The sequence below is a fragment of the Manacus candei genome, unplaced genomic scaffold (genome assembly GCF_025592945.1).
Source record: "Manacus candei isolate 608988 ecotype Guabito, Panama unplaced genomic scaffold, ASM2559294v1 h1tg000014l, whole genome shotgun sequence".
Lineage (NCBI taxonomy): Eukaryota > Metazoa > Chordata > Aves > Passeriformes > Pipridae > Manacus > Manacus candei.
The window spans coordinates 2681578-2825756 of NW_026138062.1; the positions used below are offsets into that span (position 1 = coordinate 2681578).

The 144179-nt window shown below is 40.5% G+C and overlaps 4 protein-coding genes across 4 annotated transcripts; 3 read left to right on the forward strand and 1 right to left on the reverse strand.

The window, feature by feature from the left end:
• Positions 1–1334: 1334 nt before the first annotated feature.
• Positions 1335–16891, forward strand: LOC127467985 (G-protein coupled receptor 183-like). Its single transcript, XM_051780645.1, has 2 exons — positions 1335–1372; positions 15800–16891. Exon 2 carries the CDS (start codon positions 15833–15835, stop codon positions 16889–16891), a length of 1059 nt encoding a protein of 352 aa, XP_051636605.1. The 5' UTR covers positions 1335–1372; positions 15800–15832.
• A 6348-nt stretch (positions 16892–23239) lies between these two features.
• UBAC2 (UBA domain containing 2) lies at positions 23240–120204 on the reverse strand. Its single transcript, XM_051780646.1, has 9 exons — positions 120020–120204; positions 109432–109559; positions 102772–102891; positions 102225–102331; positions 56293–56416; positions 54378–54425; positions 42805–43050; positions 29065–29187; positions 23240–25817 (listed from the first exon to the last, which is right to left on the reverse strand). The coding sequence occupies exons 1-9, from the start codon at positions 120048–120050 to the stop codon at positions 25710–25712; spliced, it is 1035 nt and encodes a 344-aa protein (XP_051636606.1). The 5' UTR covers positions 120051–120204; the 3' UTR covers positions 23240–25709.
• Positions 57963–73692, forward strand: LOC127467981 (G-protein coupled receptor 183-like). Its single transcript, XM_051780629.1, has 2 exons — positions 57963–64400; positions 72133–73692. Exons 1-2 carry the CDS (start codon positions 64360–64362, stop codon positions 73235–73237), a joined length of 1146 nt encoding a protein of 381 aa, XP_051636589.1. The 5' UTR covers positions 57963–64359; the 3' UTR covers positions 73238–73692.
• GPR18 (G protein-coupled receptor 18) lies at positions 87345–102211 on the forward strand. Its single transcript, XM_051780652.1, has 2 exons — positions 87345–96311; positions 99611–102211. The coding sequence occupies exon 2, from the start codon at positions 99655–99657 to the stop codon at positions 100618–100620; it is 966 nt and encodes a 321-aa protein (XP_051636612.1). The 5' UTR covers positions 87345–96311; positions 99611–99654; the 3' UTR covers positions 100621–102211.
• Positions 120205–144179: the final 23975 nt, after the last annotated feature.

Genomic DNA, 144179 nt, shown 5'->3' on the forward strand with positions numbered 1-144179 from the left:
GTGAGTTTGCTTGATGTCAGTGGTGATTGCTACCAGCATTTCCTCCAGCTAAATATGGGGGTAGCCACTAAAACCAAATCCTGAAACCGCTGAAATTGAGGGGGTTTTGTCTGGTTTCTAATGGGAGCAATAGCTGCCGGCATCGGTTCCGAAGAATTTCACATTAAGTAAAGATGTGTGACAGTCCGAGGTCTGAGAACTTGAGTTAGCCCAGAGCTTTTTCTCAGTTTTGCTTTGAGGTAAGCCAGCATTTCAAAGTGAAAGCTGGCTAAAACCGTGAGGGTAAGCGTTAACCTACCCAGGAACGCTTGAGGCATGTAAATGAGAGCCCTCCATGCTCAAAGAGGCTGAGGCCTGAACTTCAGGCAGGAGTGAAAACATCCAAGAAAGGAGTTTGGGGTAGCTCTGGGGGAATCATAAGTATTTCCCTCAGGCAAGTTTAACACCTCATTTCCTTAAATGTCTTTAATTCATACACAGTAAGAAGCAAAGGTTTGAAGCCAAAGATTTTGGTGCATCAGCTCCTATAAAGCCTGACCATGGCTGGGACCTGATTTCTGCCCACATACTTGCCATCAGGTGGAGGTAAGGAAATGTGAATATGTGTTTGATGGAGGTGCCAGTGTGGGAGACACTTGACACTGAAGTTTTCAGAAAAAGTCAGCTTCCAAGGGCTGTGGTAGGGAAGGTTTTGCATAGGACACTGTATGCTTCAAAAGCTGCCTGGAGTTCCAGAAACCAAAAATAAAACAAAACAAAACCAAAACCAAAAAACCCCAACCCCCCCCCCCCCCCCCAAAAAAAAAAAACAGCAAAACTTTTTTTCCCATCTAAATGCTTTTAAATTCTCTAAATTAATAAGTAGAATTAGATCCTATTAAAATATTTAATTCTTATACTCATGACTAGTAGAGGTATAGCAAAGTGATTCAAGAAGCCCTTGCTCTCGAAGCACAAGCCTTTGATTTCTCCCTCTCCCCTTTACGTTAATCAGCCATTTTAACTCCAACCCCTTCAACGAATCTTTCCCGGAGAGTTTGCAAAGGCAGGACATAGGTGCCTGCCCCTTAAAACAGTGAAACCCCATGTTCGTAAGGGAGGGATGATGTCCCTTTCCCCCCGTCCCGGCCGGGTCCGGCGTCCCCGCCGCCGGTGCCTCGGGGCCGGTCCCTCGTTGTGACGGTGACCTCTAGCGGCACAGGGGAGCCGCCTCTCCCCTCCGGGCTGCTCCTCTGCCGCACATCGACGCCCAAATCGACTCCCGACTTCCATTCACCTCTGCCGGTTAGGAAACGAGGATTTAAGCAAGACGGACTCTGGGTCTTGACCTTCCCCATCTAGGTGCACAGACACCCGTTCCCTGTAATTTGTGGTAGGTGTTTAGTATGTCTATTTTCCCCTATCTTTCCTATGAAAACATCTAACTCTTTTAGTAAGTGGCAATTATGCAGCACTTAATCACAATCCCAACCAAGTGTCTCATGTGCATGTGAAGTAAGCCTCCTTCCCCACAGCAGTGGGCAGCAGCAAATTTCACCTCTAGTTATCCTAAAAACAGCATCTGAGGGTAAAAATCTATTTTTGCTAACTTTCCCTTTTCCTAATTTCTTGCCGTAAATCAGCATTTCTTTGGCATCCCTGACTATGGAGAGGATGTGAGTTGGAGCTCAGCACACCTGTTCCCCTCCATGTGTTCTCCCTGCTCTGGATAGGCCCAGAAAGAGAAGGGCCTCCTGCACTTCTACTCACTTCCTTCCTGCACCCCGCTGCCCCTCTCACACAAGACCAGACTCCTAGGCAAAACCAAGTCCCTCAGGCAAAATGGGCTGATGTACTCAGCCTCATCAGCCCATCTCCTGTCTGGGTATCCTGGGGTGAGAAGGCACTCCCATGTGCTCCAGCCCCATGTGCTCCTGTCCCATCGACATCTTCCCCACAGGGCAAGGAGGCTTCCCACTGCCCAGGCCAAGTCTCCATTACCTCAGCAGCCCCTCTGGTTCCAGGACTAACAGCTGCTCTGTGGAGAAGTGCCTGAGCTGTCCTTTGCCACGCTTGATCTACCCCAAGCAGGGCTGCGCCAACTTGTCTCAAACCCACAAGTGTGGGATGATGTTTTTTCTCTGCTTACAAAAGTCACTTTTCTTCCCTTAAATGTTTTCTTTTTCACCAACTCCCCATCCTTCCTTGCTGATGCAGGGCAAGCTCTGTCATGGGCCTCCTACAAGACTTTTGCAGCAGCAATCATGCAAAGATGTGAGCAACCACTTCCTCTTTCCACCATCTCTGTGAATCTGCACCAGGACCTTTTTCAGCTTTGAACCACTCTCCTTGGCTCAAGCCTAGAGAAATTCCCACCATAAGAAACTCAAAAGTCACCTAACACTTCTCCCCTGCTGCACCATGCACACACAGGAGTGACACCAAAGTGACTTTCCCCATATAGTCTCTGGAGCATCTGATAATGGGAGCCACATCACTGGGGCTTTGGAAGGTTGTGGTTCATTCCTGTGCCTCCTGAAAGCCCTGGAGTTGTTAACACATCACTCTGCTGTGCCAGGGCTCAACCCTGGCATCACCCTGCTCAGGGCTGAGTGCCAAGGCCTTGCAGACACCCCGCAACCTCAGGAGGGGAGAGAAAGTTCAGCACAACCTGAAAAAGGGGGATTTGCACCCTGGCAAGCTTCCTTCCTCCAGTAGGGCTGTGGCATTGTCCCATGCCACCCAGTGGACAACTCATCTCACCCAGCAGCATAGAGGCATGTTAGGAAAGGTTTCCTTGGAGGAAACAATCCTTAAGTAAACTTTTAGATTGGTCTAAGGACATGGTTTGCCACCTCTTGAGCTGGGCAGCTCAGGAGACGTTCATTTAACCTGCCCTGAAGACTTGGTGTTCAGTTGCCCTGCAAAGGGCATGATCTCTCTGCTCAGGGTTATTTCTTTCACAGAAGCCCACACCCCACATATGAATTTGCATCTAGTTAGCATTTGCTCAGTGGACCTTACTCAAAGGCCCCAATGTGGTACCTTTCTTTTACCTCAGGCTGGTTTCTGATAAAAATCTGGGTCATCCAAGTAGTAAGAACCTTTTCCCTGTCAAGCTCAGTACATTTTACAAGACCTTCGTCTTTCACAAGAACCCATGTGAGGTTGCACAAGCCCTTGGATCCAGCCAGCACAGGGAATCCACCCACAGATATGCTTCACCTCAAAGAATAAAATGAAGATGTTCACATCTCAGGAAGAAAATGTGCTTCTAAGCATAAAACAACCTTCCCCCACATCCTCACCCCAGTCTGCAATTACAAACATTACAAATATTAATGCCATCATCAATACACATCACACCAGAAAAAGTATCTGTGGTTTTTAAGTCACAGATCAGCCATGGGAAACAGATATTTGGAACAACTGTCCACAAAATAAAAACCATTCAGGCAGTGAAACTGAGAATCGTTTGGGTGCAGGAGCTTGACCCAGCAGCATGAAGACAGTGGGTGAACACCCACCTGTGTTGGTGGGTCCAGCTTCAGATCTGCTGGGTCATCCGTGTGCACAGAGCCTGCAAGTGAAGCACAGCTTTGAGCGGAGACATGTGGCGAGGACCTGAGTGGTGGGAAGCAGCAGGAGCCCCATCACTACAGCCTTTGGGTGGCATGGCTGTGACCAGACCTTTTGTTTCCTATTACAAGAAAGAGCTGAAAGCAGACTTTTTCACTTCGAGGCATTCGGCATGCCAGCCAGAGCCAAGCTATTAATTTGTGAACCAAGTGTGGGTGGGGAGACTGTGCGTATCCTTATCTACACCTTCTGAGGAGTGTCAAAGTCAAGCTAGTGAAACTACACTGTCTCCATTTCTAGTAAATACTAATTTTACCCCTCCTAGGAGCTGGTGTTTAAATCAAATCAGAATGATGACTCTATTGTCCCAGAATACTTGAATGCATTAAGGAAAAACAAACAAAAACTCAATCCACTAATAAGACCACAGCAAACAGGTGCCTTTGCTGTGTTTGTTCCTGTATTTGTTCATGTAAATTGTGTGTTTAGTAAATGATGATCAAGGTCAACTGAAGTCATCAGATGACTACAATGCTGGAGAAACGGGAAATTACTGTTCTCCCTCAAATTTCCCCCAGCCCTTGAACAAAAAACCCCTTTGTTTCTTACCCTTTTAGAAATCTTCTTTATTCCCATTTTTCATCAGCCAAGTTATGACTCATTCTGACATTGACCATTTGCAACCACAGTGGTCACATCCCCTCCTAAGCAGGGACATTCACATGATTACAGGGAGCTAGTACACATTTAGGAAGAGAGCTAAATTCCTGCTCTCTTGAGGGTAGTCAGCGGTAGATGATGCGATACCCCTGTGTGCTATATGTGATGGTACTAAAGAACCAGCAGCATGCTGTAATAGCTGTGTAAGGAAGGAGACCTGTTCCTGCATTCGAAAACAATTTCAAAGTAGCAGGGTTTTAGACATCCTCGAGCTCAGGCTTTGATTGGGGGTGTGAAGAATGAAATGCTTCTCTCTGACTTCACATCTCGAGATTACACATTTTTACAGCTCCGAAATGCCTGGGTTGTTGCAGAAAATTAATGCTGGTGAAGAACCAAACAGGATTTCTGGCTCCAGGATGCTAAACCATATAACTGCAATTTGTAAAGGAAGTAATCTAGAAAACCTCATTTCCTGTCTCCGATCCTTGTCTGTGAGATGAAAATCATTCCTCCGAGTCTCATGGCAGAGGTAAAATCTGTGCAAATGCTACGGTGGCAAACAGTGGGGATGCTCAGCAACTGGTGGAATTATCCCTGCCTCTGTGAGTCACTCTGTTGGAAGTGCCGGGGCTTCCAACATGTGCCAAACCTTCCCAGTAGGATGGGACTTAAAGCCATGGGGTGTTAAAAGCCAAGTTTTTCTCCCCTGTGCTGAAGCCAGGCAAGGACATCTTTTGGCCTGGTTGAGCTGTGGCTCATGGCTTTGTGGGGTAGCTGAATGTGATGCTGAACATGCTCTACTTTTACGTGTAAGGAGGGTATTTTTTGTTTCTCGGGGGAATCTACCCTTACACTAAGTTCTGATTCTGCTTTTTTCAAAAAAAGTTTTATTTTGAGGCAAATTTTCTCTATCTACCATGTGCATAGGAAACTTCCCTGAAGATGCAATAGCCTGTAACACTGTTTTTCCAGTTTTTACAGAGTGCTCAGAAGCCTCTCCACTTGCAATTTATTCCGACAGACCAAACTTTTCATGATCACAAACAATTTCAAGCATTAAGCATCTACAGTAGAGCCCAGAGACTCAAGTGTTTTCAATAAGCATTAGCAGCTAAAATGCTGTAGTCTCCATGAATATGTTAAAAGTGAGTGAAACCCCAGGAAGCAAAATTTCCTCTATGAAGAAATAATTTGGAAAATATATTCCAATGCAAGTAAGGGAGGAGACCAACCTCAACTTGGTCTCAGGAGTGAAGCGGAGAAGCAAAAGCATGTAATAAACACATTAAAACAATATTTAGCCAACAAACCTTTAAAACTACAGACATCCATGGAAAGGATCTGTCTGGTTTTACAAGTAAGCCCTAAAAGTTAAAATTTGATGACTGCAAGTAAATTCTTCCATATAATCTAGACCTTTAAAGCATCACCAAAATTCAATCTACTGAAATGTTTGGGGTTTAAGCCAATCTGGTTTAAACATTACATTTTCTTATGTAGATGAAAAGAGCTGCAACACAGTGAAGAGAAAATGAGCAGAAGTTGTGGAGGGTTCAGAGAAGTCTATTATCCACTGCAAGTTGATTTCAGCAGAAAAGATCTGCCAGGGAAGGGAGCTGCAGACAAACATGGATCCAGGGCCTATGCAGATCCTGAACAGGGGTTTGGTACCATTTTGCTGGGGAAGGGTGCCCAGACCCTGACCAGAATTGCACCACGCAACTGAATAGTGCAAGAACATCTCCTTTCCCTGCTCCCAATGACTTCCCAACTTTTCAAGGGTATTTTTATCTAACAACCAACTTTTCTTGCAGCATTCAACAAAATCTTTCTTGCATGAACATGGTCCTTCATGGGGAAACTGCACAGCAATATGGAGGATTTACCCTGAGATGTTGCTGTCTACTTATTATTTAGCCCCAGAAGCACGTGGTCTCCATTCATAGCTTCCCAAGTTCTGATAAAATCCTCTGGTACGTGGAGATATGTTTAGGTGCACATAGACATGCACGTGCATTTGTGTCCTAAGCTCTCAATTCTGTTTTTAAATGGCAAATTCAATACGCATGGATGTCAGACATCCATCCTATGGGGTTCCCCACTGGATCGCAGGGAGAGTCCCCACGTGCTGCAAGCAGAGGCTCAGTATGGGCTGTCTGCAGAGTGGGAGCAGAACAAAGGCTGCGCTGACAGCACTCACTGTGGTTACATGGCCCCAACACTTTCTGTTGTGCAAAGTCTTTCAGGTCTGTATGGCTTTGGCCAGACAGGCATGTTTTGGATTGGGGCTGTTTTTGCCAAAAGAGTGTTTTGGGGTGAGTGTTGATGGAAAATTCCACCTAAAAATGGCTTAATGATTTCTGAAAGTAGAATTCAAGAGAGACATTGCCATTCATATGTGAACAAATAGTGCTGTGGTTTGGCAGATTGGTGCTTGCCTCCCAAGAGAGCTAACCATTACAGAGGGATGTGCTTGCAAGGATGTGGCCATGGGCTTTTTACTCACTTCATGAAATTCCTGCATTCTCTGGCCAAGCTGCAGGTACTCCCAAAATATCAGCTTAGTAGAAATGTTACTGTTTGCTCACCATGCCTTGAAGGTCTCATCCATGTGCTGCTGCACAACGCTTGCAGCAGGGCTGGTGGGGTCCCCAAGAGGACCTGGCACTGGCCAAACCCTCACAGGGAGCGAGATGCTGGCAGGTCCAGGAGGGCAGCCTGCAATCAGTCAAACATGTATCCTGGCAGCGACTGGTCTGCACCCACACCTCTGCTCTCCCTCGCTGTGTAGGGAGCAGCTGTGAAGCAACCAGCCTGTGGTGCTCCTCATCTCCTCAGAGAGATGGCGAGTGTCACAGCAGGGCACAGAGGTCTGTGCTGTGGCTGTGCCGGGGGCAGGCGCCACCAAGCATCATGGCTCTCTGAGGTGCCATCTCTTCCTTCTCCTGCCTGCTCTCCTAAGCAGGATAAAAAGAAGAGGGGAGCAACACCAAAAAGCCACATAAAAATTGCATTCCTGGTCCTATAAATTAAGATCTGCCTGCATTAGGACAGTCTGTACCGACTCAGCTCACGTCCTGTGCACACACACACACCACGTGCAGAGGTGTGTGACAGCCTTTCGCTGGGTGATTGCTGACGGCTTTCTCCCCGGGACTGTGCCGTGCTCGGAGCCACGTGGGCCACATTCTGTGGGCAAATCATTGTTGTGGTGCAAGCGGATTTGTCTCTTTGCTCTGCCCACACTGAGTCTAGGCAACAATAACCACAAAAGCTAGAGTTCACCCTGACCACCACTGACAAGAGAGGCTTTTGTTAAGGAAAGTTTTTGTTCCACAGTGAGCTGGTCCTATCCTCTCCCAAAAGCCATCAGATTCTGTAGGATTAGGGGCTGAGGCAATGGAAAAGCACAGAGGTGCTGAGTGCATGGGGCTGGTGCTGCTGTCATTTACAGCCACCCTTTGAGCAAGCAAGAACAAGCTGCTCTGAGAAAAAATCAGATGCTAAGGTCTCCAGCTATTCACTGTTCACTGTGACTTTTCTGAGGTTTCCTTTCCCACAATAAAGCAAAGAGCACCCTGCTTGCTTGCATGCAAGTATTGGGTAGATAAATCAGCAGAGGTTGCTGAAGCACAGAGGTGCTTGAAAACTGCCTGCATAGCCGGGCAGAGAGGGTGATGATCAGCAGCACAGATTCTAGCTGGAGGCCACAGAATCACAGAATCACAGAATATACCGAGTTGGAAGGGACGCACAGGATTATCCAGTCCAGCTCTTAGACTTGCACAGGACTATCCCCAAGAGTCACACTGTGTGCTTGAGAGTACCATCCAAACGCTTCTTGAACTCTGGCAGGTTTGGTACTGTGACCACTTCCCCGGAGAGCCTGTTCCAGTGCCCAACCACCCTCTGGGTGAAAACCCTCTTTCTAATATCCAACCTAAACCTCCTCTGATACCGCTTCAGGCCATTCCCTCAGATCCTGTCACTGATCACTAAGAGAAGAGATCAGTGCCTGCTCCTCCTCTTCCCCTTACAAGGAGCTTGTAGATTGCAATGAGGTCTCCCCTCACTCTCTCCTCCAGGCTGAACAGACCAAGTAACTTCAGACACTTCTCATAAGGCTTCCTCTCAAGGTCCTTCACCTTCTTTGTTGCCCTCCTTTGGACGCTCTCTAACCTTAATACCTTTCTTATATTGTGGCACCCAAAACTGCACACAATATTCAAGGTGAGGCTGCACCAGTGCAGAGCAGAGCGGGACAATCCCCTCCTTCAGCTGGCTGGTGATGCTTTGCCTGATGCCCCCCAGGACACGTTTGGCCTTCCTGGCTGCCAGGGCACTGCTGACTCACATTCAACTTGCCATCAACCAGGACCCCCAGGTGCCTTTCCTTGGCACTGCTTTCCAACATCTCATTCCCCAATCTGTACAAGCATCCAAGGTTGCCCCATCCCAGGTGCAGAATCCTGCACTTTCCCTTGTTGAACTTCATATGGTTGGTGATTGCCCAGTTCTCCAATTTGTTGAAGTCTCTTTGCAGGGCCTCCCTGCCTTTGAGGGAGTCTACAGCTCCTCCCAGGTTTGTGTCATCTGCAAACTTGCTAATTATACCTTCCAGTCCTGCATCCAAGTCATTTATGAAGATGTTGAAGAGTCCAGGGCCTAAGATGGAGCCCTGTGGAACCCCACTAGTGACAGGTTGTCAGTAGGGTCAGGCCAGTAACTAGTTGTGTACCCCAGGGGTCAGTACTGGGTCCAATCCTGTTCGACATCTTCATTAATGAGCTGGACCATGGAGCAGAGGGCACCCCCAGCACATTTGCTGATGACACCAAACTGGGAGGAGTGGCTGATGAACCAGAGTGTTGTGCTGCCTTCCAGAGGGACCTTGATAGGCTGGAGAAATGGGCCAATAGGAATCTCATCAAGCTGAGCAAGGGGAAGTTCAAAATCCTGCACATAGAGAAGAACAACTCCAGGCACTAGGGGCTGGGGGCCAGCCAGCTGGGAAGCAGCTCTGCGGAAAAGGACCTGGGGGTCCTGGTGGACACCAAGTTGAACATGAGCCACCAATGTGCCCTTGTAGCAAAGAAGGCCTATGGTGTCTTGGGGTGCATTAGTCAAAGTACTGCCATCAGGCTGGGGGAGATGATCTTTACTCCCTGCTCAGCCCTGGTGAGGGGCCACACCTGAACTCCTGCATTCAGTTCTGGGCTCCTCTGTACATGCTGAATGGAGTCCAGCAAAGAAACCAGAAGATGATGAAGGGACAGGAGCATGTCTCCTGAGAAGAAAGATTGAGAGAGCTGGGATTCTTCAGCCTAGAGAAGGCTCAGGGGCAGCTCATCAATGTATATAAATGCCTGAAGGGAAGGGGTAAAGAGGACAGAGCCAGGCTCTGTTTAGTGGTGTTCAGTATCAGGATCAGAGGCAACAAGCACAACCTGAAACACAGGAGGGTCTCTCTGGACATCAGGAAACACATTTTCACTGTGAAGGTGACCAAGCACTGGCACAGGTTGCCCAGAGAGGTTGTGCAGTCTCCATCCTTTAAGATACCTACCAGCTGTCTCGACACAGTCCTGGACAACCAGCTCTGGGTGTCCCTGCTTTAGCAGTGTGGTCGGACCAGCTGACCCCCAGACATCCCTTCAAACCTTCCACTCTGTGATCCTCTGAGGCATTGGTGCACTGAACTGAGCACCCCACAGAAATGCTCATGAGAATGCTAATTTTTCCACATGCCATAGTATTTACCTCGTATGTGTTAAACATGGCCAAAACCTGGCCACAACATAGCCTAAACACTGAATGCAAAGAATAAATGGAAATTAAGAAAAAAAATACAATTCACAAAATATGAAGATGTCTTTCCAAGAGAAATTGTTGTAAAGGATCATGGAGATCCAGACTGAATTAAGAAGCGTTTTTGGCACTTTCTCTATCACGAACTCTCATTTCTGCATTTTGTGTTCATCTTCTGTGCCAGTTGCTCTTGTTCATGTCGTAGCTTCACATTACAGACGTCTGTGTGCTTGTATAGCATATGTGGCCATGTCATAAGAGAAAACCAGATAAAAATAGGACCTCAGTTCTACAAACTTGCCTTATGATTGTGTGTTTTTAACAAGCATTTAGACATTGTTTTTAACCACGGAAATCAGATACCAAGAAAACTTTCATCTTATTCCTGCAAAATCAAAATGGAGCTTCTAAGTCACAGTGCAGCGTGGGAGCAAGCGCCTTTCGTGCTCACTGGAGGAAGTTATTTAAGATTGTGAATTTCATTGGTATTTCTCCTACCAAGGTGCCCCAACCCTCATGACTAAGAGTTGCCCCTGTTAGCACACCTGCCCTGTCCCTGCAGTCAGGCTCAGGGAAACTATGGGCACCTGGAAATCATGGTGATTGCATGGCCCCCATACGAGGCTTTTTGCTCACATTTTGGGACTGAAGTCAAGGGGATGTGGAAGGAAGCAGCTGCCTGCTGCTGTGTTGAGTTCTGCTGCTCAGGATGTTGGAGTGACCTGTTCTGCTCCTCTGACTGTGTCGTGACTTGATGCTGCAACATCATTTCCAAAGCTGTGCTACACGTGCAGAATAAAGTCCAACATGTCATGCAGAAGCTGATTTCAGCTGGTTTGTTATTCAGCATTTCCCTCTTAGATTTAGGGCCAGATTAGGTTTCAAACATATCGAAACTCCAGTAATTGTTTTCTTGAGATTTTTATCACAAATTGGTAGGAATCTTCAGATTTTTGCTTTCTCTACAATTCCCACAATCTTGAGCTAAAGCCTCTCAAACATTGTCCTCCCCACATAGCTGTTGTTATTGAATAGACAGGTGGAAGTTACAATCAGAGTTTCTCCCAATTTCTGTTCTACTACCAGGTGACTAATGGTGACTTGAGATACAGGGGCTGAGCTGTGGAAAATCCCTGCTTCTTGCATTGAAACTGAAAGCACCTGGATCTGAGATTTTTGTGTCTACCAAAGCTTCCTGAAGATGTTTTGCACTAGAAGAGAGAAAAGGTAACCAAAATCGATGAGGAAAGCAAAGAGGGAGAGGTGATGATACAATGGAAAGAGGAGGCGCAAACTTCCTGCTGTCTCTCCGTGAAGGGGCTGTTGCCTCATTTGTTATGCTGCCTTGCCCTCAGAAAGTCCAGCTCCAATCATCTCTCAACTTTGGGAAACCCCACCAGATGTAAACAACTGCCTCAGCACCCCCAAGTGTGGCTTTGAACCCCAAAGATGGTTCAGGAGGAAGCCCAGCGATAGATCTCCCAGCACGTGTGAGGGCATATGCCTGCCTGGCATGGTTCTTACAGCTCTTTGCGAGCCTTCCTTGCCTGCCACAGCCATCACCACAGCTGGGCTCACAGCTGATGGCCTGAAGGACTTGTGTCCAGAGGAGGAGCTGTGGCCTGGCTTTTCTGCTGGGCTGGGAAGCAATATCCATTATGAGGTCTCCAGGAGGGAAAGGAGACTGCAGGGAGCCTTCATGGGACTGCAGAGAGCAACATCCCCTGTGAGGATGATGTGAGAGGAGCCCCAGAGACTCAGAGGTGCACATCTGTCCTGAAATACCCAACATCTGGCTCTGAAAAGTAGCATGGGGTGGCTGCCTGTCTGGAGTCATGTTATAGTTAATGACCATGATGCACATGTCAGAAAAGAGAATCTCTGTGCTGAGTGTTAGCACAGGACTCCCACAGGAGGTGTCCCCCATGCCTTGGTCGAGTCTCTGGCAGCAGGGACACCCTGGGACAAGAGGTCCCACTTGGCCCTGGGATGAGTACCCAGGCTGTGGTATTCTTCGTAGTCCCTGCCAGGCCCGAGGAAAACTGTCTTTGTGCAAACCTGGACACAACAGAAGAAAAGCTGGTCCCAGTTTTGAAGTTGAACCTCACTAATCAAATCTCATACCACATTCCATCCAACCACTGGGTTCAGTGAAGGTCAATATCTCCTAAACGAGATGGCTGCAAACTGGGCTGGACAGGGCTTCTCTGCACTGTCTTGGGGGATCCCTTTTCAGCACACCCAGTGTTGCAGAGGCAGGAACTGGGTCCCACCAGCTGAGAAGTGGATCCCCCCAGCCCCTCTCCCCCACCCAAAGGAGCTGTTGCCTGTAGTGCAGCACAGTGCGGTTCAGCACTGCTGGGCTTGGTGGGGCCGTGCAAACGGGTGGAGCTGGGCTGCACTCCTGTAGCACAGCACCTGCTGCACACAGGGCAGGAGCATGTTTTGCACAAAAGAACCCACTTCCTTTCTTCTGCATTGCAAAAAGAGAAGTAAAATCAGGCAGAGAGCACTGTTTTCCCTCCTTCTTATTCCCAAATCCTTAGATGAGGTTGTCACCTAGACCTTTGGGCTCCTCAATCTTTTTCGAGGCTGGTGTTGCCATTTGGGCCATCTCCCTCCTCTGCACAGAGGCTGAGACCTTTTGGATCTCCCTTTATTCAGGCCCCCTTTTGACACAGCAATGCCGTCCCACTCCCATTGGCTCCCACGAGAAGCCCCCCACGTGCAGGCAGGTGCCAGGTACTGGTGCCACTGGGTTATCAGCACGTGATTCCCCTTCTGGGATCTGCAGCTCTCTTTTTAGTGCCTGCGTGCCCTCAGAGCCCAAGGGACCGGAGGGATTGTATATGGGGGATGTTTGCTCGGAAAAGTCCCGAGCATGAATTTGCATCACAAACCGCCCCATCCATCATTGCCCAGCCCTGGTGATGGTGACCAGCTCGAGGCATTGCAGGCACCTGGCTGGAAGCCAATGGTGTTTTGCCCAGCTCCATCCCAGATTTGTTTCCTTGACGGTGTTAATATGTGGAGATGAAACTCTAATACAAGAGAGTGTAAGGAAGGCAGCCAGAAGCCCCATCAGTGGCATAGTGACCCCTGAATTTGTGTGACCAGTATTTATTTCAGCTGCAGCTGCTTGTCATGCAGTGCTTTAGGGAGATGAGAGAATAGCCCTGAATCCACTCACCAGTGTGGGCTCGGGATATCTGTAGAGATAACACTTCTCTACTGTTACATCCATTGGCTGTTTTTTCACCATCATGATGAAACAGCTCAACAACACATGAGCCCTACACAAGCCTGATTAGCTTAAGTCTTGACAAATGTGCATGTGGAAAATCCCCATCTTACTAAGGAATATTTTGAATAATTTACCCAGCAGTTATTCTATTACTAGCAGACCTTTCCCTCTGTGTGATATAACCCCCCAAGCAACAAAAGTATCTCCACTGACAGATGCTTGTTAGCAGATTTTCACTATTACTCTTGCTAGGTACCTTCAACTTGTAGTAAATTCATGGCGATATCATACACTGTGTAATTTCTATACAAATGACTCATGGTACATGGGTACACAGATTAGTACTGCGTTTGATATCCCTGTTTTAAAACACTAGAAATAATATGCAATTAAATAATTAGTTGGCCTTTACTAGCTCAGAGGGAAATATAAATTTAGCTTAACTGTAATCTTAACCTTGATATTTCTTAGCTTCAGTATTTTTCAGTAGCATCCTGAATGCCCCATGATGGGAATTTCCTAGTGTATTAGGAGTTTTTGGGAGGGGAAAAAAGAGAAACAAGAAAGATCATCACCACCACCACTAAAAACCCAACAGCTTAAAACCACTAAAAAGAGCATAAAAAATCCTTTTGGAATTTGAGAACCCCAGTGTTCTCCAGTAAAGTAGCCACTGTGGGGAAGACTGTCCCACCGGTCACGGTGTAGGCTGCGCTTCTGCAAACATTTTAGGAAGTGCTGGGAAGGAAAGTACTCTCTGCACACTGTAAGACACGCACATAGGGCCGTGGGGCAAATCACAGCCCTCCACTGCTCTGCACCCTGTGGGGGCAGAGCCTGCCCTGAGAACCCCAGCTGAGGCAAGGGGCTTTGCCCAGCATTCACCACACAATATGTTATCTTAGTAACAACAATTTTTTTCCACTAAGGGCAAATTGTCTCGTTCCACTCAGATTAGCCTCTGCCCTAAGGAGCTGTGCCTGGTGGTCTCTCCATGTGTGTACGGAAGGCAAAGCTGGGCTTCACCACAGCCTGGGGAGCCAGGTACAGCCACGGGCACAATAAGCTCCGAAGGAGGTCTGCCGCAACTTTGCTGGAAAGGTGCCATGGTCCGATCATGCTTCCGTGGCCGTATATATGTGCCTCAGGGGTGAGCCATCTGGACTGCACGTGAATCAGAGCTGAGGCTGTTTTCATTGTTCAGTTGCATTTTGCATCCTTGTATAACTTCTCAGAGTAAAACTCGAAGTCGGCTCAGATGTCGGGAGCGATTGCCGCGCAGGTACAGTCATTTATCTTCTCCAGCACAGCCACCACTGAGAATATCCTCCGCGGCAGCAGCATGCCTCTCACACCGAAAGAAAAAAAACCCCACCCAGAAAGAACACACAGTTTTACTAACCCTAAGAGAAAAAAAGAAGAAGAAGAAAAAAAAACAACAAAAACCAAAACCCCCAAACCTCACGGTGCTTTTGTAATGTGAGCGAATCCCGGGAGGAGCTAACACGCCCGGGGAGCCCTAGTGCAGGTCGAGGGCAAGAGGTTCCTCGCCTGCCGCCCCTCAAAAGTCGGGAGGGAGGAGAAGGAGGAAGAGGAGGAGGAGACCCCGATTTCTCTTTCGTGCGTGTGCGTGTGAGCATCTCAGCCCCTCGGGGGTCGCCGCCGCCGCGGGCGGGAGGCAGCGCCGTCCGTCCGTCCGTCCGTCCGTCCCGCCCGGTGCAGCGGCTGCTGCAGAGCGGAGCCCGGCGGTGGTAGCGTGCGGTGAGAGAAGGGCGGGGGGCGCGTCCCGGCAGCTGCTGCAGCCCCGCAGCGGAGGGGGTCCCGCTGTCCTCGGGGTGCCCAAAGCGGGGCGAGCGGCGGGAGGGCGTGCGGGGCGCGGGGGGTCGGTGCCGCCGTGTTCCCAGCTCCCTGAGCTAACGGGCATGGCGTGCGGGACTTTTGGGAAAGGCTGGGTTTTTGGATAAGGCTTGGGGTTTTATCGGGGAAGGTTAGTTTTTTCCTCTCATTGAATTTCTTCAGTTTTGTTCCTGCTTTGGTCCTTCTGGAGAGTTGTGAAGGTGCTCCTCAGCACCTCTGCGGGCTGGTCTCCTCAGGCCCCCTGGTCCCCCAGCCCCTCCACTTTATCAATGAAGCTCCCCATTCCCTTCACAGTAACGAGTAAATGACATGACTGCCACCAGATGAGTTTGAGACCTTCCTTGTGTGACAGACAGTTCCCTTCCCCAGTATCCCCAGTCCTTTCTTGTATGGATTTGACTTAAAAAAAAACAACCAAACAAAAACCCCCCAAAAATACAAAAATAAGAGGAGCTAGTGATAAGAAGACGAGAATGAGTCACAGACCCTGTTGAGATGCTCACATCAAAATCACAAGAGAAGCATTTTTCCAAATGACTCGAGCAGTGTGCTGCCAGGGGGGTGGCAGGAGCAGAGGACAGACCTTTTGATTTGTGATGGGGGCCAGCTCTAAGGGTGCCACTCCTGTTATCAATAAGCTACAAGTTTCATGTCTGTTCTTATTCCAAGGGAGAGGGCAAGAGCCTGTGAGGCACCACAGAAATGGCTGTTGTGGAGGCCACGTTCCCGCCCACCAACCTCACCTTTGGCAACCAAAGCAGCTGCAATGTGCACAACCACCACTTCTCTACCAAAGTCACCTTCTCACTCTTCTACACCACCCTGCTGGTGTTTGGCGCCTGTGGGAATGTCCTGGCTCTCTGTATCACCTTCCAGAGCAGGAAGAAGAAACTCAACTCCACTGACCTTTACCTGGTGAACTTGGCCCTCTCCGATGCCCTCTTCACCCTGGCACTGCCAGGCAGGATTGCCTACTACATCCTGGAGTCTGATTGGCCCTTTGGGGACTGGTTCTGTCGGGCCACAGCTTTCATTTTCTACATGAACACCTATGTGAGCATCTACTTCATGACCTGTGTGAGTGTGGACCGCTACATTGCTGTGGTGCGCACCAGGCACCCCGGCAGGATTCGGAAGATGAGCCGTGCCAGGGGCATCTGTGTCCTCATCTGGTCCTTGGTGTTCCTGCAGACGGCGCCGCTGCTTCTGCGGCCCATGACACGGAGGATGGGGGACAAGCTGACGTGCATGGAGTACTTCAACTTCGAGGAGATTCCCAAGCTGCCCTACCTGCTCCTGGTGGCCTGCGTGCTTGGCTTCTTCCTGCCTGTTGGCATCATCTTGGTGTGCTATGTGAGGATCAACCTCAAACTCTGCCAGACAGCCAAGGAGAACCCACTGACGGTGAAGAACGGGCACCACCACCGGGCCTTCACTGTCATCCTGGTGGTGCTGCTGGCTGTCCTGCTCTGCTTCAGTCCCTACCACCTCAACATTGTCCAGTTCATGGTCAGGAAGATCCTCTACCAGCCATCCTGCCGTGTGCAGCAAGCCTTCAAGATGTCGCTGCAAGTCACTGTGGCATTCATGAACTTCAACTGCTGCATCGACCCCATCATCTACTTCTTCGCCTTCCGAGGCTACAAGAGGAGGCTGCTCCGCATCTTCAGGAACAGCGGCTCGCTGGCTACCTCCTCTACTGCCAAGACCCCCTCTGAGAGCAACAGCAACAGCCAGCCCCCTGGCTCCACCTCTGTCTAGCAGCACAACCCATTCCCTTTTGCTCTGGCCTATGGACCATCCCTGACAGCAGGAGCCAGAGTTGAGCTGCAGGACCAGCACCTTCAACAAGCTTCCTTGCTCCCGTGTCTAGAGCCAGGGGCTCCCACAAAGCCAACCTGTCTGGGACACAGCTCTGCCTGGCTCTGCACAGGCCTGTGCTCAGCACTGCTACACTTGCACCTGCCATCCTGGAGCACAGAGACAAATTTTCATCCCAGAGGCACAGAAGGCAACTAATGCAGCTGCTCTGGCTGGCAAACCCAGCTGGATGTTTCCCAGCACTGCGCTGCACCCCTTTCCCATGCCTGTCCCACATCCCCCATGGGTCTGGGGGCTGCTGGTAGCCACCACGGCCGTCCCTCTGTCTCCTTCCCTTGCACTGCCCCTGGAGCACTGGAGTAGCATCCCTGCAAGCCTCAGGGCAGCCTGCATGGAGCAGTCAGGCTCTGGGCACTTCAGAAGTCTCGGATGTTACTTCCATGCAGAAAATGGCCTGTAGCTCCTTTCTGCCACAAATAAACAGCACCTCTGCTCTCTCCCTGCTCAGCATCCCACTCCTGTACCTGGGCTCTGTGTGGGGTAAGCAGGAAGTGCGGGGCCTGTGGGAGCTGCTGGAAAAGCCCTTTCTCGAATGAGAGGGGGGAGGATGTGAATTTGTAGAGCTCCCGGGAGTGCTGCTGCCTGTATCCTCCCACTTGGCTGGCTGCTTCTTCCCCAGAGTGCTCTTCCTTACACCTGAGGGCACTGCAGTCACCCCAGGACCCACTGCTAGGAAGGGGATAGTGGGGATGGTCTGCCTCCCAGCTCAGCCCCACAGCTGCAAACCTGCCCTGGATGTACTCACTGGGGAAACCTTCCCACCACTCCTTAATTTGAAGGGAGTGGAGGAATAGGGACAAGAGGACGAGGACTAAGGGTGGCCTTATGTGACCTTGACTGACCTTTGCTTGAAGCCAGTGCCCTGACAAGTCCAAGAGCTTTGCTAAAAGCAGGTTAAGAGTGACTATTGCCAGAGTAAAAGGCGGAGCCCTGAGACATCAGGCTTCTGTCAAGGTTTGTACCTGTGAAACAAGGAGAAAGTTGGCAGGATCCTCCTTGGCTTTTTTCTGAAGTCACTGGACTACAAAAAAACCCCCCACACGTAGGATTTACAGTTTCTGGGATGTCTGGCCTTTTGTTTGAGGTTGGAAGGGACAGAGACATGCACAGAGACATAAAGAGGAAAAAAAAGCTGCTTTATTTTGCTGAAAAGTATACCTGAAGAAGTTTCATGAATGGACTTTTGATTAATACAAATAATTCTTTAAGGTAATATTATGCCTAAAAAGTTAATAATAGTCACATGCAGTCCTTTATTGTTTTAAATATGCATGAATGAGATTTTGGATGATGATGGTTTTACTTATGGTATAGGTAACTGTAGCATCCTGAAAGCTGACTAAGAGGGATGCCTAAAATAATTCAGGTGAAATGGAACTCCAGTACGCCCTTTCCAGAGACTATCTGAGCCCTCCTCAAAGCAGGTCTAACCTCAGTTCTGGCCTGCCGAGAGCCTTTGTCCTGAAAGGCATGGTACAACGGACAAGGAAGAGCTGGGATGTAATAGTATAAGGATATCAGTGCTCTGATATAAACATAACCTTGTTTGGTCCTCATTGGACTCCATTTTTCTCACAAGTATTTTACTAACAAAAGTACTTTCATCATCTTAGCACCAGTAGAAGTCTTTGGAGTAGGAAATAGGTGAACAGTTGTGTGCAGTGCTGCCAAATGCAGAAGGGATCCTGCCTCCTTCCTCTGGATGGATGGCAGCCTTGGGCCCTTTGCTTTTTAGAATACCCACGCAGGGACAGCAGGCAATTAGCTGGAGCTGAGGGAACATCCATGGGATGGAGAGGGAAGGGACTTGGGCAGAATGGGTCAGGAGGAGTCTGGGTAAAGGAGAACTCTAAGGAACTTGTATTGCCCAGACTAGCTTGCCCACCTGGGCCAGCTTGCTGGCTGCTTGAAAATGGAGCATTTCACTAAAATTGAAGACAAACCATTTTGTCTAGAGGCACAGCAACACTTTTTCTACTCTTCATAATTCACCTGCTCAATCCAAGCTCCTCACATGATGCTCACTGTGCCCCCTGCCCCAGCAGCTCCTGCCTTCTGCCACGCTTTGACTCGCCAGCAAACCCTTGGAATCAGAGAAGCACAGAATCCCAGAGTCATTTATGTTGGAAAAACCTCTGAGATCATTGAGTCCAACCATTAACTGAGCACTGCCAAGGCCACCACTAAACCACGCCCGTAAGTGCAATAGCTACATGTCTTTTAAATACCTCTCCACTGACTCTGCATGGCTGCTGCTCCTGCCTTGCCTCCAACTCTCCTGGGGTGCAAACCTCCCGCAGCTCCCCGGCTGCTGCCCAGGGCCAGGGTACCCGTGTCGGAGAGAGCCCAAAGGACGCAGTGCCCACCCCGACGATGCCACAGGGCGAGAGGGACAACACCGGTTCCTGCCGAAAGAGGGAGTCGAAACCTTTGTTCGGTGTTAAAGACACACGCACGGACCTAAGAAAATAATGACAGATGCAGCCAGTGCTCCCCCCACGCAACTGCTGCCCTACAGTAGGAACGTGACGCCTTTCACAAGCCGTGTGGTTGTGGATTGTCTGGGAAGCAGGCGACAGCACACTGGGATCCAAAGGCATTCCATGCAGACTTAGTACTGCACAGTACACAGGTATTTCTTGCTGTTCTGCAGCCTATTGCTGCCATACGTTTCTCCTCTTTTCTAGGAAGAGAAAATTGCACTTTCATCTTAAGGCAGTGAGTATACTGTGGACACACAACATGTACAGGTAATACACATACAGATATAGGATATACTATATATGTATACTATATATTTACTATGCTCTATATACATGCTGGCTGCATCAAAAGAATGTCCTAGGCTGCATCAAAAGCAACATGGCCAGCAGGCCAAGGGAGGTGATTTTGTCGCTCTATTCCACTTTGGTGAGAGCCCACCTGGAGTACTGCATCCAGCTCTGGGGTCCCCAGTACAGCAAAGACATGGACCTATTGGATTAAGTCCAGAAGAGGGCCACGAAGATGACACAAGGTCTGAAGCACCTCTCTATGAAGACAGGATGAGAGAGATGGGGTTGTTCAGCCTGCAGAAGAATCCCTGGAGACCTTAAAGCAGCCTTCCAGTACCTGAACAATCCTGGAAAGCTAGGTACCTAAAGCATACAAGAAGGCTGGAGAGGGACTCTTGACAAGAGCATGTAGTGATAGAACAAGGGAGAATGGCTACAAACTGAAAGAGTGCAGGTTTAGTTAAGATATTAGGATGAAATTCTTTACTGTGAGGAGGGTGAGACACTGGAACAGGTGGCCCAGAGAAGCTGTGGATGTCTGACCCGTGGAAGTGTTCCAGGGCTGGTTGGATGGAGCTTTGAGATTGGTCTAGTGGAAGGTGTCCTTGCCCATGGCAGGGGGGTTGGACAGAGCTCAAACAGCATTGCTTTTTCCCTCAGTGGTGGTTCTCAACTTATGCTTTCAGTTAAAAGCAAAAATTTCCAAGAGAGCACTGGGGGACAACAGCTCCTGGTTGCAGTCACACATTATTTGCTAGTAAACTCCCTGTGCTGTGCAACACATCTCTTCAGTCTGTGCTTTAAATTGTCCTCAACTGAAGCTATTGTATTCACACATAATATTTGTAAGCCATCTTTGTATGCCAGTAAAATATTGTAATGTAAAAATGCACATATCTACTAAAAATAAAAGCTTCTTGTGACCAAGTAACAAGTCCTGGTGTGATTGATCAGGCCAGGTGATGTGGGCAACAATCTTCTTCTCAGAGGTGCACATGTGCCTCTCCCCTCCACAAGCAAGTGCTCAGAAGCAGCGAGGGGCAAGCACAAGCTCTCGATCCACCTCCTTTATGCAGGACACTTGTTTCAGCAGGAAGGTTGTGTGCTTTCATGCCACAGGGATTTATAAACTGCCTTCAGTGGGAAAAGCAGCGTGACCTGTGAGGAGCTGTGTCCTTTCCAGAGGAGGTCTCTCCACAGCCAGGATGGGGTGCCAGGAGAAGTCAGGTTGGCAGGACTAACCGTGCTTTGAAAACCAGAAACATCTGTGTTCTCACACACCAAGGTGGCTCCAGGGTTTGCATCACTGCCCAGTTGCTGAGATTACACTGTTTTCTCTCTTGCTACATGTACCACCTCCTGCAAAACTGACCAGATAAAATGGAAGGATTCCCCTATTGGACACCTCTGAAAAAAGAGTGGATTTTCAGTACAGAATTAGCCACAATATTGTGTGTTTTCATTTTCTACGTGGAATCCTGTGAATTCTTTGAAAACTGAACTAAATGCAATGCGACATTCCATTCCCCTTCTCTTGGCAGGTCTTTTCTTTCCGTCCTCTGAGTTCTATCTTCTACTTTGCTCCTTTTCTGTAAACTCTGTGTTTTGCTCAGTTCCACATCCCTCATCTCCCTCGAGTCCTCTCCTTTGCTAAGGCTAACTCACACTTATGGTCCCTACTTATCTCCAGTCAAAAGGCCAGATCCTGCTTTCAGTTCAGCCACGATCCTGGAATTTTTCACCCATTTTTAAAGTATGTATATTCCTGCTTTCTCCATTGCAACCATTCAGGTTTAGAAACAGTCCCCTACAAACATGTGTCAGTCCAACTAACTTCTCCTTCCTCTTAAAACTCCCCTTTGGAAAACAAATGACAACAGCTGAACTACCAGTTAGTTGTGATTCCCACCAGTCACACACATTTGTCTGGTTGTACCATTCCTCTGCTCCCCTCACTGGTGTCTCATCTCCTATTTGTGTTGAACACTGTTGGTAGCACATACCTTCTTTGAGTTTCAGAGTGGACTTTCTGTGGTCAAAGCATCCCTTTATATGTGGAAACAGGAGGAACGTAATCCTACTAAAAATTGCACCAAATCCAGTATTTTTTAAGTAAATGCACACACACATTTTATATATCTAAATATGCATGCATGCATGTATATATATAAACACATATAGTATTTATGTGTTCACGTGACTCTCCTACCAAAATAGTGCTTATACTCATTTATATAAAATACTGATTACTGTGGCCACCCAGTTAAAGACAGCTAATCTCATTTAGGTTTTTGTTAAGGGAGAACACAAGCAAGAAATTAATTGCGCTCATGTATCCCTCTTACTAGTTCAAATGAATGCTGTGCTTTTATTTATCCTCAAACAGATGCAGTTTCCCCCCCGATGTGGGAGTTGTAGCTCCATGTGTTTTCAGAGCTGGGTGCCTTTGCAACTGCACATACACTCCAAATACACACGTCTGAGAGATGAGAGTCTTTGAATACAGACTTTTAATTTTCTTCAACAAACTCTTAACTCTTAGTTAAATTCATCAAACGAGTACATAAATATTTCTCACTTGTTCTCTGTATATATACATATGCATACACACATATATATGCATATATGTAATCATATATATATACACATACAAACATGAGAGCCAGAAACATTGCCCTTTGCCCAGTACATTGCAATATGTTTTTCTGGCTCGTTCTTCTGTTTCAGACAAAAATAATGAGACCTTTTCTCCACCACACGTTCAAGAAGGCACTGGTAAGCGCTAGACAGCACAGGCTGTGCATGAACCAGCTGCAACAGTCCCTGTGCTCGCTAAGTCACAGGCAACCTTTACTGCTTGTTTTGAGGGAGGAAAATGGTTCGGTAGGTATGGAGCCAAATCAGCCTACATCTTAGCAAGAAGCTGAGGCTTGAGAACCCGAACCTGGTGGCTTATCAGGCAGATTTCCACAAACACCAGGCTCACTGTGGGTGTATTTCAAAGTATTACATAACTGTCCAGGAAAGTCCCCAGTAAATTACTCCAGTGATGTCTCAAAAGACATTCCCAGTCTAGTAGAGGAATTTTAACAGCAGCAACTACTTTTATTTCAAAATACCAAATCTTGGCTTTACTAAAACCAGTGTGAATTTCCCATGTACTTAAAATCCTCTCCATAGAAAGGTATTCTGTCTTCTCTGGCTGCCAAAAAATACTGCTTGTGTCACACACAAAATAGAAACTATGCTATGAGATATTCAAAACTGTGCCAGACAAACACTATGTAGGCTGGGGAAAACATGCTCCTTGCATTCCCAGAAACGGTTCATGAAAGTTTCACCATCAAGTGGAAACCAAGTTTTTTTCCGGCTCTCATGTGTGCATCTCTCTTCTACGGTTCTTGCACGAAACAGGAACTGTGTTCAACAGCATCTGAGACCCTTCTTTTACCACTTCTTTTTTTTTTTTTTTTAATTGGAAATCACAACCCTGGAAGCATTTTGAGTACAACCTTTTCTCACAGAGGTCAAGGGGAGTTTTGAACTGACATCACCAAGACCTGCATTCTACCCCTTATGTTTGACCACGTTTTGCAAAATGCCCAGCAAAATTTTCCACACAACTGTGATATTTGGATATCCCCTGTACAGGCAACAGTAGAAAGGATTTAGACTTGGAGAATATCCATTTACATACCCCAAGTGCCACTAAACATGTTTTAAAATTCCAAAGAATAAATGCTCTTTGTGCTTGTCCCTAGAACAGGGCAATGTCTGAAAGGGAACAGGTCATATTTAATTTATCCCGGGCTAGGTGGACTTTTTTCCTACAGATAAAATTTGATTTCTGAAGTAATTCATTAATCTTCATTGCTACTTTTTGATAAAATATTTGTGAAGGAAGAATCTGTATGTTTCAAAATTAAAACTTGTGCTTGTTTCAAAACATTTAACTAGTCTACACATACAAATTATCACAGCAATTATTTTTGTTACATGTGTCTTTTCCTTTCTAAGACAGAAAGTTTCCCAAGTTCTCTAGGTACAGAAATGCCCGTGGCCTATAAACATACAAAGCCTCAGCTTCACGCAAACAAAACCTCTCATTTAAAAACCAGACCCTGCCTAAATAATATGATCATAGCAACAAACCAAACCCTGAAGGACATTGATCAAAGCCCAGGAAAACACACAGTCATTCCAAAAAACCCTTACTTCATGCACTGGAAAATACCAAAAATTACATACAGGCACTGTGCTGAAAGCTGCAAAAATTTGACGCAATTTCTGGATAAGGACTTGTGTGCCTGAAAGACTTTTTTCAGTTTTATCATTTAATTAAAAAAGGAAAAGAAATCTGTCTCTCTCTCTCCCTAAATCTTGTCCTGTACGTTTTCCAGGCCAAGCAAGACCATGTAGATCTGTACTTTGGTACACACATGTTCATTTGGATTCCCAAACATCCTTCTCTTTCCCATATTCTTTCACCTCCTCCCCTTTGCACCTGCTATTGCCTTTTCGACTTTTTTATGACCTATATCTTATTCTAAATGTATGTATGTATTAAATATGCCTGTGTGTATAAAAATGGACACATATACACATGCTATACAAACACAAGTACACACAGAAACATGTTAAATGCTTAAGATACAGGTGTAGATTGGTTTCATGGAGTTGCAGTCCAGAGCCTTGTATTCTTTCAGCTTGGCTTTATAGAGATGCTCCCTCCTCTCCACGCCACCTCCTGCAACTCCTAAGGTGCTAATACTGAGCACTTCCAAGAGACAAGCCAAGTAAGCTGATTTATCAATCTAAACTTCAAACCCAGTATTGTATGAGCTTGGCATTACTGTCCTGTTACCTCCTGTACCAACCTGAATCACCCCTGGGGTTAATATTCCAGCCTCTGGTCAACACTAAGTTCCTCCAGACAGTGAGGATTCAGCAAATGCAAGGGTTATCCTCATCTCTGACACCAGAAAACTAGAACTATATATATAAAACTTAGCTTTTTATCACTGTCTTTTAAGATAGTACACAGCCAGCTGACAAAAAAAGAAAGCAGCACGTAGGACACAGCATACATCCATTGTTACAGAATTCCTCTCTGAATTAGCCATGGAAGTCATTCAAGTCATTCCAGTTCTGATCTTATTGCATCATTCGATTCACCTTTATTGCTTCCAGTGAGTATCTTCATGACCCGTATCTGAACAGCAATTCACTCAGTTTGTAAAGATTCAAATTTACAGTGGTCACTTACCATACCTTGCCATACAGACATGAATTTTCTCTCATCCTATCTGTGTATTATGTGCTGAATGACAACTTTTATTTAAAAAGAAATTTGAGAAATGAAATATTACAGGCATTAATAAAACTTTGCAAAGAATGACATAATAGTCCCATAACCCTTTACTGAGTTGAAAGTGAAGTGACCTTCAAACCTCTTATTACTGTAATAAAAAATCAAGTACTGTAAAATAACATGTAAGCTAGAGAAATTAGACTTGTAAGTGAAGAAAATACGATTTTTCTTGATAGATAAATCTAGTTGTTGTAGTTGCTGGCGCCTCTTTTCCCAGTCATTAAGTCTGATAACATGTCTAACAAGGATTTACAAGAAAAAACCCACCTATTTTATTTTAAAAATAAATTTAGGTGATATCCAGTAACAAGTAGAAACTAAAGTTACTTTTAAAAGGATAGCCAGACTAGAAATCACCAAGTGATCTGAAGGCTTGGGAACAGTTCACATCATTTCTTAACATCGCTTTGAGTCACCAGTCACGCGGAGCCAGTTTCTCTCCCGACGCCGCCCCCGTGGGGCCGACCTTGGTGACTCTGCCCAGCAGGTGGCTTTGATCCTCTTCCAGGCATTTACAAACTCATCGAGTGAAGTTCCTTCACACAGAAAACCATCAGTGCTGCAGTAGAAAATTAGTGGCTACATTTAAGTCATTATTTGAAGCCCTCAGAGCTTCTAGGGCATCTCCTCTGGAAAATCCCATTTCCATAAGCCGTGCAACCTGGAAAAGAAATACTGCTTTAAAACCAGAATTTTATTCACACTGTGTGCACATTAGTCACGTTAAAATTGTGTCAGAAATCCCTTTTCACTGATAAAAGATTTATCTGAGACAGCATGCTTCAAAACACTGCCACAGAGATGACCACTTTATGATACTTTATTCAAAACTGATTGCAGAAAATGCCACACCTGCATTTTCCTAGTTGGTGCAGTTTTGAAAGAAGAGTAAAATCCAAAGTGTGGTACCACACATGACAGCTACAGTCTGACCTGCTTGCTGCTCTCAACAAGAGCAGGATCTCAAGAAAACAACACTGACCAAGAGACAGAATTTTACAGCAGATGCGAAAACCTATCCAGATACCCTCAGCTCTACTATCCTTGAAAAGACACAGTTCTCCAGAGGGCATTAAAAAAACCTCAGAACTATTCATTCTAGGTGTTTTGGTTTTTTTTTTATAAACCTTCAAGTTAGCTCTAAAATAGAGGCAGTACAATGCTTAAATGGGTTTAGTAAAATTCTTGTAAGGTATCTACATGTACTCAAAAAAGAACTTTTTAGCAAAAGACTTCTACAAAACAAAAGTCAAGATATCTGATGGAAGAATTACATGGAAAAGTGCACATTAATACAGTGATTTGGGTAATCAAGAACCACTTGACCATCCCTCTTTATAATACCATGTACTTGACACCTAATCTTTGTGCTTTGTGCTAACAGATATTCAAATCACCCCATGTGAAAAGCAATGTATGCATAATCAAATTTAATTTATAGTTACATTCCAATCTGAAGTACATTTAAAATCTACAATTCTCACTTTGGTATGACAATATTCACTTTTATAATTAATCTTCCAGAAAGTGGAAAAACGAGGTGTGGAGAGGCAGGGAGTGACACGTAAAATTAGCTGTGGCCACTGGCAGCATAAAGCATTCCTCATCCTGCTTCAAATGGCCTTGTGACCAGACACCACAGCTCCTGAACCTGGGCTACAGGAGCTGTCAGAGAGCTACCACTGTTCCTCCTCTGCCTGTAGGAGCCCGCAGCAGCAGAGTGGAGCCAAGCAGGAATGCAGCAGAGGCTGTTTACATCTCGGGAGGAATATTCCCAGAGTGCAAGAGTAATGTGCAGCACTAGTATTGAAAGTATTCTAACTGCCCTTTAAAAGAAAAGTGCCATCAAAAGCAGCTTTTCTTTCCCCTAAGACACCTCCAGAACTTTCAGTATTTTTAATCATCTCTGCTTTGGTGACTTACTGAGAAATACACAACTGTCAAGTATGCCTAGAGGTGCAGGTCCTCCTGTTCTTAATATAAATACACCATGACAAAATGTTTGAGAATGGTTACCTTGGTTATCAGAACATCAACCTTAAAACCCAGTGTCAGTTTCTCACCTTCTTGTAGGGAGAGAAATGAATTGTTACTTTCAACACTTCTGCAACAATAGTTTAAATTCAAACTCAATTTCGTAACCTGCAACTTTCTAAAGTTTCCTCTGTCTGATTTTTCATGTAAGATTGTGTTTTTTATGAGAAAAAGGGCAGGCAGTGGAATAAAACCTAACCACAGAAATGTTTCAGAAGAAAGGCTTTTACTGCATTTGCCATGAATTCTAACCTTAAGAAGTGGTGGATGGAAGTGCAACTTCACCATTTAGAGATATATCCACTGAGCATCATGGGGAATAGTAACAAAAAAAAAAATCTCTTTTCATCTGAGTGTATTTTAATCACAGGAACTGAATCCAGCTCCAGGAAACAGAGATGTATAACTGGCAACGGTAATTCAAGGTGCTAAAAACCCACAAGTAATGCAGAAATTTTGGTACAAAAAGCATTGCAAATGCTCACAAACTTTAATCTGAGAAACAGATGAAACCCTTGCATTTTTGCCATTCTAAGATAACTTGTGTAGTTATTAGTACAATCCTGAGAAACCAAAGGTGCTTCAATGACTTTTTCTTTGCGGGGTAACCAGACAGCACTGCAAAATGACAGCAATCAGGTGGGCTCTACAACCTCAATGCATCAGAAAATATAAGTGTATATTGCTTTCATAAATCTAGGCCTAAAGGCTTTGGGTAAGAATCCAGCATAAGTCACACCAGTAACTAATTTATTAGTTCCAGCCCCAAAATAAAAGTTTCTATAAGCAGAATTTGTCAATAAAACAAATACATAGACCAACCCATCAGGGAAATCTTTTGGTTCATCCCATACTGGCACTGAGTAGACTTTCAGGCCAGCCAAAACTAAATTTCTGGGGTTAGTCTCAGAAAGTGCTTTTTGGTGTGGAGTTTTTATTTTTATTTCTTTTTTTTGTTTGTTAGTTGAGGTTTGGGGTATTTTTTTTGTTGTTTTTGTTTGTTTGTTCGTTTGTTTGTTTCATTCTTTTTGGATGTAGCCCAGAAGGTTGGCAGTCAAAACCACCAGTGCAGGTAAAGTTTTGAACATTCTGAACATAATCTAACATTGAATCAAAACTAGAAATCAGATCATAGCAAAAATTTCTGTTTGGGACAAGCTCATTTTAAACTAACTAAAAATGACAGTGTGGTGCTAGCAAGTGTTGATTTATTATCCAAAAAAAAAAAAAAGTAAAAAGGGAAGGAAAAAGTTACCCTTGAAACTTAGTCTTGTTCAAGGGTAGCAAAGACCTTAGACTAAAAAATGGCCAATACAGCTAACTGCAGGCAGGCTACAACCTGGAGAACTTGATTGCAATAAACCCTGAATACAGGTATAAGACTAATCTTAAATTCTTAAATTTGCAAGTAAATAATGCTCTCTTTTGAGAGCAGAACTATCAACAAAAGTCTAGAATTCTAAACCTATATAGTCTGGCATTTTGTTTCAGAAAAACTAAAGTACTGAATTGGAAACTTAAGCTGGGGACTTCAACAAAGAAGATATGTACAAGACAAATAATGAAATCTAAGAGTCAGTCTTTCTTCTTTGAAACATTTATCAGATTTGATTAGTTTCCACTAGTGAAACCATCACATCTTTAAATACAAAATACAAGCAGTTACATATAAAAGTAGAAACTCCCAAGTTGCTCTGTAACTCTGGTCTGGATGGTAATGACAATGTGTTGTCTCTGTACTGTGACCATTACCCAATATTCTAATTTGTGCTGCTATGGAGAACATCTAAGAAACTGTGTAAACAGATGATAAAAAATTAGTGGAGTTAATTCCTAACCATTTTAATGCCATTTTAAAATAGAAAAGTGTTTACCTGCTCTTCAGAAACCTCAGTAGGTGCAGGTATGCCTTGTTCAGACGGGTGATGATCTTGATAATTTGCGTTATGTCTATGACGTAAAGGAGGAAACAGTCTGTTCCAGTTAATCATCCCACCCTGAAAGCAGACACTGCTGTCAGTCTTTGCAGAAAGAACTACAAATTTTTTAAACAAAAAGATCACCCATACCACCTAATATGAAAGGCAAATGTTTAAGCAAAGTACTTTATTTTAAACAACAAAAACTGCTGCAGTCTCTTAGGAAGCAAAAATTGGACTAGTTACTGCTTTGCTAGTTATTTGAAGTGATCACTGCAAACTACAGAAAAGTGCTAACAGAGGGAGGAAAGAATATTTCATATCCACTGGGACAGATCTAATTCAGTACAGTGCTAGACTTCTCAGGCTCAAAGATCACTGTCTTTACTGATAGGGATTTGCCTGGCAAGAGGTGCAACAGCAGGTCCTGCAAGTGCTTTGGAAGGCTGCTGCTAAAGGTACCCAGGGAAAAAGAGTGCAAGAAATAAGAGCGGGGAAAAAGCAAAAGGGGATTCTCAGTGCATCGACAAAACCACATCAGGAAACTCAGAGCTAACCCAGCCTTCAGGATAGCTGTGATTTTCATGCAAGTGATTGCTTCTGTGACAGCAATGCGATTTACAGCCTCCCATACCACCTCACCTAACTTCCACATATTAAATACCATTGCAAAATCTGGCTGTGTTCCAGTGCCAAAACATCTTGTAATTACATAGTAATAATACAAATACACAGCAGTAACACAGGTACGGTGTAAATCACAGAACTGAAACTTCCTCTTAATAACCAAGTTTGAAGTCTTGTAATAATAAGACATTTAGAATACAAAGCACAAATAATAAAGTACAAGCTTTATAATTGTCCAGAAACAATGAATCCTCATTTCACTAGCTTAAACAAACATTTTTGTAAGGGATTTTGTATCACACCAAAACCACAGATCCTGCAAGCAGGTAAGATCAAACCCCAAATCTCTCTTTTCCATACAGTTTGTTAAAACACCTTCTGCAGTTTGTGTTGTCCTTTTACTCCTCCCCTGCTCCCCCTGTTACTATGGAGATGATCCCCCTCCCTTTCTGTATATATAGGACATGGACTTCCTTCCTCTAGTTGCTCTATTTTAGTTCTATAATGTCGTTTCTCAAAAGACCTTTCTCTTATGAGAGTTTTTTCTTTTCTTCTCTCACTGAGGGCTCTTCCTGCTTTTATGTACCCCTGGAGCATTAAATCCCCTCTGCTCCATCAGTCAGCTAAACTTGATTCTAAATCACAAAAAAAGTTAAATTATTTAGTTTTCCTGTCTTTTCCTTTGTTTCCTTCCTTTCTCTCCAGAGGATACCCAACCAGCCCAGATACCACAGGGGGCAGTAAAATTGCACACTTAAAAATGCATTTGGGGAGTCATGAGATTTGAAATACCAGATTGTAAAGTGTTCTAGTCCCTTACGTACTAGGGTGCATTTTTCCCTGCGAAGATGTGCAATAGCTAGGAGTCATCACTCATTTTCAAGACATAGTTTCCACTGCTGGTGATTTTGAATTTAAAAATTATTATGTATCTACATTTCTATTTTCCATACTGTATAAAACATCTGCTTAACATTCATGAGGTTTTAACCAAAGGATTCTGTATAAGCCTGGCATTAGCCAAACAGCATAGCATCGTAAAAAGAAGAACTGGTTTGTAGTTTAAGCCCAAAGAGGGATATCAGACATTCTACTGACAGCACTGCACTACCCTGTGGTCTTGGGTAATCATGTCCTGTACTTCCCCATCTATAATTTCCCCTAACTCAGAATTATGTTGAGTTTTAATTCATCAACTTTGAATTTCTGAAAGTCTACTAAGCTTTATAGTTCAGCAAGAGCACTGCACTAATGCTGTTTTGCATGTTTTTATTATTTAGAGAAGACCTGAGGAGGAGGAAGTAATACTGGAACAAGTAATTCACCTTAAATTGGTGAACTGAAAAATACTAACAGGACTATGACACATTCCTCTGAATCATACAGAATAAGTCATACAGAATAATGTGTATCAAATATAAAATCTACAATAAATGTATTAATTTACCAGTATTCCAGTGTATCTGAAGACTGAAATAAACATACCTTTCCAGTTGTGCCCTCAGCTTCAACACCGAGCTGCCTATTACAGTTTGGTTTTGCATCCTCCCTGCATGTCCTGTGCATTGTCACCTAATACTACAAAAGGACTTGTCTACTTTCTTATCTCAAACTTAGAATACATTTTAAATTAACATACACAGATTTCATTACTTCCAATAAAAACTGCAGATTCCTTACAAATGTAACTATTTAGTTTTGAAGGTTTACAGCAGATGCCTCGATAAACTACAGATGTTGACTGATGCATTCAGAAGAGTTCCATGTGAAGACTGCTAACCCCTTCCCAGAAAAAACAAACAACTAGACAAATTATGTCAACATAGTTGTGAGAAGATCTTTTTTGGTTGCCCTCAGAATATTTCAATTACCTTTGAAAACTGACAAACTCTATCAGTTCTTAACTATATTAATGAGGGAAGAATATCTAACATTTAATGGTATGTGGACACGGATGTTTAGGATTAATTGCAACACTGAGGTCCACTTCTCATCTGTGTATTACTTTAAACTGCGCCAAAACCAGGTACATTAGGTTTCTTTATCTTAACTGCAAAAAATTGTTTCCCTTCACAGTCTGGCCTCTAATTAGATGATGGACATGCACAAAGTTAGGCTCAAAAGAGAAGGGATTCAAGGAACTGCAGCAGGAACTATGGATCTGGTACTGTGCTAACCCCATAAAGTAAAGGTATGGAAAAACTGGGAAGTGTTGCTAATGTTGTAGATCTGTAGGAGATGGAAAGCAAGGCTACAGATTTCCAGTGTGGATGGTTACTGTGCAAAGGCCTTCAGACAACCTTAACTATCACAGCAGAAATACATGAAGATCTGTGAATTTTAATCTGTGCCAAATCAAACACCAAATAATATCTTACACTAAGTAAATATCACAAATTCCAGTTAAAAAATGTGCAGGAGACTTTCAGACCAATACTCCACCTTGCCTCAGAGAAATTATTTTGCAGACTTCCCTTCATAATTTTATGAACAATTCTGTACTGCAGTGGTTTCACACTATACTAACATACTTGCAAGAAGTCAGAAAGATTTCACATAAGATAATCAATCTGATTAATTTATTTAAGCAAGGCTTCTAAACGCTCTGAGAATCCCTACTGGGGAATCAGCACACAATATTTGTGCATTTCACAATATACTTGAACCTCAGCACCAAACAGCCCAGAAGAGCTCACACCAATCTCTTCACTCTCTTTTACCTTCTCTCAGGTAACAGAGTTCTCTGGAGTGATCCAAAACATTAAGCAGTGGGGATGCTCAAAGGTCCAGTATGTAAGTTCCCTTCCTGAGCAGCACCTTCAGTGACAAGTGTCTGCCAGTCTAATCCATTTAATGAAACACAGGCAGTTCTTCTGTGATTCTGGTTTGTTGGTTTGTTATAAAAAGAATTAAGTGTAACACTACATGGTTTTGGGGGCTGGGACTTACTATGACTCAGGTAAGGATCAGGTAAGGATCCATTAAACCTGTCACATCCAGCGCCGATTTCCACAACTGACAGACTGACTCAGGCTATCTTACACTTTGACTATCTCAGGCAATATTTTTCTTTGTCCTGAATCATAGGTGTCAGGGAGCAGTGAGTGCAGGTGTACTACTTGAGAATGAGAAGCACTGAAGAAGTCAGTCTACAGACTATCACTCACAAAAACACTGCACAGAAATTGGTGCCTGGGTCCTTATTTCTGTTCGCAACATAGTCTTCAACATGTCATCAGGAAAAACACTTGACAAAAACACTGCTTCATAAATTATTCAACTAGGATGACAGACACACTTAAAAAAAAGCCTATAAACTTTTCTCCCTCTCTTAATCCTACACTATAATTTTTTAACTATAGAAAAATTCAGTTTCCTTCTTTTAGCAGCATAAAGACTGGGTGAATTGGTTGATTGTAAATTCTCTGTTACTCCCTGATAGCAGACAAATATACCAAGGAAACCATTTTATTGGTCTCTAATAAATCACTACTAGAAGTGGATTAGGAGAACACTGGTGATGTTGGAACTTCCGTTACAGGAAGACAACAAACCGGTCACAAGTTTAGATGGCCAAAGAATGAGATTTAAGAACGGACTGGATTAAGGGAATGGGAAAATTGCAGTTCTTCATCATAGAAAGGTTGTAAGGAAATGCCATACTGATGATGTATTCTTGGATAGCTGTCAAGGCTTTATGTACAGAAGCTGTGCCTTATGAGGTCACATCCTTGACGTCTTTTTTTGATTTGGGTTGCTGCTTTTTTTTAATGGTGCCTGGGTCAATTCTGTTTACAAGAAAGAAGTATCCTCCTTTCCTACAGAATAAGGAAGAACTATCTCGAGCTAGCAAATGTCTCTGATTGTACAGCCTGCTAAAACCCCAGTTATGCCATTTCTTTTCACATAATCTACGCCCTCTCTTTTTTGAAAAACAGCTCAACCCATTTCCCATGTACATACCTGCCATGGCATATTTTCTTATCCAAAGCTTGACAAATAAAAATGTTGTGTTATGGACAATTAACAAATATCCAGTTATGTAGCCTCTGGAGATGCATATATTTTAATTAATATTTCCAAAAAAAAAGAAAGAAAATGCTTTATAAAAGTCCTCTTGAAAGTGATGCATGTGGTTAAGACATTTTGATACTGTTATCTCATGTAGATGGTTAATGCCAACTTGCCATCTGTTTGCACAAACAGGAAGCACCTCTTGATATCTGTCCTGTTCACCTTTTCTTAACATAACAACCGCAGCAAAAGAAAAGAAAAAGGAAATTGCTTTGCATTTCACCTTTTAAAGTAACATTTTTAGAGTTTGCTACTCTGCATAGGAGCTATTACTTGGTATGGACATAAATATTGTCTTACTTCTTTCATCTAAAGCTTCGTTAAAAAAATGTACTGAAAGCAAGAAACACTTATTTACTGCTTTTCTGACATAAATTTTTCAACAATTTATTGACTCCAAAGTAGACATATTGATGATAGAAACAAAGAAAAAGCATAGCCATGGATGACATAATACCTGCTGCTCTAAACATTGTGTAAGAGATACCAATGGTAGAATTTCCAGGACACTTATTCAAAAGTCTAGTCTGTCTCTTTTTGTGAGGACAAAACTTTCTGGCTTCTTGAATGTTTTGTGTTTTGTTTCCCTCTTACTTTAATAACTTCCTTCTTTTGAAGGGGGGTAGAAATGTAACAGTGTTAGTGTTCTAAGCATTGTTCTTAATGATGGAAAGAATTCCAATTTCTCTGGAAATTTATCCTACAGACAAGGCTCTTTAGCCATGAGGCTCTGTCTCCAACTCTTAGTTGTTGCATCCTGAGCTTTGATGCCTGTAATTGTCCCTGAGGAGCTGATGTGTCACAGAAGTTCAGAAATCCACATGAGGTCTTTTCTGAAGCCTGATCAGCTATTTCCTTTGAAATCTGGAAGGAATAACTCAGTCTGGGCTCTGAAGATGCCTGAGAGATAATGGAAGGGATTTCAGCACTGGCATGATACCTTCACAGTAACAGAAGCCAGAAATGCCAGTGGGCAGGGCACATCTGCTCCTTGGAGGCAAGGAATGGCTGCCTCTTCTACTGCATTCAAGGAAGGCCTTCCAGACTGAATGCTATTGCATTCAAGAGTAGCGAACGCTTCCTGGCATAATCGTGCCAAGGGCTTGGAATTGTAGACTGCTGCTTGTCATGGCGGGAAGGCGTGCTGCTATTTGGCTTGGACACACAACTGCTGGCAGTAAGTGAAGAGCTGTGTAGGTACCCCCAAAAACTAGCGGATAGCTCAGAACTCTGAAGAGTCAGACTACTCCATGTTTAACCTGGTACCGTAAGGGTCAGCACCTATTCTGTATTGAACTGTGCATCACAGTAACATTCACTTTTCACTCCTGCCGTGATGCAGTAATTCAGCCAGAATGTGATGGATCACTATGCCAAGAAGAGAGATATTTCATGGCAAGCAGAAATTGAAAGATGGCATTTTTGAGAACTGATGTTATTCATTCATCCTACATTAGGGAAGTGTTGATCAGGACTCTCAGACCTTCTCTGCAATAATATTTGGATTTGGAGCTTCTCTAAACAGTAGAGAAGGAAAGCACTTCCTTTTCCAAACTTCCCAGCTTCCCTTGCTTGTGTCAGCTATTCATCCAAACAGAGCTCTTGCTGGTGCTGTGACACCACAGGTATGGTCATGGTTCCATCAGTTGAAAACATGCATCTATGCCATCCTATTAGCAGTGGGGCTTGTCCATTTTTCCCCACAGAAATCCCAGATATATATTGAAAAGTAAGTTCCCATTATTATGTATTAATCTTTGTAAGTGAGTGAAGCTGATCATAACCATCAGTTGAGCATAACCACCAGCTGAATTTTAAAGCAATGACATGATTTGGAGCTGTTCTTCCATTTGACATTCAACATTGCTGAGTGAGACAATCAGGTGTGTGTGGGGGGGGTTGTGCCCAGTGTTCAAAACTCTGAAGGTGGGTCCACCAGCATGAACATGGGGTCTATACTTGAGGAAATAACATTAGCTCCATTTTAAACATTTTGCACAAAACAGAGACAGTTCTACTTTAATGCATGGCTCTTTGGATGTCGACTGGTGACAGTGAACTGCTATTAATACATGACGATGAGAGAGATAACCCTTCATTCACCTCCTGTATACAAAGCTTTTCAAAGAGTAAGAAGGAATAAGTAGAGGCTGGAACCAAAGTGAGAAATCAGAGTTCCTAAATTGTTTTGATTTGACAAGCTAAGAGCACAGCTCGGACAGGTGAGCTGAACTGGCCAAAGGGGTATTCCACACCATAGAACATCATGCTCAGATATAAACTGTGGGAGTTACCCAAAAGGAGGGTCGATCTGGATTTGGGAACAGGGTCTGGCATCCATCAGCGAGTAGTAAGCAATTGTATTGTGCATCACTTCTTTGGTTTTTTTTTCCTTTCTTTTTATTATCATTATAATTACTTATTATTATTATTATATTTTACTTTGTTTCAATTATTAAACTGCTCTTATCTCAACCTACTTTTCATTCTCCTCCCCATTCCTCCAGGGTGGCAGTGCGGAGGTGAGTGAGCGGCTGTGGGAGCTTCGTTGCTGTCTGGGCTAAAACCACAACAGTAGCACATTAAGACACAATGGGTGAACCCAGCTTGCAGTTGTTATGTGCTAATATCAGAGTTCAAATCAGAAAACCTGAATACTAAGGCGGATCACTTACTATCTGAACCACAGACTTCTTATTTACTATATGATACGGAAAACGGCACTAAGAAGAAATGGCACATCAAGACTCTCTCAGTGCAGACTGGAAAGAAAACAGAAGCAGGCCTGGAATCCAATAACCAACCACTCCCCCAAACGGATGCTTTATTTATCCCACATTCACTGGAAATGAAGGGACAGGTACAGCTGAAAAGAAACTTGCCTTCTATAAGCTAGACTTGACCAGACAACAGTGAATTAAATACTCTGGAAATGCCTGGGGATTTGTACCCCATGAATTTTTTTATAAGAAACTGCTGCAAATTAAATTGCCAGAGGAAGAGAATGTAGATCAATCACACAGGAGAATAAAAATACTCTATTTCTCAAAAAAATTTATTTGCTTTGAAATAAAACAGTGTTTTGCTTTAGGAAGTTGCCCAACCACTGTTTCTCTAGGGAAACCGATTACAAATACTAAACAAATTGAAAGGCTATAGCTCAGTCAGACAGAAAGAAAATTCCATAATTCCAGTCCAAAAAAAAAAAGGATTGTTCATGTGTGAGTGGGGTGCTATTGAGGAGTAGGAATTAGAGAAAGTTAGCCTTGTGATTGTGACAGGTGGCTGTTAAAGAGACATTCAGCTTACTCTAGTAGTACCACTAGTGTCTGTCAGGTTGTGGAATTGCCAACTTCCATAAAAAAACCAGAAACCTGAAGTTTCGGTGGTAGTTTGTAGAGGAAATAATCATAGACTATTCATTACCTGTGTTGGCACCCTGGAAATTCAACATTTTTAATTTCACAGCTAGAATCCATGAAAAAAGTTACTCAGAAAAGTAAAACAGAAATGTCTAAATAGCAGTGGGTTATCAGTTGCTGCAAATACATTATTGAAATACAACAGTAAAAAACCCAAAATTCAGACATGCCAACATCAGTGGTATATGCAGTTTTTACACTCAAAAACCTCTTGAAATAAATCCAAGTTTATTTTCAACACAAAGAAAACGTTGTTAAACAATTAAAAGAGAATAATCAAGATTGGAAAATGCCAGAAGAGTGCAAAAAAGCAAAGGACGAGTTAAAGACACAGATCTGAAGGAAAAGATACTGTTTCCTCTACAAAAAGGGAGGGTGTCTGTTATTTCAAAAAAGGCTTGGAGTATGTCCACACATGTAAACTGGCATGCAGAGGAAGGGGAGAATGATGGAATACTGGATCTAAATTTAGCCACAATTATTACTGCTGCAGCATACACTTCATTCATGGGCTGAAACAAACCCCCAAATCACTCATCGGTCAATTAAATTCTTTAAAAATACAATGACAAATCTTATACACACACATCTCAGGAGTGTACAGCACAAAGAACTTTTTTTATCCTATTGGTATCCTACATACCATTGTCTTTCGAGTCTATGGAAGGGTTGCTAAAGACAGTTTCTATTCCATTATGTCATAAAATCCCAAAAAAGCCTCAGGTAACACAGACTGGTTGGAATGGAAACCTAATTAGAGAAAAAAACTTTGTGTGACACTTGGCTGAAAGTCTCATCCATTTATTCAGGTAAAGCAGTCAGGTAGTCTCCTTCCTGACAATGACACATACATTTGTGGAACAAAATGAACAAGCTGTTTCCATCCAAAGTCCTGGCTGTGAGAGGAAGGGCTTTTATGGACCTAGCACTGCATAAAGGTTGCAGAAGGTCTCCATGGTTCAAAATATCTGTTTGAAGGACTTATTAGTACTCAAACCTGTGAAGTTACTGAAGAAGACTTCACTAAAGTGCCATCTCAGTGCCAGCAGGAGAGCCAAGGAATATGCTTGGGTCTGGTTCTTACACTTCTTTGAGAAAACAGAATTGGACTGTCTGGGAGTATATTGACTGAGGGATTTTTTCCTACCATCATGAATGAGGATAATATTCCTGAGAAAGAATTCTTGCGCCAGGAAAATCTTTGCTCCATTAATCTATTTTTTTTTCCCAAGGTCAGGAGTTTATTGCTTAGATATAACCAGAAGGTAAACTGACAATCTAGCCTCACAGTCTTTAGTTAACCAAATACAAAACTTGCAAATTTCTCAGGATATGAGACTCCCTATAAGACACTCAGTTTGCCTACCCACAGAGCATCTCTCCTGTGTCCCAGGAGAAAGACATCTAATGAATGAACAATTAGAGGAAGTCCCTTTGTTATAGAAGTCTGGTCTTTGCAAGCAGTAGAATCTCATATAGAGATGCCATGTGATATGAATCAAAGGAGAGTCTGGTCTCACTGAAAATTAATGGCAGCTAGAAGAGAAGAACAACATAAGCTTAAAGTGGAAGACAGGGTAGAAAGAGAGGTAGTAAAATGAAGATTTTCATGTGTGGCTGTAGGCTTATCATACAGTCTGGAGTAACCTCGTAAAGTTCTTCTCTCTTTCAAAACACTTAAGAGAAGCCAAGATGTAGGCAATACCGTGTCCTAACATGCTCAGCATGAATAAAGGAATAAATGTTCTGTGGATACAAAAAACATTTTTTCAAGATGAAGGGACTGAGGTTCATACACCACCCCTCCCAAATGGGCACAGGGATAAGTGCTCAAAGAAGTTGTATTTAGTGCCAACAGAAGGCACTGACCATCTTTCTGCAACTTTCCACCACCTTCCACATATATGTCTTTAGTGACAACAGTGTTGTCAATAACAACTAGGCACGGAATCCTCCCTTATCTATTCCCAGTTTGGTTATCTGCCAGCCTCCCTCCATATTTCTCAATGGGAAGTGAAAGTCAGGCTGACTCCCTGCTACCCACACTGGTGCACAGATGCAGCACTTGCTTCCCTTTTCCCACCATGTCTTTTATCTGGGTTAGGTTACAGAAAGATAAACTTTCGAAAAATACTGGGAAATGAAAGAGATCAAGAAGTAGAAACATCAGGACTGAAGACCAAGATTTTTATCAATATTACAGTGTGAAATGGATAAAATAGCAAATGATTACTGGTGGTGTGACATGATGGGAGAGAACTTCCCAAGGACTTTGTATAGGAGCAAACACCAAATATGGGAAACAATGGAGATGAAGGTGAAGAGATGATGAAAATGTGGGAGGAAAATGGGACAGTAGGGAATGAAAATGTGAAAGCGATATGAAGGGGAAAAAGAGATCAGATAATGGGGAAAAATTAAAATACTATAAAGTATTTAAATTACAACATAGGATAGGCAAAGAGCATGAAGGAAAAGAACTAAGAAACTGAAGTTTTAAAAGCATTAACAAAATAGCAAGATGGTATTTTTTGAGGGAATTAATACATATGGTACACGTTTTATTCTGCTGCCTCTATAGGTGCATAGAGGTGAATTTCAGTAACTCTCCATTTGTGACAAGAACGTAATTTCTCAGCAATATCCACGGGAGAAAATAAAGAACAAAAAGTTTTCAAGATGCACACTACCATCTGTTTAAGGGCTGTATCCACAGCAACTAGAGACCAAGAAAAAAAAATCAGTCACCATGTAACCACACTCCCCTGAGAAACTAGCAACGAAACAGTTTCTAACAACACATTCAGATACAGTACCACTGAATATTTAAGAATTAAAATGAGATACATCAAGTAATGAAGTTGGTTCAAATTCTACCACATATTCAATCTACTTGTTAAAGTAACCGGTGTTTTGACAACCCAGCACTCACATACACAGCTCCATGCTTCAGGGTCCTCCAGACCACAACATTTCAGCTAGAGAAAGACTGGGAAAGGTAAAGCTCAAAAGAGCTGCTGGCAAAGAAATTCTGGGGTGTTTGTTATTTGCTTTTCCTATTTTGTAGAAAGTATCCAAAGTGAATTCTGCTTTGGATAAAAGGGCTCTGTGAACAGTAGGGGGAAAAAATTATTTACATCCCAGTATCTTCAGTATCTTGGAAGTACAGTATAAACAACTTATAAGAAACGCTTTTCACCCAGTCACCCAGTTTCTTTCCCTGTTCTAATTTTTTTTTTTAATTAAACTTTTTTTATGTTGTCTTGTCTTGTCACATTCTTCAGAATTTCTTGCAAAGACTTGAAGAATAAGCTTTCTACAAAAGGTATCTATTCAAAAGAGGGGCCTCCTTATGGCTGGAACAGAGTATGCTGACATTGCATAGACTACAGAGCACTGTTAAAACCACCAATCTTCTCCTTCCATAACACTACCAACACTCTGGGAAACTGCACTGCCTCTTTTCTCAAACAGATGAACCAAAGAGTAAATGAGTAGGCGGAATGAGCAGAGCACCTTCTCAAGGGGGAGCTAGACAAAATTGTTGCACTATGGCATGCAGAGGAAACTGGAAGTTCACTTCCCTCACCAAACCAAATGGAAAGCATGAGAGAAAATGCTACTTTGTCTCACCTATGGCGCACTACCTACAGACAACATAGTGTGACGTCAGAAATTCACACAACGTTTTCCTAGAATATAGTTCAAAGCCATATCTAATGACCGATATGTACTTCACAGCTTTTATTATTTTCAATTTCACAAAAAAGCTGCTTAAAACTGATCTGCATTCTTTACCAGCTTCACTCTCACAGGAAAAATTATCATCTAAATTCCATCTGTAACGTGATCTGTTCCACTCCACTGTCTTCAAATTACACATTTCCAAAACCTCTGAAGGTAAAAGAATTGCCCAAGTATAGCAATCCAGAAAATTATTGTCAATTTTTCAAATATTATTTTGAAAATGAAATTAGCCTGCTTTCCATTTTTACCACTACACCTCAACATTTGTGAACGATGCTTTTTGTGATTTAGTTGATGGCCAGTAAATTCTGTGAGTGAGTCATTAAAAAAAACCCGGCTGGTCAAAAGCTTTCATGACACACTTTTCTGAAGAGTCTCTCTGAAACATTCATACATTAATCCCATTGCCTTCTGATTGCTGGTTTCAAAGATTAGCAGTTAACTAAATTATCAGTTAACTAAATGCTGCTCTCAAGTTAAAGGCTAAATATGAAGGTAACTTGAAAAGTGTTTTGATAACTTGTAAAGGGAAGCATCATACTAATGTTCAAACAGCCTTCCTTCATTTTACTCAAACTCTCCACCTTTTTAAAGAATTCTATTTGAAGTCAAACATGAAAAGACGTTTCTCCACTTTCATTGTTCATTGCCTAAGGAAAGGACAAGATGAGAAGAAAATGTTATCAACTGTTCTTTTATAATTTACTGTTCTGAACTTATTTGCCACTTTTTGCAATTAAAGATACATTAGAAAGACTGTCCTTCGTAAATGGAAATGGTTTCTTTCTCCTATCTGAAAAAACCTGGCTGCACTCCTCCCAGCTGCTTGTAGCCCAACACACACTTCCAATTCATTTCCTATTACAAGGTCAACATTCAAGAATTGAGTAATTTCTAGTTCCAATCTTATGCTAAAACTGATTAATTTTCTTACGGGAATAGAGAAAAATAGATCAGGAACTTTCTACCTGAGGAACAATTTCATCATACTGAAATGGAAAACAAGGAAAATAGAATGATATTATCAGAGACTAGAAACAAATATTCATACTCTAGCTGTTGGCCAAAGCTTTACTTGCTAGGTTGCAAGTAATATATGTTCACATAGAGCAATGCAAGGCCCATGTTGTCTGCTAGTAACACATACATCTAAGATACAGGAAAAAGTGAATTGAGACACCTTCTATTTTGTTTCAATACCCAACAATGCAAAGTCTGAGAATATCTCCATTTGTTGGTTTGTCTACAACAGAGAAAATAAAAAGGCTCTGCTATTGTGTTTGATAAGGAAATAAACCAAGAGCATTAAACATGGCAAACAGAAAGTCCCTTGTGGTCTACCTCTGTAAGAAAGGTAGAGAATTTAATTTCTGCCCTTTCTTGAAAGAAATAACCTGTATACCTACAAACAGAGGAGTTCCATTGACAATTTTCAACCTCTCTGAAAACAATGCTAACAATACAGATACTCAGGAGAGTCAGAAGTATTTTGACTTCCCAAATTTATGCAGTGGCCCTTATTAAAGACTACCAAGAGGCAATCACTCTACCTTTCAGCCTCATTTCTGTTGAAAGAATGCCAGGAGTACTGATATCCCTACAGGATTGTCTGACATTCTGCTTCTATCTTGTGAAGCAGTTTTAACACATAAAGCTACATAAACCACTTAAATGGCTATTAGCAGTACAACAGTATATGAAAGACTGATGGAGAAAAATAAAAAAAAACACATTATTTTTAAGAAACAGGAACTATACAAGATATATGAACCAAAACTGTATCTTTCTCATAACAATATAACCCTTAAAAAATGTATAGCAATACCTGCTGCTGTCTTTGCCGCCTCATTTGGGCAACCTGAGACATCATGATTTGACGATCCAGTAACTCCATTCTCTGCTGCCTCTGGATGTCAACTGTTGCTCCCATTCCCACTCGAACTTCATTTGTTGGTTCCGCAGATGAGAAGACTGGTTCAAGAGTCCAAGAAAATATCTTTGCTACCCATCTGGGTACACAAAGAATTCGATGAACTTTTAATATACTGCTATTGTAGCAAATCCCAGAAATCTAAAACCAAAAATGAAATGTTAAAAAAACCCTCAATACTAAAAAACTTAAATACACCAAATTTACTTTGTATTTGTCTGCAGGTAACAGTTGGTCTTTCTGTTTTTTAAAGCCCTTTTTACTGTATTTACCCAGAGTTCTCAGTCAAGAATCAGAGAACAAACAGGGGATTTCTTCACCTCTAACTTCCCCCTGCAGACTATTAGTTTTTTTAATCCATGTAGTGCATTGCCTGTGACTCATAAAGTTGCTTGGCGTTCTTTTGTTTGTTTCAGAATTTAAGCCCAAACCAAGTGACCCTTTCTCAAACTGCTCAAAAATTCAAATACAAGTTTCATTTCTAGTAAAGGAATTGGTCAGGGTATGCTGCATGCTGACCTGAGAAGATTAAGGCTGCTTTTGAAGACACTGAAATGCTGTAAACACTCCTTCAAAAAAAAACAACCTCCCTTAAGGCTTTTGTTCCCAGCATCCAAGTCTTTCCTTCTAATAAAAATTAAAGCAAATCAGTGGATTTGAAGTTAAATCTAAGAGTATTCACAGACTTATTCCAAAAAAAGCTCTACCACCTTCTAGGAGAAAAAAACCAACAGGTTTAGAAACCAATTCATTAAAAACTGTGATATTGAAAAAGCCAGTTTTTGTGAGGCCCTTCTTCCACCTATAAGAAAAATACCCATTCTCTTGTTTTGTGCTTGCCTTGGGGCTTGATTTTACTTCAGATTCAGCAGGAGCAAGAGAAATCCACGTGCCCCATAAATGATCTACAGTCATCACTCCACCATTAATCTGAATCCCGTTACGAAGCCCTAGCACTTGAGCCCATAGTGGTTTACGCCACATTTCAGTATTTGTGACAAGTTATTGTCTGTCATGCCACAAGAATTATGCTGTGACAGCAGAGTGAAATCAACAGGAAGAGATATGAACCTCAAAAAATCTGTAAACATACCCCAAAAATGGAATTATGCTAGAAGCAATGTAGAAACTCCACATCTGGAGTATTTATTTATTTGGGGCTATTTATTGTATCTCACTGACAGACATTTGTATAAACATACTAAATGCACTGCTTCATATATAAAGGGAAACAGCATAGGAAAATGCAACAAAGTTTGGAAGGGAAGATATTTTTCAGATTATTTACAAGGTTATCATTAATCATCCCATGAGATGATGAGACTTTTAGCAAAAACACATTCTGGTCTGGGAAACACTGATTTTTATTTTATTCTGCTTACATCCAACCCTGAGAGCAGTCATAAAATGAAACCTCAAACACAGGCTGCCACTCTAAAGTGAGAAATAAGAGTTTTAAACTACCCTTAACCCCTTCAATCTTTTTGTGTTATGAGAAATGAGATAAACGTGATGGGATAAGAGTAAGGCCATAATCACATCAGAAGGAAGGCTGCCTATAACATACAGGCAAAGGAAGGTCCTAGCTGGACTCCAGGAATGATAGGACGCTGGAACAGAAGCTTCTTCATGACCTCAGAAATTCTTTCCTCAGCTCTAGTGAAACTGTTCCAGATGGCTGTAAGCTCATGACTGAAACTCTCGCACATCAGCTGGAAACTAGGATACAACCATAATCACCAAAGAATAAGAGGAGGAAGATTCATATCACCTCTGCAATTCATCTGCTTTTGGTATGCAGTACTTGAGGTATAGTAAGAAGGTCCCTCAGAAGCTAACCACCTGGTCCTGAGAGGGTTATGTAGATAGGTTCCTCACCCAAGAAAACCTAGATTGTACAATGACCAGAAAGGTTATTTTTTGGGAGCAAGAATTACTGAACCAGGTTGCAAATATTACATATACACTTAATCTGATTCTTTCTTAGATGCAAAATGCACAAGCAGCACCAGGACCTACAAATTATCTTCCTTCCTTCTACCTTGTTAGTTGTAGGTAGTATTGTTAGGCTATGGAGCCAGGCCCCATTTTTGGTTCCAGAGATTCTGCATTCCTGATTGTACAGGTGTAACTAGGCAGGGAAAGAACTGCCACTCAGAATGCTTTGTCTAACATCACATCAGTATTCCCTCACTTCTTTCAAATGTCCCTCCCAAATTCTGATCTCTGCTTTTATCACCTACAGTCCTTTGTTAAGGTCTAAAGTTTTCAAGGCAACCTAAATCTTGAAGGAGTTCAAAAAGTCACAAGAAAAAAACAAAGCAAGTGGTGATAGGAAAATCTACATCTCCCTGAACGTATGACAAATCTTGACACGTGTCTGAACATATTAACCACAAACACAATCACTCTTTTAGCAACTCAAGATAGAAAATACAGCAAAGAGATAGCAGCAGCATGTCTTTAGTGTCAGTACTTTGGAACTTGTTTGCCTCAGAAGGGAAGGTGTACTGCAAGCACCAATTAGCTGCATCAGTAAAAGGTCCTCGTATTTTTCTGAGTAGAGATGGATAGTCACAGAATCATTCAGGTTAGAAAAGGCCTTTAGGATCATCAAGCCTGATCATTAGCCCAGCACTGCCAAGTCCACGGCTAAACCATGTCCTTAAGTGCTTCATCTACACCACTTTTAAACACCTTCAGGGACGGTGACTCAATCTCTTTCTGTCCTGGACAGCCTGCTCCAGTGCTTGGCAAACCTTTTAGTGAATAACTTTTTCCTAATATTAAATCTAAACCTCCTGTGGCATAACTTAAGGACACTTCCACTTGTCCTATCTGGGAAAAGAGATTGACCCTCACCTCATTACAACCTCCTTTTAGGTAGTTGTGGAGAGCAGCTCATTCCAGAGCACTTAATCAGAAAAAAAGGCTTTATAAGGTTAAAAGTTTATGGGCACTGCTAAAATGGAGAATGGCACTTAGTATCGCATGTGAGACTCATATACACAATAACTCCTACCTGCCTTCAGAGATTGACTGAGGTCACTGGAGTAGAATGTCTGGTTTACAGCCAATGCACCAGTTGCACTGGGCTGTCTTCTCTCTCCTTACTGCTCCTCAACAGCAGACTAGTGTCTTGACCCCTCCTTGTCCTGTCTCTTAGACAGAAGCTCATTGCATAACCCAAACGTGTGGACTTCAGTGGTCACAGAGCAGGAAGTGAAGTCTGACAATATAAAGTTCACAATAAAGTCTAAAGTAAAAAGCACTTGGTCAAGGAACAAGACAAAAGTGTGTGGGACTAGCAGAAGAGAAGTGTATCTGCTACATATAGTTGCCAAGAAACTTACTGTGCACCTGTTCGGAGCAATCATGTGAGACTGCAATTCTTCACAAGTATAAACATATGGAAGGAGAGCACTGGCAATCCACCTTGTCATCTCCACATCTCTCAGAATGTCCTTCTCTCGCTCCCTCCCTTGATTTACTACTCCAAATATAAAGCTATTAGATGGAAGTATAGGAAACTTTAAAATGCTGTACTCAGTTTTAACAAATTTTCAAGTAGTTTTGCCTAGTGAGGAAGAGATACCTATTTGCATATTTCCAATAAACCCAGAATGGAGACATTTGCAGTTAAAATAGGTCTTGTGATTCAGTCTGGTTTGGTGTCATACTCTCATCTTAATGTCAAGTATTTCCAAAGAACTTCCGCTTTAGCTGGTTCATATGCAGAACTTCATAGATATCATTTAAAAAAACACAAGCTTTTAAAGTAACTTCTTACACCATCTTTGTTATTGATATTGAGTTAATTTCTAGTGCTTAAAAAAGCAAACCAACATTATTTATTCAATGAAGATGACCTCATATCCCAACTTCAGCACTTTACATCAGATTGAAGGGCTACTTTTCCCAAACAGAGGAGCTTCTACTGTATTTTAGCCTCTAAAAAGTCACCACAGAAGGACATTATGGTTATGTTCACACTGTTAGAATGGAGAATTTTTGGCTGGCATCATAAGATGCATCTTAGTTGTCTTCTGTTAGTCACACCATCATAACCTACAAACTCGTCTGTCATAACATACACGACACAATGCAAGCGGAGGAAATGAGAGTATGCTGGAAACTGTGGCACGGTGCAGAAAAAAGTGTGCTTATATTTTTTCAGTTTCTTAACACCACGGCTTAGCACTGGTCGTTCACACTAAGTTTCTTAACCTCCTCCCGCCCCTGTATAAAGCCCAACTTCTCCTCCCCTTCCCTCAAATCCTTCCAAAGTTGTACACTTTTTAGAAAAATGGAAGTAGCTGTAGTTTCACTGTTACACTAGGTAAACCAAACATGGAAGCTCTCTAGTATTTTACACAGCAAAGACACATATGCTCCACTACTAGCTGAGACATTTAAAATCACTGTACTTGATTAACACTAAAAAAGGAAATAAAACAGAAGAAAAAGTAGGTAGACTGGTGTAGAAAACTATGTTGAAATTATTTTGTCTAATAGTTAAAGCTTGACAACAAATACCCAATTACTTTGTTCTGAAAAATTTAAATATATTCATATGTATTTGAGACTTGGCTATTTTCAGATTTCAACAAACTGAAAGCAAATAGCAATTTTCTTAAGGTGAAGTGACATTTTTATACCTATTTTATCTGCTTAATCCTTGGTATGTTTCAAATTCTATACAACTAGAATCAAAGCATGGGGCTGGAGCTTGAGTCAAGATTCTGTATTTACCTTGATTAGAGAAACACATATATCAAACCAAGAGGGATCATGTGAAAACCACCCAACAAATAAAATGACTACACACATATTTTTAAGTTGTGTTACAGCTGTAACACAACAGATTATTTTGTTCGGGTTTCCTTTGCAGAAATAGTTACAAATACTATAAACAGCCTTTTGCAATAATTAGCTTGAGAGAAAACTAAGATTATAATGGTTCTAAAGTAATTGTCTTCATTTTCATTCCCACTTGACTGGGCTTATGAATTTCCCAGGTACCTTGAAACTTTTTTCTTCAGAGTTCATCAATGCTCCCTTCCTTGGTCAGGTGCAATCACAATCAGCACTCAAACACTGTGTATACGCAAGTATGACTGTACTGCCATTTCAGCACATACAGCTATTCTTAACTTGTACTTGTGACCTAAGGACAGGTTCCCTTGGGTCTCTGCTAGCATTCTGCAGGTTATCATCATCATTTTGTTAAATAAATCTCTTTACATAAAAGATCATGATTTGATTAATCTGCCCCAATGTAGACATTTGTAATTTAAAAGCCTACTTATGAGCTGGTTATTTTAAGTTGGTTTCACAGTCAGCAGAGAGAAATGGGCACTCTTAATATGTGACTTATCCTAAGGCAGATGTCTCCAAAGTACACACAGCTGAATTACTGTCATGGATTCCCTCTCTGGTAACACTGCTGCCAAAAAAAGTAAATCTTGATACAAGTAATCTGACTATTAATGAACCGGTTGGTACAGTTGACCAAGCAGACCAGATTTTGGACAAAGAAACTCTTCCTCAGATCTGAGAAGATTAGAAGTGAAATACAAACTACTAACTAATATCCATTTTTCTACAGGATCTTAGAAGCCATGGATATAAAAGAGAAGGTATCTTATGACATATTATTACCTTCTCCTATCCTTTCTTGCTATTTTCTCATTCTTTCAGAATTGGAAATATCTGCAACTCCCTCTTCCCGTTGCAACTTCACTTTAATTCTAACATGCCCTGTATATTTGGTAAGTCAACTACATTTTTTTCTCAGATACTTTAGCTGACATAGGAATAAGCACTAACAGCTTTATCAGTTGTCATGTGTTTATATATGGCCAATTTGACATGAGCAAGGTGTCTAAACACACTCTGCAAAGAAGATTAAATCAATACAGTCAGTAGAACATAGAGACACATATCTCAAACTAAGTCACCCACAGTCACTCAGCTGAATACTGAGCACTGTCCACCTGCAGCTATATCACCTTAGTTTTGGGTAGGATTCAGCACATCTGTTAGTGTACATATGGATATCTGCACCTGTCCTGAAGTTAGTAGGCAGACAGACAATGTTTCTTTTTCATTTTCTAATCTTTGTTATTCTATTGCTTCTCCATTTCTCATTTCAGGCTATGTACTTCACAAGTTATGCACTGCTGATGTTGCAGCTGGAGTCTGTGTTCAGTTCTGCGCTCCCTAGCGTAAGAGACATGGACTTGCTGGAGCAAATCCAGTGCAGGGCCACAAAGATGATCAAGGGACTGGAGCATCTTCTATATGAGGACAGGCTGAGAGAAGGGGGATTGGTTGGTCTGGAGAGGAGAAGGCTAAGGCGGATTTTATCAAAGTATATAAATGTCTGTAAGGAAACAATGAAGAAGATGGATCCAGGCTCTGCTCAGTGGTGCCCAGTGACAGGATCGCAGGTGATGGCACAAACTGAAACGTGGGAGGTTCCCTCTGAACATTGGGAAACACTTTTTCACAGAGGATGATCGAAAACTAGTACAAGTTGCCCAGGGAGGTGGTAGTCGCCATCCTTGGAGTTACTCAAAAGTCATCTGAACATGGTCCTAGGGTAAGCCACTCAGGGTGACCCTGGCCTGAGCAGGGAGGTTGGACCAGATGTTACCCTCAGTGATTCTGTGAACTGTCTGAGTACTTGGTCTTTGGTGGGTAGTTCTATCAGCAAAGAGGAATCACATCAGTTACACACAAAATAATGTTTTTATTCAGGAAAGTACTTAAGCACAGGCAAACTTTTTAATAAGTGAGTAGTCTCACTCGTAATAGCAATACTACTGGTACAAATACTGTAACACCAACATCAAATACTCCAAAATTAACCCGATGTAACATTTAACTAACATTAACCTGAATCACCACTTATAATCACACAGTTACGAAGAGTTCAAGGAAGACTAAAGACCTTCATAAGACTAAATGCGGATGACTGAAGGATGTCCAGACTAACTGAAGGATGAAGGAGGATGCATGGCAGGACATGAATGTGGAGGTAACTGCATACATTAACAGAGTCTGACCAAAGATTCTCTTCGAGAAAGTACATATTTAATACTAATTTTAAGTATGTAAAAGGGATGATATTTTATGTGCAAATGCTGTACTGTGGGGTAATGCAAATGTTTCTGCATTCCCTCCAAAACATCTTTAAAACAACAAAGAATTCAGTATGAATTGTTCAAAATCACTTAAGAAAGATGTGGAAGAGGAAAAACAACAACAAGAAAATCAATGATTCTTAGGTCTGATCCAGTATTAACTACAAAATGTTATTTTTAAGACAAGAACTAAAAAAAAATTAAAGTCTGGTTTAATTATTTTGCTCCCCAGCTGAATCACATTTTATCCTATAAATGCCCATCCTAAAGAATAGGAATTCACTATACAAAAATACCTCAGCTGGATAAAGATCTGGATGGAGACAGCTCTTAACAAACAGAACTCAAAAGTATCATCCAAAGCACACTTGTGAATGTTTAACAACAGATATCTGTAGTTTATGTAAAACTAAGTTAGCAACTTCGAAATTATGAATAATAACTAATACACTAAAAAACTGGAACTGAAATTAAAACCATGCACTTGACACTGTCTGAACTTTCTATCTTAACCTTAAGCCATTAAAGTACATGCTCTAAATTGCAGATTCTCTATATCTTCCAATATCTAAACACATAAAGCACAACTGTTCATACCACCTGAGAAAAGTAAACCACGGTGTAGCATAGAAACAATGCAGAAGAGTGTTGCATTTGGCTTAGGGAAATTGCCAAGGCAAACGGGGTTTTAGAAACTTTTCAATTTCAGTTTCCTAAGGTTTGAACTGAACTCTACACAGATTCGAGGCAGCTCACAGGAGATTTGGTGTGTTTCAAATTTTGAGCTTTAGGCAATGCAGGTCATCTTGCAAACAAATAAAAAACTGACACTAGATAAGAAGAAAGAGGCTACAAGACTAAAGTCACAGAAAGGGCCTGAAATATACCTCTTCCTTATGAAATATAGCCTGAGCTACATGGTTAGCAAGACCTGTGGCATGTGATCTGTCTGATAACAACATTATTGTAATAAGTGGAGAGAACTGCATTTTCCAGTAGGACATATGTCTTTTGCTGGTCACTAACCTGAGCTTACTTCTTGAAGTAGACGTGCTCCAGCTATGACTCAGTGAGCCTTGACATGCCTCTTAAATTTCAATCCTACAAAAGTATAGCAAGGACAGATGTAAACTGGGAACCCAAAAGATTTTAAAGGGTTAGAAAAGAAAGGGAAAGAAAATCTATATATCCAATGAGACTTGGATATTATTTTCTAAGGTGTTTAGACTGTTTTAAAGAAAAAAAAATAGCTGCAAAACTGTTTGAGGCCTTCACTAAACTGAGTGATACGCATTCCATGGAAGCACTTCTGTAAACAACTGTTGAAAGGATTTCTTGCATCTCTAATATGAAGTTTCCTAATTTTATGGTATAAAAAAATCCTGCTGGAAGAAACAAATCTGGACTGTGTGTACCAAGTATGGTATATTTCTGGTAAAACAAATCACAAGAAATTAAATTAGTCTCATAAACTATAAGAACATTATAGATTACTGATTACATCGGATTTATGATGTCTATTTCTTAAACTCTCTTTCTTACAAATAAGCATCCTGTATTTAAACAGCATGTTTCACACAACATACTAGCGAGTGACATACAAAAAAACAATAACTGAGAGGTAGTCCAGTTTCACATGGACAGTAAAGAAGCTGCCTTTAAGAATGGATTCCTATGTTGATTCAAAACTAGAGATCTAGGAAGATATACCTCATCACAAAGACAGACAAAGTAGACCTTTTGTATTCCAATAACACAACATGGGTTGCAATCTCCACAACTGAGAACAATCCACTACAAATTTGTAGTTGAACTACAAATTGTCTAAAATTCCCTATCACCAGGCATATTACATCAATGCCTACCTGCAGACATAGACTCATACACACATGCAAACATATTTCTGTAATGACAGTATCACTTAAAGCCACTGAAAACAAGAACTCAAGGCAATACAATTCCCAATTGCTCTATAGCCTGCCTGGAATTCACAGGAAAGTCTTAACAGCAGTAGTATGGATGAACAAAGAAAGAGTATCCAGTGCCACATCTTGCACCTGGTAAGATCCCGTGTAGTCTAAGAGTGTTCATTACGTGTTAAATATAAGTGGTGAGAATTTAAGTAAACCTAAACCACACAGTGAAGAGAAAGTGGAAACTGACAACAATTCAGAAATTGTGCTGGCACCGTCCATTTTAATTTGCAGAATTGCAACAAAAGCTAAATTACAAGGCAGCATCATGATACACTCATAAGAGTGCGTAAGTGATCTTCAGCACTAAAAATACAGTGAAGTGTCTAACAGGCAATGAACTAGTGACTAGACATCTCACCTACCTGACTTGGTGTCCATACACTTACTCAGCCTTTTTGTACAAATACATGAAAATTTGAATCCACAAAGATACAGTAACTTAGAAAAATGTCAAGAGTAATAAGAATTATAAAATACAGGTTGTTGGAATGACTTAACATTGATTTGACAATCTATTTATTTCTGTAATTGTACATATATGTATACTATCAAGTAACTACACTTGTAGTGCTAAAAGTCACCTTCACAGTGTTTCATATCCTTCAGATTACTTATTATACTGTGAAGTTTATTTATTTATCAAATTTTCTCAAAAGATGCCAAATTTTAATTTCTAACAGAGGAGAAAAAGACTTTTAATTCACAGACGTGTGGTATATATGTTGTGCAAAAGAAATGGCTAGAATTCAGGACATGAACTTTTTTCCAAATTGTAGCACAAAGTGGTAGAGTGCAGCTCCCCACTTGCTGTGGAAAAAATAGAGACTGAAAACACATCATCATTGATGATGACTTAATTCATGCTGACTGAAGCAATATGAAAACTTCAAATTATTTTTTAGCCTTCCTTTGACATGGAGAAAGTAATTTAATCCTATGGATTTTTACCTAAGTAAAACATACTGTCAACCTGCAATTTAAAAAAAAAGCTAATTTATGAAAAAGAATACTAAGAAAGTTGCATTATACGGCTGAACAAAAGTTTATATTAAAAGGGAATTAAATAATCTATTATGAAAAAATATTCGAGCTGTTCTTTATAAGTCTGTATAACTGATATACATACAGCTTCTGTCACCAGGAAACAGGGAATTAAAATGCCTTTCCATTTCTTTCCTTTCCTTCCCTCTCTAATGAACACCTGTTCAAAAGGAAGGGCTATTAAAAGAGCCAGAAGAGTAACAGGAAGGGTAGTGTGTTTGGAGGAAGTCACAGATTCTTAGGTGGGCACAGAGGCTTGGGTTGATTTCCAGGAGAGATTTCTGGTTTGTCACTTGCACTGCTTTCATCAATATTTATTGTCAGATCAAATTACTGAACAGACTTCACTGTTTACTGCTCTGTCACTCCTCTTGTTAGTTATCCTGCAAACTCACAGCATATTTTGCAACAGTCAGTGCAAATGGTAAGGGATCAAACTACTGAGTTGCAGCAACAATATGTGAAGTGTCCAAAGTGTCCACAGGCATTTCACTCTGACCTCACTGCAAATTCAAATTAGTAGGTTCTAAACAGCAAGGCCCAACTTGAGTTCTTAAGATTTCATCAACTTAATAATGAGCTTCTTTGGAAGTTACTAACTCTCGCTGTTTGAAAAGGTTACAGTCTTTTGGGCCAAGAAATCAGAGTCTGAGCTCCTAATTTCTAAGTTTGTGTAATTTTAAAACAAGCTTATCAGTATCTAACAATCTGGAAAATTTAGTACAATCTGTTTTAGTACTAAGTGCCTTAGTACTAAGAACAGAATCAGAACGGAAAAACACAGATCACACCACCTTGACTGGTGTGAAGAAAGTGATTTTGCACCCTTACTGCTGTTGTCATAGTGAGAAACAGCTACACTACTCTTATTCTAGGAGAACAGCAAAGCATGAAAAATCCTCACAGTAAAGTTATTTAAAGCTGCTTTTTGGAATAAGGCTTGCTGAAAACTAAAAAAAAAAAAAAACAAAAAAAAACAGGGTAAATATTTTTACCATTTCCTCAATAGTCTCATTTATAGTTGTGGGTCTAAAGCTATATCCAGGGCAGCTAAATTAATTTTAGACAGTCAGAGAGCAGTGGTACCCTGCAAATATTACCCAGCAATTTTGTTGTCTGTCAGTTTATCACCAGCTAGTCAGTGTTCTGCACCTTTGAAAGTTAAAGATGAAAACTTTCTACTTACCAATACAAAACGTTACTTAGTAGTTTCTGTTCTTTTTGAGTCCCAATATACTGTGCTAACTGCATACATAACAGACAGTTTTAAGTAAGACATGATTTTTAAAACAGTAAGACTTACCAATCCACTTAAGGCTAAAATCCAGATGTAGGAACCAGAGGTTAAGAGCTAGAAGACAAGAGTAGGGATTAAAATTTTTATTCTACAAAGCTGTTGCTATCAGAACTACTAAGTTGTAATATTGTATATAGGCTATGCACTCATCATGGTAATGGGAGACGTCAGACATTTACCTCTGTTAAAATTCAGTTTAACATTAAAAAAAGATGTATTCCAAACGTAGCAAAGGGGAAAAAACACAGGATCCAACAATTGTTCTCCTTCTACAGGACAATACATTTTATTTTCATATAGCTTACTAAGTATAACAGGATGTCAGTTATAGGCTGCACAGAAAAACAAGTCTAAAAGACAGACTGAAGCAACGGAAATGACTCAGCAGCAACAGGAGAAGAGTTCCAAGCAGGGCAGGCACTGCAAGTGAAGCTCTCAGACATGCAGTCACAGAGAGACTAAGCATGAGCATCAAAATAAAAAAAATAAAGTTCTCACCCAGTCACACACTCGCTGACATGAAATCACAGAAATAAACTGGAGTGCATTTTTAAAAAAAAATCCTGATAAGACAATAGGGCAGTGCATTGTTTCTAGGAAACTGTGTGATTGATCACATGGTTATTATCAACTGGAAAAATGGGCTGAAAATTAGACTGATACTGGTTACTAAAATAGTTCTGCATGATGCTGACTGAATCAAGAGAACACCTTCCCTCTAGACTTCTGACTACAGAAAGAGAGATAAGGGTAGAGTTTACAAACGAGGAGAAGGCAAATGAGACTTCCCTCAGCCTCTGTGTGATGGCAGCGACTGTTCTGTGAGCAGCAGGGAAAGATCCTGCAAAGATATGGGGGTTAGTAACAGCAGTGATCTGTACCAGAGGTGGTGCGTGTATGAAAGCAAAAGGCAAAGGACACGATGGAAAAGCGGTCAGACAATATCATGGCTTTCTCAAAGACCAGTAGCAGTATTGATGGGTTCAGAAGAAAAGAAATAAGATTTCTGAAAGATCAAGAGAGTAAGGTGCTGGAGCAGAAACTGAAGGAAACAAAAGGCTAAACAGCAAACAGGATGAATGAAACATTCATATGGAACACAAGTCAGTATTCTGAACCTGACCGTTCATTCTAAAATACTCTCTACCACACTTCACATAACTATGGTGCTTTCCATTCCTAGTGCCAGAGCTACTTTTGAGTCCCCAGAATACATAAAAACGAGTCTAATTTCTCATAAGTTTGCACATCTCCTGTTTCATAATTCAGGTTGTGCCACGAGTGTCCATTCATTTCTAGGCTGCTGGGGATTTTTTTATTGGTTTTTGAACAACTACTGCCCTTCTATACCAAGTATCTATATTTTTCCAGTCATATTTCACAGAGTACTATCTGATATTGCTGTGCTCTATGTTACACTACTTTAAATTACCTGTCCCATGGTAATGCATGATACGCAAATAAAGTGAAATTCAGCCAAAACCTTGATTATTTACTAATAGTCTCACCACAGAAAAATATTGTGTTCTACAGCTTTGTTTGAGCTCTAATAAACAAGGGAAAAATAATCAAAATCAAGACCACAAGCAAACAAAAAAGGTGAAAGATACATATGCCTTACATCAGGTTCCATTTTAATCTCTTTTCTCCTAGTTCATTTTGCTGACCAAAAAAAAAAAACAATTGAAGAATTGCCTATTATATTTTCCCATGTAAGACAATGTAAGGACAGATCACTTGCCCACCACCTCAGGACACGAGTAACACGTTTTTGTGTATTTTAGATGATGGGATAGTTAGTAACTAAATATATGTCAAATCATACATGCAGAAGCATCAAAATTCATAGACAAACATACAGAAATACTAACTACTACATTAGTAATTCATTAAAAGATGAACAAGCAAGTACACACCATACCTGTAAACCCAGTATGTAGACCAGAGATTTGTTTGTGATAGAAAAGTGGCCTAATACTTGTGTCACCTGCACTCTTGGAATGGAGGAATAAAATGGAACAAACAGTGCAAACACAGGACTCAAGCTGCAAAAAGAAAGATACAGATGGTTTTAAGAATGATACCAGCAACAGTAGTGTCAAACAATCAAAAGCAGTTAATTCTTAAGTACACAACAATCAAAATGTAATACCACCTTGCAAACAAAGGTCTTCCTTGGGAATCAACAATTAGATACCTTGTGGCATTCAAGGAATGCATTAGCAAATAAGAACAAGTGACAGAGTATTTTATTTCAAAACGTTTAGGATTGGAGGCAGAAGAGAAGGCAACATTAGACTAACAGCAGACTGTTTCTATAAAACACAGCACACAATAAGAACAGCGGTAATCTCCCGCATCAGAATAAAATCTCTGTGATTCAAATGGGCAAATGGTAAGGACTATACCTTTCCCAAAAGGTTAAGGAAACCACTTCACCTATTAACCTAAGGTCCTGTTATTTACCCAGGCTTAAGGTGTTAGAGGATTGCCAATAGACTGCAGGATCCCAGATGGGAATATCGACAGATTGATTTAACTTCCCTTCGCCAGTGACTTACATGGTCCAACAAATAAAACTTCCTTTAGGGAAGTTATCTTAATCACAACACAAGAAGTTTATTAAGTTTCTAAAGCATCATTGGAAGGATGGCTCAGACTTCAAGCACTTTTTGCATGACCAGATGCCTAGACTGATCTTGTGAACACTAATTAGAGCACTTCATTCAGACACCCAGATACAAAACCCATGTTCCTCACCATAAAACACCCAAAGGGATGAATATGGGAGATTCTAAGAGAAAAAGACTTCCTGGGATGGAGAAGGGGAAGGCACAAAGCTCACTTCAGGCAGACACAACTTGCTCCACTGGCAGAACTGTGATGGTGGGACCTTCAGGCAGCCAGATGCAGGCAGCAGGTAGGGGAGGCCATCAGCAAAGTGCACATCTGCCCCAGCTGAATCCTCAGCCATAGCTCTGTGCTGTCCTGTGTCCCACAGGTGTGGGATGCTCCATGGGGTAATTTTTCAGTGCTTATCAAAACTTTCAAGAATTGCAGTTTCTGTGGGCCTTTACAAGAAAGGGATCTTTTTGTACCCGGTGGGAATTCTGCAAACGGCACAAACCAGGACCTAAATAATTAGAAGTGTTCACTCAAAAATACATTTCCCTTCCAGAGGAAATACTGATAGGAGGAATATATGTGAAATGACAGACTGAATATTAAAACTTACATTTTCCGAATAACTGTCAAATGCAACACCTACAGATAAGAAAAAATAAACCCTCCCTCAAATATTATTTTTACTTCTTTAATGGGCTGTGGCTTAAAATAATTTCACTATAATTTTGTTTGTTATATTTCAAGTTCAGCTTACTTAAAAGCTTCTGAAGACTTAAATACAGTTCAATTATACATGCATTTTTAGTACCATCCATTTGACACTCAGTCAGATGCACTTGAACGTACACAGAATGCTAACTCAAGAACTACTGAAAAATGTTCAATTTTGCACATAATCCTTCTTATATAAACAAAACACACCTCTACAAATCCACACAACGCATTCTTGAAATAAATGTAGGAGCTGAAAGGCTATAAGAGAGCCACATGCAAAAATAATTTTTCATCAGAAGTTATTCCATTGCAGACAACATTAACTGAATAAATCAGGTTTTACAAGTGACGATGAAAGAAAAATGAAGAAAAAATTCAGAAAAGTAATGTTAAATTATTTCTTTCTACTCTGACCAAATGACCTGAGAGAATACCAAAACCGTGGTGTGCTTTTCAGGTTTAATTGCTCCTGTGATAAACAGTGACTCAGACACAGAGACTTCACATGCAAGAGTACACTCAATCATAAGATGGGAAAGTACAAACAGGAATTTCCCAAGCCTGAGAGTTCATTTTAAAAAGAGATTAGAGAATGTTGATAGGTTCCTTAAATGTTAATATTCACCATTAATGCCAGCAGAGTCCACAATAAGCAACACCCCAGTCCAGGGTAGTGATCTGTGTAATTCAAAGTCAAGTGTCTGATACTGCTCAGTACCCAAGAATCTAGAGGAAACCTAGTGATGGACCTTTCCTCCTAAAACACTAAGTTTGTAGGCACCACAAAGGTATGCCCCTAAAGACATAAGTGTTTGTTTTTTAGACAGACTTTACATCTAATATAAATATTTGTTACACAAATATGCATTCAGGTATCTTTTTTAAAAATGTCAAAACTAGTGCCCTTTAAAATACTGCGTGAAAGTCATCTGTACAGGTGAATCCACTGTGTGAAAATTTATTCCAATTCATTTTAAACTTTTGCCCTCAACTTTTTTATATAATTCTGTACTTTGAAAATTTCCATTAATATTTTCTGTTGCCTTCAGAATTTTCAATGTATTACGTATGCCTTGTTTTACAATATCTATATGGGGATGCTGTTTATCCACAGCGGGTCTGTCAGAGATGTTATCCACATACAAATACTGGAATATGGCTGACAAAGTAAGGGGACAACAAAAGGATGGTTACAGAAAACATGGGTTCACTGTCTGGTGAAAAAAAGGACCCATTAACACAGGACATGAAAAAAGCCAATGCACTCCATGTCTTTTTTGCATCAGGTTTCACTGGTTAGTTTTGCCTTCGAGCCTTGCAGTTCCCTGAGCCTCCTATGGGACTGGAGCAACACCCGCTATAAAAGAAAACATTTTGGAGGCTCTTGAGCCCAACTGCTCATACAGGAGCCAAAACGTCCAGATAAGACGTACCTCAGGGTTCTGAGGGAGGTGGCCAATGCTACACCACTGAAATATCATGGTGATCAGGGCAGGTTCCTGATGGCTGGAAAAAAGGAAATGTCACACCCATCTTCAAGGAGGGCAAGAAGAGGATTTAGATAGCTACAAGTCTTACCTCTATCCCTGGAAAAGTTACAGAGCAAATCTCCTAGAAGCTGTTGCCAGCCACATGATGAATGAGGAGGCTGCTAATATCCCATATGGATTTACCAAAGGTGACTCTGGTGCTGTGGACAAGGAAGGGGAAGATGGCAAATGCAAACTCTGACTTTAGAGTGGCCTTTGACTTGGTCTCCTGCCCTTGAAATAAAACTGGGGAGATATGCAGTGTATAAGCAGATTCAAGGGAATCTGACTGCACTGCTGGACTCAAAGGGTTCTGACCAGCAGCACAAACTTGAAGTGGCAGCCAGTTACTAGGAGCTTCCATCAGGGGATGAACACAATCCATAGTCTTTATTAAACAACATGGATGATGTGACAGAGGGTACTCTCAGCAAGCTAGTGAATGTCATCAAATTGGAGGGAGCAGTCAATACTTTGGTGAGCAGGACAGCATTCAGATATTCTTTGGTGAGCTGGAGAAATGGGATGACAGGAACCTTAGGGAGTTCAACAGGATGACAGGAACCTTAGGGAGTTCAACAGAAGCAACTGCAGAGTCTTCCACCTGGGCTGGAACGACCTCACGAAACGGCATAGACTGGTTAGAAAACAGATTTGTAGACAAGGAGTTGGAGAATCCTTTGAATGTTAATCAGCAGCTTACCCTTGCAGGAAAGGACAACCACATACAGGGCAGCACAGTGTGTTATCATCAGGCCAAGAGAAGTGATTGCTCAGCACTTCTGAGCCTGAACCCGAATCACTGTGTCCACTTTTGGGCTCCATGCTTCAAGAAAGGTATTAATATACTGGACCAAGTCCATATGGGGACAATGACAGTCTGGTACTGTACCAGGCTGCCTGGAGCTAGAATCTCCATCCTCAGAGATACAGCCAGAACAGACAGCCCAAAATAACCTGTTCTTGTTGGACATGTTTTGAACCCAGAGTTGAACTAGATGACTGCCAGAGGTCCTGTCAAATCTAAGCTACTCTATTATTCTGTGAATAATCAAGCCTTGTTCCTGAAGCTCATAATCACTGGAGGAATTTCTGTTTCTGTATTTCTCTAGACAGGTACAAACATCCATCCATGTACTGTAATTAAAAGGACTGGTTCTTAACTCCTTTAGTTCTGTTAATTAGTTATTTGTTAACATATATCAGATTCAACATCTACAAGTGGAATACCCTGAAGGACTACTTCAGTTCTCTCTTTTCCTTCACTTCTCTCTTTTTCTCTTTCCTTTTCCCCTAATCTCTTTCAATCCTCTCTCCTCTACTTCCTCTCCTTTTGCAGAGACCTTCATCCCAGCCCTTTGTTCTTTATACTATGAGAAAATCAGGAACATCCCTTTCAGTGCCATAATGAACTTCTACTAGAAACTTGAGATGTCTGTGTGCAAAGAAGGGCCACAGACACAAATACATGCTGACTCTAAACTAAGTTTATACCCATGTCATGTTTAGGAAGTTAATTTCAGTCATGTGGGTTGAAAATAAAATTTTTTAACCAAACAGAAAACTCTAAAATCTGAAAGACTGATTTCTAGAGTTTGAACACTCTATACAGATACCACGTCCATCACAAAGGTGTCCTGTGTCCTGTAGTAGCAGGCTCTATGACCATTGTATCCTCATTTCGTGGCAAATGTCAATATTTGCAGTGAAACAGAAACACAGCAAACCAGATGGGAACATTCTACATCATATGAAGTGATCAGATTGGTTTTGCACAGAAAAAAAACACGACATGCAGAAACAATATCCTTGAAAAAAATAAACTCAGAGATGTAAAAATTACTGGTAGAGAAGAAAAAAATCTGGGGCAAGTACTTCTCATAAGAGAAACACTTAAAGTCTAAAAGGATGACTAGTAGATGCAGATTAAAATAAAATATTTAATATCAGTAAATATATGCACAAAGTAGAGAAAAAATAGTTCTAAAACGCAAGAACAGAGGGTCAGAAAGGTAAATGCTACTTCTGCAAAAAGTACTTGCTGTTGGCAATGGAAGTTCTGTGGGATTAAATTTGTAGAAATAACATGCTATTTTATTCCGAATGACTCACTACACTTACTAACTGTGGTGCTGTGTTTTTCTTCATTCAAGTTCTGCAAAAAAAAAGCATTAAACTGACAAAATCATGACCACATATTTTTGGGGGGACTAAAAATATCACTTATAAAAACAGCTGCAGATAATACAGACAGGTAAACAGAGCACTTGCGATTCAAATTACTAAATTACTTCAGTAATCTCTGTTCCTACAGTCTGTCCAGACGCTGCCATATCACACTTAAGGTGCCAGCCTTTATTCTGAACATGTTAAATATTCTCAATAACATTCTTTAAAATTAAGTAACTCTGTTGAACGTGACCACCTTTTATAGTTGGGTTCCTCTGCCTGCTGGAGTCCAGGACTCAAAGGAACCATCTATTGCACCCAATCCTTTCACGACACATGAGCAGGACACCCCATTGCCTGAGGCCTCTCAATACAAGTAAAGCATTAGGCTGTGTTACCCAATACCCATCTAACTGCCAATATTTCACATGAAAGCAAGAAGAAAGCAGAGAAAAAAAATAAAAAACTTGAAGTTGTGCATCTGGAGGGGAAAAGAAAAGATCCTCCTGTCCATGAATCTCTCTAGAGAATCACTGCAACTTTGAGTTCATTAAAATATGAGACCAAGCAAGCAACCAAGCAACCAACACTTTACAATCCCCTCAAGAAAGAAGTCAGACATCTATCCTAAAAAAAAGCTTTCGTTTTTAATGCTAAGACTATCCAACAATACATTCCATAAACTGCTCAGTTCCATGGTACTTGCCTTGCATGCCAAAAGCAAAACAGTACGTGTTTGCACATATATGGTAAAACCAAATACATATCACACTTCCTAAGACACCACACATCCTCATTTAAATGTTCAAATCATGGGACAGTCAAACAGATATTGGAGAAACAGCAGCTGCATAAGAACAGAAAACAAACAGCTAGAAGGATAAACAGTGAGTGGAAGAAAGCAACCTGTACCATTTAGCTCAAGCAACTAACATAACAACATGCTAGGCTGGACTGGTAGCTAATACACCAGTATGACTCAAAGGGTACAGTCTACTAATACACCAGTATGACTCAAAGGGTATTATCTACTACTGTATCTTAATCAAAGGAAGGCGATATTTTATCAGATCAGAGCAGGAAACATCGGTATTATTTTATAATGGTAACACTATCTTGAAATAAGCATTTGCTTTAATAAGAAGCTGTGGTACTAATGTCAGCCTTTGAGCTAAGACTACATGACTGCGTATCTTGAAATTTCCCACTTCTATAGCGTATTTTTGGTGCTGGACAGGGAACCACACTGTGGTATTATTTTGCGTACATATGAAGCAAGTTCCCTGTGCAATTTCCCTTTAAACAGTCCTTAATGTTCATTACTTCATTTAAAGAGACTCTACTCTGTGATGAAACTGAATAATCAAAAAATTATTCAAAAACAAGAAAGGAAAACATCCATAATAAGACTGGTAAATTCTCCCACAGACTTTTTGAATCTGGTATTAGAAGATGAATGTTCTATTTAAAGAGTGAGGAGCTGAAAGCCCTACACTGAGCCCTTCAGCTCCCTGGCATCTAAGGGGAATCAAGCCATGTGTGCACTGAGAGTTCAACACCAGAAAAATCAGCGTATAGTGCCAACCAAATGCTCCAAGTAGGCACAAAAGTAGCTCTCAAGGTTCTGTGTTCTGCTACAGTAAAAACATTTCCCATAAGACAAAGTGCATTTAGTAAAGTTTAACTTTGTCCTTAGATCTGCATTTACTGCAGGTTTTCTGATGAGATGGACACGTTAGCTGAGATCATCTCTCTGCACACTTCCATCACTACAACATCAGCCAAGGCTTGTGCTGTGAACACAGCCCTGACATTTCCAAAGAGGTAACCCACCCTCTGCATGTGTTGGACCTGCCAAAAATAGCCTCATCATGCCTACTTGTTGGTTCTTTAAAAATCAGGCTACTAAATGAGGTCATTTTAAAGATAAATAGTCCTTCATAGTCATGAATGATCAGTATCAGTTTTAAGGGAAAATCCCAGGTAACTCTCAACCACTGTCTCTAACAGCAAAGGACAGGATTTCCCATTTATCTCTGATCTCCAAAACCCTCTTAACCCTCTTAAACACACAAATTAATTCTTAGATCAATGTTCTTCACCCAGAAACAAGGTTATTTCAGGTAACAATGGGTTATCTCACAATTTGACATCTCATTCCTTTCCTACTCCCTAGCCACTCTTTCTTATCAACATTATTTTAGGGAAATCAGATTTGTGTTTAAGAAGTTTTTTATCTTTCATATATTTACCTTATGTGTATTATTATTATTATTATATTACTATTCCTGCTTAAAATGCAATAAACAGCTTACAAAGGCACATATTCTCATTAACCTCTCAAACCACCAGAGTTCTTCAACTCCCTCGTATATTTTCAAAGGGCATTTCTGTAAATCCTCATCATTATGATACCAAAACAGTGCTGGGAATGTACATGGGCGTTCGAGATGTCTGCTTTAACACACCATTTCAGTATGTCTCACTTTTGAGGTTTCCTTGTGTTGCGTCATATCTGATCGGTAAGAAGCAGTTTTAAAGCATATACTGATCAAACTAGAGTTTAAATTATTTTATTTTTAAATGCAGATGCATATAAACAAAGTTTTTCACACATCACAGGTATTTTAGTTGGTCAGCAATTAAACAAACAACTTAAGTAAACCTCTGGGTAAAGTCCCTTCTATGAAAGTCAGTAATGCGTAACTTCAGGGGGGAGGCGGAAGTGTTGTTTCTAATTACTCTCTTTGAACAGACTAATTGTAAAAGGATCAAAAATAGATGCTTTCACATCCCATAAAAAAGTTGACAGCAAATCAAGACCAGTACACAAACAGGGGTTTTTTTTTAAGCACTTGAAAAAAAACTACCCCTCCCACAAGAGAGACTCACGTAATCACTCTTGAGAACAATGTGCAAGGGTAAACTTTCGCAGTCAAGCCATCCTGTTAATGCCCTTAACTCCTCAGAAGATCCAAGAAGCTACAGAGATGTAAGTACAGAAAAGAATTAACTTTTTTCAATTTATTTTTTTTTCACTGAGCAACAGCAAACAATTCCAGAAATATTATTTGGTTTTTTGTGTTATTATACTGGTAGGAGGGCTAAATGATCTTTGTATGGGAAAGACTCATGGTAGAAATTCTCTGATATTTTATGTTCCCATATTAATCTGCTGTCAGTTAATTTCCATTTAAAATATCTGTTGATCCACAGCATCAACAAGTTATTTCAAGTCCTTTCTTAGAATACAGCCTTCTGACAATCACAGGGAAACATTTGATACTGCATTAACTTAGACAATTTTTTTGGCAACACTAATTTAAATTATACTAATACAGAAATAACTACTGTACAAGTAGTAAGGAAAGCATTGCAACTCCTAAGTCATTCACTGAACCTCATGGAACTCTCCTAATAGTAAGAGAGAGCCTTTAAACAAATCAGTACTATAGTTCTGAATGCACAGCCTGCTCTTATCACATGCGCTCCTTCTGTAAGAAAACAGCCTTTATTACCAGCTCAGAAACTCCTCAGTCACTCTTCTCATGTCTAAGTATTGCAACAGCGTATTTTAAGAATTCAACGTTTTATGACCTAATTCCTCTTTTAACTTCTGGCATGCATTTCTTTCAAAGTTTTTAAAAAGGCATTCTTTTCCTGAATTGCAATCACCAAACATCTATCTCCTTATTAGTGATTTTCATGCCAGAAAGCTGAAGAAATATTACAAGTGATAAGATTTTTATTCACCTTCTCAATTAAAGAGGATCAATTTTTTCTACTATGCTGGCAAAACAAGACACACTGTTCAACAGCCAATAACTCAACTATCATTTATCTTAAAAAATAAGACAGTGTATGTGCATTTGGGCACAGAATACAAGACATCTGTCTAACATTTTCATGACTGCTCCTGAAGAGACAAGGGAATTGAATCCTCTCAGTTAGTCTTTAAGAGCTCAAATCTCGCCCCTTTCTGTTCAAAAGATTGAGAAGTATGTATAAATGTAAAGAATAATATATTTAAGCTACAGTTCAGAAGCTGTAATCCCTAGAATTAAAGACTGTACCTGTACAGGCTGCGTATCACTCAGATATAAAAGGTGTTCATATTTTCTAGTACTAAAATACAAATTCTCATTTGACCCCTTTTTTCTTCTGCTTGCAAGAATATAATTGTCAGTGGCTCACACTTTAGTTTATTTGCTATATTTTTAGGCTCTCTCCTTTTTACATTTAGTGTGCTTAAGTAAGTATAAACTGAAGAGAAGTTAATCATTTTAGCATCAGCACAGTTCTTCACATTAACATGTGGCAGAGATTATTTATGTTAGATAATTCTCACACTTCTCATAGGATAGATTACACCTAAGAGAGATCCAACAGATAGGAGCAAGATGTACACTTCAAATGACTTCCACTTTAACTAGTTATGCAGCATTTCAACTCAACTTCTTTATTTCCATCTCACTTACTGTAGCTTCTATTATTTTTGAGCACAAAATGTAACTGTCATACAACTTTGCAAAATCTATTGTAACAGACAAAAGCAGGACCAGAAAGATCCCACAGTGTTGTGCATCTGCATATTTTATTAAGCACTTAAAGAATATTATAATTCTTTATAGCCATTGTTAAGATAATTGGGATTCTCTGATATGTGGCTTACAAATTTGGCTTTACTATGCCAACAAATTTGGGTCTAACCAAAGAAGAATAAAAGTAGTAGCCTGGAAACTCTCTCATCAAAATTATCTTTGGGTTGTGAGTGGAGGACTCAGTCTTCAGGTCATTAGGCCTACTCATTTGCATTTAGAGCTTTTGAAAACTCAACAGCTTTTGAAAAAAGGTAAATTAACATAATGTACTAGAAGCATATGAGTGTTAAAGTGTTAGAAAGAAACAGGAAGCCTGTCTCTTGCCTCGGCTTTTATTAAACCACATGCAGTTCCCAAGCTGCCAGACCATACACCCTGATGTATGTACCTTAGGTGTATGTTCTTTCTATATTAACAAAGCATTCTACTATGCAACTTAGCATGCACACCTTTTAACACACATAACTTAGTTGAATCAAGCCTTTTTCTCAAACATCGAAACTGCTCTACAATAAAAAATCACTTGTATGGTAAATTAGAAATCCAAACAGTAAACATGACTGGTCAACAGAAAACAATTAATTTTGACATTAAGGAAAAAATTAAACCTACATAACCACAAGACTGTATATTTCCCACCTTCTACTGTTTTAAAACTCTGTAAGACTTATACAGCTAATAGCTCTAGAGGACTGTAAGCTCAGTAAATCTTCAAACCAGGCACTGCAGGGGAAGAGAAACCTCTTTCCCGACCATTCCTTTTAAATAATTTATACTCTTTATGCATAGATAAACAACATTATACCTCCAATACTGCTTGTTAAAGAAATATTGTCCATCCCATAGTGACTAAACCATACTATGTACAGAGCCATGAGAGATCTTCCTAATGAATTGCCGTGCCTTTCCAAGAATTTAATTAGTATCCCTCTTAAATTAGCTACTGGACAGATGGACCAGGGATTCATCTCCAATGAATGAAAACTATGAAAAGAGACAGAGAAATCACACATTAGACTACAATGTACAGTAAAAGCCTTCTACATGTTCCCTGTTCTGCTAAAAGACAGACAGTGCTCCTCCAGCAAAAGCAGGAGATGAGAACATCTTTCTTTTAGCACACAGAGAGAGCTTTGTACCACAGCCTGAATACAATTCAAACCCATGTAATCTAAGGTTGTAACAATCCAATTGCTGGTTCATACCTTAAGTCTATCCTTCATAACAGTTAAATGTATGCAACATTATGATACTACATATAAAGTTCATCAAACATGAACATGTCTATGATCCAGAGCTTTGGATTATGTAGTACTTCCAGACTGGAACCACCATTCTGTTTATCAAACACCTTTTGCTGTGGGGATTAAAGGTAAAACACACGTACAAACATTAAACAAATGACTAATGCCAGTCAAATGTTTTCACAGAACACCAATCTCCTAAAACAGCCTTTTTTTCTTCTTTGAAGAGATTACAAAATTGCTTTAGAAAGGCACCTGCACAGATTTCAGACATGCTAGATTTGGTAAGTAGCTTGCCATGGTACCATGATTTTTTTCCCCAGGTGGATACTATTGCTGAGAAACATCAAGAAAGTACATAGAATAGACTAGCAGCTGCCTAGCTAACAAATCTCATAAGGTAATTGGCTAAAGAAATTTGGTGGTCAGAAAGCAAACGCAATGCTAAGACTTGAAAATGGCAAATGAAACAAGAATAAAGAACAATCTGCACTGTTTGCAAGCCTGGGCATATTATTAAAATTAACTTTAAACTCTTCCAGGCATAAGGTCTTTCTGGGTAGAAGCAGAGAGCAATGACCATGCCCTTAGACTAGAGATATCCTAGGACACAGTGACTCCCGCATCACAGAGAACTAACTTCTCAAGCTCCCAGTGCAATGCTACACAACTCTATCTTGGATACATAAATAACTGAGCAGAGAAAGCAGGGACATACTGGTGAGGATGCTTCAGGTACACCAATACCAAGAGGCATCTGGAACCCCTTGTCCCGTGTGGGACAAATCTGGGGTTAGAATGGACATCACAGGATTATTTTGCCTTGTGGTGAAATATTTGAGAAGTTCACCTTGAATTGCCCAAACCATGAGATTGTGTAAAGGTAAAAAGACTCAACAAAAACAGCAATTGCAAATAAATTTTAGAGAAATTTAAGGAAGAGACACATACATTTTTTAACAGGGAGGTTGACTGACAAAGGACTAGAGTAACGAATGGCTAATTCACTTTTTTCAAGTTCTCCAAATCAAGACCAAACAGCATTTTAGAAAATGTGCTTTAAGTGAAAAGTTACTATAATCCATACAGAAATAACTAAAATAATAACATAACCTAGATTATACAGGTCACATTAAGGAAAAAAGTTATCTGTGTCACTGACTGTCTACAGACTCAGAAAACGTAAAACCTAAACAACGTTCTTTACCATACTGTATAAAGATAGGAATTTTAAGTACTTTATACCTTAAAATTTTGCATGCAACTCTAAGTCAAAAAAACCTGTGGCACTGTTTTCTAAAATCATTAATTTGGTAAGGTAAATTAATATTAAGTTTTTTCCAAGTATATACTTCAGAGCAGTATCATTAATAAACACAGAAAGCCACTGGAGGGGTATTTAATCCAGCAACTTAGAAGAGCAAAAATTTTGATAATGATTTGGTGCTTTTGGATCTGGGACAGTAAATGGCCATGTTCTCATAACATATTCAGGTACACAGCTCATTAAAATCAGTAAGAATTAAGTCCAGCTAGTCTGAGGTTTGCAGCAGTAAGGAGGCAACAGTCTCCATTTTTTCTACAAGAATGCAAAATGCACAAAAAGTATTTAAAATGTTCTCTTGTTAGATACATTCTGTGGAGGATGTCATATGTTGTATGTATAATAAGCTGATCACTAAGGAGTGCTACCAAGAAATAAAGAGCAACCTGACACAAGGAATAGGATTTTAAAAAAAATACCTTATCTTACTTAATAGTCTAGACACCTTTTAGGAAGAAAGTATTTTTTTAAATGGAGCCCTGTTCAAGATTGACAAGAAAAGGTGAAATACCTGCTGATGTGAATGGAGTTCATCCAACAACAATAAGAGTTCAGAAGTACAAAGAAGTTACCACTACTCAGGTGCTGGACATTAAGGTGTTAGATGGTAGCAACTTTATACCACAAACCAGATACCCTATCTCTCTGTATTTTCATTTTTTTAAAGAAATATATTCAGGTAATAATTCAGCACCTAGACACCATGGTGACTGCTCAAAAACACCCATACATACCTACAGGTAGAGAAAACACTAATACTCAACTAGAGCATTTCAAAACGTGCTCCCTGCATTAAAAGTCAAAACATTTTGGGGATAACAGGGGATGACAAGGAACACTTTCTGCACCCAGGGCTGACTCCTATAGCAGGTAGAAGGGCCTGTCAAGGAGCACAGCTTAGCTGACGTGCATGCTGCCTTGGTCCTCCATCTTTCTTCTCATCTGCTTGTGGCCAGTTTGTCCTGTCATGGAACTGCTTCTCATGTATATCCATGCTAGCACCTTGGATAGACACAAACACTCTCTCAGCTAGGACTCCTTCTCAATACAGCCACGATTATATGTGAGAATGAACATCCTATTTTGAGCAGCAAGTTATAGACTAATTTATTACATTAAAGATCTAACTTCATAGCACGAAATTAGGTGATTTTATGAAATCGTACTCGATGCAAAAAAAATATATACGACTGAAATGACAGATTTTTTCCTAAACTATAGTTAAATGGTTTTGTGTAATAGATATTCTGTAATTTTACAAATGTTTATAGAAAGACATATGGATGGATGTGACCATTATGCACGCTATTTATGAACCAAAACTATTACAACTTTACAGTGAAAATAAAATTATGCAGTTAATATGCTGTAGTTAATTACTGCAATCAAACTGTTTATCATAAATCTTAGATTATTCTTCCTTACATATGTTGAAGAAATTGTTTAACCTAAATTTCAAGAAAGAGATAAGCAGAAGATAGATGTGATGCTGTGAGTGTGAACAAGTAATCAGAAGCATTTAAATATTAGAAACAAAACAAAATACCTCACTGATCCATCCAGGTGCCTATACAAACCCCCACCAATTTAGGCCAAGAGCAGCCTGTTACACTTAGGTAAAACAAGAGCCATTTGACACACTTCTACAAGGGAAAAGATGAACAGGAGGAAAGCATACCAGAACCATCCTGAGGGTAATAACTACTACATTAATCAATCATCAAACACCAAAATACTGTGAACAATGCAGAATTAACCAACATAAAATTACAGACATTCTTAAACCTTCACTACAGCTGGAGTTGCTATTTACCACTTTAATTCCCTTATTCAAACCACAAAACTCTCACTTCAGATTTGACATCCAACCCTGAATTCCTACCTCTCAACAGACAGTGCATACTTCATACTTCAGGGATATCTAAGAATCAGAATACTCTACATCTATCAGTCAGTAATCACTCATCTGTCTTCCCTCCTGTCTGTGGAACACAGTAGACACAGAGTTAATATACTACCTGGATGTTAAACTCCTTCCTTAAATGGGTAATTTAACTCATTTACATATTTTAATACACATCATCCACTATCCACAGGTTTACTGTTTACAGAGAACCTTATGCACCCCTGCTAACCCTGCCAGAAGTCTGATCAGACAAGTTTATGATACAGTATGTGATGCAGGTACATTAACTGTGAACAACCTGAAAGAAGCAGGACAATCTCCTCAAAACATGAAAGAAGATACTAATCTTTTAATGTTTTGACAAGTCAATGAAAGGATAAGGAATACCTCCTAAAATGTGTAGCTTAAACCCCTTAAAACTGAGAGGTATTTTCCAGCAAGACTTTTTTAAGGTGCAACAGGTTACAGTAGTTTGTAGATATTGCCTGTTGAAAGACAGATCCTCAGAAATTCCCTGGATTTTAATTAAAGGTACCAGACAGACTTAAAATTCCAGTTGCAACAGCTGTCATCTCCAGATAGTATTCTGTGTTAAAGCAGAAGCAATCTTGTTTTGACTGCTTATTTAATCCATAAATGGTGCCTCTAAGAGGCACACTTTTGTAGAACAGCTGCTTAAGGAGTAACATTAGATGTCCCATCCTTTCTGACATTCATGCTTACACTATACAACTGCCAAGTAACAGAGAAATGTTTGCAGTGAAATCAACATCAACAGGATGAGGTTCTTTCCATTTCTGAAATTCTGCTGGAGTATTTTTTAATATTACTAAGTCCCACAAATCACTGTCACTTTGCAGCTCTCCCATGCTACCTCTGACTGTACAGATGAAACAATTTCTAAAATCTACTCAGTTGTCAATGTGTAAAATATTTCAGCTGGGTTACCTCTCTTTTGCAGCATCACTAAAGAGTGACCAAAGTAGTAGTCTTAAGAATTTACATATGTAACAATATTTAAATGAGATTCCAAAAGTCAATTCTTAAAACTAGTATTATTATGGTTGGAATACATAATCTTAAAGGTCTTTTCCATCCTAAATGATTCTATGATTCTATTTTAATGCCAGTATGATAAGAATGCTAAAAGAAAGTGTTTCTCTAAACAAGTTAAACCATCACAATGCGAATTGTTGGAAACAAAAACTCCCTAAAAATTAACTGAAACACATTTAAAAGATTTTGTCTGTTTGTCTGACCCTTGGGGACTTCATACAATCCTTTATCATGTGGTTTCTTCAGACTCCTTTTTCCCCTCAGATTGCTTTAAATAGTCTCCCATCTCCTGACCACCTAAAAACTTCACTTTCCAAATACATTACATCCCTGGTTTTTTACATTGCCTCCTGTCTGATTTTTTTCATCAGAGAAGGTATTGGGATCAAAACAGAATAGTCAAAACCAGGCATCTTTTTGTTTGTTTTCAGAAGGAGGCTTGAAAAGTATTTCACAGCAATGAAGTTTCATTTCAGTTTTTCAGTCTTGTTTTTTGCAACAGAGCTTGGCCATTGTTATGCAGAAGAAGTTTATCTACATTTATTACAAAATGTTCCCTTTTGTTGTTTTGGTTTGGTTTTTTTTCATGTTAGGTCTACTGAGCTTCCTGCAACAACAGGGGTTACAGAAATGGACACTTTCACAGCCTCTGAGAGCAACAGTTCCACCTGCGACCTATATGAGCACAAAGATACAGCACGGATACTGCTGTCCGTCTTCTACAGCTCCATCTTAATTCTTGGGGTGCTTGGAAACACCATTGCCCTCACTGTCATTTTTAAAAACAGAAAGAAGATCAACTCCACTACTCTGTATTCAACAAACCTCGTCTTCTCCGATCTCCTGTTCTGCATCGCCTTGCCAACAAGGATAGCCTACTATGCCCTGGGATTCCACTGGCCATTCGGAGAAGCGTTATGTCGAATAACCGCTCTCTTGTTCTACATAAACACCTATGCAGGTGTAAACTTCATGACGTGTTTGAGCATTGACAGGTTTTTTGCTGTTGTCCATCCCTTCCGATACAAGATCAGAAGGATTAAATACGCCAAGGGCATTTGTGTCTTTATCTGGTTTCTTGTGTTTAGTCAAACTTTCCCATTACTTATACAATCCATGTCACAGGAAGAAAAAGAAAGGACTACGTGTATGGAATATCCAAACTTTGAAAAAATAGAACATCTACCATTTATACTTCTTGCTGCCTGTTTAATAGGGTACCTTATTCCCCTGGGGATTATACTATTTTGTTACTCTCAAATTAGCTGCAAACTTTTTCAAACGGCCAAGGAAAATCCACTTACTGAAAAGTCAGGGATAAACAAAAAAGCCATCAATACAATCATATTTGTAATTATAGTGTTCATCATCTGCTTTACTCCTTATCATGTTGCAATTATACAACACATGATTAAGAAACTTCAGAATGAACCCTTGTGCGCCGAAACGAAAATTTTCCAGAAGTCACTCCATTATACTGTATTTCTGATGAATTTTAACTGCTGCCTAGATCCTTTCATCTATTTCTTTGCATGCAAAGGATACAAGAGAACTGTACTGAAAATACTGAGACGACAAGTGAGTGTATCAATTTCAAGCGCTGCCAGGTCACATCACGAAGAAAGCTCACGTGATGTGGGAGAAACGCAAATGACGGTACTTGCTAAATCTTCCAATGGAAAGCTACCTGAAAAATAAAGTCTGCAGTACATCACAATGGAGAAAGATTAAAAATCCAGGGTCCACAGCAAAAACTCTTAGTGCTCCCCAAACAGAAGCTTAAGTAAAATTCTGTTTCTCAGGATGTCAGGAAATAAAGGAGTGATGTTGGACTGAGAAAGAATTGCCACAGGACAGCAGGAAAACCAGCATTATAATCTCCTTGCTGTATCCTTTTGACTGATCTTTTATTTTTTTTCAGGAAATATGCACCATTGTGAATGTTCAAATTCCATGCTGCACATACTTATGCCTGGATGTTAAGCAAAGACTTGATTCACAATTTGAATTAAACACAAATAGCTTATAGTTCAGACCAACTACAACAAGAACATCTGAAAATTTCAAGACCTCTAGCTGAGCTCCAATTATAGCAATGGTTTTGTTAATCCAGTCACACAAGCAAGGGAAATCAAATTTTCAGATGAAGTGGACAACTGTGCACATTTGATATCACAAATGCTTAAGTTTATAGCCCTTTGGAGGTGAAACTGCATTTTATAGTATTTAGAACACGAATGTGTTATTGGACAATTTACGTATATTGTCAAATATAACACATGGAAAACTAATGAACTGTTTGGTTCTCCTCAACACTGAACATCTCCTGTATGTTAAATCACTCATCTTCACAAGGTGTATTATGTCTTTACTCCTTTTCCTAAAGGAGAACTTTTCTTTCTAGTATGTATTGTAAAGAGTCTCTACTCCATTGTATATAAATTATTTATAAACACAAATTGAAGCAAGAGACTGTAATATGAAAACTGTACCATTTCAGTTAAAAGAACAGTGATACAGAGTTCTCACAACTTCTGCTCAAGTCAGACATGGACACAAGACAAACGTTTTAGAGACCTGAATAAATGTTCACTGTTGGGGCCAGCAAATAGTAAATTATTGAGTTAATTCTGATGGTGTGAGATGGCTACCTCTCTTTAAGTGCTGTTTACCTGAGAGACCAACAAATGAGAAGAGCAGGATTTGCTGGGAGAGAACAAGTTTTCTCATCATACCTTCATGGAGCATCTCTCGGATCCATTTGGGCACACTGAAATTGGGCCAGGAAAGAGACCAAATGACTTCAACACATCCTGCTGGAATCAGCTCAATAGCAGTTGAGAATGCAGGATGCAAGCCCCGGGTTCCTGCTGTCGTGCCCTTCCGTCACATGTCAGCTTCCTTCCCTACTTTATTTCTGGCCCCTCTATCTTTTCTTTAGTGTTCTATCTTATTAATACGCCTTCACCTGCCAACACAACTTGGTAACTGCACCAGGAGGTTGTGGTGGAAAAGGAAAATTAAAGACTGCCTGACAATTAGAAATAAAAGCTATGCCACATGTCAGAATAAATGTTATTTATTGCAGCTGTATCTGTCTGGCATTGAGGTTGAGTCAAACATAGTTACATTTGTCATCTTTGCAATTCCTTCCTTCCTCGTGTATTGACCTTCCATGTTGACTTGCAAACATGGAAGGGTCATATCTGAACATCAGTAAGGAAACATTTTATTAACAATTACTTTTGTATGGCAAAGAAAACATAACCCCCTCAATATTTCATACCACTTAGACTGCCAAAATTGAGCTTCTAATTACAAGAGACACTATGCAGCTTCAAGAAAATGGAGTAAGAAAAATAATTTTCAACAGAAGTTCTCCTTAATTCTGTGTGCTATAAGCATTTCTCTCCTTGTAAGCTTTTTTAATAAACTATTTTAAAATATTATTTAAGAATTTGTTCCTATTGGAGTAAGCAAATGATAACCTAATAAAACCACAGACAGACCACTCAGGAATACCTAGAAACTGTAGAAATAAAATATATGTATTATTAACATTACACCAGTACGAGCTCATTTTTTTCTACTAATGTCTGGGGTTTTTTGTTTATTAGTATGCATTTCATCTAACTGTGATCATAAAGCCTTAAAGACAAGAAGATTTTTTTTTATATTTGTCTGTAAAATATAACAAATATGTATTAAAACACCACACACTGCAGATAACTACACTCTAATGGAAAGAAAGTGAAGATCTGTATTAAAAATCCTTCTCTATCTCCATTTTCTCACATAAGCAATTCTGTTATTTTCAATTTTAGAGTTTGTTTCTAAATTACAGCAACATTCTCAAACAGAAAACAACATCAAAATACTGCTTTTGCTGTAATAAACCTTGAAGCCTGGGTCTAGTTAGATATGGGTTTGAGAAAAGCTATTTTTTTCTCCTGATTTTAATACTTCTTAAATGTAGAAGAAACCAATAAAATAAAAACCTTTTAAAGCTAAGATAAACTCAGTTTCCTGACGAAAGTCCTAAAGGCACAGAGACACAGACAGACAACTGTGGCAGCTGATGCCTCTGCTAATGACTCTGCTTCCCCTCACTACTCTCAGCACACACTGACAGCTCACACACACTCGTATTGATGAGGAGACTTTTTTCTGTGTGCTTGTCTGAATCTGCCAAAAGTAGCAGTGGGGGTTCAGTCGGCCTGGGACACTGAGCTGAAGTGTCCCAGAGAGCATATGTCCTGTTCCTTCTTCCAGCTGTGCTGTGGGGCTGGCAGACATCACCAGAGAGTTGGCAACAACCTGCTGCATGGGACCAAGGGAGAACAGTAATATGGAAAACTTACTGCTGTTCTCAAACAAATGGTTTCCTTCACATTGTCCTTATCCATTTATCCTGCCAGTGCTCTTCCCCCAGTACTGTTTGTTGGAGTATTTTCATGATAGCACTTACCCACAGGGACACACCCTCAGGACTCTCCTGTATGCCGACATGAATAAAGGGGGAAAAGCCATACCTGGTATCTCTTTCCTTCTCCAACACTGAGTATACAACAGATGTGTTGTCTTAAAAGATGTGAGCATGCCATGCCATACAACATGTGGCTGAAGTAGTATGAGCTTCGCAAGAGAAAATGAGCTTTTGCTTCGGGAAAAGCTTCTGATACATTCTAAGACGTGCCCCCTTCCATGTGAAAGGCTGGCAAATGGTCACAGAGATCAGAGATCTAAGGCTCATTCACACTTCTCACACAGAAATAAAAGCAGCGACAAGTAGCAGTAGGTTCAAATGGTTTGCTTACTGAAAGGATCTGACTGAAGTTTTTTGGAGAAACTGTGTCTCTGGAGAGTGAAGTCCAGTCAGGATCTTGAAGCCCATGTTCATGATAAAATGACAGAGTATCTTTTATCTCTACACTTTGGACTGTCGACCTAGGGACTCCAATTACATGGAGTCCTACTGCTGACACTATGTGTTCACTGCTGGCACCTCTGTCAAATCTTGTCTGGTAGGGGATGTGACAGAGCACATAGAAATAAAAATGATGATGATGGCAAAATGGTCTAAGTCCCTAAAAGAAAGTTGGATAGACACCTGTTGTCAAACACATGACCAAGAGAAGGTGCATCATACGAAAAAACACATTTTCAGCAGGAGAACATTTAGTGCCTTCATCTTTTCTTTCACTGAGAACACAAAATTAGGGACTAATACTGCAAGTACCTCAGCTGCCTTGGGTTTGAAGATATTGAAGACTAACTGAAAGCATGGAGACAAAGAATGCAATCTCCTATGGCTTACAGACTCGGCAGAAGAGGACAGGTATTCCCAAAGGCATTGTTGCCTGATTCTTTTGCCTATGGCCCTGAAAACTGTGTAGACAAGGAACCTGTCAGCAACATGGTCATCTCCTAGCAAAAGACAGTAAGAGCAACTGTCTGAAGTGGTAAACATGCTAACACAAATAACACAATTCCTGGAGGTGGTTAATGACTCCTCTTAAATCAGCAAGCCCAGTAGTCAAAAAAAAAAAAAAAAACAACAAAAAAAATGAGGGAAAGTTTTGGGTTCTTTTAAATAGATGTTCCATTTAATACTAGTATAGCTCTGAAACTCAAAAGCTTTTAGGGAAGCAAGGAATGAACGGACCTCAAGAAAGCGATGAGACAGCCTGTAACACAAGAAAAGTAAATAGTGTACAACTGAAGAGAAAGAGAAGAAAAGCTTTGCCTTATATGACCAGTTTTGAGGGAACTAAAAAGCAGCATCATACTCTGTCTCTTCTACCTCCATATCTCTGGTACAGAGCACAGGAGCAACTGAAGACAAACTGAGGTTTGTATTCAGCAGTATCTCAGTGTGCTGGCTCAAAACAGACAAGGTCAACAGACATCAAGAATCACTTGAAAAACAAGTCATTCATCTGAGTGCAATATTTCCTAATACAATCTTGCCTAAGCTGCAGCCTGCAGACTAAGGGTATAGTACAAAATAAATACAAAAACCTCTGCCAAGCTGCAACCCTTTTCTGAAATAAAACAGGAATCACTGTTTTTGTAGTAAAAGCTCTGACATATTTCCTCAAATTTTTTCCCCTCAGAATACTCCCTTGGCTTCCTGCAATGTTTAACTTCTGACTTCCTGAAGCTGATGTCTCATCTTTGCACATGACAGTCGTCAATCAATCTTTTCTTCCATCAGCCTGTATGCTCCCTTTTTGAACGTCTGTGACTGCAGCATTTTGCAGCACAAAGCTCCACAGAATAACTATCCATGGTGTCTGGAGGAGCCATTTTCATTCACTTGTGACACCTGTTAGTTTCATTTGAAGTCCCCTGCTCCTTGCACCAGAAATGAGTGAACACAGCAACTCCTTATCTACCCTGTCCACATTACTCGTGATTTTACAGACCTGCATCAAATCCCCTTCCATTGAGTCATCTTGTCTCTTCTCCTGTGAACAGTCAGATAAAAGCTGTTCAGCACTTCATTCCAATTAGAAAGGAAGGAAAGAAGGCAAATGTAAATAAAGTATGGGAATCCAACTGTGTTCGAGCTGGGTGGTAGAAGAGAACAGGGTGTCTCTACATGCAGGGAGATCAACAGCATATGGATCTACTTTTCCTACCATATTCAGTAGCATATAGGTTCTCTAAATTAGGATCTTGCCCCATGACTGCCAAATTTGGATAACCTTGCTCTGACACATTAAATAAGGAAGAACAGGACCTCAGTGGGCTGGAAAAATGGATTCACAGGAACGTCATGAAGTTCAGCAAGTCAAATACAAAACCCTGCATCTGAGCTAGAATAATCCCAGTGCAGGTTGGGCATGACATGGTTAAAAAGGTCTGCAACAAGTTAAAAAGGAGTCAATAGTGTGACCTTACAGCCAAACATATATGAGACCGTGTTCAAAAGAACATCCAGAGAAGCAATCTTTCCCCTCCATTCAGTACTTGTGAGATCATACCTGGAATTCTGTACTGGGTTTGGGCTTCCCAGTACAAGAAAGATACTGATACACTGGAACAAGTCCAGCAGACAGCTACCAAAAACGTTGAAGGGGCTTGCAGCATATGATACAGGAGGAGGGGTTGAGGGAGGGGAGATGGTTCAGCCTGGAGAGGGAAGACTGAGAGGAGATGTTATCGTTGTCTTCAACTGCCTAACGCGGAGGGGTACAGAATAGACGGTAACGCCCTAGGTTGTTGCAGCAAGGAACAACTAAACCTTAGAAAGCATTTTTTCATCACGAGGCAAGTCAGACATTGGGAAAGGTTGCACAGAAAGCCTGGGAAATGTCTATCCTTAGAGATACTCAAAACTTGACTGGACACAGCCCTGATTAAATTGTCTCTGCCAGGGTTGGGCAGCACAATCTCTAGTGGCTCCTTTCAACCTGCATTCTTCTACAACTAGGCAAGTTGGTCCAAGTTTTAAGTTAGACAAGAAAGCAACATGAAACTCGATGGCCTTGCAGGAACAAGCAAATTATATAACTTTAAAATCTTCTAGTCTTGTCCTCTACTTAAGCCTTTATCAAAATGTTGTCATTAGCATTCACCTAAAATAAAGCAAGCTCAAGACATAGCAAATATTTCTTTCCACAGAGCTGTATTCATTTTTCCTCACTGCAAAAATATGAGTTTCTCCTCTTCCTCTTTTCTTTTCCTCAGTTGGGACAGATGTTGTGCAAAGGGCTAAACTAAAAAAAAACAAGTTTTGCACCTGTTCTGAAGGCAGAAACATTTGTGGTCATCCTATCGCCTCCAGAAAACTATACATTGTCTTATACCATGCAAAAGGAGAGCTATGTTCCTCCCTCTATTAAGCTAGACTTAGCAGTTTCATCCTTCCTGTGTCATGTAACTTTCGAGGGAAGTTGTGGTTAGTGACCAGAAGGCACTCCGAGGAAGCCTACTTTAAATATAGAGCTGCTGAAAACTGATTATTCTCAACTTACTAGCCCTAAAAAGCAGCCAGATAGTGTTTTATCACTACTACTGATATTAAGGGGCTAAGAACCTAATGAAACCTTAATACCACAACCCCAAAGCATGGAAAGTTGCAGCAATTCTGGGTAGAAGTAACAGATCATTGTTGCCAGTTGGACAGGAAGAGATGAAGCTCCCCTGCCAGCCGCATGTGTGAGGCATTTTTGACAGAAAGGGACTACTGAAGACTCCTGACAAGTTATCAGACTATAAAGACAACTCTGGGACAATTCTTGTATTTCTTTGGTCTTTTAAAAAATAAATACAGTGTATTCATAATGCCAGCTGATCAAAACAGCCCAAACACCCATCAGAACCTTACTCCTTCATTCCCTTAGATGGGGGCAAACTAACAATTTTAAATGTGCCAGGGTAGCCACTAGGATAATCAAATAATTTGAAATTACTGATATAATAGATTACATTGTGTTAATTTCATTAAATGAGGATCTTTTCACTTGAACTCCTTTTAAGCTACAAGCTAGAGCAGAAGTTCTAAAACTAACATACTTGGATACCACCACTGGCAACAGAACTAGTGACTACAAACACCAGACGATTGCAAAATGAGCAGCACACAACCTGGGTACAGTCATGCCATCTCTGCCCCTCCTTGCCTTTCTCCTGCACCATTTCCACCATTCAGGTAGCACCCACATCCATGCCCTCGGCCATACCCGGGACTACAGGGAAGTCACCCACAGTTAGGCAAATGCACAGAGGCCAAGCGCATGGCTGAGAGCAACCAGCTGAGGACCACTGCAGATAGAAAATCTAGGGTCAGGAAATGCCTCCTCGGGTCTGGACTGGTTACTGCCTCCATAAAAGGTCTGTTTACATTTCCTCCACCGCATGTGGAAGCTGAACTTGGAAAAATTAATTCCTTTGGCTACCTGCCTTCCTAATAGCGTGGTTGCCTGTGCCTGGAGGCGCTCACTGTACAGCTCAACATCTCTATTCAAGCAGACAAGTGCCACTGCTATCATAATCCCTTTGCACCAAGTGCTTCTTGTGCTGCAGCTTGCAAATTCCTACTGAAATTAAGTGATTAATGATCAGATTTGTAATTTTAAAATGTCCATAAAAGGATTTTTAGAACAGAGATCACTAAAGAGTGAGTACGTAACTCTTTTAACATATTTTAACTACAAATGTAAATTACTGGTTAATTTACATCCTCTGTCAAAATAGCTACAATTAGGAAGGCATAAAGATGGAGATTGAATTCTGAAATTCTCAGAAATCTGATTATAATGCTCTTTCACAATGTGCCACTTTCTAGTCCCAAACAAAAACAGGAAACAAGTTTGCCTCACTGGCCACAGACCCACTAACAGAAAAAGTTTTTGCTACTCTCTTTTTGAAGTGTTATTCAACTTTGTTGGCATCCCAAAATATGGTCTAAGCAAATAAGAACCATGATTTACATTCCATCTCATCTGATGATATAACACAACTGCTCACAGCAGGACTCCTCCATACACAGGACAATGACAGCAATGGCCACATGGGAGGGGACGTACCCCCAAGACAAACCAAGAACTGCAGAGCACCTCAGAACTATAAAGGAAATTTTACATTAGTTAAGTGACCTTTGTTTAGAACAGCAATATTTCTTTGGTCCATAAAAAATCAGCAGCACTTTGAACCACAATGTTTGCAATTGCAGGAGAAACTTCATCACTGACGATTTACCCAGTGAAGCAGCCAGTGGTGGATGATCATTCTGTGAAGAATTAGTGACCCATATAAGCACGAGTTGAGGCACAGACCTCTGCATCATGGGCACTATGTGACCACTACTTAATCAAGGTGCCCCTAATCAACAATATAATTAATCAATATATGCACAGTCAATACATAATTACCCCACATGTAGTCAATGTGCACTTAAGTACATGTATATAATGTAATATTCATATGAATTATTATATGCAACTGCAGCTTCATTAATGAAATAAGAATAAAAGTATATGTTGCTCAAGGGGGTCTTAAAAGCTAAGTCCTGACTCCCAGCTGGATTCTGTCAGTGACTGATCAATCTGTACTGTGAGCAAGACCCTGCAGGAATACTAGTGATGTCAGAGCTAGTGAATCTCACCATGGATGGGATCTGTGCCATGTGCTGTCCCTGATCAGATGTCCAGCCAATCTTGTAACATCTTGGGGTTCCCAGCATTGCAAGAGATGTAACATTTCATAACTTGCTATCGGCTTTTCTGGGCTATTAATGAACAGTTTTCTGCCTTTCAAGTGTTTGTGTCTTTCCCATTGGGATTCAGATCTCTCCTTGGTGTAAAATACTGTTATTTTATATATCACTTTTCTAACTGCAAATGTGAGTAGGATAAAGGGTGAGTCGAAATTCCTCCAAAAAGTATTCTTTCAAATTAAAAAGATCAAAGTGACTAAGTTACACTTAAGCAAATGAATTTTTATTATGAGTAGAATGAAAAAACTAATTATAAGGCTTTTTGGAGAATAAAAAAAGAATTAAAATGCAAGCAAATTACTAGTCATGGAGAACCTAACAGTGAGCTATCCTAAAATCTGTGAGAGAGAATCAAGCAGTGCTCTCAGAAAAACTGTAATCAAGCAGTGGTAGTAAGAAAACAAGGAATTAAAATAAGAATTTGAAAAAAATCCCACCATTTAGGGTGTCTAGGATGGTAATAAACACACAAAAATGAAACAACCATTAACACTACAGGAACTCGGAGAAAAAATGGCTAAAGTTTTTAGTCATTTCTGTGCTTCATACATAAAAGCTTAAATGCTGGTGTCAAAAAAACCCCAAAATACCTCAGAAGCTAAATAAATTTGTGCTTCATTTGTTCAAAACAAACTGGTGTAACAAAAATATCCCTTAATTCGAAAACTTAGATTTTACTATTTGAGAACTCTTATCTGTGCTTCCCAAAAAACACTTGCTGGTCTTGGTAGCAACACCAAGCAAATGAAATACTGCAGGCAATGTCACATTTTGCTCTCTCCATTTAGTTTCAGTTTCAACTTTTTAATATTTTGTAACAGGCAAAGATTACCAACAAAGTGGTTAAAATTCTGCGTAAACTAATGTTTTCCACTCTTAATATCTACATCACTCATACAGAAACTGGCTGTATGGAGAAACTGCTTCTGACTAAAATTTTAAATTATTTGGGTTTTCTGAAATATATTAATGCAAAAAAAAAAAAAGTCTGCTTTTATCTTTTAAAGTTTTGTTGAAATATAAAAGATAGTAATCAATTTATCTTTCCTCTTTTTTCAATTTTATTTTTAAAAGTTCACAGTGTTGGTACATTGTGCAACTCTTGGTGGCATCACTTCACCCCCCTCGCCAACTCAACCCAAACTTCATTACCATTTCTCTTTCCTCACACAAAACAAGAAAAATGGGAATTGTCTCATCACAGCATGTTTCTCTCTCATCTGCTACCCTGATTTTGAGAGACAAATACTAAATCACTCAGAGAGATGCAATGTCTCATAATAATATGCCTATTGTGGAGTTTCTTCATAACAGCTACTGCTTCTAATAGCCCTTGTTTAAAATTATCCAGTGCAGAAATCCAATTACAGCTCATTTATCTTTAAAAAGGGTTAAGGCAGCTGGCATTATTTAGCCAAGTTGGCAGAGACACATGTAATGTTTACCTCCGTAAGCTCCTTACAGAATACTGACTGCAGAGAATAATCCTGCTGCAGGGCAGAACAGTTTTCTCACCATAAATAAAAACACATTTCCAATTGGAATAATTACACTTAGTTCACAGATCTCAAACCGTGGTCGGTACTTTCCACTTAACAAAAGCAACTAAACCTAAGTGTGAAAGTGTTGACAGCTTGCAATTAACAAATGCCACTCAGTACTCTGAACTTGAAAGGTGCAGCTTGTCTCAGGGAAGCCCTTTCAAAGATACCTACCATCTTGCTTCCAGACACACTCTACCACTGGGAACACTTTGTGACTTTTTCTCAAATTACCTCCCACTACTTTCATCCTCTAAATACTGTTACCCAACACGTATGCCCACTTGAGAGGTGGAATAGCAGATAGACTTCACATCCTAACTGAAAAGCAGAGCTAAGTATCCTAATTATTGTGAAAATGGAGCACTGCCACATTTCAGGAACACCCTCAAAATCCTCGGCAAATCCTGACATCATTTAAGAAACACCCGATTGTCCATTTGTTATTGCAGTCCAATATCTTGAATGGTACAACTTTGTACAGGGCACAGCTTTTGGCTTATAATGACTCTTCTTACAATTACTGAAAGGTCTTGGTGTGATACACTGTGGAGAACCCCAGTTCAGAGGTTATGGTCTTCTAAACCATGTGTCCCCCTCCTCTGGCAGGGGTCACTGACTTTACAGCAACACATGCCTTAACCTCAGGTACCCGGAGCTGGGCTGAAGTAATCAGCTTCAGTGAAACTTTTGCTGCAGAGCAACAGAAAGAGAATGTCTTGTTCTGCCTTCCAGCTACATGTTTCCATCACTTTCCTTGCTCTGGCACTGGTATTCATTCACCCAGAAGTGAGCAAATTTAGAAACTTAAACCAATAGGAAATGATTCCTGAAGAAAATATAATGTATACAATGTCTTATTTTTAAACATTATTTTAATCTCCTGATAGTCACTGCCTGTAAGAAGCCACATGACTTGTGTTACAAATGGTAGATAGGAAGGAGGACAGGCTGGAGCCAAGAGCTTGCTCCATAAGCAGCAGTCTATGCTTCAACCAGCTCAGCCTTGCTATAAAACTGCACCTTCAGCAGGTGAAACAAAGCCACATTGCTTGTCATGGTGCCTCCTGTGCAAGAGGAGGAGGAGAAGAGAGGAGTGGAGAACATGGCTGGGAAGACATGTTTATGGTTCGAACTAGCACAGCTCCTTCCATCAGTTGAATGCAAGTCAGAGCTCTGCTCAGTTCAGAGTACAGGTGCCTCACGCTCTCTTACACTAATCAAGTGTCACTTTGCATTTGTTACGAGTATTTTTTGTCTACAATTATTCTGTCTCTTCTGCCCCACATATTAAGATCTTCGTATTTCCCTCAAGAGTTTAAATACATCAGGTCTCATCTTCTGATCCTGTCTCCTTACTCTTTCACCTCTTTTCACAATCACTACTATATTAAGCAGAAATTACTTTAATTGAATAACTGGTACACATATTTGACCACATTTTTGGGAGGGATGGGATAAATGATTCAGAGTCTCGAAGTGCATAATGTAAGCACTGAAGGGCTTAAGAATACCAGTAAGGTGGATTCCTAACTGTCTGCTCCCCTTGTTGGTTGAACATAGTGTGGAAGGAGTGAAACACACCATTTTCCATTTGCTCATCTCACACTTCCAACACAAAGAAGGGGTTCAGAAGTAGATGTAAATATGGAGATATGCATATGGATAACACATCTCAATCTGCATTCATGGGCAAGAAGTCCTTCTTTTCCTTTGTATGAATATTTGCAAGAACATTCACTGGGATTATTGCAAACACTTCCCTCTCTCAACCACAGCCCAAAAAAAGCTACTTGAAGAAGGAACGTAGTGCTCAGGGTAAGAGAGATTGGACTGCAAAACAGCTACTGTTTCAGGCCTGTAGCCAAAGCACAACTTTCATTAAGGTGTAAATACACCTCCAATTTTTATTTCTGGAGTGGAAACATTTATTTCCACAGTGGAAACAATTCCACTGTGGGGCCGTGCCTGGTGTTTACCTCTAGCTTCCTTGCCATCTCACAGTCTGCTGTTCACTACGACAGTCTGTGCAGAGACAGTTATTGCCCTGAAGAAGCTAGAAACATTCCTGAACGACCTTTATAAATATATTTTTAAAAGTGTTTGACATCCAGGAGGCACAGAAATGCCCCAGTTTTAGAAATAGAAGGGTTTAGATGAAACACCACCAGATGAACTCTGAGGAGAATCTTAAAAACAAAAGAAGAAAAGCACAGGATGTTCTACTGCTTCAGCCACACAGGCTTCAATCATCTTTCATGCTTGTGGCAGAGCACAGAGCTACCAAAACACTGTCTTCATCAAAAGGTGAAAAGAGCTGGTGACCACAGGCTTGAAGAGGTGTAGTGTGAGGAAAGACTGCAAAAAATGAACATCCCATTATGGAAAAGGATCATTAAGCAAAGGCAAAACAAACAAACAAAACTACCTCTCATTAAGCCCTTGTTAAGTGTACAAGGTACACAAGTAAAAACATAAGAAACTGGACAAAAAGTTTAAAACTGAGAAAGGTATTTTGTCTCATACCATAGAGAAAATCAGCTTGTTTAAGAACTGCAAGAGATTATTATGTGCTTCTTGTTGACTGACTGTTTCCAGCTGGGGTTTAGTGGATGTGCTTTTCCAAGTCCAAAAGCTATTCCCAGACCAGAAAGGAATTCCAAAAATCAAAAAAGCAGATGTGGGCTGACTGCCTTGTTAGCTGAGACAGTCCTGAACAAAAGCTGCCTCTCAAATGGAATGCTGTCATCACAACTAACTCATCTACATCCTGACCAATCTCTCTGTATTGTCAGAAAACTGGAAGAGGTGTCCTTATGTCTGACTGGCTCAGGAACAGAGGAAAACATTTTTAAAAATAGCTCTGAGAAACCATCTCAGAGTTCCTGCTCGTAACACACCCAACTTAAGCACTCAAAATACATAAAGTACATTCCACCAAATGATTGACATCCCTAACCAAAGCAAGTGTGTCACCCTTCACATCTGTGTAACACACCACAGTACTGTCAGCTTTGAGTAAGCTGAACCTTGATGGACAAAAGGACGACTGAGCCCACCTAGTCTGAAGCTGCTGCATATCTGATACACTCACTCAAACTATGCCTATGCGCAAGGCGAGCAGTGGGCAAAGCATCATGTATGGACATGCTTCCAAGGGACTCACTGAAGTCCAGAGGGACATGGGGATATACATCCCAGTCTGAGTAAAGTCTGGACAGGTATAGCCTGGAAGGAATGTTTCTGTGAGGGACAGCTGAGCCTTTTACAAACTTCATGAATCTAAAGAGAACTCTCTAGCAGTTCTTAAAGATCTTGGTGCTTACTCTGGTCAGCTGCCATTTGTGAGGCACTCTACTGAATCAAGAAGAGTGGGCAACTTCATTTAAGATAAGCACTTACTTCAATAGGCCTTTCAGACACATATAACCTCAAAAGTGGACCTTTATACTGGGAGTGGTCCAGCTTGCAATGGAGACTGGCTTTTAACTGTATCTAATACATTTTCATTCTACAGACTTCTGGCCTTAGAGAAAAAACATTTCATAAGTAATGATCCAAGGCCTTGGTATGTCACACACCTGAATTCAAAAGAGTTATTATTTCATCAATTTGCTTTTCAACATGATTACTTTCATAGCCATTCTTACTTCATCTGAGAAATACTTTCAAAGCATGCAGGTCCTACCTGAACTTATGGCTCCAATGACTTTACCTCTTTCCTGTTTCTGGAGTAAAGAAAGTGGAGAGAGGCACACAGGGTAGCATCAGCCTCCCAGAATCATTTGCATGAACAAGTCTGACTACATGACAACTGCCTGTGGTGGGGAAGGAGAGGTGGGCAACACAGATGAATGAGAACTTTAGCCTTTCCTACCAGCTTCTGACATGGGATCCTCCACTGAGCTATGAGTTTCCACATTTCAGCACATAAACCCTGCTTCTATCCACCCTCCTGATCATACATGTGGTCCACATCACCCAATCCGTACCTAAGCAACCCAAGAGCACACCTTGTGTGACAGGCTGAAGAGGATCTTCACTCCCTGCTGCCCGCTGATATAAGCACTAAATGATCTTAACAGTATCTGTATTTAGTGTAATGCTTGGGTAGAGCAGAGCCAGAGGATGGCAATTAATGTTGACCTATGTGGCAAAGCAAGTAAGCTATTTTGCCTCGTTTATCATGATCTAAGTTGGAGCTAACAACCAGAATGTGACTCATGTATCCGCTATTCAAGATTTTGAGTGCAATTCTGTAGAACAGTCGAGTAACTGGTTGCTCCTTAGTGCTCTTCTACAGTAAATATTATTAGCAAATATTGTATTATTACTTGTCTGAGTCATTTTTAAACTACTTTTGAATTCTTGGTAAAAAAGTTAAATCTCTTCTAACTTACAATATTATGTTGCTGAGAACACAGCTGCGATGGGCAGGGCACGTCTCCAGGATGAAGGACCACCACCTCCCTAAGATCTTGCTTTATGGTGAACTTGCCACTGGCTGCCGCATGAGAGGAGCCCCGAAAAGAAGATACAAGGACTCCCTGAAACAACATCTCAGCCTTGGCCATATTGATCAACATAACTGGTCTACTCTGGCCTCCAATTGGGAGGCCTGGAGACACACCATCTATAACGCTGCTGCTTCCCTTGAGAACACACGCAGGATCACTCTCGAGGAGAAAAGATAATGCAGAAAGAATCGTGTCTTGCAGAATATACCACCTAAGGAGTCTTTCTGCTGTGCCTTTTGCAATCGAACATGTCTGTCTTGTATTGGCCTTATTAGCCACCAGCGTGCCTGTAGCAAATGTGGATAGAGCCTTCCCAAATCTTCATTCGCAAAGCCTAGCCATGATGATGACAATATTATAATGAATATATGGTAAGAGACATCATAACATCTTCAAAGGCTAAAGATTAATAAAGAGAGGTTTTAATATTCATCTTATTCATATAGTTTGGCTTACTTTACAATGCTTTAAAATTAAAATGCTTCCCACAATTTTGGTTATTTTTGGTCAAGACACCATTCACACCTCCTTTTGACTCATGGCTGTAGCTCAACTTTTCCAATGAGTAAGTATTCTAAGGCCCAAATTGCTGGCAGGAAATTGTTTAGCTTGTTCATGATAAAACAGAAAGAAAATAGAAAAGCTGTAGTAGAGAAGTGATTTCTTTGCAAAAAAATACTTCCCCATTAAGACCATCAAATAACTCTTTACACAGCTACAGACCAAGGTATCTGAAGCAAAGTGATGACTAAACAAAAGGAGAGCATTCAGTAAGCACAAAATAAAAGCAAAGAGGAAATTTTAAAAATCTTCTTATTTATACAGAAAGTCTTCAAAGTCATTTAACTCTTAAAAAGAGAGATTCCAATTTCTTACTTCTTTAGTGAAGCAACTGTGTTAGTTTTTTTACTAATGTATGCAGTCTTCCGTCTCCTTTGTTTTTTAAAGTCTCAGTCATACAACTGTGCCTCCTCAGAAAACCACTGAACTTACTAAATCAGCTTCTGTCCATTACTTTGGTAAATCAAGAAGGGTTTCTTTGAAGCATCAGTCACAGCGAGACCTCCTTTGTGAAGTTACTTCATTACTCTCCTCCTCTATCCTAAAACAGCAATCATATACTCTGCATTTTGCAAAATTATGTGACAGGCACAGTATCTCCTCATACTATTAACATCTCCAACTGCTATGAAGAATTATTCATTCATTTTCCTTCCTTCTTCCTCCACCACAATCCACTAATTAGCTGCCCTACAAATATGGGGAGAGGGAAGAGATACATAGAACATCATTGGAATGGAAGCAGTTCGTTCTGTGATGGAGAAGGATATTTTATCCCTTATATATCCCTTATGTGAAAGGATATCAGATCCTTAAAACAAAAATGTTGTAGCAATCCATGCTTGTAGCAGTACAGATAGGAGACTACTGATGTTTCTAGGATGCAATGACTCCTTTAAGCTTGTTTCCCTTCAGATCAAGTAACAGGGGGCACTGCAGTAAGTCAATTTGCAAACAATAGCTGAAATTACCATTTGTACAGAATTGTTTGGCACAGACATCCACAATTAGATGCAGGATTTCCTTTTAAATTCCAAAGGGACTTCCACATCCCCGTCTTTCTTTACTACAGTTGAACATGAGGAACAAACAAGGTGTTCCTAACTCCGGAAAGAGGAAGAGAAGAGGGTGAAAAAAACACAAGCTGCCAGTAAAGACAGAGAGAAAATTTGATCATGCCCACGTGGACTGAAAATAACCTTCAAGAGTCAACTATTAAGCTAAAAAGGAGGTCTCTATTTCCACACAGGAAAGAAGGCATTGTTTATTCTTATGAAATAATTTAATCATAAAACTTTTAGAACACTCCTGAAAAATGAAATGCTGTGCAAAAAGATTTGTTGCTATTGCACCTTATTTTGATAAAGACAGACAAATAAAACAACAAAATCAGGACATGGGTGGCTTAAAAAACACAGGATTGCTTAATTTTTAAGATTACCTTTTATCCTTGTGCTATATAATAAAGCCAAAAGAATGGTAAATGTTGTCTCCAGTCCTTGTCCTTTCCCCACTAGGTGACTTCTCATTCTTCATTTTTTCAGGGTAAATTCATGCTATACACAGTATGGAAGTCTTTGCTTACAACTCATTCTCAGAACTGTATCTTACTGTTCAAATAGAAATGCAACAGGCAGATCCCTATGAAATGTAACTATTTGAGCAACAACAGAATTTGCAGTTCTATGACTACAAAAACAACCACGGCTTCCATGCCATGCGGTACCTCCCTTCCATGGGGGAGACAAAGTGGTTTTCATTCTTTATAATCAATTTTCATGAAAACCTGGTTAAGTAGTGCAGGTGTATAAAGGAAGGAACCCATTATACCTGTTTCCTGCTGTTGGAAAGATCTGTTGCTATGCTAGCTAAAATCCATAGATGGCAGCATTGATCCAGTAAGTAATCCTCACCACTGCAGAAGTCAAAACATATTTCACAAAACTTGTTTCTCATTGGAGGCTAAGCCCCATTTTCCAATGTCAAAGATCTTAGCACCAGGCAGTATAAGCACTGGGCCATGAACTCTCTGTCTGGCAGTGAAGAGAAGCCAGATCCAGAATCACTACTAATAGATACCAGACCAATCACTCACCCAATAACTGTGACAGTTTAGGCCCCATAATCTTGGAAATAAACTATATCATCTAGACAGTAGTGAGCACTGTGAGCCACAGGCTGCTGGTATAGTTCTTATGGTTATGCCCATATGTTGCCAATTTTGAAAGAAAAAAGAATACAGAGATGTCCAGTATCCTGCCACCTTTACTGCCCTTTCTTCCCCTATTGTACCTTGTTCAAAACAAGCCTTGCATTCCCTCTCATTTCTGCTGTTTGGGTTAGTGCTATGAATTTGATGGCCCAGATCATCACACAGCACAGGGCTCAGCTACAAGCAAATGAAGGCAATGTCCCAGATGTTCTAGGCCAAAAATAAAAATGCATTGACAGGCAGTATGATTTGGAGGCAAAGGATGAAAGTGGCAGAGAATATGGGATACACAACTCCCACTTCAGTTCTCTGATCCATCCTTTCTTAAAGCCATCTTTACCAACACAATGTCTACATAAAGAAAACTGCTTAAATTATTGAACTTCAAACCTATGCCTTGACTTATTCACTTGGCTTCCTGTCATGATAAAGCTCAGGATTTTCAGCTCCTTCCAAGTGCATGTGTATCATATATATATATATATATATAAATATATAATTCTTGTAGTTGAACAGTTGGTTTGAAAATACAGAGTCCTCTGACTGGACTCAGCACAGTACTTGAAAAGACAGTGATTTCTCTGAAACCACTCGCTTGCAGCCAGCTCTGCTGTCCACCTCAGCCAGCTCACAGTACCAGCTGGCCTTGTCCCGTTGTTCCAGTGCACTGAGCATACTCACACTCAGCTTCTCTTTCATTTTCTGCCACGGACAGTGCTGAGCCTGTACACCAAGTAGCCCAACCCAGCAGAGATCCTAACTAACCAGCTTCACTGCTACGTGGCAGGAATTGAGCTGCTTTGTCCCAGTCTGGATTATGCCAGTCCCTTTACCATCTTGAATGCTCCCTCTCATGTCGGCTCAACTGCACCACAGCACACTAGGCTTCAGAACCCCAACACATGCTGCTTGTTAATGTGTGCCAGAGACAGGTGGTGCAGGCAGAACAACATCAGAAGACTCTCACTTCAGCAAAGCAAGCCACCTGCCAGGGTTGGGCACCATGCACAGGAATGCAACGCACAGCAAGGCACCCTTGAATTTAAAGAACAGCACTTACTCTAATTTAAATACTTGCACAACTCACTCTCACTTCAGGTACTTTTGATTAAACACTTCACTGGTATGCTAAAGCCTATGTAGCAATTTTTCATTGTTTCATTTCTGATTAGGTATACTCGGGCTAGTAACTGAGAAAACTTGTCCAAACTCCTGAACTCTGCAGGAGTCAAAACAACTTTCCCTACTTCAGTAAAGGAATCTGAGTATATGCAAACAGACATTTAAGCTCCAAATAAAGACATTTATCTTGAAACAATAACTTTATTCCTGGTAGGCATATTAAGTTTTAGAACAATACTCCTATGCACCTGAGACTTTTAAGAAGCAGCTTAATAGTAAAAACATCACATACCACACACTTAGTTAAAAAAGAGTATTGAAAAAGCTCTCCTAGACACTTCCAAACTGGAACAACTAACTCATTGCATAGTTCCTGACAATGTACATTTTTAAAAAAAGAAAAAAGTTGAGTATTCAGGCAGATTTTAAAAATCTACGAAATATTTGTCATGAGAAATCTGCACTTTTTGAATGAAAAAAAAATCTGCTTCCCAATGCAACAGAACCCAGGTGGAAAGCTGGGTTTCCACAACAGTTTAAGAAATATGCCAAAGGCAATGTGCGTTCATCAGTAAGCATGGAGCTGTGTTGGTATTTGTCATGAGCTAGTAATAGACTACAGACATTCTGGGATTGATGCTGTGTAATGAATCACTGTCTCTTGTCCACTACTCCACTGTCAGACATCTTAGAGATGCAACTTTCATTTTAATTAATTTTTTGAGTATTGCTTCTTTCAAATGCTGACATTGATGGACAGATGAAAAACAGGCCAGATGCACTGTATATTTTTAGGGTATTTAGTGACACAGTGTGTGTCCCAGCTGTACAAGAGAAGGAGGGAGGGAAAAAAAACGCAAACCAACCCAGGAGAAACATGGAATGTCAACTTCATCATTGTTTTTTTTCAAAGGAAAAAAAACAGGAGCTCCTTCCTCAAACCATACCAAATGCTAGCAAAACAGAGAAGGGAAAGTAAAATGTGACAGTAAATAGGGCATGTCAGGTACAGCTAAGTAGGCTGCAGTTCTCTTAAGCTGCTCCATTTCCCACTCCTTCAGCTCTGCTGCAGACAGCATTTATACTCACTCACAGGTTGAGGAGTGGGAGAGGAGGGACAGCTATGCCATGACGCAGCCTCTGAGTAACGTGCACATGGCAAGACTGCAAACAACTGCAGCAAGTTTATGCATTCAGTGCCATGACAACTTTTAAAGGGTAGTTTATTCTTAAACCTTCATTATGGTACAACACAATATGGGAATAAAAAATGAAGCAATTTTCATCAAGTTTGAGAACAGCAACCCAAAACTGCATGTGAACTCACCCACAACAGCAAGCCGCTAAGTTAACAAACCGACATGGGAGAGTTGCTTTCCTGCACCACTGGTGCACTGGACCGTGTACAAGCTTCAGTTCTTTCTTTTCAATAGATTCAAAAGGTGGAAAGTTTGAAAGGAGAATATGTCCTCAAGCCTTCTCCTTACCAAACTGAAGCAGAGGGCGATCCTTCTGTCCCTCTGCATGTAGAACTTCTCTATCAGCAGGACAAAGCTTACAGTACACGGTAAGCAGACAGGCAAAACATACTTTTCTGTACCATGATTAAACCACCAAAGACCCAGCAGCACATTAATCCTGCAAAAGCAACAGTATGAAGACGATCCCTTCAGTGCTGAACTTTTGCAAGTGATCAAGCTCATTTCTTCTAAGGCTTACTGCCACTTAGTGAAGGCACTGTAACAGACCACATGTGCACTCTGCCTTATCCACAGACATGAAGTATATTGGCTTAGCTTTTAACTACTTAAAATCGGATTTAACACAACATAATGCAACTAAAATTACCTTGTTTACTCCCCGAACTTCAGAACAGCAAAAAAGACCCTGGAGGGAACTAAGCATTTACTTTAATAAGAGCTGGAGCGGAGGAAGTACTTGCCCATCTGAGGGAAACCAATGCAAGGCACTAATTTCTAGCTGATAAAACAGCACAGAAGAAAACAAAAATAGAGCCAGGTGTTTCCTACAACAGAAACCAAAGCGACAGGGGAATGCAGCACAGCAGAGCAGCCCACTGCCTCTTGCAAACCACAGGATGACTTGGGTGTTCACCTCCAAATGCTTCTCACCCTGCAGCTGCAGCCAGCCTGAGCCCCTAGACAAGGAAAAGCAGACACTTGCTGGTACTGCAAACACCTCTTTTCAGCAGACTGCAGCCAGACAAAGCTGCCCCTCCATGCTCAGGGGGAAGGCCTGTCAGCATACCAGCAGCAGAGCGGTTTGGCTGCCTCCTTTCCACAAGGAAGGTTGTGGAAAGCCTGAGTGAAAGCAGAACACAGATTGACATGCCCATGCTGTGACAAACCAGATGGATGGCTAACCTGCCACCAACTCAGCTGGGCTGCTGTTGCCCACCTGTGTAAACTGTGGGACTTGATTCCTGCTGCTCTCACAAGGCATGACCTCCCCTGCAGGGTCAAGATATCAGCCTCCCTTCAGAGACACAGCTATAAAAGGTCACACTTCCAACCTGCCCCCAAGAAGACAGCAAGCCAAGAGGCAGTTCACAACATACAGCTTTTCTGATCCCAGCCTCAACATCTGCCTGGTTTCCATTCAAACCCAGAATCACTCTCGTAATCCCTATTTAGCTAACGGGGGCACTGGCTGTCCACTTGCTTGTTTTGGTACATTCACTGTGCAGTTCAGGCTGGAAGGGACCTCCAGACTCCTGTATTTTTCCCAAAATAAAGTGTTCTTTCCTAGGAGAGTTCAAAAGTCCAGTTATTCTCTTCCAGAAGCCACACATGCTTTTGTTTAAACCTTTTAAAAATACATATGGCACAGAATTTCACTGAGCTTTCACTGAACAGTTGAAAACAGTGTTTCATCCTGCTGAAGCATGCTCTGGAGTTGTTTTGCTAATGATAAAGCCACTGAGGAGTTTTAAACTCTGGTTAGTCCTTTTAACATACTCCTTAATCCTAAAATATTAAGCACTTTTAAATAGATTTATTTTTCTATAGGATGGTCTCAGTAGGATTTGCAGCTCATTGCATTTAAGAGGCCTTTGGAACAATCACAAAACATTAAGTTTGGAAGGGTGACAAAAAATTAAGTTCGGTATTAGTTCACTTAAACTGGAAAAAACCAAATATTTAAAGGTTTTAAATATTTAATTTAATATTAGATTAGATTAGATTAATTTAATTATTAGATTAATTTAAATATTAATCTACACACTGAAAATTATCCAGGTCCCTCCCTGTGATTATCTTAACCATCACACTGACCTATGCAAATACCTACACGCTACCACAAACCCATTCAACTGAGAGAAATTATACATCTCCAGTAAAGGGGATTTTTCACAGAAGTTATCTTTGGCACTAAGTGAGGATCACCTACCTACATTACTTTTACAGTAAGTGGAGAAAGACATTCCCACAAACAAACCTGATTCTGGCTACATCTGAACTGCAGGACTTTGCTGCTTCTGGCACCAAGGGCACATCTTGGCAAATTCCTGATGGCATGTCAGGTGAAGACTGAAACATTGCTGTTCCCTTCCTCCCTTTGCTACACTGGGGGGTGGACGAGACAACGACAGGGTATGTGCATGCACAAGAGGTACCAAACTCCCTGTATTGTGCTTCTACATTCCAAAACACTGCTGGCAGAACCCTGAGGCTAGCAAGCACTCTACAGAGAGTTCAGAATGATCTCCTTCTCTGAGTGGCTCTTTCAAAGGCTGGATCATTTTTCAAGCTGACCAAGAAAAGATGTACGAAATTAGTCTTCTTTACCTATTAGCTTTTCTGAACACTCCCATCCCACTAAGGATGTCTGTTACAGTGACACAGATGAGAGATTTTAATCCATTTTAATACAGGCTTAAACCTCTCTTCATACAGCATTTTTCTGCAAAGCTCTTGAATAGGCATGTTACTATTTTAGACAGCAAATAAAATACAGAAACATTGCTGTTGTATTAGTAAAATATTCTAAGTATTGGCACAAACAAAGTTGTGTATTCAAGTGAATCAAACTTCTCATTTCAAATTAAGTGAGTTTCTGTTACTTTCAGATTGACTAGTATCCAATGCAATATAAATAATACGGGGATTTCCACAAAAAAACCCAAACAACTATGCTCTACTGAAAATACATTTACATTGCGCTTATTAGAAATTTCTGCATAATCAAGACGTGTATTCTTGCAGAGACTTTTTCAGAGAAATCTTTATCTAAAACATGCTTTCATTATTCCACAAACATTTAAAAGTGTGTTTGGAAAAAAATACGCAGTACAACAGCCCAGTCTGACCACACTGGAAATATGACAAAAGTTCAACTGTTGAAAGGGACTAGAAATATCAGCTCACATACACCACACTTATGTGAAATAGTAACTTTTAAGTATGACCAATACGAGAGCTCAGAACTAGAGAGATTACGTCATCGTTTCCTGCCTATGAAGATGAGCTATTTTAGCTAAGTGAAGTTGAGCAAAGAAGAGGAAGTTTAAACCTTCTACAGATTTGGGGCCATGAGAGAAGCATCTCTGAAGAAACTTTGTAGTGCACAAAGGGTGAGTAACAATACCATACTCTATGGTAACAAAGTAACTTGGATGTTTATGCATGTCGCTAAGATAGACTTCTTTGTTCAGAAGCTGAACATGGGCATTAATTCTAGAACTATTGAAAATATATTTAATTCTTTAAAGCACTTTCAAAATATCAGCAGCATTCTATAAATAACATTTAAAGCAAAATGATTGCATTTGTAAAAGCACAGTACCATAAATACTGTTGTTTAGGATTTTAACAAAAAACTTCAAAATATGCACTACATAAAAGCATTGGTAAGTACACTTATCACTAAAGGAAAAATGTTTGTTTTCACTAAACTAAAACCAGGAGAAGATCTTGTTGCTTGGTCTCTCTGTGCTTCACTGAAAGCCATGTGGGAAATGTGAGCATATACAAGAGACAGATAGAGAAAAAAAGGGGGATTGGAAAGAGATACATGCACTGTTACCTAACTTGTAGTAAGAATCCGGAGGAAAAGATTTAGTTCTGGTTTTGTTCTGAAAGTCTTTATTTTTGTACACAGCATGGCCTTCACAATTCACATCAGACATTCAAGAAATCAACTATCATTAAAAAAATAAGATTGATACAGAGAAACATCAGAGCAATCATTCCCAATTAACACACATGGACTTCCAGAAACCAGTTATGCCAGGGGCTCTTCAGTAAGCACTTTAATCAATACCCATAAGTGTTCCCATTATGAAAAATGACAACTAAGGCAAAGCCATCCACTCATAGGCACCCAAAGATCTACTTGGGCTGACTCAGGAGATATCAATCTGAACTCCGTGCAGACAAACACTGATGACAAAGCAGAATATCTCTGCTCATGTATAAATGCAGATGAGTAACTACATACTTTTAAAAAATCTCAGTATTTCTTACCTACATAAATGTTTTCTACAGTGCTAAAAATTAAGTTTAGGAGAAATGCCTAACTCTAACACTGACATGCATCTAAACGCACAAAGTTTGAAAACAGTGTCTTCAACAACTAAACAAAAGTAAACCCCATTTGTTACAGTAGATCATTCTTTGATATATCTCAAAACTGTCACAAACTTGAAATAACCAGCAAAAAAACCATGGAACCCCTGGTTTTCCTGATAAAAGCCCACACCAGGTTCAGCTTCCTCTCTTCCCATCAACATCAGCCTGCTGGTTATTTCAGAAACACGACCTGACCAGAAACAATTACAATCACTGCAAGTCCAAATGAGAGAAGAGTAAAACCAAAGCCAAAATCCATTCTATTTATTAATAGTCGAGTGAATTCTTCTATCTATCCTACACATCACTACTTAATTTACCTGCTAAATCAGTCAGGATCTTTAGCTAAGTAGCCATGCACTATGTCATATACAATCACTAGCAAGACAAAAAAAACAGAACAAAAGAGAAAAAAGCAAACCACTTGCAATACTCAGGGGTGGGGGGGAGGTGTGTGTTAAGCAACATTTGGACAATTTTATGCAACAGTAATGAAAGTGGGACAGTGTGGCAGATAATATTTCAACTGTGCTACAAAATTTTTCTCTCAAGCATATCCCATCTAACTTTCAATAATGTCTGCTATCATTCTTTAATTCTTTTATTTTTCTTATTTTTTGAGTTCTTCACACAATGAGGAATTTTAGAGGCATTCATATAGATGCCCTCCAAACCTCTTTTTTTGTACTACATCCACAGATTTTCCCATAAAAAACATAAATTCTGTTATATGTTCTAGTGACCTCATCAAACAGAAAACACACCTTTTTTGCTTTGTACAGCTAAAAAAAACCTTTGAAGTTTAGGGTTAGATATTTGTACACATAATTCTTTTATTTATCTGTAAACTGGAGAATTGTAAGAAAATCAGAAGCCCAAACTTCATATTTCAAGGCAGAAACTAACCTAAATAAAGTTTTAATAGATCATATTTAAGTTAGTTACTGCATGGATACTCTTCTCAAAAGCAGTTGACATTTGCCAGTGTCAAACCAGGATGCTAGATTAATAAACACTGGTTCAATCCCCTACGCATTTCTGTAACATGAAAAAAGTATTTGGTAACATCACAGAGAAAGCATAAACCAGATGAGCAGCAACAATGAAGCTTTTTTTAATGCATTCTTCACTTTTGGAGATAAAACACACAGGAACTATGCAGTCTTCTGCTGCAGAAAACAGTCTTGGTTTCTAGCCAATACTGTAGAACTTCCTTGACTGTCACAAGTAGGAAGAACAGACAAACAACTAACTCTTTCCTCCTCCTCCTCTTCACAAAGCTGCCATAGGGCTGCTTTAAAGGCCAAGAAAGATGAACCCTTCAACACAAAGTCATGAAACTGTGACCACAGCAAGAGCCAGGAAAGTGCAGGGGGTGCAGGTTAACCAAAGAACCCATGCAAACTCCAGGTAAGGTCTGCCATCCTCAAGTGGCTCCAGAGCAAACCAGGGGATAATCTCCTTCAGCTCTCATCACCAGAGCCCACACAATGACATTTCAGATGTCCAACTCCTATGACCCAACAAGCTGAGAGAAGCAACACAACTGTGGTCTGGGGCACCTGGCTATCAACCAGCAACCTCTGCCCCCAACACATACTGCTCACATATGGCCTAGTTCGAGACTGCAGTCTGCTTCCCATCATTTTACTTTTTCAAATGGGAAGTCTACTAATCTATTCATCTTATCCACATGTTAGGTGGGTGGTTCTGATGCCCTGTGATTAAACACTGTATTAGAAGCTATGTAGCTACTAAGACAGCTTTTTAGTGTCTTTTCTGAAAAACAGCAAGCACCTGTTCTTTTGGAAGCTAAGTAGTCCCTACACAGACAAACAGCAAAGTCGATACTTCATTTTGCATATCCAAATGTCACTTCATGCCATGATCACTTATTTCTTTTCATAACTAGTTTTAGTCAAAAATGTTTCAACAGGGACAACTTCAAGAAATATTTGCTTTAGAAAACAACTGCTTCAATCTGATTATCAGCTACTGAAGCACACTCAAAGTGTCCATCTTGACTTTTTGATTCCTAAAATAATAAATCCCTTTAATAATTAAAACATTTGATTAAAACGTGCTTATAAATATTATTTCACATAAGTCTGACAGTACATGTATTTCCCTCAAAGCACAATAATGTATTTGCAGTCAGAAAAAGCAACAAAGGTAACATGTTTTCATAGCTAAAATATACAGTCTCATCACTAACCACAATTCTAAAACAATCTTCCTTTTTGTTTTTAAAGATAGATTTTATTTGACTGAGAATAACTTCCCACATTTTATCTCCTTATAGGGTATTTATGGAGTGCAACAACTATTCCTAAGTTTAATTAAACTATGATGCCTGAAAATCATCACCCTGAAGAATATAGGATTGCATCACTGGTCTTCTACAGTTTTGTATTCATAGTGGGATTGTTGGTGAATGCCACTGCACTATGGGTTTTCAGCTGCACTACCAAGAAGAGAACAACTATAACTGTATACATGATGAATGTGGCATTACTTGACATACTTTTCATATTTTCCTTGCCTTTTCGGATAATCTACCACGGGAAAGAAACGTGGCCTTTTGGAGATACATTCTGTCGGATTATTGGTGCTTTCACTGTATTTTATCCAGCCATTGCTCTGTGGTTGCTCACTTTTATAAGCGTAGACAGATTTATGGCTATTGTCCAGCCCAAACATGTCAAAGAACTAAAAAATACAAAAAAAGCTGTGCTGGCTTGCATTGGAATCTGGGTAATGACCCTCACAACAACGTCCCCATTGCTGTTTTTGCGATCTGATCCAGACAAAGCCTCGAATTTCACCACCTGCATGAAAATGCTTGATATCATCCACTTAAAGGAAGTAAATACATTGAACTTTTCTCGGTTGATTTTTTTCTTTTTGATCCCCTTGTTTATCATGATGGGGTGTTACCTAATCATTATCTACAATTTTATCCATGGCAAGACTTCTAAACTGAAGCCTAAGGCCAAGGAGAGATCCATAAGAATTATAGTTACTCTGATTGCTCAGGTACTCATCTGTTTTGTGCCCTTCCACATTTGCTTCACCTTCCTGATGTTGCAAGATGAAAATACAACTTACAATCCTTGGGCAGCCTTTACTACCTTTCTCATGAATCTCAGTACATGCTTGGATGTTATCCTGTACTATATTGTTTCTAAACAATTCCAGGCAAGAGTCATCAGCGTAATCCTTTATCGCAATTACCTTCGAAGTGTGCGCAGGAAAAGTTTGCGAGCTGGAAGTGTAAGATCACTCAGTAATATGAACAGTGAAATGATATAAAAAGAGAAAAAATGTCAGGGGACTTTTACAATGTCAACAAGCAATTCTGTTTCTGAATTCTTGCATTTTGACTATACATACGAATGTTCTAGGCCAGAAGTAACAGATATATTTGTTGCACTGTAAAAATAAGAGCGGCAGAATAATAATTGCACCTCTCTGTATTTGCTCAATATCTTTTGTTTCATCTGAAATGAACTAAAACCTAATCAGTGTTAAAACTTTCCAATGCTTTTGTCATCTCAAAAGGCTGTGAACATTGTCAGACATGAAAAAGTGACAATTAGTATAATAAAGTAGACAACACTGAAGAATTATGATGCAACATATATATTAATTTTTATTTGCAAAATGAAATGCTCCTGAAACTACTGTATATCTCACACTTCTAAAATTAACTTTATTCTCTCAAGATCAATATCACCATTAAAGAGAAGGCATATTCATTTAATTAAAAACTTTTTTGATGCAGATTTCCTTGTAACTGACTACATTCTACAATCATAGAAATACCACCAAAGGGTATAATAATTAAACTGTTCACTACCTCCTTATGCACATTTCATGTGCACATTTATTACACCCCACTTTTGCACAAAGTATCTTTTTACACATATGAACACAGGAATTTGTCCAGCCACACCAGCAGTCTATGTCCTAGCAACAAACTCAAGGTAACAAGCACGATGAGTAACTGCAATAACTACTCAAGCTTTCAACTCCTTTAGACTACTCACACACTAGAAAAAGTGTATCTTTAAAATGTCAAACACATGCTTTTTCTTCCTCATCAAATCAGTCTTTAGCTATTTTCAACAGACACTCTGGAAAAGTAGAAATAAAAAAGGTCTAATGTGGTGTTTAATATTAAAAATCTCACTCCAAGAGCTTTTATTATTACCTCAGAGTGTAAAATATATGGAAACTCAAGTCTGTATGAGGCTGATCTCACTTGCCAGAAACTTAACCACAAAGCATTGCAAGTTCTGTGGTTCTACTGTAACATGCACATCTTTTATTAAGTGCAGAAATCTCAAATATAGGTTATAAGAAACTGAACCACTAAACACCTTAAAGCTGTAAGAACTTCAGCTGCAAGCACTAAATACAGTAACATGTTCTAGCACTCAATTTTTTAAACACATACACAATACCAGTATGAAATGTATACGCATTTAAAAGTGAACATAGAAGACATGACTTACAGTTCTGTTGCCTTTCCGATTTAAGAAAAAAATCAGCACCAACCCAATTTCAGTTTTCAGATTTACAAACTGAAATAAACCAAACGATTCAGACTGAACAAATACAGCAACAATCTGTACACTGCAAGCTGTGTTTCAATCATGCTGCCTGGGGAAATGGGACTAACAAAATGGAAACTAATCATTATATGGATAAATTATAAATTAACCGCAGATCATAACTAAGAAATAAATGTTTGAAATTATAACAGTTGTGCCAAGAACCTTTACACTTCAGTTCAAAAGAAGATTAAATTTGATTTGAAGTGTTACATGAAGAAAGTTTTTTTAATTAAAATCATCAGAAAACAATCCCTTGAAAATATATCTAAAATAAACAATCCATTAGAAGCTACTTACAAACCAGAAGGCAAGCTGTTGATGGTGATGCCAAATATATACTGAGCGATTTCTACAAGGAGAAGATCAAATAAAGCTGAGAGCATCCAAGTACCCAGCAAAAAAGACTGGAAAGAAAAAGGTTAATTTGAATCAATTCAACAGATTAAAAATAAGGTTTTAATGTATCTCTAAATAAAAGTAAAAATAAGAAAATCACTATATCAGTTCAACTAAGACAAATACAATCTTTAACACAACATAATTCCAAATCCACTTGTGTAGACATTGAAGAATGAAGAGTTAGATTTGTTTCCAAAATTAAATTCTATGGGTTTGGTAACTTTCAGCTCATAAACCTGCAAACAGTAACTAGAATAATCCACTGACTGCAAGATATTGTCAATATAAATTTAAATTTATGAAAACCAAATAATTCTTAAAACCCTTTAACATATATTTCTATACAAAATGTTAGTAATAAAGTTGCAGTATTCATACAAGATTCTAAACAGCGTAGAAAACAGTTTCTGTCAAAAAAAAAAAGAAATTCAAAACTGGAACTTACTGAAAATTTTCTGCTGCCATATCTTCTTTCAAATATTCTAAAGTTGTAAATGAGCAGACTGCTACAGAATGTGTCTTTCAAATCAAGACATACTGTTCTTCCACATACAAGTCTCCAAATCTGGAAGATTAATGATCATAATTTTAAGCCTCTCTTCCTTCAAGGAAATTCTTCACAGAATTTGTGCTCTTAGTGAATGCAATACTGGAGTCAGGTAACAGAAATGTGGTACATTTAAGAAGGGAAATAGAGAGAGTAGAATGTTCTGGAAGAGTTCAAGAAGTCTCTTCAAAAATAAAATATTTTCAAGGCAGATGTCTACCTGTTACAACAAATCTACAATTAACCCAAAGTAACCCAAAGACACTTTTATGTCCCTAGTTTACATTTACAAATAAAAATGGAAATCACAACCTTAGTGAATTTAGAATTACAAAAAAATTATTTTTGAAACAACCTCCAGATACAAACTAGTCCATCTGTAACTGTTCTAAGAAGTTCTAATCAGATCAGCTTCCTCTAGACCATGTCCAGTTGAGTCTTGAACACCTCCAAGGATGCAGTTTCTAGAACCTCTCTGAAACCTGTGCCAGTTTTTGGCCACCCTCATGGTTTAAAAAACTAAATCAAATCCTTACAATCTAGGCAGAATTTCCCATGTTCTGTCTTGTGTCAACTACCTCTTGCACTTTGCAGACAAGCAGAGCCTGGCTCCAGTTTCTCTATAACTCCTGATCAGCTACTTGTGGATAGCAATAAAGTGTCTCCTCTCCTTCTTGAGGCTGGGCAGACTGAGTTCTTGTAGCCTTTCCTTCTATGTCAAACACTCCACCTCCTCTGACTGCCTTGGTGGATCCACTCCAGTGTGTTCATATCTTCAAGGGAGGTGATTATCCTGCTCTGCTCCGTTCTGCACTGGTGCAGTCTCACCTTGAATATCATGTGCAGTTTGGGGCACCACAATATAAGAAAGATATTAAGCTCTTAGAGAGTATCCAAAGGAGGGTAACGAAGATGGTGAAGGGCCTTGAAGGGAAGCTGTGTGAGGAATGGCTGAGGTCACCTGGTCTGTTCAGCCTGGAGAAGAGGAGATTGATGGGAGGCCCCATTGCAGTCTACAACTTCCTCATGAGGGGAAGAGGAGGGGCAGGCACTGATCTCTTCTCTGTGGTGACCAGTGACAGAACCCAAGGAAATGGCCTGAAGTTGTGTCGAGGGAGGTTTAGGTTGGATATTAGAAGTTCAAGAAGTGTTTGGACAATACTCTCAGGCACATGGTGTGACTCTTTGGGATGGTCCTGTGCAGGGCTAAGGGTTGGACTTGATGATTCTTGTAGGTCCCTTCCAACTTGGCATATTCTGTGATTCTGTGATTCTTGTACAGATGAATCCAGAACTGGGCACTTGTGAGACACATCTGGAACACTGTCAGCTACAGGAGTACGGTCTACCTACTTGCCACACCCTCACTAATAGTCCAGGAAATGGTTGGCCTTCTTGGCTGCAAGAGCGCACTTGGCTCCTCTTGTTCACCAAGATCCACAGGTCCTTCTCTGCAGAGCTAATTCCCAAGCACTTGCCCTTCCTAGCCTGCACTGTTGCAGCCTGGGGTTATTCCATCCCAGAAGCAGGATTTTCCAATTCATGAAATTCCTGTCATCCCGTATCTTGGGCTTGCCAAGGTCTCTCTGATTAGCAACCCTACCTTCCAACATATTGACCATTCCCCCCAGTTTTGCATCATACAAACTTTAAGCACAAACTTGTTCAAAGTGCACTGCATCCCAACATCCAAGTAACTAATAAATACATTAAATAGTACTGGTCCCAGCACTAATCTCCAAGGGGCCCTCCCCTAATTAATATCTGCCAAGTCGACTTTGTACTAATGACCATAATTCCATGGAGAGTCCAGTCAATCTCCCACCCATCTTCCTTTCCAATTATTCAGTACATACCTCCATTTCACTTCAAGGACACAAAGGGAGATTGGGTTAAAGACCCTGCTAAAGTCAAGGTGTGCAAAATCCACTGACTCCCCCTCATCCACAGCACCACTTGCTTCATAGAAGAGCACAACCATTTGGTCAGGCATGCTTTCATAGAATGGTTGAGGATAGGAAAGGACCTCTGGAGATCATCTAGTCTGACATTCTCATTCAAAACAAAGTCAATTAGAGCAGGATGTTAACTGACCACAACCAGTCTGGTTTTGACTATCTTCAAGTATGGAGGCTACACAACTTCTCTGGGGAAACTGTTCCTCTGTTCCATCAGATTTACAGTAAAAAACCTTCTGCTTCAAATGGAATTTCTTGTATTTCAATTCATGCCCATTGCCTCTTGTCCTTTTACTGACCTGGCTCTCTCTTCATTGCTCCCTCACATCAGATATTTACACACACTGGTAAGATCTACCCTAAGCATTCTCTTCTACAGGCTAAACAATCCCAGCTCTGTCAGCCTCTGCTTACACACCTGAACAGACTGGTGCCCCTCTGTTGGACTCCCTGCAGGATGTCAAGGTCTGTCTTGGATGTGGCACAAGAGCCCAGCACAAGGGACAACATTTCAGATGTTGTCACTGAGGGTGAGTAGAGATGAATGATTATCCCACCAGCTCTCCTTGTGAGGCTCTTCCTAATGCAGCCTAGGATGCTGTTAGGTTTTTTAGCCACAATGCTGCACTGCTGGCTCATGTCCAACTTTATTCTCCACCAGGACCCTCAGGGCCTTTTCTGTAAAGCTGTTTCCAGCTGGTCAGCCACCAGCTTGTACTGGTGCATGATGTTACTCCTCTCCAGTGCAGGACTTTGCATTTGCCTTTGCTGAACTTCACGAGGTTCCTATTGACTCTCTTCTCCCCTCTAAATGCCTGCAGAACTATGGGTATGTCAACTGTTGAGAGCACACTGCGTCCTGCTGTCCAAGTTCTGAATGAAGACACTAAACAATACTGGCCCCCAATCCACTTCACTGCCCACTTCTCTCACCTTGTACTTCCTCAGTTTGTCTGAGAATGTTACAGGAGACAGTGTAAAAAGCTATAACTAAGATCAAAATAAACAACATCCACTTATCTTCCATCACCCACCAAGACATTCATCTGCCTCATCACAGAAGACTACCAGGTCAGTCGAGGATTCCACTTCAAAAATCTGTGCTGGCTATCCCCAGTCATTTTACTGTTCTTTTTATGTCTGAAAATTACTTCTGGGAGAACTTGATTCATGATGTTCCCAGTGATACAGAAGATGCTGACTGGCCTGTACTTCCCAAATCTCCTGAAGATAGGAAGGACATTTGCTTTCTTCCAGGCCTCAAGAACCTTCCTTGATAGCAATGACCTTTCAAACATAATACAGAGTGATCTCACAATGACATGAGCCAACTCCTGCAAAACTTGTGGGTGTGTACCTGTAATAATGAGGCTTCTTCCAGGTGTCTGAAGAAAGCCTCATCTACTTCTTCACGATCAAATAGCCTGTAGCAAACGCCACCACCAAAGTTGGCTGTACTGGTCTGCCTTGTAGTCCTGACCTATAAAATCTCAACTTCCTCGTGTCCCAAGATGAAGCTCTGTGCAGTTCTGCCGCTCTTTCACATAAAAAGCAAATCCCTTCCCTGCCTGTCCTTCCCAACAAGCTTGTACCTTCCTGCTGAGGCACTCTTATCATGTGACTTAACCTACCACATTTTCATGACCCCTGTGAGACTGTAGTCCTGTAATGGCATATGACCTTTAATTCCTCTTATTTGTTCCTTATGTCACATGCATTCGTGTGCAGACACCTCAAAGAGGCACCTAGTCATGCTGATTTCCCAGAAAACACGAGAGTCTTCCACATAATGCTGTCCCATAGGCACTTCCTTATTTACGTATTTATGAAGTAGGTCCTTTTCAGTCCTGTTTTGCTGATTACGAGATCCCTTCTGTTTGTATCATCCTGTCATCCATTAATATCAATCCTTTGCTGGCTAACCCAGTCCATATCTCCTCAATTGACTGTAGGTTGTCATCTCTCTCCTGTGTCGTTCCTCTCTTAATGTTCTCCTCACCAGGTTGGCCTGCCTGTTAGCAAAGATGCCTTTGTTTCACTTGGCCAGGTGGATCCCATTTATTCCAAGTAGTCCTCAATCTTCAGAGAGGACATTGGGCACAAAACCAAAAACCTTGTTGCCAACAAGGTAACCGATCGTGACCCACAGAATCTGTCCACTTCAGCTTGGCTGCTCCCAGTCACCTTTGTGTCCTGCACATCTTGAAAAATTGCTTCTATAAAGTTTTGGTCCATGACCTTCCCAGGAACCAAGGTAAGTCTGAGGGACTGATGTTAACTGGATCTTCCCTTCTGCCTTTCCCAAAGATGAGTGTGATGTTTGCCTTTCTCTGGTCATCAGGTACCTCCAGCAATTGCCATGACTGTTCGAAGTTCATAGAGAAAGTCTCACAATTGCACTGCCAGATCCTTATTACAGAAACTTTGCTTGCTGCCCTTCATCTCTCTTGCTAGTTTCCATCTCTCTTGCTCAGCTTCGGCACCCCCTACTCGCTTTCCTAAGCCGTGGCCTGCTAGGCATTCTCACCTCCCTTACATTTCTCAAGGTCTTCAGGCCTCAACCAAGGCTTCTGCCTCTAACTTCCCCAGCATACCCAAGGACTGAACAAGAAGAAAGAACTGAGACCTCACTGTTGCAGCTGCCCCATGGTAATATGCCCAATGTTAAAACCTAGCCTGAGGTACCATCCCTCCTGAAGCTCAAACTAGCAGGGCTGTGACCTAACAGGTGACTATTTCATGACATGCATTAACTGAACAGCCCTCACACAGACTAGGAAAGCTTGTAGCCTAACTGGTCTTTGCTTTAGCTAGCTTTAAAAATACATAGATCTAATGTAATGAAAATCCTTATTTTACACATGACATTTCTTCGCTGCTCTTAAGGGTCCTCCATATGGAGATGAAGATCTTTTCATTTTGGACAGTACATATTTTGCTTTCCAAATTCACTGTACTCTTCTTCAACTGCCTGCTTTATTGCCTGTGCTCCCTACCAGCTTTAAGAATCCAACATCCAAAACGTCTGTTCAGCCCCTGAAAAAATTCCTTTCTATTAAACTCATCCCTGCAGATGAATTCATTCTAAACAAATTTTCTTTTAAAAATTCTCAGTTGAATATTAGAATCACACAGGAGTTAAACAATCTGCTCTCCCTGAGTTACACAATGACATAGAATATAGCTTGCTCCAAAGGGCATGGGAATAAATGAAAAAACAATCTCATGAAAGAAAAAATCCAAACCCACAAATTCCCCAAAACACCACAATAAAAGTATCATATGTTTTACAGATACTTGCAAATATTTATGCTTAAGACACAGTAAAGGTGGTTTCTTTGAATAAAACACAGCTACTGATGGTTTTTAGCAGATCAAACAAATGGAAAGAGAGAACTCCGCTAAAGACAAATTGAAAAACAAACAAATAAACAAACAAAACCCAAATCCACACAATTTCCATTTAAAACTTGAATAGTTTCTCAGACTTTTTCATCCCCCTCCCCAAACACTTGCTTGTAACATTTTTAAAAGGCAGACATCATTTATGTATTTGTGCTGCACAGCATTAGAAAGACATTTGGAAAATATAAGTAGTGCTCTTGTAGAGTTGTAATCTACATTATAGCAAGAAAGCTCTTGTTCTTGACAAGAAAGATTACAAAGTGCCATGGCACAGAGTATCACTAGGTAGGTCTAATAATCTTTTAAAGCTTATAGGCTACAGCTGGCACTCTCAAAGACATTAATTTGACTACATACCCTTTTTTTTAATGCAACTGTAAAATCTGCGGGTAAGCTAAACACAGAGGCATTTGCTGACCCCTTCTCTGGTGAGCAGCAGTTCATCACTTCCAAAAATAAAAATAAAACATCCCAAAACAAATCCCCGCAGAACTTACCAGTTCTAAGTGCATTATTTCAAGAACTGGAGCTGATATTACAGGATCCTTAATTAAGCTTAAAATAAAACCTTACAAGATACAATATCCAAAAGACAGAGTATCTTAGTTTGAAACAGGAATGAGTAAGAACTTAACCAATTCAGCAGAGTACTGAAGAGCATGACAAACTCCATCACTCAGAATCTTCAAATTAGAAGCAGCCCTTCTATTCAACAGGCAAATTTTAGTTTTCCACAACTAACTAAACCAGAACTTACAGAATGAAAGTTACGGCCTCTGTTGTTAAAATAAATCATATATAATCAGAAAGCCCAATCACAATAGCCCTCTTCAGTCTCAAGAACTAAGCACAATAAGATATTGACATTCATATCAAAATACTTGTATTATTAGAGGGGTTAAATCACACTTAATTCGCAGCAAGTTTCCACATTACAGTGTCTGAAAGGAAAAATGACAAAATTAAATAATTTCCCAGACAAGACAAAGAAGTGAGAAGCTACGGTGATTGTTTCAGATCAGTTTTTCTTATGTTTTCCAAAAAGTGGTAAACTGGGGTGACATAAAAAAAAGGTAAGAACAAGCTGATCTACAACAGGGAACAAAGGGAAAGAACCAGAGGAAAAACAAACGGGGGAGGAATGGCATAGAAGACCACAGTTTGCAGTCTCTTTTCACACAAAATAAGCTCTTACCTGAAAATCCTCTTTTATAGCTTGTAGGTTATACACAAAGAACTTCTGATAATGTTGAAAGAGCAGAGTCAATAGAATCGAGATGGCACTTAGGACTAGTAACAAACTCTTCGACAAAGGCGCTTTATCTTAAAGACAGAAGACCAAACAAACAAAAAAAACTATTTTAGAGAAAAGTCTCTGACATGCAAAAAGTGATACATTTAAACAGGTGACTGGAAAACATAATAGTGACACCACCTTGACTTTTTAGATCAAGGGCTTGCCAAGTTCTCAACAACTTGCAAATAGATAGGAAGAACACACTAAAACAAAGAGAAGTCTTTAGAGATATTAATGACAATTATATGTTAACCAGACATTTTGTTTCCAACACTGTCTCATGAAATTAATTGTTTGGCTATAATTAAACCTAAGTTCTCTGCACCTATAGAGGTCATGCCCTCCTTTGCTGCCCTCCTAAGGTTCAATCACATTTCAGGAAATAAAATAAACACTCTTTTTTCTAGAAAAATCGACATGCACATCTGTTTCCTTTGCATTAGGGATTAAGATTAGCTTTTTTCTTAGAGGCTATGAAGCAGGAATTACCTGAATAAATGTCCTGAAAAAAACGACCTTCTCTCCACCGCACTTGGACCCACCATTCAAGGAAACATATCTAAGTTAATTTACACGACATTCATCTTCCTTCCATTCAATCATTACAATTATTCATAAAGAAATTAATAGAATCAGTATTTTTGTGAAATCACAACTTCTTTCCCTCTATGAGCATGACTTTCAGAAAGCACATTCAGAAGCAAGCAGAGAACAGAGAAGTCTGCAATGCACATTTACTAAAAACTGCCAAGTGGAATATCCAGCAGGGTTACCCAGAAATTCATCCTATTCTGTTGCTGCAGGTGATACAATAAAATACAAACTCTTGCCCAACAATTCAAGCCAATACAAAGACTCCAAAATATTACTTATTCTATGACTTTTCTCTTTTTCACACATGCAACCTGAATCATATTTCCTTCCTTTCCAAACACCTCAGCTATAGCACACAATCCACTCGTTTTCAGACAACTGTTTCTCCCAGGGTGTTACGAAATCTGTAGCTCTGTTGTTGTTCTTCTTACATAAAAAACAGAACGATGAGATTACTTTGAAAGTACTAATGGGAAGTAAAGAGCAGGAGCATAGGAAGAACAAAACTGCATGAAAATACGTAATACAGGAAACATTTAGTACCTGTCCAGATTCAACTGACTGCCATGAATGATTCCATTAACATCTGCTGCACACTAGAACAGTGAACTGCTAGAGAAGGAATATTGTAAAAGGCAGTAAAGCCAAGATTTTAATTATGGCACAATCCCACTGCCATTGAAACTGTGGTTCTTACTACATAATTTAGATGTGATCCTCATTCAAGTATTAGCTGATGACATCAAGAACAACTTTGATGGGCACTGTTAGCTGCTCTCAGCTCACAGCACCTTGAAGTCTGCAGTCTTCTGTTGCTCACTATGCGAAGAAAATATCTCTTTCTATGTGTACCACAATGAAAACTTGTACTTAAAACTCTTATTTCAGTCCACAACCATACCTTTTGAGTTCATTATATAAAGATGCACTTTCCTTACTCCATTTAAGCAATTAACGCCTTGAAGAACTATCCTTTTATAGAAGTTAGGCAGTGACTTGGATTGACGCAGGTTGATGTTACTATGCTAATCATAAACTTTACTTTTATGGTTGTGTGAGACACATTATGGCAGAAAGTCTGGCTGATTTTTTTTTTTTTAATGCAAGAAAACTGTCCACCTTTCACGTGAAACCTCAGGCTCCTTTAGTTAACTTAACTTAGCTAAATTAGCATTCCTTGATGTGAAAAGGTCAGTTTTATAATCAGGATACAAATTTTTGAAATAGCCTAAAACAGAAGAACTGTACTAGTAGCAACAGTAAACAGTTTTGAACCAAAGTTTGATAAGACTTGTTATTTTACTATCAAATGCATCTACGTTATTCCATGAATTTGAACACATTTTTACAAGAACTCCTTAATCCCATAATACTTTTTACATAAGGAACACATTACCACAAGAAACGAGACAACAATACCTCTAGATATCCCCATCATAACTATATATTTCTATAGAGGTTTAATATTTAGATTTTACTGCAATTTGCATATCATTAGATTATTTTTACATTACAGGTAATACACACTTGAAATACTTTATCCTATCAAGTTAATTCCTAATTTGAAAGCATTCAAAAATAACCAACCTTATCTGTTTTCTCCAAAAGTGTGAATATACATTTTTATTAAGAGCCTCCTTTTAGTTTTCAGCTTAGACACTTTAAACCTTGGTATAGAGGAAAAGTACTTAATATTAGACGTCATCAAGTGAAAAACCACAGAAGTAACTAACCCATAAATGTGACAGTCACCCACAGGGAATATCACATGAGTAATGGAAACTTCTACTCTCAAGCACCTCATAATGTCATCGTGGTTGACAAGTTTATTCTTCTCTGGTGAACTTGAAAACTACAATAATGCAACTTCTGAAAAGCTTTTTCCAAGTGTTTGCACAATGTAGCAGTTTACCCTTAACAGCATATAGATCCTTATCAAGGACTGCTGTGGAATGTCTCAGCCAGTAAGACCAAAAATGACTATCAATCCCAGATAGTGCACAATCAGGCATTCTGACATTCAAGCCAAATTCCGTGCCTAGAATACAAAGGGAATTTAGAAAGTAAAATTCTAGCCTAATGGGTATGCAACCATGTGCAAGATGGAAACATGTACCACCAAGCTACCAGGACACCAGGGTCTGCTGGCAGCACCTGTGCAAACCTGCACAAAGAGAAAAACACAGTGCCTCAATACCACATAAGGCAAGTAGAATGAAAGAATAAACTCTCATTTTGACCCTGAAAGTTAAAATATATCAAATACTGTCTTCAAAGATCTTGGAATAAATTTGCAATCCCAAAGTGGCAATTCTTTCAAACAGCAGGCAGTAATAACGTTGGTGCTGCAAAACATCTATGGAGCTTCCACCTAATGCAAAGAGAAATATTGTAGCAATCAGCAGAACACGCCCACACTATGATGAAGAACAAGCAACTAGCTTTCACTGCTGATCTTTGCAGTGAAGTCTCCCCCCAAAACTGCCCTCAAAATCTCACAGGCAAGTGTCCCAACTTTCATGTTACCATTGTACGATGTGAAGCTGTTCCCAAATGTGACATAAATAAGAAAATCAACTCTTAAGTCTCCACATTCCACCTCTGCACTCATTGCAAAGCCCACAAATCCTCCTCTTCCACAGCCTACTACTCTTCTAGCTGCCAGTACCACTTTTCAGAATACAGAATTAAGAATACCTGTGTCTGTCTGTCACAGAAGGGGAGGTTTATGGCACAACTGCTCATGTAGTCGCAGCTTCAGAAGCCACCAGTGCACTAATAAGAATAAGAAAGTTGAGGTAGCAGCAACAGCTACAGTTTCTGAAATTATTTCCTGCTCCCTGCCTGTTCACTACTCCCAGGTGAAGATATACAGCATATGGGCATGTCAAAACAGGCAGTCAGACTAATCCACTGTTTCAGAAGGGCTTTTGAGGAAACAACTTCACCTCCTGGACTGCTATTCCGGGACTGAGACTGAAGTGTTGACTTGGGAGGGGACCTAACTGCCGACACCAGCTAATGAGCAGTGGCTGCAGAAGCTCAAATGAGCTCATGACAATTTCTGTGGGGATCCCTACTGAGCTTACACCACAGCTGCAGATGAAATATGCTTTGTAAAAACTCTTTTTCCACTATCATCTTCCCTAACCCACCTGCTATAAGGCAGACACAGCACTTTCATACAGACAATTAACTGCTGGGGGCTACTATAATGGCACAAAACACACAAAACCCATTTTTTTAATGCTGATACACAAGATCAGCAAGTCTTTTAAACCATAACTGATGCACATCTGAATGCACAGTACTTCCCAAACGCACTGACAGAATCTGCATTTTGGGTGGTTGTTTTTCCTGCATTAAACCACCATGCAGATATTAATCTATTGTATTCCAACATTTGCCCAAGAACCTGCAGCAAGTTCACCAACCAACAGTGACATTTCATTGCAACTGAAGACAATAAGAGTATCACCGCAGGAACAGTTTTTCATCAGATGCTTATAAACTTAAAGCAGGAGCTGAGAGATGCATAACATTAGTTTAAGAAAGTCAGTAAAGAAACCAACTGCAATCACGCTTTAAACCTACTTTTAAAAGGCACAGGTAAGACTGTAATCAAGCCAGTTACCTATACATTTACTATTTAGAAAACTTTTGGGTTTAGCTTAGGCTACAAACTATAAGAAAATGAGGAGATACAAAAAGAAAAAAAAACAAGCAAAAAAGTAAAACCTTGGTTCCTAAAAGCAACACTTGAAATAGAAACTGAAACAGGTTGAAGTATACAAAAATGTTCCCCTCATTGAGGTTCCTTCCAACCAAAGAGCATATTATCATACTACTTTTAGTATACGCTGTCAGAAATACCCTGTATGGTTACACCACAAGACCATGTGGACATCCTCACACTAGCTTGAAACAAGTTAGCTCTATTGCAGCAGAATAGCCACATTTTTGTGGCGTTCAATGCATGGCTAATTGACCTGATGCGGCTATGCTGCTCCTAGGACTCAGGCTAACCAGGCTGCACCATGGTATGCTGATGTGCCAGCTAATTCGATTTCCCATACAGTATCGTACTGCGTAATATTGTAATGCACAGAAGTCTGATATATTCAATACATGGTCATATTTCCTTCAGTCATACAAAAAAGCATTTTAAATTTACGTAGCTTTTTTATTTTTCCAACACCACTGCACAACACAGTTCAGTCTTGCCAGTTATGCAAGCAGAGGAGCACAGACTTTCCCTCTTGCCTTGGGGTTTTTAACAAATTGCTAGTACTGCACTACAAGGTTCACAGAGATATAAAAGCCTAAGTTGCATTGGTAGAAATCCTTAGACACAAGTTCAAAGGACTCTACTCCCTCCTACTATAAGAAGCAGCTTTTGTGTAGTAGGCAAAGTAGTGAAATATTTTGCAGAGGTAACAAGTGGCTATGCTTTAAAACATGGACTCAAATTTTACCTTAATAAAGACTAACTTGAACAGGTTTTCCTACTAGACTCTTGTGCAGTATGTACATAGCTTGAAGAATACTGGGAGGGGATTAAAATGTCTTCAGAAAGGTTTGGTGTTGCTCTATCTGGTTTAAGCTGTTGGTAAAGCCTTTCTGTGTATCATACTTTGCTACTGGGATGCAGCATGTTGGCAAACTAAGCAGCACTACAGTACATCAAACAGCCAGCCCAGTGTCACTCTTCACACAGTCATGCTTAGCCTTTGCAGAACCACTGAAGTGTTTCACCAGCATTCCTCGTGGGACTGAACCAGCAGACTGTAACACAAGAAACTGGTCTGGGTCCGGCACCACAGCCCACCTCTCAAGCCCTTCCTTAAAGTCAGGCACTGGTAACACGTTTCCTGAATGCACTGCATTGTTGTTTGACAAGTCAGCTCAACTGGGTTAGTGTTTTGCTAAGTTATTTGGGTCTGCCTGTGCTGTGTCTCCTGCTAGTACCCAGAGGAACCAGCTTTTTTTTCCCAGGGCATACTGGTTCCTCCAATATTTCAGATAACAGAAACAGTTTCCCGTAGCCAGGGCAAACTGTCTTTGTCCTTTTCAATGGTAGAGTTCTTTGTTTCCTGGCTTCCCTATCTCATAGTTGTAACATGCACCAGGTATATTTACTTCTACATTTATATCTCCTCATCCAAAATGGTGCACATCCTGCACTGAGTAGGTGTGTTGTCACCTCACAACACAGTTATCACCTGTCTGCCTGCAATTCGCCATATCATTCCTACAAAAGGACCTACTTGTCTGGACTAGCTCACGTGTAGCTGGGGTTGGACTGTTTGTTTGTTGGAGTGGTTTGCTTTTATGTACGTTTCTTATAACATTATTTTCCCAGAGTCTCTGTGCCTATGCATGTGATTACACGCTAGTACTGAACAGGAGATGTAGGACAGAGGATTTATACCAGGAAACTCTTAAACTAGGATAAGAAATGCTAGATAAACACTTTCTGTAAGAACTCGCTTTATCTGCAGTGCTCAAAGCCATGAGACACCTCCTTAAATGGCACAGGGACAAGGTCAAGGACTTCACTGCACAGGCCAGGCTATTCAAGCATTATTTACTAGAAAGTCTAACTTCAGAAGAAGCGGTCAAACTTAAGAGGAATCTGAACTCACAAGTTTTGACTGCTCCCTGGATGAAGACAGTGTCCTTCATCTCACTGAACTACGGAGCCAGGATGTGGAATTAACTTTTCTTTGTAGACACGTGTAATAGGATAGAATCCATGGGCATCCATAGTACAGATGATCCAACAAGTTAGTTTGAGATAAGTAATACAGAAACAATTTGTGCTTGCTAATAACTATGAAAAATATTGTTTATTCAACATAGAGTCTATTCACGGCTAAATCTAGATGTTGTTTTTTAAGACTGTTTTATCAACTGATTGTACATAATACAAGAACACCTTATCCTGAATAAAGAACAGTAACGATCAGAACAGCTACAGGAGCTAAGTGGACTTCGAAAAAGCTTAGCTGATCTAAACTTACTCTGGTAGGTCAGTAGTAGTATTTCAGGGCCACTTTTTCATACAAAAGCAAAATACATTCAGATTAAACAAATGCAGCAGAATTCCTGGTCTAGAAATTTGGAAATGCAGCCGTGCAGTAATCAGTTAGCTGTTCTGCTTTTATCGATGAAATCAAAATACAGGAGTTTTTAATTTACTCATTCAAGATTTTTTTCATGCATGCAGCCAAAGATTTTCCCAAATAAATGTTAAAAATAAACTGTGCCAAAGGAACCTACAGTGAACCTCACACATTTCCTAGAAACAGTACATCAGTATACTGCTAAGTGGCATTGGATTACCGCAGTTCAGTCAACTCTTCTGCCACATTCTGTCATATTGAGTGTTTGGAATATTAAACAACAACTTCATTTTAACAAGCACACATTCATTTACTTGAATTATAAGCTATCTTCTCTCGAGCACACACAGTTACCATGTCTGGGACATAACAAAAGGCAGAATAGACTATAGGGTCAATCAAAGCTTCATAAATTTTTATGGTAAAAGGAATAACATTGAATGAAAAAGGTCCAAAACTTAACATTTTCTAATGAAAAAACCTAATATTCTAAAAAACTTAATATTCTAATGAAATCATTCTTCACTATGAGAGTCAAAAACCAGTTTAAAATGCATCTTTAGCAAACAGCTTGAAAATATTCTAATCATGTCAATATCTCTATAGTTTAAAAGAAGTTTTGTTTACATCAAAATATCAAGAAATGAGAGGCAGCCTAGAAACACTGAAAAAACAGAATGCAAGAAAGGGAAAAGGGATTAATGAAATATCAATCAGTAGATTAGCTTCATAGAACATTGATTATGAATTTGATCTACGTACTGCGTGAAATAAAATATATGGATTCTTGAGTTATTTCTCTCCTTTAGACCTCTAAAAACAATACAGACTAATAAGAAGCTGAATAGCCCCCCTGTAATCCTGGAGGAAACAGTTAGTGACCTGCTGAGCCATTTGGATCCTCACAAGTCTATGGGACCAGAGGGGATCCACCCCAGGGTGATGAGGGAGCTGGAGGAAGAGCTCGCCAAGCCTCTCTCCATCATCTACCAACAGTCCTGGCTCACTGGGGAGGTCCCAGATGATTGGAAGTTGGCAAATGTCACGCCCATTCATAAAAAGGGCCAGAAGGCAGCCCCGGGAAACTACAGGCCTGCCAGCCTGACCTCAGTGCCTGGCAAGGTTATGGAGCAGATCATCCTGAGTGCAATCACACAGCACCTACAGGAGAGATAAGGGATCAGACCCAGCCAGCATGGGTTTAGGAAGGGCAGGTCCTGTCTGACCAACCTGATCTCAGGTGACCCGCCTGGTGGATGAGGGGAAGGCTGTGGATGTGTCTACCTGGACTTCAGCAAAGCCTTTGATACTGTCTCCCACAGCATACTCCTGGAAAAGCTGGCAGCCCATGGCTTGGACAGGGGCCCTCTGTGCTGGGTTAGGAACTGGCTGGAGGGCCGGGCCCAGAGAGTGGTGGTGAACGGGGCTGCGTCTCGTTGGCCGCCAGTCACTAGTGGTGTCCCCCAGGGATCAGTGTTGGGCCCAGTCCTGTTTAATATCTTTATCGATGATTTAAACGAGGGGATTGAGTCCACCATCAGCAAATTTGCAGATGACACTAAGTTGGGGGGGAATGTCGATCAGCTGGAAGGCAGGAGGGCTCTGCAGAGGGACCTGGATAGGTTGGAGAGTTGGGCTGATTCCAATGGGATGAGGTTCAACAAGGCCAAGTGCCGGGTCCTGCACTTCGGCCACAACAACCCCACGCAGTACAACAGACTGGGAACAGAGCAGCTGGAGAGCAGCCAGGCAGAAAGGGACCTGGGAGTTTGGATTGACAAGAAGCTGAACATGAGCCAGCAGTGTGCCCAGGTGGTCAAGAAGGCCAATGGCATCATGGTCTGTACCAGGAACAGCGTGGCCAAGAGGTCCAGGGAAGTGATTCTTCCCCTCTACTCAGCACTGGTGAGGCCACACCTTGAGTACTGTGTCCAGTTCTGGAACCCTCAGTTCAGGAAGGATATTGAGGTGCTGGAGCAGGTCCAGAGAAGAGCAACGAGGCTGGTGAAGGAACTCGAGCACAATTCCTGTGAGGAGAGGCTGAGGGAGTTGGGGCTGTTCAGCCTGGAGAAGAAGAGGCTCAGGGGAGACCTCATCACTATAACTACCTGAAAGGAGGTTGTAGCCAGGTGGGGGTTGGTCTCTTCTCCCAGGCAAGTATCAGTAAGACAATAGGGCATGGTCTTAAGCTCTGCCAGAGGAGGTTAAGTTGGATATTAGGAAGAAATTCTTTACAGAGAGGGTAATCAGGCACTGGAATGGGCTGCCCAGGGAAGTTGTGGATTCTCCATCCCTTGAGGTTTTTAAGATGAGACTGGATGTGGCACTTAGTGCCATGGTCTAGTAACCATGGTGGTGTTGCATCAAGGGTTGGAGTTGATGATCTCAGAGGTCCTTTCCAACCCAGCTGATTCTATGATTCTATGATATCAACTAGACCATGGCACTAAGTGCCACATCCAGTCTTTCCTTAAATACCTCCAGGGATGGTGACTCCATCACCTCCCTGAATAGCTCATTACAATGTTCAACAACCCCTTCTGTGAAGAAACTTTTCCTAATGTCCAACCTAAACCTCCCCTGGCACAGCTTGAAGCTATATCCTTCCCTGCTGTTGTTACTTGCCTGGGAGCCAAGCCAACCCCCACCTGACTACAACCTCCTCTCAGGTAGCTGTAGAGAGTGATAAGGTCTCTCCTCATCCTCCTTTTCTCCAGGCCAAATAATCCCACCTCCCTCACAGGACTTGTGCTCCAGACCCTTCACTATCTCCATTGCTCTTCTCTGGACACACTCCAGCCCCCAATGTCCTTTCTAAGTTGAGGGGCCCAGAACTGGACACTGTACTTGAAGTGGAGCCACACCAGTGCAAGTACAGAGGGATGATCACTGCCCTGGTCCTGATGGCTGCACTATCTCTGATACAGGCCAGGATGCCATTGACCTTCTTGACCACCTGGGCACACTGCTGGCTCATGTTTAGTGGCTGTCAACCAGCACCCCCAGATCCTTTCCCACCGGGCAGCCTTCCAGCCACTCTTCCCTCAATCTGTAGCGCTGCATGGAATTATTATGACTCAAGGGCAGGACTCAGCACTTCACCTTATCGAACCTCATACCTCTGGCCTCGGCCTATTGATCCAGCCTGTCCAGATCCCTCTGCAGAGCCTTACTGCCCTCCAGCAGACCGACACTCCCACCCATTTTGTATGAAGCAGTTAGTCAGCAAAGTTTTGACTTATCATTTGTCCCCGCCTGCTCTTGGGACTGTAGTGCCAAAGTGCACAGCGCAGCCAGGTCAGCTCCTCACGGCCGCTTCCAGACGCTGCAGATGCTTTGTCCTGTACACAAACTCAGAACCCCCAATACCCCTGAATTCAGTTCAGGTAGCACTGGAATATAAAATGATTTACATATGCTGCACGTACAAATTCAGCTTAACAGAGTTGGGAACATATTTGTTCCAATAAACTGGTTTGAAAAAGTAAGTTTATTTTCACATTAAGAAAAGAGGGGGTCTTGCATTTTCTAACACATATGTTGGCATGCAGGTCTATACTGATGTATGCAGATGTACATACACACACAGACACGGACATAGACAGATATAGACACACACCCTCGGCTCCTCCCGCCGTCACGTAATTTAAAAGTGCAGCCGAGGGGGCCAAGCCCATCGGCTCCCCCGGGGCCGGCGGCGGCAGCGCCGCCCGCGCTCCCACCCCTGACCGCCGCCCTCCCCGGACCTTGGCGGGGCCGGTACTCACAGAACCCGTTGGAGCCGGTGCTGGTGAACATGGCAGCGGCCTGGCCCGGCCGGCGGACGCGGCTGGCGGAGCCCCCGAGGCTGGGCAGCCCCCCAAGGCCGGGCAGCCCCCGAGGTCGGGCAGCCCCTGAGGAGCCGCGGCGGGCCGGGCCGGGGCCGGAGCCGCGATGGGGAGGGTAAGGTGGCCGCGATGGGCCAAACGCCGCCGACAGGCGACCGGGCGGCGCCCCCTGCCGGGCCCGCCGGGCAGGCCTGGCAGTGCCAGGGGGGCGCTTCAGACTACGTGTGTTGTCTGTAATTTATTACTTGTATCTTCATAAATAGGAAGAACTTCTTTTTGTTGAAGGTGGCAGAGCACTGGAGCAGGCTGCCCAAGGAGGTCGTGGAGTCTCCTTCTCTGGAGACACTCCAAACTCACCTGGACTCGTTCCTGTGTCACCTGCTCCAGGTGACCCTGCCTTGGAGGGCAGTTTGCACTGGATGGTCTCCAGAGGTCCCTTCCAGCCCTAACGATTCTGTGATTCAATATGATTTAAATTTGAAATTTGTATGTGCCTTAAGGAAGCCTGACTCCTCACACTTTGGAAAACTGTGGCCCTCGAGGCTCATCCTAATTTGGGGAGTCCGCCGGGCAAGTAGCTCATTAGGAGCTGTGAGTAAGCTGTCATTACAGCTAAGGGAGACATCGTCAATACAGACAGTGGAGTCTGGAGAGCTTTTCAGCTGATCAAATGAAGGTATCTGCTTTAGGATTAAATTAATTGCTACCTACGCTCCACCGACTGTACTGAACAGATCACCACTACCTCTAATGGTACATCAGACACCCAGCTCTCTAGCAGCACAGTAGACACACGATATATGGTAAGACAAATTCCCCATTTCATACAGATGTGGTATAATAAGGCTGAAATTATTCAGGCACCAAATTGCAATTACATTTTCAAGTCTTTGTAGACTTTATTGAAATAAGTCATGCTAAGCATTTAAAAGGTGACAATGTTCTGCACTGTGTCAGGAAGAAACAGGATGAGGTTTGTGTGCTGCATGTTCGTGTGCTTGACAGAACTGAGGACCTCAAGGTCACATTTAACTTACTGCACTACTAGACTGAGAACAAATGTCACTCTAGAATTGGAAAATGTGATGTGTCAGCTAGGTAACAATTTTTAAGCAGGCAACAAATAGTAAAAATTTTTCAGGGAAATCACTAAGTTGTTAAATTGCATAAATTTTTTTATATACAACAAAAAACTAAAATACTTTTTAATATTTACATTCAAATGCAACTACCAAATAGCACTTTAAATGTGAAGATCCTGAATCTTTGTAAACAAATCTCTTAAATACTGCCAAGAGGACATAAAAAAATACTTTATTATTCACAAATACTTAGGCTAAGTTCAGCATATCAGCATGTAATTTTAAAATGTCCAGCTTCCAGCATTAATTTCAAATTTCTGATGCTCACTTGTCCTCTCTGTACAGAGCCCGCAGTCAGGCAGGTAGGAATTGGATTCACAGTCCGCTCACAGAGCGGGAGGTATATCGAAACCAGACAGAAGGAAGGGACAAAGAGACAGCACATTGGAAAGCCTGACTACCCCAGGCTGAGGTTCTTTCCCCCGAAAAGAATCTAAATTGGATTCACAGCATGAAACCTATCGCGTACTTTGTGTCTTTGGCTACAGACAACTGGCTTACTCTTTGCTGGTAAGCACAGCTGGAAGAAGTGCTTTGCTACAGAAATTTTCCTTCTTTCTTTCAAATGCAAATGGCTCTGGCTGCTGTACGTTACATATGCAAATTCTGTCTTGTCAGTGTGCTGCTGAATGCGAAAAACCATACATAAGTGACAGGCAATCCTCATTTCTAAGGAAAGGGAACATATATAAGGAGGTGCAAAGCCTGCATAGCTTGTAATAGTTCAGCATGAAACTTTCTTTGGGAAAAACTTGGGTGCCTCCAGAAGCTTTAGGGATTTAATGAGATATTCATGGTCTAATTAATTACCGTTTTGGACTTTTTTGACTAACCTTCACTTAAAGTAATTAAGCCTTTTTGTGGATCTGGCTTTAGTACAGGTGAGGATAAAACCTGAAAACTTTTTCAGCATTGCCTGTGTAATAGGCTTAGGATTGTTGTTTTAGTGCTGAAGATAAAGCTTGCTTTTATTTCTTTCACAGTTACACAGAATTGAGTGACAAAATTTAGAAGTTTACAGTCCTGAGACCCAAGAACTAGTGTTCTTTTTTTATAAGCTCTGTTTTGAAGATTTCCCTAAATTGATGTCCTACAGGGTAATCATATTAGAGGGATTCTCCTCTGCAACGTCAAGCACTGGAATTGGATTGAAGTCATAATCACTGAGCATAGTAGAGACTTGGGCATGTATTCTGCTGAATGAGGATGCATTTGGGCAAATATTTAAGGACTATTTTGAAAGCAGCTCTATGGTCTTGTTATCATTGACAGATACAACAAAGCTGAATGAGCAGCAATAATTGGCAAGCTTCTCCCAACAACATACCAAAATACTTGCAGATTTGTCAATATTGCTGGAATAAAGGGAGCTTGCTCTGAATTTTTTTGCCACTATCTTGTTAAAGTGTACAAATATACTATGGAGTGTTTGTGAAACATCTAATGATGTCCATTGTTTCTAAAAAGGGTTTATTAAGTCAGTTTTTCTGAGATTAGATCAGATGAGATCCACTATGTGTTTTTGAGAAAACTGCACACCCCTTGCTAATAATTATAGTTTCACATACTGTTTGAATAGTAGAGGAAGTGTAGTTTTTGCCCTCAGATACAGTGCCAAGCAGAGAGGGTGTTTTCTATCCCACCACTGCTTCTGTCAACTGGTAGTGTGTCATAAGAATTAAGCAAATTATTTGCATTTTAAAGTATACAGTGTTGACTACTTTGGAGTTAAATGAAATCATCAGTCCTCATGCTTGCCTTGGAACATATCCCAGAATAGGAAGGCTAGCACTTATCTACTAATCTACTCAGAACAAGCTTAGAAGGCTTTGACACTGCTCAAATGTCAGCTTAAATATCTCCCATTTGTTTATTACATCTATTAGTGGGGTCAGTTTGGTATGGTCAAAATAAAGTTATTTAAATTTCTTGCACAAAAGAAAGTTCCAGGAGTCTGGAATTTATATTTCCAACTATTTTCTAACATGATTAGGTTGCTTTCTTCTCTGAACTTGTGATGTTTTTGAAGCACCTCTTAATTACTAATTAATCTCCAATGGTCAGATGCTCCCCTGGCATATAGAATGAAGGATAACAGCAGAGTAAAACGGAGTGGAAATGTAAAACCTTGCCTAGGAATTTTCTGACTAAACTTGGTGCAGATTAATGATTCTGCAGGTTAATGGCAAGTCGTCTATGTCTCTTTGACATCTGAGGTTTCTGTGGCATTCAAAGTAGCACCTGCATATTAGCAGGACCTGAAATATTAGCAAATACCTGAAGAGAGGTTAATGCTAAACTTGATGATTTCAGTAACTTCTCCCTACAGTTTCTAACCCTTGTCTTCAGTTACAGAAGATGTTAAAGAAGAAAGCTGTGCACCATACAAACCCTGCAGAGGAGAGTTCAGCAGCAGTGCAGTTTGCTGATAGCAGCTTGCATGGGAACAGGAGGAAGGGCGGGAGGCAAAGATTCACTGGGCTGAAATCAGACTGATTTGTTCTGTACTTTACAAAATTAGTGAGTTTCTCTCAATTTCTCAGAAGTGAACAAAAACTTTGTACTGCGGCAGACCTGCTGTCCTCTTAAACTGTAGTGTGTTTGTTTTATTACATAGCTGTTTGGGGTTTTTATTATAGCTAGAAGATACAGAACATTTTCTAGCTTAGTTGTCTCCATGTAGAGCTGGTAGGCTTGCAGTTAATGTGGGGAGCAATGGAGTGGCTAAAGAAGGAACCTTTAGGTGTTTCTTAAGTTCTAAAGTGTGCAAAGGAAGGCAATTTAGTGGAAAAAATTGCAAGAGTATTGGGTTTTGTCTGTTATTTTTGCATTTGATTTTGCATCACACTATTATAAAAAATGTAGGGTGCTCAGCGGTTTTACATTACCTATGGTTCTAGCCGTGAGGTTTTTTGCAAAACTTTAAATGCCATGTTAAACCTGAACTCCTTGTCAATATTTAGTAATATGACTATGTGGAAAACTATTGCGCCAATAACTCAAACCTAACTCACACAGAACTGTCTGTTTTTTCCGCGGGAACCCCTGGATGGCAGGCAATCACAGTGCAATACCAGTTTAAGGTACTGGCTTATCTGGAGCTGAGCTACAAACAGTTTTACACTGAAAGACTTAACCATCATTTCCCTTTTAACTGTCGACCACGTGATCCTAAGAACTCACACCACATGCACCCATATGGTGGCATCTCTGTTCAAGGTACAGCACCAAACACTTGATCAGCAGCTTTGTCTCTTAAGTACTTGTAAAACACTCCCTTAAAGGTGTCATACTTAAATTCTCTGTCACATTTATTTTCAGTAAAGGTTGAGATTCTGTGCAAAACAAGAACACACAGTAGCATAACCAGGAATTAGAATCTAATACAAATATATTGGGAAAGCAAGCTTAAGATAGGCAGATTGATTCTGATGTTTCTTAACTGTTGATTTTCATCTGAGTTTTTAATGTTTTGTGTTCATATTTCATTTCACTTGGGTGAGACCTCATTCTTTTGAGAATTAAAAATAGACTGGTTCAGCTACTACTGGTTGAGCAGCTGTCACTGCATTTTAGATCATGCATCTGAAGGTAAATTGTGAAACATAGTAAGCATTAACAAAATGATGATGTTAAAACCTAGTGTTCGGAAGACCCAATTAAGGAATCCATTAGGAGGGCAAATAATTATGTATAGCATTGCATAATACTTTGCATATCTGTGTTCTTTAGTGCATACAAGAGATCAAGAACCAGTCGTCTATTTCAGACTGAATTTATGTCAAGGAGTACCTTTGAGATCTGGAGCATATGCTAAATTACCCAAGTTAACTATCAGTGATAGCAAAAAAAACTTAAACCTTTAAGATGCAGAAAATTAGTTGCATTGTTCTGCACAGGTCTGGCTGTGCTGAAATTGCCTATTCTGAAAATTAGATTTTAAAATATATTTATTGGGGTATTCAGAGGCCTTTTTTCTCCCTGATGCCTATCCATATTTCTCAGATATCATCCCCCTCTTGCTTCACATCCATATTGTAGTGCTATCTGTGTATCTCCACACAGTGTAAAGGTTATTAAATACCTGTATTTACACTTGGAGGCAAATCTGTGTTTAAGAGAATACCTGGCAACCCACATCATGATGTTATCAGGCCTGTAGCATAACACTGCTGAGAGATTAGAAAAAACAATAAAGCTTTAAGCAGTTCTCCTCCCCAAATGTCATTATCTTATTTGTATTTGTGTTAAATTTGAGCATGAAGGAATAGTGTCATCTTTTTTTTCCCCTAGTTACCCATATCAGAGGAAGTTTATGTTCATATAATTTTGTTGAAATACAGTGATTCCTCAGAAAATCTTGCAAAAAGTTAAAGGATGTTCACCCCAGAAATGTACTTGCACAGTATGTGCAATACGAATAAGAACACCTCCAGGAAATAAGCATTCCTGGGGTTTCTTTTGACCTCCATAAATGTTAGTAAGGGCAAGGTCAGGTGCCAAAAACCCATAGCATTGTACAAAAATGTAAAATTTTGCCCACTGCGGCCATTAAATTGCTATCAGAAAACTAAACTGCTTTTCATTATCAGAAAGAGGAACTACTGTAAAAACAATTGGTGTATTGATAAATCACATTTATCAATGTGATTAGAGTTATTAGAGGCACAAAAATATGGGTTATTACAATTATTCTTGATTCTATGCTGCTATTATCTGTTTGCTGCTACATCATTATTCTAGGAAGATTTCTAAAACTGAAGATTGGATCTAGTCTAAGACTGAAATATAAAACTAATTAAACACAAAAGTTGGCATTCTTACTTTTCCTTTAGTTCCCTTCTCTGCATATAGGAAGTATTTCTTGTTTTTCTTGCTGATCACAATTTAATGTACCTAGAGCACTTTATAAATTGGTGTACTACAAAAATCTGTGTTTGTGGGGCCAGTTGTAGCAGAAATCACCACCTGTGGCAAAGAAATCTTTCCTGGCATGATGATGCACTCAGCTGCCATTTTAGGCTCTTCCTCACCTCACCCAAGAGGTGGGACAGTGCCTGTTTCTGGTCAGCTGGCGCAACAGTGAGAGCAGTTTGCCAAGACAGACTTGACTAGGTTGTTAAACCAGAGAAACAAGCACTGACATTTTGTGCCACCATAATTTTCAAAGTAAACTCCAAAATACCTGGATGATGATGCTTCCAGGGCACCTCTCCACATGGCCTTCAGTCTGGACAGACCAGCCTGGGCTTCAAGCCTCTGTGCACCTGGGTGGCTTGGTGGCTCCTCTGAAGCAAACCCAGGGGAAATGAGAGAGCAATCAGGAATTCATTGCAAAAGGAGGAACTGGAAGGCCTTATTTTAAGGGGTGTGTAAAGCACACCATTAATCTTTTCTATTGTTACACACACATGCTGGAGCTCTTGCCACACAGACTCTGGGGACACAGGCAACTGCCCATGCTGGGCGGCTGGAGCCCAGTGACGTTCTACGTGCTCATACAGTGATCTGACAGCTGTGCCAAAGGTTGTGTCAAGGCCATTTCTGGCCCTTAAGAAACAGTGATGGAATACCAAATCACCTCATACTGGAACTCAAGTTTATTGCTTTGTCCCTACTGTAACCTAAGTTAGCAAGCTTTTTAAGCAGGAGAAAAATAAATCAGCAAAGTCAATAACTACGTACTCCTTTGTACATACAAGACATGCACTCACTGCAGCATTTGTTCCTTAAGTAAGTATTTGATCTCTGGGTATATATACTAGGAAATATGTATTTTCAACACAAATCATGTTACACAGATGACAAGAAAGGCTTAGTACAAATACTGGTTTACTTCACAAGTACTGGACAGGACACTGCTGTTGATTAATTCTGTGTGTGAATGTATATTGAGAAGAAAGTTTTCTCAGCGATTTTCCTAAGGCTTTTATTCCAGATTTCAGTGCAGTTAGTCCTTCCACAACAGCATGGTTGAGGTCTCAATAAAAAATGATTTGAGCATATTATCCAGTCAATATGAGTAAGAACTGATACGTTTGTACATACAGGAGAAGCAAATTGTAAGCTGAATTCAACAGTAATGATCTTGCTAGTGACATGTACATTTGGGGGCAAAAATTAAGAGTTTGTATCCTAGGCTGCATCCTACAAATTCCAGAAATCTTGCTTGCTCGTAGGTAAACTATTTTCATCTAAAGATAGACACCATCTCCAGGAAAAGCATCAGTTTGCAGCTTAAGTATCTGTATTTGATGCAACACTTGAGATGTGTCAGTACACTACATTGTAAAACAGGAAAGAATAAAAATGCAAAAAACCTCCAGTATGCCAGACCCAGGTGATTTATGGCCTGATTCAAAGTTCATCAGTGAGAAGCCTGTTGTGTTTTCAGCAAGATTTGGCTCAGATGGGTGCACTTTAAACTTTCAAACACAGGCAGTACAGCAGCAAGCTGGGGCAGATGGAAAGTGGCCATCACAGCCGGGATGATTCAGGGAACAGATGGGCTCTGCCTCGCTCCTGTTTTGTTTTGAGAGGGGAGCAGGAGGATACATAGCTGACATCGAGTGGGAGGCCACCTTTGCTCCACATGGATGGCAATGGCATGAATGGAGATACTAAGGCAAGAACAGAAAAAAGAGAGAGGAAGGGAGTGGTCTGAGGGGAAGGCTGGGTGGAATGTAAGGAATTAGCACAGGGTGGAGCAAGAGACAGGATTATAAAACAGAGGCACGTTTGGGGTTATGCAATTTGGCAGGTCTTAACCCCCGACAGAGTGGAGGAGGAATCCATAAAAAGACCTGAGGAGGAGAAGTGGCAAAGGGAACTGACAGGAAAGGTAACACCAATAGAATGGAGCCCAGGTGGTCTGTGCACGGTGGTATGATGACTTAAAAAAAAAAAAAAGAGAAAGAAAGGATGAAAAAGAAAATGAGATAAAGCAAAATACTAAAAGAAGAGTTGCTGAATTATCTTAAGAAATTCTGGTTTTCTTGTTTGTCATATCCACAGAGTATCTTTTTCTGTAAGTTCATGCAACAAAAGGGTTTTCTGAGCTGCACTATCTAGGGTGTCCTGTATCCTGAATACCTTCATGTTCCACAGAAGATACAAAAGTGCAAGAAGTGTCTTTCTTCTGTAAAATGCAAATGTTATAACACCCTGTGAGTGTGGATGTAGGCAACACACAGCAAAGCCCTCCGAATAATCTGCAGGTAAGTAACTTTTCTTGGGGAGTACTCATCAATCAATATTTCATGTACTTGCACACACAGAACCACAATACACACAATTCATAATCTGTGAGCTAAGATAAGGGGGTGCTGGGAGGTGCTGCTAAAGAGGTCAGTATACTGTTCCAGCAAAAACCCCCACTGTTTAAAAAGTCATTTTGTCTGATATTGGTGCTTCTGTCATGGAAGGTGCTTAATGAAAACCTAGGTTGATCATCAAGTGACTATTTCATAGTAATCAAAAGTAATGACATGCTAAAAAGCCCTATCAGCAGCTTCAGCCTATGAGCATGAACCCTTCCCTGATACAAGCAAAAAATGGGAAGAGATCTAATTGTGCTGTTAGAGAAAATCCTAATGCAGTTTAAAACTCAATTATATAGACTTTGAACTGAAACTTGATGACTCGCTAGTCTTTTGGTGATTATTACAAGCACTCTGAAGGAAGTTTCAAAGTTCTTTGCAAGTAAAAGGCTAATACTTTCTAAATCCAGGGAGTATGCAACCTAGCTTCTCCTCTCTCTGAAAAAAGTTCAAGGAAGAAAATCAGTAAGTGGATCACTTCATTCAAATGACATTGTGTAACCAGCTATGGTAAGAATGTAGGGTGAGGCCTGAGAAACACTTTATCAACATGGAAAATTATAAAAGGTGTGTGTCTTTTATCACTTACTGGATTTCTTCATTTTGTCTTGCTGATATAGTAACAATTAAGATGATTTTCTCAGATATAGCCATAATTAACAAGATATTGGCCTGGATTCAAGATAAGAGTGTTTTAGACCTTTAAGAACAGAACTGAGATCCAAAGCGTTAGTAGATTAGTCACTGCTGAATGAAGAACTTCAAGGATTTAATTAGAGTGTGCAAAAAAATCAGGTAGACTTTCACAGTGGGTAGAGGTAAAGGTGAAGTATTTTCTCTTTTCCCAGGTTGTCACTCCAGCAGAAAAGCTGAATTCATGTGAAAAAACAGTAAACACTGTCAAAATCCAGGTGCTAATATTGTCTTGGCTAGACTGCAGCAATTATGGTCCCTCTGTCAGCACCCTGTCTGGCTTTCCCACAAATACAAGGAATGAAAGAGATCTGAATATATTTACAAATAATAATTTAGCCAAGAAAAAAAAGGTAACTCGAGATTTTGGTCTATTTGAGATGATTGAAAAACAGTTTTTTCTGTCTCCTACAGAGCTTTATTGACCAATAACCCTACCCCCTTAAATCATAATGTACAAATGAGTGTCTTGTTTTTTATTCACAGTATGATAACAAAAGGGGGTAGTCTGTCTGATAAATCACTCCAGGCCTAGGAATCTTTGGGGACAGATATACTGCTTTCATAATCAAACTGTCTTCTGACCCAACAGAGATTATTACGTCTGTTTCTTGCTGTGACAGTGCTCATATTTTGACTAATTGTTTCTGCATATTCCCACTGCCAAGCATGAGGGAGCTGGCTGCTAATATGGCTGTGTCACAGTTTCTTTGCATAGATACCTGGTCTTTCAATCACCCATGCTGTTTTCTGGAAAGAGAGAAGCCTAATTAAATACTGTGGGCTCAAAAGAATGAAAATGGAGGTGTGGCCTCATATGCTTATACCACTTAGACACACACAAGTCTATGGGATCCACCCAAGAGCACTCAGAGATCTGGTGGAAGTTGTTACCAAGCCATTTTCCATCATTTACCAGCCACCCTGGGTCAGTGGTGATGTCCCAGTTGACTGGAAGTTAGCAAATGGATGCCCTAATTACTACATGCAAAGCCCATCTACAAGGAGGATCTGTGGAACTATAGGCCTGTCAGCCTGACCTCGGTGCCAGGGAAGTTCATGGAACAGATCATCTTGAGTGCCATCATGGGCCATCACCTAGTCAATATTACTTTTCTTCCTCTCTCCCGTACAGTAGGCTGTTACAGTCTCTCTGGTGATGGCTACCAGCCACACAGCACAGCTGGTAGAAGAAAACCATGTAGATTAGTTATTAGGAAAAATTTCTCCATGGAAGGAGTTGTCAAGCATTGGAACAGGATGCTCAGGGAACTGGTTGAGTCACCATCCTGGGAGATATTTAAAAGATGTGTAGACAGGGCACTTAGGAACACAGTTTTGTGGTGGACTTGGCAGTGCTGGGCTAATGGACTCAAGAATCTTTGAGATCTTCTTCAGCTTGAACCATTCTATGACTCCATACTGTATCACAGAAGTGCCAGGGGCCAAATGCCTCATTCACCCTCTTCCTACATCAAGTGACCTTTTTTAAGGCTTGCTTCTGTGTGGAAAATCTTGTGCAACAGCTATGAGACATAATTAGAGTTTAATAACTATTTAATACCTGCCCTCTGCATGGACTTTCCTATTTTACAAGAAAAGCTGTCTTGAGGTTTAGCATAACCTAAAACAGATTTACACAAAACATCAGCAAGATACTCAGTGTTATCACTTGCTACACAGCATCTTTCTAGCATTTGTTGTTTCAGGTTCATAACTTATCCTCACCAAACAGCAGTATTTATTTGTCTCAGACATTTGTCATCAATCCTAACTAGAACATATGCTGGAACACTGGATGAGCAGTTTCAAACACATGATTTATTATCTACTAGATCAATCCTAAGCAGAGAAGGATTTATACAGGGATTCAAAACCAGTAAACTCAAAAGTGACTGAATCAAGATCACGATTTTAGGAAGGATTTTGAGGTGTTACATTAACCAAGGATTTGGTATTCACCCAGTGTGCTGGTTTAAAAGTTAACCAGCAGGGGAAATGAACTCAACTCAAAAGAGAGATTATAAGTCAGAATAACAATTTAATAAAATAATACAATAAGTACAATTATACAGACAAGCAATTTGGTTTTAACCCACAAAACCCAAATGTATAACCCAGCACCCTGGGGCATGAACAAAGTGGTGTTTCTTGCCCCCCTCCTGAGTCCAAAGTAAAGGGAGAGGGGAAAAAAAAAACCCTGCTGGTGGGAGAGCTGCTGCAGTCTGGTCAAAAGTGGTGATTGCAGTCCAGTTGAGGGTGGTGAGCTGCAGTCTGGTTGAGAGCGGAGAGCTGCAGGCTTCCTCTGGATCCCACGAGTGGTAAAAAGGTTCCAAAACTCCTTGTTAAACTTGTCAAGTTTATATATTCTCCAGTTCAGGCAGGAATGCTCAGTCGTTCCCTCAGAGCAGGGAATTCCATAGAAGGTATGAGGACAGGAACATCTACAGGCCTCTACTGCTAACAATTTCTGGGAAATGGCATGGAAGGCTATAGAATACACAGTTTTGGGTTACACCCATACCATGATGAACTGGTCTCAGCTGTCCTAACTAGGACACCCAGATAAAAAAAAAAAGATCCAGAATGCTCACTGTTTTAAAGGGCTCTTCCTTGGAAGAAAAAGAGTGCATGAAATCCATATAGGAGGGTTGTTTAATCTGAGCTCAAACATCAGGAAAAAATGCCTAGTATGAAGAGGGAAGTCTGAGAAGGAGAGATTCTGGGCATTATGCTAGCTGGCATATCAGCTCCTAGATATTGCCATTGGTATTTACAGGAATTATGGAATGAAAGAAAGTTGAGGTACATGAAGACAAGTGTGCTGGCCAGTGTCTACTTGCAGCCACACATGATAAAGAGAAATCAAGGGACACCCAGGTATCTCCCCTCTGATTACAAGAACATACTGGGAACAAGGCAGTGATGGTAAAAAGACTGCTCTCCAGTGCAGATTTACAAGTGGGAATCAAATGTGTCATCTCTAGCTGGAACTTTGTCCAGGTAATTCAAGGGGCTTAAATACTGACTTACTTACTCCACCATTACCTTCACCAGTACTACCTCCATGACAAGTGTTGCCTTACACAAGAGAAAGATTCCATGGTGCTGTACTGCTCAGCTATTTCACGTCTTACAGATGCAGCCTGCAACACCCCCTGACCTGTGAATGTAGCACTCAGAAACAGTTATTTCTTCATCCTGGGTCAACAGCTTGGATGGCTATATGGGAATTTCCCCTTGACTGTAAACCCCATGATACTCTCAGGCACATGGTGTGACTCTTGGGGATGGTCCAGTTAGGAGCTGGACTTGATGATCCTTGTGGGTTCCTTCCAAGTTGGCATATTCTGTGATTGTGTGATTCTGTGACTAGATTATGTGCTGGCTCTACTTATTTCCATTTCAATTTTGGCTGTTCCTTGTGTACTCAAGTAAAGGTTTGATTCTCCTTTCAGGTTAATGTGACTTCAGATTCAAATTTTTTAGACATATATATATATATGTATACACACACATATATATATTTTGCTTTTTACAACTGACAGCCCTGGAGCATAGAATTGTTTGTCTGGAGTACAGACACTGGTAGCAACGTGTTTCAGTACCCGCCCTTGCCATTCTACCTTAGTACTGGAGACTGCAAGATGGAAAAGTAGCCCAGATGTATTACATCATCCTCTAATTTTATTATGAAATTTACTATCTTTTTTGATCTTCTTTTAACCCCAGAGATGAAATCTCTGTATTTCCTGAGAATCCCTGCTTTGATTTTTCCGAAGGGAAAGCTTTGAGGTTATGACATTGCAAAGAAAGATCTGAAAAATGTGATGGAAGTTTGCCAGTGAGATCCAGAAAGAAAACACCAAAAATATTAACAGGCACTTTATTGTCTGTGGAGGCTTACTCATGTGTTTTGGGAAATGCAGTTTGCAGTATTTTGTAGGGTCACCTCTGTCCTACTTCACCTATGCAAATACTTGTACCAAAAAATAATTATAAAGCATTATTACTCTTATTTTGTAAGAGTAGTAATGTTATCTCGTCCAGACTAGCTATGCAAAGGATAGAGCAATGGTCCTGTTGTGTTTTCTGGAACTTCTTGGGCAAGACTGTTGATGATGTTAAAACACAGCTAACTCAGCTCTTCTTTGGGGAGATCAGAAGGGGTCAGAGACAGCAGGTCAGAAAGTGATTACTTTTAAGAAATTAATTATGCCTGTACATTCAAAATAGCTGAAAGTATGCAGAAACTCCATGCTCAGACTTTACGTTCACTTGTGTAGGTATTCTGGATGGTATTATCTAGCCATTGTCTTGATGTGTACAGCTGACATCCCTCTTGCTGTTTGTCCCTTTTGAAACAGAGACAGAGAGGCAAGAATTCTTCAGAAACAATGAAGCAATTCAGTTTGGATAAAATGTCAAAAGGATGAGGTACTTTTAAAACAAACCTGTCAGCCTCCATGACTGGAATGGAGAGCAGAATTGTTCAATGACACGGAAAATGAAACAATACAACAAATCTAACAAAATTGGCCAACAGTTTCCTCAATGTGTAAGAAAGATTGCTTTCAACACAGCCATTCTCTCCGCACCTGTCAAAGTGAATTTCAGAGTTGAAAGTCTCATATATTCGATGCAGTTCCTTAGATGGCTTAAGTCAATCTAATTCCATCCATTCATTCCCTTGAAAAAGATCACTGTTGGAGTTGAGGATCTGCCTTCATCCTCCTCCACAACTGAGCACAGATACAGCTTCCTCTTATCACTGCATATAAAAAAAGGTCTCACTTACAAAATGTGTGAGTTTCTTTTATCTATGTTAAAGTTAATTTTGTTTAAGTATGCAATTCTCTTGCCTGAACACAAACTATATGTGCAACTATAATTTTCCTTGTGACTAATTTGCCCTCCTTGTTGTGGGTGATTAAATGGCTTTGCCACATTTGATTGGCAGAGAAGAAAGTCCCTTTAAATACATTGTAATTGGGCTTTGGATTTTTTTTTTTTTGGTCTACCCTTGTTAAAAGCTTAGTTACCTTTCTTGGAGCTGACTTCACAAACACACAAATTAAATACTTCTCTGAGTTGTTTTGTAAAGCACAGCTAATTAATACAACTGAGTTAAGCAGGAGAATCACAGCTCATAAATAAAGATAAGAAAATTATAAGAAGTATGACTGATAGGCATGTAATTACCTGCTTGGGAGGCAGCCTGATCTGGAAGAACCAGTATAGATTTGGGAGGCAGGAAATCAATCCTGTGTTATAATCCTCATTCCACCAGTGACTTATGCTGCTGTAGGCAAGTTGCTCTGCCTCTCCTTGCCCAAACAATAGTCACTCAATGAGAGTCATATAAGGATTTATTAATAGACAAAGCAGTTGAAACACTCCAAGTGTGATTTTGGTACTTGTGCATATTAGAATCATAGCATGGTTTGGGTTGGAAAGGATCTTAAAAATCATCAAGTTCCAGCCTCCCTGAAATGGGCAGGGACACCTTACAAAAGACCAGGTTGCTCAGAGCCCCATCCAACCTGGCCTTGAGCACTCCCAGGGATGGGGCATCCACAACCTCTCTGGGCAACACGTTCCATTGCCTCACCACCCTCTGAGTAAAGAATTTCTTCCTAATATCTCATCTAAACCTACTCTCCTTCAGTTTAAAGCTAACCCTCCTTGCTCTATCACTACATGCCCTTGTAAAAAGTTCCTCTCCAACTTTCTTGTAGATACTGGAAGGCTGCTAGAAGGTCCCTCAGAGCCTTCTCTTCGGCAGGTGGGACAACCCCAACTCTCTCAGCTTGCCTTCATAGGAGAGGTGCTCCAGTCCTCTTTGTGGCCTTCCTCTGGACTCGCTCCAACAGATCCCACACACTTATGCTGGGAATCCCAGACCTGGATGCAGCAGTCCAGGTGGGGTCTCACAAGACTGGAGTAGAGGGGTAGAATTGCCTCCCTTGACCTGCTCGACACGTTTCTTTTGATGCAGCCCAGGATACAATTTCTGGGCTGCAAATGCACATTGGCAGCTCATGTGCAGCCTCTCATCCACCAACACCTCCAAGTCCTTCTCCCCTTTTCCCCATATTACAGGAGCTGCTCCAAATTTTCTTGCAGCGTTTTCCATACCTTGTTCAGAAGTGAGGAAATGGAGACTTATCACTTTTAAGTGCTTACTCCTTGAAAGATAAATCTGATTTTGTTACTCTAAACTAACAGATCACGAAGCAGATAACAAGCAAGGAATATTCATGGTTAGGTACATGATCCTGCAGAGAATGTTGTCAAAGAGCTGTCAATAGCACAGAATCAAGATTTTATGTGTCTTTCAACCATGAACAAGAAATTGGTGTCAATCCTCAAAAAAAAAAAAAGTCCCAAGTCTCAGTTATTGCCAATTAATAACCAATTAATCCAGACTTTTACTCAAAAGCAATGTTTATAAAAGGATCTCAACTCCTGTTTTGTAACATCTCACTCCTACAATAGACAGAGGAAACAAAATCTGAAGATGGGGAAATCCGAGAGGAAGTAAACTGGAGGTTGAGTCAACACTGTAACCTTGCAGTCAATGGGTAGATATAAAATCCTGAAATACACACATCTGCTTCAGTGAGCTTTGCTGATCCCAATCCAGATACATTTAGACAGATGGGGGGAAATTCCAGCCACTTCCACAGCCTTCCTCAATATTCAAACCCTAATGTATGTGACGTGTCTTACAAATGCAGCTGGAACATCTGTGTTTTGCCATGTTACAAATTGTAATACTGACTTGTTTATATTGTCTCATGTAATAACATTTGAAGTTATTTACCTGCCTTGAGTCTGAACAAATCACCTTTCTAACTTGTTAGGATTTAGTATGGGTCTGGTGAGAGAATTTGCCCATGAGCTCCTTCCAGGAGCCAGTGCACAGATTTTAGGGCACAGGAAGAGAAGTAAACCTAGGTTCCTCCTAGCACAGTACGTAAATCCTTTCTCTTTTCAGTGTATTTAAATCAGGAGAGATTTTTACCTCCACTCAATTAATTTAATTAATTTAGGCCAAGTCACCTTGCATACAAGCCAGACCATTACACTGTGGCTTCTCTTGCCTCTATACATCTGTAACATCCATTCACAAAGAAGTCTTGAATTTCCTGTTGGGGTGGGTAACTGCACCTTTACAAAGCTGAGATACTAATAGGTTGACCTGTTTAATAGTTTTCTGTTCTGAGTCACTGCTGAGCAAACAAACACAATTGTGAAGAAAAGAAACTAAGAAAATGTCGGAGTGGGACAGAGGAGCTGCATGTTTGTCCATGACTGCTGAAAATGTCAGCAAATGTAGAGAATAAGTGGAGACATCTTTGACCTTCATCTGGGAGGAGAAATCAGAGAGGTGCCAGTAAAAAGTCAGGCTAATGAAAGGTATTTTGCCTTTTTTGTTACAAAATTTTTCTCACCTAGGTACTTGTAAGACAATGACTATAACAATACTGCAATTGCACCAAATGGAAACCAGCCAGGTCCTAGGTCTGTTTCTGGCAAGTAGCTGAAGCACTTTGTACCTTTGATACTGTTCCATGAAACCAGGAGGATGAATCATGAAAGGGTATTACAGAACGTAAAAATGTAAGAGTGAATTGAAATATTTAAGAAAGCTGTTTTCATCAGAAGGTAGGTAAAGAGTAAAAAGGCAGGAGAAGGTTTACTGATCTCAGGCTGACTGTTTTGAATAGTTGACTCAGATGAGGCAAGACTATTTGGATCAGGATGCCAGACAGATTTCAGAGCTCTCTAACAGAAAAGCCCAAAAGGAGAAAGACAAGCAGGGATCAAATTTCAAATGCTTCGGAAGAAAAAAAAATAAAAAATTAAGAAGCCATACATGTTGTAACAAACATGAGCCAACACAATATCTGGCATCAGGATGGTGGCGTAAGATCTGCTCAGGATTACATCACTCTGCAAGAGCTTGCCAGCAGTAGCAGGTTGCTCACAGCAAGCTCCGAGGGATGACAGCAGGCCTGCCAGTTCAGAGAATGCTTTGTGCTGTACAGCATGCCAGGGGAACGAATGAGCAAGCAAAGCAAGGCAGGAAAGAAGGAAGCATTGTTTGGAGAACAAATGGGATATTTGCACTCAGGTGTGCAAGACAGTGACCACTGGTACTTGGAAACAACTCCATTAGTTAAAGGCTGGTAAGGGAAAAAACTTGTTCTCACCCTGGCTAGTTGGCCACCAGTAAGGGGGGTGCACTTAAGGAGAGTGATCTGGCAGAGGCTGAGGCAGGACTATGGAACAGTTGTAAGGAATCTGATGTCCCTCTTTGTGCAACAAGGACTGCAACACTGAAAGGTTTTAAGCAGGAGAGTAATGGTATGTCTATTGATTTTTCCTGTTCATTCTCTCTCTAGGTGAGTTGGTTGTAGGGAAACTAGCTGAGCTAGTTGTAGGGAAATTTTCAGAGTCATCTTAGTAAGACTCTGACCAGAGATTCCTGGAGGTAAGTATTTAACACTAGGTGCTGCAGGCGGCTTTGCAAGCATGTGCAAAGCTAGGGGTGGGTGAGAGGCTGGCATCCAGGGTCTGAACCAAAAACGGTAAAACTACAGGATTATATTTTTTCCTTTATCAAAGGAAATTTGCCCTCATTTGTTGTGGGTGATTCCCCTTTAGCAAGAGGGCATAAAAACCTGACATAAGACAGGTGCTTTTTTCAAGGTTTGTGAGACTACAAAAACAGTGGTAGGCCCAAGCCCTCAGTGATACCAATCAGCCAGGGCTAGGATTGCTTTGGACTTTACAGGACCTCTGAAAATGTGGCATTTCCTGTATTTCATAGCAGCTGGCCACTCTTGGGGACTGTCAGTAAGCAGCTTCTGCACTTAAGTGGATAAATTACACAAGTCATACCTCCAAACTGCATTCAGCCAACCATGTGTGCACTGCATATCTGACCTGCACTGCAGTTTGATGCCCTGTGGCCACACAGAATGGCTCTCCATCCCGTGGCATTCAGTTGACCAGACCCAATCTTCATGTACGCTGTGTAGAAAATCCACATATGCTACAAGGCAGAATAAGGGACTTCACTACACTGCCTTGAGCCTCCAAAATCTTTGTGACACCCTTTAGTGCAAAGCTCAGCTTACACAATGTTCATGATTGTGAAAAATAAGAATTTTTCATCCAGTTCTAGAACTTTCACTTTCCAGTGAAAGCCTCGCAAGTCTTGTTTCTTGGGAAGTGTAGTATCATGAGGGGCTGTGAAAGCACAACAGATGCCACTTGTCCCACATCATGTCACCTTTCATTAGCTCTAGACTTCTCTTTTTGAGGCTAAAGTATGTTACTAGAAGAGGCACCAGCTAACATGGCCTGCACCCCAAGAATGAAATCTTTGTAGAGAGCTTTTCAAAGACCCACAGTTATTGCAAGTAGAGCAAAATAACTCTTTTGGATTTTTTTTCTGACCACATCTGGATGTGATCAGCCCTGAGTTCTGTCCTAGTGTTGCCTGAAACAAAACTATTTGTTCCATGAAGCCCTGTCTAAACTCATGCTATCGCAAGGATGACAGCAAACATTTTAAAACACAGTTATTTTAATTTCTGTGACGTGCCCTTGGACTCTGTTGCATCAACTGCTGACAGAGTCAAGGACGTGACAGCAGATTGGAGGTGGCCTTTCTTGCTATTTTTTTTCTTTTCTCTTTTTACTATTTTAGTCACCTACTAGTATCAGAGCTGCAAACGAAAGCAGATGTGATTGTCTCAGTTGTCACTGAGATGGAAGTGGCATTGTAAGTAACAGGATCCAGACCACATAGCACTTTAAAAATCCAATTGCAACATGCCAGTATACAAATAGTGACAAATAGGAAACCACTGCAGCCTTTCAAGCATCAATGCAGAGCTTTCACCGGGACTATCACCATTGTCAGCTATTTCATTCATACCTCTGAGTACCATCTTACATAGAGTGTGCTGCAAAAGCTCCTTCTCAAAGCTGCACGTTCAGCTTTAATGAGAAAAGGAAATGAGAAGGCAGAAATAAACTAATTGAACTGTCACAGTTATGGCAACCCTAAGAGTGGCTGAATCAATGAGAAGTGAAAAAGTATATTCAGGGTAATGAAGACTTTCAAAAGGAAGAATGCCATTGAGAAGGGTAAGGTTAGAAAATCATCATTAAAAGCTAAATATAGGGGTATTAGAAAAGACTCAGTCAGCTTGAAAGAAATTATCTTCACAGAACTAAGCATTCTAAACCAGCTTACACAGTTTTCTAGTACAAGTAGTAGCTGTTCTTACCACAGTAGATTTTTCCTGAAATTTTGTGTCCGCATCCACTGCATGTGAATCATGTTCTTTTAACAAAACCATAGGGCTTTTGATATCTAAAGCAATTTTGCCTATCTTTGTATATTTATAGCTGACAGATGCCTACAGCACATCATCTGTAGGTAAGACAGTACTTGCATGGCTAATTTATTTCATATTTGCAGATATAATATGAGTCTGATTCTGCTAGCAATTCTAGTTCTACAACTCTGCATTTTTTAGGATTCTTACCATATTTTCCAGCAAATATTTTCATTTCAAGACGGCTTTTCAGGAAGCACAATTGTTATGTTTAGTAAAACTGGCAACACTCTTAAGATAGACTTTGATAGTAATCAGATCATTGATTTTGCTGGACTTCTTTGAATATTATATGATCTTTCATTTATTTATGTAATAAGTTACAAGACTTTATTTTTACATGTTATTTCAAAACTGTAAGTTGAAGTATTAAGTTTTTAATGTATTTATTAGAACCAGAACTAGTTATAAATAGAAATAAATCATTCTTCTGTTGAAAGATTATTAGCTGTATTATACAAAGTCCTGTTTCATTTTACCAGTCAAATAATTGGAGTACATGTAAAATACTTTAGAGCCTAATGTTACTAAACAGTACAAAATATCCACAGGATTCTGTTAATGCAAATACTATCATGAGTAATTTTCCTTCCTTTTTTTTCCTCCTTCCTTTTTAAAAGTGAGTGAAAACCAGATCTGTTCTAAGGACTCCCTAAAACTATACGGTGAGGGTGTTTCGTTCATGTGTATTTCTGAGTATAAAACTGAAGAAAGTTTAATCCATTCTGCATCTCCCAATGAAAAGTACAGAAAAGTATATTTTGAAGTGCCAAAGGAAATTACTATTTGTGAAGAGTTCAGATGACAATCTTGTGTTTGTCTTGTAAGGAGCACAGGTTACATGCACTGTGCTGACCTCACTGACATGACTGTATCAACTAGAGGAGCTATCCTGTGATTTTAAAATTCATGTTGATTGTATGGTGCAAGCATATCCTACAGTATCCCTGCAAAGTTCCAGTTTCACACTTTTTTCCTCCTCAGGCTGCAGCTTGAGAAGGAATCTCACACCGGACAGTTGTGCAGAGGAAAGTTAGGTATCTAAAAGATGGATATCCATATCTATACCAGTTGCATTGTGCTTCCTTTAGCACTGATGGTCAGAAAGAGACTCCTCCAGAGAGCAATTTGTCTCACTCCGAGGTAAAAGGATGAAGTAGATCAAATGAACTGCTCTCTGGAGACACTTGTTGCTGTTTTTTATCTGTATACTGAGATTTAGGCAACAATTTATGTGGTGAGATGTACCCCAACTTCAATGTCTACATTGTTTTGAAAACAGAACCGATCCATTTAAGCTATTTAGGCCTTCACCACATGGAGGTCATGTGCAAAGACTTTGGTGGGATCCCAAGGTTACTGGAAATTTGCAGCTTCCTCTGCAGGACTCAGCATAAAATCAAAGAAGCTGATACTCCTTCTAGCATACACCTCCCAGCCATTGCCACAGCCATGGTCTCTGACTGTGCTGCTGTCTCAGGGTACTTTAATAGGGCATGACGAGGTCATTTTGCCAACTCTTTGCCACCTGAAAAATAGTCTTATGAAAATAAAAATAACAGGTATAACAGGCTTTGTTACCCATTTGTGTGAAGACAGCTCACCTAGGCTGTGGTAGAAGCCAGTACCTGAAGTTTAGATTTTGCAGCATCCAGCTAACACAGTAGCTTTTCCTTAGCGCTTTCCACTAACATACCATGTCTGGCACAGCCTCTTCCACAGGGTGCTGACCTAATCAACTTTTCCACACTAGAGCTTACACTGCTGTTGCCATACCTGGAGCTGATATAGGATATGTCTTAAAAGAAGCTCAGACTGTGGAAAGGCTATGGGGGCTAGAGATCTGTCTGGAAATGAAATGTGGTGGTAGCAGCTGGGCACAATGTATTGCTGGGGGGAATGACACTACAGGGCAGCCCTGGAGTGGTGCTCACACCTATGCTCAGCGAGCCGACCATTAGGTTTCATTAGCTCCTCTGGTTGCTGAAACAAAATATCCTGTTGTGTGAAAAGGCACAGTCTCAGATTTCTAAGACATTCGCTCTGCTCTTTAAATAAATAAATAAATAAATACATAGTTATTTGCTCTTTTCAGTCTAAACCAATACAGACTTGTGAACAAGGGAATAATTAATTTTTGAAGGAGAGGTGACACAGGGCAGTACTACTATATTATTTACCTTGATTCACTACAGCTTTATAATGCCCACTGTGACACACTTTAAAAATTGACTAAATTCAGATCTCAAGTTCATTTCAACAGCAAGTAAAATGTTTGGCTTGCAAAACTTGCCTTTCAGTAGGCTGAATGTGTTTCCGTGCTAGCAGCTTCCAGGAAACTCTTAGGTTACAATTACAAGAAGTCAAAACTGCAGCAGCATAATTGTTAACTGGAAGTCAGAATTTCCTTTACACCATTCCTTTTATGCTTAGTCCTAAGCTAGCTTAAATACTTTGCTTCTTTTCCTTTTCTGTTGTTTTGGTACATTTGTGACTTTTTTCTTTTCCTTTTTTTTTTTTTTTTCTGTCTGATCCTAACTTCTAATTATTTGTTCTTTGGTCTGGTTCTTTTACCTTATACCGGATTATCCACTTAGAGTAGCATTTTCCAACAACCTTTCCCGGTTATGGCACTTTTTTGTTTTAATTTATTAAAAATACGTCCAATTCTTAAAACAGGTAAAAGACATATTTTGTATTCCTTTCCAGGCTTCCTAATTACACAGTCAGTAATCCAAAGAAGAAGGTAAGCAGGAAAGCCAGTGATAAGAACAATACAGAGTTTGTTCTAAGGAACAAAACTGAAGTATATTTCACAAACTGAAGTAAGAAAAGAAAAGAAGATAATGGATGGATTCAGTTGAAAGATACAGGGATTTTTCTTAAAATAATAATATAGACAATTAAAAACTATGAGTGAAGATAACTAGAGCATGGTAGAAAATCTGAAGAAAGTGAGGCATGGTTTAATAAGTCTCAGCAAACAAGGAATCTAGGGACAATACTGCAAGACAGATGGTATCCCAAACAGATCTGTGCTCTGCAAACTTACATGACCCCTTTTCTTTAAATTAAGATGTGAGGAGATGACCCTGAGAAAGTGAGAAAGTGAGAAAGGACAGGGCTGGAATGCTGACTGAGTGTGCCACAGGGACAGAGGACAGTTTGTTATTTGAACATAGATCTGAAGAATGATAAGGACTGAAGACACTGCCCAACATATAAGGGATTTCTTTGCAAAATGAATGCAAAGGTTATTGAAAGCAGGAATATTTCTATTCAGTGAGATTTTAGTCACTGTAATAGGATTGAGCAACTGTGCTGAGAAATGGAAACAAAATTTGTGGTAGAAGAAGTGACAACACAAGGCTTTATGTTTGCTTACTCACTATATATGTAGAATATAAAAATAATTTATTTGTTTATATGGCTTTTTGCATTACAACTGTAATCACAGGCAATTTGTCACTGCTGCAGCCCCTGGAATGTGCCGGTGTGGGCCTGTGTCTCCTTACAGCTACTTTTGTATTTGTAGTATAAGCCATGTTAGCTTCTGAAGGATTTATCAGTTTAGAGGACAGCTGTGAAGTGTTTAGGAGGGAGCCTAAGGACAACATGGCTCCAAAATAAATCTGGGTTTGGCTACTCCAGCTTCTGACATGTGAGACTTTTCTACAAAGAAAAGACTTCTGATGGAGGAGACAGAGCCTTCCAGGGATCTCCTGCAATTACTTACCCACTCTACACCACAAGCTTTGAAGGCTTTTTTCTGTGAATTTTTCTTGTCTAACGGAAGAAAAAGAAAGATAGTATGTTGGTGAATGAATGGATGGAATATGTATTTTTAAAAAGCAGCCAAAACATTCCAGCAGAAGCACATTTTTTCCATGAGAGAAAAACGAAAAAACCAAACGTGTTACTCACATTGCTTAATAAGCTGCTGGAAGGCTCTTAGACTTCATTGTTGCTACAGATACTGCTACATATAAAAAGGTAGCTGTAGCTTTCAAATTAACAATAACCCAATCATTTTGTTTACAACTTATTTTGATCACATGTGCAATTAAAATTAAATATAAGGCCTGTTTGGTAGTTTTTGGAGGACAGAGGATTAACATCTAAGCGATGTAAGACCTCTGTAGCAAGTAAGATCAGTTCTAAATGTAAATTTCTTTTCTGTTTGTTTGTTGAGTTCTTTTTAAACAATAAAAATACATACCTAACAGTACATCAGGAAAAACTTGGAAATCAAACCTAAAATGACATTTTTCTTTTGTCCTTGCAAAGGAAGGCTGACAAATGCTCATAAGGATCCATTAATCATATTTCATAGGAAAATAGGAGGCAGTGAGCATCTGGAGCTGGTCTATATTGATTCATTCACAGGGATCCTCCTCCAAGACAATTGTGCTTAACAGCTATAATAAATTCCAACTGCCCTTCTAAGAAATCTGATTTTTATTCTAAGTCACATTGATCACTGGTCACATTTGAAAGGTTTCAAACAATCATCTGAATTATTATT

Excerpts from the sequence above, each read along its gene's own strand:
- LOC127467985 (XM_051780645.1), top strand. The coding sequence starts at position 15,833 with ATGGCTGTTGTGGAGGCCACGTTCCCGCCCACCAACCTCACCTTTGGC.
- LOC127467981 (XM_051780629.1), top strand. The coding sequence starts at position 64,360 with ATGCCCTTAACTCCTCAGAAGATCCAAGAAGCTACAGAGAT. Across the intron at positions 64,401-72,132 it reads ATCCAAGAAGCTACAGAGAT|GTCTACTGAGCTTCCTGCAA; the intron begins GTAAGTACAGAA and ends TTTTCATGTTAG.
- GPR18 (XM_051780652.1), top strand. The coding sequence starts at position 99,655 with ATGATGCCTGAAAATCATCACCCTGAAGAATATAGGATTGCATCACTG.
- UBAC2 (XM_051780646.1), bottom strand. The coding sequence starts at position 120,050 with ATGTTCACCAGCACCGGCTCCAACGGGTTCT. Across the intron at positions 54,426-56,292 it reads TCTACATACTGGGTTTACAG|CTCTTAACCTCTGGTTCCTA; the intron begins GTATGGTGTGTA and ends CTTGTCTTCTAG. Across the intron at positions 43,051-54,377 it reads TTTTAGCCTTAAGTGGATTG|ATTTCTGGGATTTGCTACAA; the intron begins GTAAGTCTTACT and ends TTTTGGTTTTAG.